The 144,179-nt window shown below is 33.8% G+C and overlaps 1 protein-coding gene across 1 annotated transcript; it reads right to left on the bottom strand.

Moving 5' to 3' along the window:
• Window positions 1-36,167: 36,167 nt before the first annotated feature.
• Window positions 36,168-97,982, bottom strand: LOC139842351 (uncharacterized). The gene is made up of 2 exons (XM_071832501.1): window positions 97,272-97,982; window positions 36,168-36,734 (listed from the first exon to the last, which is right to left on the bottom strand). Exons 1-2 carry the CDS (start codon window positions 97,980-97,982, stop codon window positions 36,168-36,170), a joined length of 1,278 nt encoding a protein of 425 aa, XP_071688602.1.
• Between the last annotated feature and the right edge of the window lie 46,197 nt (window positions 97,983-144,179).

Genomic DNA, 144,179 nt, shown 5'->3' with positions numbered 1-144,179 from the left:
TCCGGAACCACCAATCATTCAAACAGAGATTGTTGAGGAACGAACCATTAAATCTGAAGCATCTAGTGATACCGATTCAACAAATTCAATTATGGAGAATCTGGAACCTTTAAGTATGGAAGACCGAATGAGAGCTAAACGCACTGGCCAAGGTCACGCAATTACTCATCCAGACATTAATGCGCCAGATTATGAAATCAAAGGACAAATTCTACACATGGTGACTAATCAATGCCAATTTAGTGGTGCGCCGAAGGAAGATGTCATAACCCGTCCTTAACCATAAGAACGCGTTAGATAACGTATGATTTCATTGCGAGGTATTGACCTCTATATGAGACATTTTTGAAAGAAAACTGCATATATTATACATTACAAACCATAACCATTATTTTTGTTACAAGCTTAAGACAATAAAAAGAAGATTAACGTTTAGCGATAATCTTCGACTTACAAACTTTACAAATGATGACAACAACACGGTTTCTAGCATATTTTACAATACAACATCTCGGATATGCAGTTTTATTTTTGACACAAACATGCGTACGCAAGATCCTGGTTAGATCCAACATGATGCAGCGGAAACTTTAGAAATCACCTGAGAATAGACATGTTTTAAAAGGTCAACATAAAGTTGGTGAGATATAGGTTTAATGCCGGCAGCAATATATATATATATATAGACCACAAGATTTCGTATATAAACAGTTTAATAAAAGTATTCTAAGTGGTTGAGCACTTGGTAACCATACTTAACATTTTCACGTCGCATATTCCCTTTAATATGAAATCTTACTACACCGTACCAAGTGTAGTCACAAAACGAAGTACTGTGCAACCGTTGAATACTGGTCGTCCAGTCCGGTTGGGGTTGTCAGGCCCGATAGATCTATCAACAGGTTTCGCGTTTACAATACCGCTGTAAATATTAGTTACCAAGCTACAGGGAAGTATGCCAGTGGTACAACTCAACGTAGAATATATTTTTCAGTTACTTGTGTCCATAATGTAAAACATAAAATACATGTATTCTCATCCCGAAATATTTAGAGTTTAAAAGTGGGACTATATACTCACCCTTGTCTTGATGATATATATATTTTGACTCGGTCTTCCGGTTGATATCACGAACCTATCCATATATAATATATCAATATGTTTTCATTTTAAAACAAACGTTATATATATATATACTTGTTATACTTTTAATATTTTGAATATTTCCTTAGTCCGAAGTTAGCTGTCCGAGGTTAGCAATTCAATTTTTAATGGTTCATTTTTAGATGTTTAATATACCCGCAATAAATAAAACCCCCAACGAAATAAATAAAACCCCAACGTATATGTATTGGTCGAGATTAATCTTGACCCATGGTACCGGTGTTGTCAAATGACGTGTTGCGTACATAAAGTACCGGTGTTGTCAAATGACGTGTTGCGTACAATCATGGGATCTTATGATTAATCTTCTCGTGTTGCTTACGGGTGATCCTGAACCATATGAAATTGAATTATGAGTACATATATATAAAATATCATGTTATCTTAGAAGTATGTGATTTTATGTAAATTTTTCCAATGAATCCCGTAGTCAATTAAGTCTTGGATAACCAATTTTGTTTCGGTCATAGTTTCTTCGTTACAAGTCCGTTTTCGTTGATTCAAATTGCCATCTTCTTGGATCGAGTTCTTCTTTAAGACTATGAACTGTAAATACCTTGGTTTGTATTCAAAATCATACGGCATAAGTGAAAGTTTAGTGAAACATATGAAGTTAAACATTTTGTTACAACAAAATCATTTAATGACCATTTTTCCAAAAATACTTATACTTTGAAAAACCAAGTTTTACCTTGTTAAATTAACATATAAATAAGTTATATTACATGTCTTGAAGTATTTTAAAAGTTAAGTTAGAAGGATCTATTTAGTTTGCAAACAAGTTTGAAAACATTCAAACTATGTTCTTGTTGTTAAACTTTTTTACCACAAAATATGATAGCTATATATATATGAATCGAATAAGGTTATGAACATAGATTCTACCTCAAGTTCCTTGGATGAAGTTGCTGTAAAAGAGAAGTAAGAAGCTAGAATCAAAAGGGTGATGGAAGTGGATGAAAGATTGGAAGTAAGTTGGTGTTCTTGGAGGGTTTTCTTGAAGTGTTTTTGTATGGTTTTCTTATGGTGTTTTAGTATGGTTTTTGAAGCTAGATCTTCTTGGTAAGTTGCTGAAGTGTTATGGAGTTTAGAGTTCTTGAAAGAGTGTGTGTTTTTGCTAAGATAATTGAAGTGAAAGTGAATCAAAAATGGGAAATGAATGGAAGTATTTAAGGTGGTGATGGTGGCGTTTTTGATGGTGTACAAGGACAAAAGTTTTAGTTGTTTTCTTGTATAATTAGTCAAGTAATCATCCAAAAGTAATTACCTAGCTCTAAGGGCATGAATAATGGCTGGTTAGGTGGTGATTTTGATGTGTATTTACTATTAGTAAATACGTATAGGAGCTAGGTATGATACGAGTACAAATACTCTAGGTATACGTATAGAAATTTTGTGAAAAATGAAATGAGGATTCAAATATAGCTATCTTTTGTGAATACACTTATATGGTTTTATGTATTTAAGTTCTTTAAAAGTAATTAAATACATTACATATACAATATATATATAAATATTATAAGTCTTAAGTATTTATGTCAATTAACGTTACGTATTGTTATCGTTTTGAAAACTTAAGTTAGTAGTTTCAAAATACACATATAACTTGTTGTTATTAATATAAAATGAGATATTAAAACATTTATTAATCATGTTAAATATGTATATATACATATATATACACAAACGTATAATTATCATATATTGTATAGTTCGTGATATCATCGGTCAAACTAGACGGTCAAACGTTGTGTAAAACTCTTTTCGGAAATATAAATCTCGACAATTTGGATTGCTTATCATGTTGGCAAGGTTTAATTTATGTAAATATTAATCTTATAAGTATAGAATGATCGAAAAAGTGCGGGTCGTTACATTACCTCCCCGTTAAATAAATTTCGTCCCGAAATTTTAAAATTGTACCTATTTTGCGTCATCGAGAAACAAGTGTGGATACTTTTGCTTCATCTGATCCTCTCGTTCCCAAGTAAACTCGGGACCTCTTCTAGCATTCCAACGAACCTTAACAATCGGTATATTGCTCTGTTTGAGCTGTTTAACTTCACGGTCCATGATTTCGATTGGTTCTTCGACGAATTGTAGTTTCTCGTCGACATGGATTTCTTCGAGAGGAATGGTGAGGTCTTCCTTTGCAAGACACTTCTTAAGGTTTGAGACGTGAAAGGTATTATGTACTCCGGCGAGTTGTTGCGGTAACTCGAGTCGATAAGCTACCGGTCCAATGCGTTCGATGATCTTGAACGGGCCTACATATCTTGGGTTCAGTTTACCTTTTTTACCGAAACGTATTACACCTTTCCAAGGTGACACCTTTAGCATAACCATGTCACCGATCTGAAACTCTAATGGTTTCCTTCGAACATCGGCGTAGCTCTTTTGGCGACTACGGGCTGTTTTCAATCTCTCTTTGATTTGTACTATCTTTTCAGTAGTTTCATGTATGATCTCGGGACCAGTTAATTGTCGATCTCCTACTTCATTCCAACAGATAGGAGATCTACACTTCCTTCCGTACAATGCTTCGAATGGTGCAGCTTTAATGCTCGCATGATAACTATTATTATACGAGAATTCTGCTAATGGTAGATATTTATCCCATCCGTTTCCAAAATCGATCACACATGCCCTGAGCATGTCTTCGAGAGTCTGAATCGTTCTCTCACTCTGTCCATCGGTTTGTGGATGATATGCGGTACTCATATCCAACCGAGTTCCTAGTGCCTCCTGTAGTGATTGCCAGAATTTTGAGGTAAATCTACTATCACGATCGGATATAATGGAAATAGGTATTCCATGCCTTGAAACAACTTCCTTTATATACAATCGTAATAGTTTCTCCATTCTATCCGTTTCCTTTATAGGCAAGAAATGTGCAGACTTGGTGAGACGATCAACAATCACCCAAATGGTGTCGTATCCCCAGGCAGTCTTTGGTAACTTCGTGATAAAATCCATGGTAATACCATCCCATTTCCATTCTGAGATTTCTGGTTGTTGAAGTAACCCTGACGGCTTTTGATGTTCTGCTTTGACTTTGGAACAAGTCAAACATTCCCCAACATATGTTGCAACGTCGGTCTTTAAGTTAGGCCACCAATAACGTGTCTTAAGATCTTGATACATCTTTCCAACTCCAGGATGTATCGAGTATCTTGTCTTATGTGCCTCGTTCAATATCAACTTCCTTAATCCACCCAACTTCGGTACCCAAATACGATTTGCAAAATATCGAATTCCATCTTCCCGCATAACGAGTTGCTTCTCATACTTCTTCATTATTTCATTTCCTTTATTTTCTTTAGTAAGTGCTTCTCGTTGAACTTCTTTGATTTGTGAGTTGAGATTCATGCGAATTTTTATATTCATTGCTCGAACTCGAATTGGTTCTCGTTCCTTTCTGCTTAAAGCATCGGCCACCACGTTCGCCTTTCCGGGATGATAACGAATTTCACAATCATAGTCGTTTATTAACTCGACCCACCTACGTTGCCTCATGTTCAATTGTTTCTGTTCAAAAATATGTTGAAGGCTTTTATGATCAGTAAACACAGTGAATTTAACCCCATACAAGTAGTGTCTCCATATCTTCAATGCAAACACGACTGCTCCCAATTCTAGATCATGCGTCGTATAATTTCGCTCGTGAATCTTCAATTGTCGGGATGCAAATGCAATAACTTTCTTCCGTTGCATAAGAACACAACCAAAACCTTGTCGCGAAGCGTCACAATATATTTCAAAATCATCGTTCCCTTCTGGTAACGATAATATAGGCGCCGTAGTTAACTTCTTCTTCAGTATTTGAAATGCGTTCTCCTGCTCCGAGGTCCATTCATATTTCTTCCCTTTTTGCGTTAACGCTGTCAACGGCTTAGCTATTCGGGAAAAATCTTGAATAAACCTTCTATAATAACCAGCTAAACCCAAAAATTGGCGTATCTGTGTTGGTGTCTTAGGAGTCTCCCATTTTTCAATAGCTTCAGTTTTTGCTGGATCAACCTGAATTCCTTCGCTATTAACAACGTGACCAAGAAATTGCACTTCTTCCAACCAGAAAGCACACTTAGAAAATTTAGCATATAGCTGTTCTTTTCTTAACAACTCCAATATCAACCTTAAATGCTCTTCATGCTCTTGCTCACTCTTGGAATAGATAAGAATATCATCAATGAAAACGATAACAAACTTATCTAAATACGGACTACAAACTCGATTTATGAGGTCCATGAATACAGCTGGCGCATTTGTCAATCCAAACGGCATGACCAAAAATTCGTAATGACCATAACGTGTCCGAAAAGCAGTTTTCGGAATGTCCTCTTCTTTGACGCGTAGTTGATGATAGCCCGATCTTAAGTCGATTTTCGAATAAACACATGATCCTTGCAATTGATCAAATAAGTCATCAATTCTCGGTAGTGGATATCGATTCTTGATAGTTAACTTATTTAATTCACGATAGTCTATACACATCCTAAAAGATCCATCTTTCTTCTTAACAAACAAAATTGGAGCTCCCCACGGTGAAGTACTCGGTCGTATGAATCCACGGTCCAGTAATTCTTTTAACTGACTTTGAAGTTCTTTTAATTCGGACGGTGCAAGTCTATATGGAGCACGAGCCACTGGTGCAGCTCCTGGTACTAAATCTATTTGAAATTCTACCGATCTAAATGGAGGTAATCCCGGCAATTCTTCCGGAAAAACTTCAGGAAAATCTCTTGCCACAGGCACGTCGTTGATGCACTTTTCTTTCTTTTCGACTTTATTAACATGTGCTAAAATAGCGTAACATCCCTTTTCTAAACACTTCTTGGCTTTCAAACAGCTAATGAGTTTTAGCTTTGAATTACCCTTCTCTCCATAAATCATCACCGGTATTTTATCCTTACCAGGAATACGAATTGCCTTCTTAGCACAAACAACTTCCGCTCCTATTTTGGACATCCAGTCCATGCCGACTATTACATCAAAACCTCCTAATTCTACGGGTATTAAGTCGATTTTAAACGTTTCTCCGGCTAGATTTATTTCACAATCACGACAAATTTTATCGGCTTTGATTAGTTTACCATTAGCTAACTCAATCAAGTACTTAGCATCTAGAGGTAATGATGAACAATTCAATTTAGTGTAAAAATTTATACACACGTAACTTCTATCGGCGCCAGTATCAAATAAAATAGATGCTGATAAGTTATTGATGGTAAACGTACCCGTAACAAGCTCCGGGTCTTCACGTGCCTCTCTAGCATTAATAACAAACGCTCTTCCACGTGCAGGTCCGCCATTCTGATTCGGGCACTGGCTCTTATAGTGACCTTGTTTTCCACACCCAAAACAAGTAATGTTAGCCAAAGCAGTTCTATTTGCGTTGGTGGCAGGAGTCTTGTTACCATTTGCATTTGTAACGAGAGCCTTACAATCTTCAGCAAGATGTCCCTGTCGATTGCATTTGGTGCACAACACACTACAGTAACCAAAGTGATGTTTGTGACAACGGTTGCATAAAGGACTTTGTCCTTTGTAACCAAAGCCTGAACCGCTACCCGCACCTTTCGGGGTTTCTGGTTTCTTAAAAGATTGCTGTTGATAACCTCGATCATAATTTCCGTTCCACTTCCTTTTGTTACTCGATACCTTCACCTCAGTAGTGAATGCTTTCTTATCCAGAATGACCTGATCCATTAACTCGTTCGCCATGGTTATAGCTTCATGAATTGTCTTAGGTTTCGATGCCGTAACGTTTGCCTTGACCTTTTTGGGCAAACCACCTTTGTACATTTCAATCTTCCGTGCTTCGGTTGGAACCAATTCAGGACATAGTAAAACCAATTCCATGAATCGCTGATTGTAGTTGGTGATTTCAGTACCAACCACCTTCAAACTTCGTAACTCATCTTCTAACTTAATAACCTCATTCCTTGGACAATACTCGGTGATTATCATTGCTTTGAATTCTTCCCATGGAGTATCATAAGCTACATCTCCTCCTACCGCCTTCACATAATTCTTCCACCATGTGAGTGCACTATCTTGTAAAGTGCACGATGCAAACTTGGTCATGTCTTTTTCATCACAACCACTTATTTTAAACACCGTCTCCATCTTTTCTATCCATCGGGTTAAACCGATCGGTCCTTCCGTTCCACTGAATGATGAGGGCTTGCAAGCTTGAAACGTCTTGTAGGAGCATCCTACACGAGGATTTGGATTAACTGCAGCAGCTCTTGCAGCCTCAACCCATAACATTCTGTCGTTCACTCGCTGGTTGATGAGTTCCTCGAGTTCTTGTTCCGTCATTCGATTCAATCGCGCCATTTCCTAATGAAAGAAAATAATTATTCACATGGAATATTATAGATGTAGTGTGTATTTATAGTACATTTATAGCTTGTTAATAATATGAACCAGGTATTATTATAAAAGCCTTTTCTTCTTATTAGCGTTTTATAATTATATCTAGGGTAGTACCTACCCGTTAATGTTCATACTTAATAGCTTAGTACAGAACCAATTACTACAATCTAAATAATACTTAACCATGGAAAATTATTGCATTTCATACTTCGCTATTTTACATATGCTTACATCAAACTTTAAACAAACCACACTAATAATATTATACAAAACATTATGTGATTCCATGGTTTAATACGGCAGCGCATCATTTGGTCTATTTCCCAAAACAGTTATGTCCAGGGAATCCCCCAACGCGAATCCTAGCTGTCTCCCTACGTTTTGGCTGAGGAGCCGAAGAACTAGATGCGGGGATAGCACTAATAGGAATAGCGGGGATAGGGGTGGTAGTGTTTAGTGGAATTGGTGCCACTTCATTCTCATTAAACTCGGGATTTGGATTTTCTAATTCACTAGCTTTTCGTTTCTTTCCTTGTTCGAACTCGTCTTTTGTAATTTCCTGTATTTCTTCCTCGGGTTCACTTTCCTCCTCGGGTTCACTTTCCTCCTCGGGTTCACTTTCCTCCTCGGGTTCACTTTCCTCCTCGGGTTCACTTTCCTCCTCGGGTTCACTTTCCGATATTTCTATAGTTGGTTCATCCGGAAATTGTGAGTCTTCTCCAAAAATACCACTTTCGTCATCGGATATGTTAATGACTGAAACACAATCTGAAGGTTCTGATTCGGAGTCGCTGAATGTGATAATAAGTTTCGAGCCCGACATCTATCACACAACAACTAACCCATTAGTACTACATAATATTTACATATAAATTTTTAACCAACAGTGATAAGCAATGGTTTTTAAAATCAGACCCGGTCAAAGTCCAGACTTTACTAATGTATCCTAACGACTTCTTGGTTAGACACACTAATGCAAACCTGGTTCGCTAAGACCAACGCTCTGATACCACATGTCATAACCCGTCCTTAACCATAAGAACGCGTTAGATAACGTATGATTTCATTGCGAGGTATTGACCTCTATATGAGACATTTTTGAAAGAAAACTGCATATATTATACATTACAAACCATAACCATTATTTTTGTTACAAGCTTAAGACAATAAAAAGAAGATTAACGTTTAGCGATAATCTTCGACTTACAAACTTTACAAATGATGACAACAACACGGTTTCTAGCATATTTTACAATACAACATCTCGGATATGCAGTTTTATTTTTGACACAAACATGCGTACGCAAGATCCTGGTTAGATCCAACATGATGCAGCGGAAACTTTAGAAATCACCTGAGAATAGACATGTTTTAAAAGGTCAACATAAAGTTGGTGAGATATAGGTTTAATGCCGGCAGCAATATATATATATAGACCACAAGATTTCGTATATAAACAGTTTAATAAAAGTATTCTAAGTGGTTGAGCACTTGGTAACCATACTTAACATTTTCACGTCGCATATTCCCTTTAATATGAAATCTTACTACACCGTACCAAGTGTAGTCACAAAACGAAGTACTGTGCAACCGTTGAATACTGGTCGTCCAGTCCGGTTGGGGTTGTCAGGCCCGATAGATCTATCAACAGGTTTCGCGTTTACAATACCGCTGTAAATATTAGTTACCAAGCTACAGGGAAGTATGCCAGTGGTACAACTCAACGTAGAATATATTTTTCAGTTACTTGTGTCCATAATGTAAAACATAAAATACATGTATTCTCATCCCGAAATATTTAGAGTTTAAAAGTGGGACTATATACTCACCCTTGTCTTGATGATATATATATTTTGACTCGGTCTTCCGGTTGATATCACGAACCTATCCATATATAATATATCAATATGTTTTCATTTTAAAACAAACGTTATATATATATATACTTGTTATACTTTTAATATTTTGAATATTTCCTTAGTCCGAAGTTAGCTGTCCGAGGTTAGCAATTCAATTTTTAATGGTTCATTTTTAGATGTTTAATATACCCGCAATAAATAAAACCCCCAACGAAATAAATAAAACCCCAACGTATATGTATTGGTCGAGATTAATCTTGACCCATGGTACCGGTGTTGTCAAATGACGTGTTGCGTACATAAAGTACCGGTGTTGTCAAATGACGTGTTGCGTACAATCATGGGATCTTATGATTAATCTTCTCGTGTTGCTTACGGGTGATCCTGAACCATATGAAATTGAATTATGAGTACATATATATAAAATATCATGTTATCTTAGAAGTATGTGATTTTATGTAAATTTTTCCAATGAATCCCGTAGTCAATTAAGTCTTGGATAACCAATTTTGTTTCGGTCATAGTTTCTTCGTTACAAGTCCGTTTTCGTTGATTCAAATTGCCATCTTCTTGGATCGAGTTCTTCTTTAAGACTATGAACTGTAAATACCTTGGTTTGTATTCAAAATCATACGGCATAAGTGAAAGTTTAGTGAAACATATGAAGTTAAACATTTTGTTACAACAAAATCATTTAATGACCATTTTTCCAAAAATACTTATACTTTGAAAAACCAAGTTTTACCTTGTTAAATTAACATATAAATAAGTTATATTACATGTCTTGAAGTATTTTAAAAGTTAAGTTAGAAGGATCTATTTAGTTTGCAAACAAGTTTGAAAACATTCAAACTATGTTCTTGTTGTTAAACTTTTTTACCACAAAATATGATAGCTATATATATATGAATCGAATAAGGTTATGAACATAGATTCTACCTCAAGTTCCTTGGATGAAGTTGCTGTAAAAGAGAAGTAAGAAGCTAGAATCAAAAGGGTGATGGAAGTGGATGAAAGATTGGAAGTAAGTTGGTGTTCTTGGAGGGTTTTCTTGAAGTGTTTTTGTATGGTTTTCTTATGGTGTTTTAGTATGGTTTTTGAAGCTAGATCTTCTTGGTAAGTTGCTGAAGTGTTATGGAGTTTAGAGTTCTTGAAAGAGTGTGTGTTTTTGCTAAGATAATTGAAGTGAAAGTGAATCAAAAATGGGAAATGAATGGAAGTATTTAAGGTGGTGATGGTGGCGTTTTTGATGGTGTACAAGGACAAAAGTTTTAGTTGTTTTCTTGTATAATTAGTCAAGTAATCATCCAAAAGTAATTACCTAGCTCTAAGGGCATGAATAATGGCTGGTTAGGTGGTGATTTTGATGTGTATTTACTATTAGTAAATACGTATAGGAGCTAGGTATGATACGAGTACAAATACTCTAGGTATACGTATAGAAATTTTGTGAAAAATGAAATGAGGATTCAAATATAGCTATCTTTTGTGAATACACTTATATGGTTTTATGTATTTAAGTTCTTTAAAAGTAATTAAATACATTACATATACAATATATATATAAATATTATAAGTCTTAAGTATTTATGTCAATTAACGTTACGTATTGTTATCGTTTTGAAAACTTAAGTTAGTAGTTTCAAAATACACATATAACTTGTTGTTATTAATATAAAATGAGATATTAAAACATTTATTAATCATGTTAAATATGTATATATACATATATATACACAAACGTATAATTATCATATATTGTATAGTTCGTGATATCATCGGTCAAACTAGACGGTCAAACGTTGTGTAAAACTCTTTTCGGAAATATAAATCTCGACAATTTGGATTGCTTATCATGTTGGCAAGGTTTAATTTATGTAAATATTAATCTTATAAGTATAGAATGATCGAAAAAGTGCGGGTCGTTACAGAAGATCCAAATGAACATCTACGTACCTTTAATAGGATCTGCACACTATTTAAAATCCGAGAAGTGGAGGATGAACAGATATATCTCATGTTATTTCCCTGGACTTTAAAGGGAGAAGCCAAAGATTGGTTGGAATCGTTACCTGAAGGGGCGATCAATACATGGGACGTTTTAGTTGACAAATTTCTTAAACAATTCTTTCCTGCATCTAAAGCCGTAAGACTTCAAGCAGAAATTGTTACGTTCACACAAAAGCCAAATGAAACTCTATATGAGGCGTGGACAAGATATGGAAAGTTGTTAAGAGGATGTCCGCAACATGGTTTAGACACCTGTCAAATAGTACAAATATTCTACCGAGGATGCGACATCACTACAAGGAAAGACATAGATATAGCAGCTGGTGGTTCTATTATGAAGAAAACCGAAACTGATGCTTACAAAATTATTGATAACACTGCTTCCCACTCACATGAGTGGCACCAAGAAAAAGATATCATTAGATCATCTAAAGCAGCTAGAGCCGATTCTAGCCATGACTTAGATTCCATTTCAGCAAAGATAGATGCTTTCGAGAGACGAATGGAAAAGATGACTAAGGATATTCACTCAATACGAATTAGTTGTGAGCAGTGTGGAGGACCACATTTGACAAAAGATTGTCTCAGTATTGAATTAACAATGGAACAAAGAGAGAATATTTCATACATAAACCAAAGGCCTGGAAATAATTATCAGAATAATTATCAACCGCCAAGACCAATTTACAATCAAAACCAGAATTATAACCGAAATATTCCATACAACAACCAACAAGGTCCTAGCAATCAACAAGTATCCAATAATACTTACAATCAGCAAAGACCGAATTTTCAAAACAAACCACCACAACAAACCGATGATAAAAAGCCGAATTTAGAAGATATGATGACGAAGCTAGTTGAAACTCAAACACAGTTTTTCACATCTCAAAAACAAACCAATGAACAAAATGCTCAAGCATTTAGAAATCAACAAGCTTCTATTCAAAATCTGGAACAAGAAGTAAGTAACCTAGCAAGGTTAATAGGTGAAAGAAAACCGGGAAGTTTACCTAGTGATACAAATGCTAACCCCCGGAATGAAACAGCTAAAGCTATTACCACAAGAAGTGGTACAACACATAAATCACCTGAAATACCTGTAACTTCTGATGAAACTATTCCTACTCCACAAGAACCACAACCTGATCAAGATAAGGAAAAAGAACCGGTAGTTGAAAAGGTTAATGAAGATAACACAGTTAAGGATAAACCTTATGTTAAACCATACCAACCACCACTTCCTTACCCAAGTAAAATGAAGAAAGAAAAACTTGAAGCCGAGCAATCCAAATTCTTGGATATGTTTAAACAGATAAATGTAAATCTTCCTTTCATTGATGTGATTTCAGGAATGCCTAGGTATGCTAAATTCTTGAAAGATCTAATCACGAATAGAAAGAAAATGGAAGAACTCTCGGCTGTCACTATGAATGCAAATTGTTCAGCAGTGCTGTTGAATAAGATACCAGAAAAACTATCTGATCCAGGAAGTTTCACAATTCCATGTTTTCTGGGTAGTCTTAGTTCAATAGAAGCATTGGCAGACTTAGGTGCTAGTATAAATCTAATGCCGTATTCACTATACGCTAAACTAGACCTTGGAGAATTAAAACCAACCAGAATAAGCATACAACTAGCCGATAGATCAATAAAATATCCTAGAGGGATAATGGAGAACATGCTAGTTAAAGTTGGTACTTTAGTATTTCCAGTAGATTTTGTTGTTTTGGACATGGAAGAAGATTCTCAAGTTCCTCTCATATTAGGAAGACCATTCTTAAACACGGCAAAAGCAATGATAGACGTGTTCGGTAAGAAACTGACCCTAAGTATAGAGGATGAGAGTGTTACCTTTTCAGTTGATAGAGCAATGCAACAACCACAATCTGCAGATGATACATGTTATTATATTCAAACTATAGATGCACATGCAGAATTATTAGAAGAATTTCCAGAATTACAAGGAACAGGAGAATGTTCTTTAAGAGAAGGTAATGAACCAATTGATGAAGCTGAAATGTTAGCTACACTTATAGCTAATGGATATGAACCAACAACAGAAGAAATTCAAATGCTAAAAGAAGAAGACAGATATCGATATAAATCATCGATAGAAGAACCTCCGAAATTAGAGTTAAAGCCACTTCCAAACCATTTGGAATACGCTTATTTACATGGTGAATCTGAATTACCTGTAATAATATCGTCTTCTCTTACTAAAAATGAGAAATCACAACTCATTTCTGTGTTGAAAGCTCATAAACCAGCCATTGCATGGAAGATTCATGATATTAAAGGAATAAGTCCTTCGTATTGCACACATAAAATCCTTATGGAAGAAGGTCATAAAACGTATGTGCAACGTCAATGAAGACTAAATCCTAATATGCAAGATGTAGTTAAGAAAGAGATTATTAAACTGCTAGATGCAGGTTTAATTTATCCAATCTCTGATAGTCCATGGGTAAGCCCAGTTCAATGCGTACCTAAGAAGGGTGGCATGACTGTCATCACAAATGAGAAAAATGAGCTTATTCCTACTAGGACTGTAACAGGATGGCGTGTATGTATTGATTATAGAAAATTAAATGACGCCACCAGAAAAGATCACTTTCCCTTACCTTTCATAGATCAAATGTTGGAAAGATTAGCCGGAAATAGTTACTATTGTTTTCTAGATGGATTTTCCGGATATTTTCAAATTCCAATAGCACCCGAAGATCAAGAGAAAACCACATTCACGTGCCCTTATGGTACTTTTGCTTACAAACGCATGCCATTTGGACTTTGTAACGCCCCTGCAACCTTTCAAAGGTGTATGATGGCGATTTTTCATGACATGATAGAAGAATGCATGGAAGTATTCATGGATGACTTTTCAGTCTTCGGTGATACATTTAAATCATGTCTAGTTAATCTGGAACGAATGCTAATTAGATGCGAAAAATCAAATCTAGTACTTAATTGGGAGAAATGCCATTTCATGGTTAAAGAAGGCATCGTTCTTGGACATAAAATTTCAAAAGAAGGAATTGAAGTGGATAGAGCTAAAGTAGATGTAATTGCTAAACTTCCACATCCCACAAATGTAAGAGGAGTTAGGAGTTTTCTAGGGCATGCCGGTTTTTACCGACGTTTCATAAAAGATTTTTCAAAAATTGCCACTCCTATGAATAAACTCCTAGAAAAGGATGCTCCATTCATCTTTTCAGATGAATGTATCAAATCTTTTAATATTCTTAAAGAAAAACTCACTAATGCACCGATCATGATAACACCAAATTGGAATCTACCATTTGAACTAATGTGCGATGCAAGTGATTTTGCAATGGGAGCCGTTTTAGGACAAAGGATTGAAAAACGATTTCAACCTATATATTATGCTAGTAAGACATTACAAGGAGCACAAACGAACTATACAACTACTGAAAAAGAACTCCTTGCTATTGTCTTTGCTTTTGACAAATTTCGATCATATCTAGTTCTAGCAAAAACGGTGGTCTATACCGACCATTCTGCTCTTAGATACCTATTTTCAAAACAAGATGCTAAACCAAGATTAATCCGTTGGATCTTACTCTTACAAGAGTTTGATATTGAAATCCGAGATAAAAAGGGAGCAGAAAATCTCGCCGCTGATCATCTTTCTCGTCTTGAAAATCCCGAATTAGAAGTTCTGAATGAATCGGCCATACAAGACAACTTTCCTGATGAATATCTATTGAAGATAGATTATAAAGAAATTCCATGGTTTGCAGACTATGCAAACTACTTAGTTTGTGGATTCCTTGAAAAAGGATTATCGTACCAAAGACGAAAGAAATTCTTCAGTGATATAAAACACTATTTCTGGGAAGATCCACATCTGTTTAAAAGTTGTCCCGATGGAATAATACGCCGATGTGTATTTGGAGATGAAGCTAGTAAAATTTTAAACCATTGTCACACAGGACCAGCAGGAGGGCATTATGGGCCTCAACTAACAGCAAGAAAAGTTTATGAAGCTGGATTCTATTGGCCTACAATTTACAAAGACGCACACCTTCTTTGCAAATCCTGTGATGCATGTCAAAGGGCCGGAAAAATAAGTCAACGTGATGAAATGCCACAAAATGTCATCCAAGTATGTGAAGTATTTGACATTTGGGGTATTGACTTTATGGGTCCATTTCCAAAATCTCATAATAATCTATATATACTCGTAGCCATTGATTATGTGTCTAAATGGGCGGAAGCACAAGCTCTCCCAACTAACGATGCACGAGTTGTAGTCAACTTTTTAAAACGTCTTTTTGCAAGGTTTGGAACACCGAAAGCTTTAATAAGTGATCGGGGTACTCATTTCTGTAATAATCAACTTGAGAAAGTTCTTAAAAGATATGGAGTAACTCATAAAATCTCCACCGCATATCATCCACAAACAAGTGGACAAGTTGAAAATACCAACCGAGCTTTAAAACGTATTCTAGAGAAAACCGTAGGATCTAATCCAAAGGAATGGTCCATTAAATTGGAGGATGCACTCTGGGCTTTTAGAACAGCCTACAAAACTCCAATTGGAACCACACCTTTTAGACTTGTGTATGGAAAAGCATGTCATCTTCCAGTAGAAATTGAACACAAAGCATTTTGGGCTTTAAAGACATGTAATCTTGATTTACATGAAGCCGGACGTCTACGATTAAGTCAACTAAACGAATTAGAAGAATTAAGACATGAAGCATACGAAAATTCGTTAATCTATAAAGAAAGAACGAAGAAATGGCATGATAAAAGAATCAGAAGTTCAAAAGAATTTAAAGAAGGAGACAGAGTTCTTCTTTTCAATTCACGATTCAAGCTATTTCCTGGAAAATTGAAATCAAGATGGTCTGGACCATTCATAGTCAAAAGAGTTTTCCCATACGGAACGATAGAATTAATAAATTCAAATGGGATTGAATTTAAAGTTAATGGTCACAGAGTTAAACATTACATACATGGTCCGATGGAAGTCGACAACGAAGTTAATCACAATTTCGACACCACAGCTAACTAAGTGTGGGGAGAATCAAGTCTTTAAAGGATAATATGTATTTCTGTTAGAGTTAGATTGTCTGTTTTCGTGTAGTTCTCGAAAATGGAACACGTATGGTCTTTCCCTAGCAGACCCTAAAGAACTAGTCTTCTCCCCCCATTCTGAATTTTTATTTTTTTTAGGTTTTTACGAAATGAAGACTGCCTGTGAACTAAACCATGGTCTAATGCTACACGCTTTGATCACTAAAAGAAATAATGACATACTACCGAGTGAATTAGTATCAGTAATCAGAGAAAGAATGGACGGAGTTAGAAAAGGATCCAGATGCGAAGATAATAAGTTACAATTTGGTAAAGGAAAATCAAAATCCGCAGCGAAAAGAAGAGCACGACACCTAGAACGATGTCACAAATGCGAAAAATGGTCACATGGAGGTAAATGTTCAAATAATCAAACCTATTCAAATACCGAATTTATTACTTTATGCAGAGACGGACCGTTCATATGTTTAGAAGAAAAGACAATGAATGCTCGAGGTTACGCCTATGCAGCCATGGAAAACCAATTAAACCGACTATCTTATGAATACAATAGATCATATAACTAAGAAATCTATTTCACAGGTATGTCTGTACAGTTTTTATTTTTATTTTTATTTTTAACCTTTTGATAATAAACGCTAATTTGTTCGCTAAAAAGTATTAAATTGGTATTAAATAAAATTAGGTTTGGCGACCGAAATTATTGATATCATTCAAAAATTTATTACATCACTGCGAAATTTAACGTTTATTCTTAAGGTATAAATATCTTTAATCAATCAACCCAAAATATTTCAAAAATTCGTCATGAGTTAAATTAGGTCTTGGAACCGAAATTACTTTACCGAAAAGAGGGGCGCATATTTTTGATAATATTTGATTGATTAAAGTGGGATAAAAAGACAAAAAGATTTTTAATTTTATTTTTACCATGTTTTTAAAATTAATATTTAAATCTTAAATTAATATTGTAAACTTTGTAAAAACAATATATTTAAAATTATAAATATTTGAAAAATTAATATAAGTTTGATATGAATTTATGAATTTTTAAATTAAGTTTGGTGTGAATTTTTAATTTTTAAAATATGAAATTTTAACTTTATGCATTTCAAATTTTAAGTTTGGTGTGATTATTTTTTTTTTATTAATTTTGAATTTTATATTTAAGTTGTGTGAATTTAAAAACAAAAATTTACTTTATCTCATTAAGTTAAGAATATGATTTTTAAAATTCGTCGTAAGTTGAAGACTAGGTCTTTGAACCGAAATTGCTTTACCCGAGGGAGGGACGAGAACTTTTATTATCATTATTTTTAATCTTATTGATTTAAAGTATGCCAAAAACATTAAAAAACCCAAAAATCTTAGCTTTTAAAACAATCGCTACAAAAAGACAAATTTTAAAATTTTGTCGAGGGACGGACTAGGACATCGATCCGAAACGACCTCGTCCTAAATAACAAGGGAAACAAAATTTTAAAATTAATTTCTTAATTGTTTTATAAGTTAAAGATTAAAAAAAAAAAAAAAAAAAAAAAAAAAAAAAAGGGTAAACTCCGCGACTCGCGGAGTTTGCAGGGCAAAACCTCCGCGACTCGCGGAGGGACCAAAATCCAGAAAAAAATAAAAACAGCTGAAACGATCAGTACACTCAACAACACAAAAACAACCCGAAAAATACTGCGAAAAACCCACGAAAACCACCGAAAATCACCTCCAAAAATCTCAATTTTTAACCGTTAATCACCAAATTTTTTGCTAAAATCATGTTGAGAAGGATGATATCTAAGAACTACTCAAGAAAAACGGTAAATTTCTACACCTAAACACCATTTAATTCGAATTTTAGTGTTCTTGAGCTATTTTTCCCCAATTTGATTTTGATGCTTTTTAGTGTAATTAGACTTAAATTGTTTATGTATTATGCTTGTATAACCTAGATTGATGCTGTTTAACATGATTAGAAGCCTTAAACTTCAAATTTTGAATAATCTAGGGTTTGTGTTCTTGAGCAATTTGGGGCTTTTTGATATAAACAGGTTATGGCCGATTTTTGTCATGAATTGTTGCTAAATTGAGTAGTGTAACATGTCTAGGTAGTTAAATGATCCAAACTTTGAGCCTAAACATGATTTTGAGAATTAAAGTGGACTTTTTCAAGTCCAAAATTTATGAACTTGATTTTTGAAAGATAATGCCATTTGAGACTTGTTTATTTGCTAGTAATGATTATTTTGACATGTTATTTGAGTTGAATGCTTATGAACTTGGCAAAAATTTTCGTATATGCTTATTTGAAAAAGTGTAGATTTGATAAAAATGTGAAAATAAGCTTAAGTTTGATATAAATAGATAATGTCATTGTAATTATTTTGATTGATGATTTTGCTGACACTAATGCATATTTGGATGCACAAAATTTGTGTTTGATGTGTTTTGCAGAATGAAAGGGGTGAATCTTCATCCCAAGCCCGCCATGCTCCTGCTGAGAACTTGGAACAACAGGAGGTAGATAACTACTACAAGCAGGATGTACCTCATCCAGTCATGACCTTTTCAGATATGCACTTGGAACAGTTGCACCCGAACCTGAGATTTGACAGACTTTGGATAGATTATCCAAAATATCAACGGGGTTTGCATACTCTTCATTCCAAGATTGTTGAGGTACCGAGGGTCATAGAATGGGGACCCTTGGAAGCTGTAGAATTGGCCGGGCCAATTAGGGAATTACTGGTATAGAGGTATGGTAATTCTTCTTTTAATGACTGGATATGTTTATTCACCATACGCAGACCTGTATATAAAGTATGGTGTGAAGAGTTGTTATGTAGTATAGAGTTGAATGATCGGGTAGCTAGTTTAACCGATCGTTCTTTTATTAGATTTTTGTTAGGCGGTTCGATGCGCCACATGTCTTTACTGGACATGGCTCAGGCTTTACGTATATATACGCCTGAGGAGTTAGCGTCTGCCGATTGTAGAGGATTGATACTAAACGGTAGAAAGATAGATGAGAATTTTGATACACACGGTGTGTGGAGTCAAATGACAAGCCATCACCGTTTCAAAGGGGGAAACTACTCTTATTTGGATATAGATAGAGCCGAATTAAGAGTAATACATAGGTTTTTAGCTAATTCGATTACACAAAGGGGTAAAAACAAAGAAAAGGTAAATGAACAAGATTTGTTTTACCATATGTGTATTCGAGACCCACACAGCGCTGTAAGTATACCATATTGTGTGGGTTATTATTTATCAGCTATGGTTCGGGGGATGCGTCCACATAGCATAATAGGAGGTGGTATTTTTATTACTTTGATTGGTGAATATCTCGGTGTGGATATAAGTCGGGGGGGGGGGGGGATTATTAGTAGAAGAACCGGAACCCCGCGACACTATAGGTTTAAATGTATACCATGGTGCGAAAGTTTTGAAGCGGCGAAATAACGCCGCAGTACGATACAATGGTAGACATCCACAGGTAGAGAGAAACCAGGAACAAGGTAATGTAGGAGGGGGGAATGAGATGCAAGAAATGCATAGGTTTATAGCTTCTCAGGAATACGAAAATGCTAGACAGAGAGCATTTGAAGATTGGCAAGTTCATCAGAACCAGATCATAGCGCATTGCCAACATATAGGTAGAAACTATATTCCTACACCGAAACCCGTCTTCCCTCCTTGGTCGATAGAGATGCAGCCACCATATCCTACGTATGACCCTGCCGAAGCATTCTATAGCACTTATGGTTATGCGTGGAACCCCTATTGGTACCAATATCATCCTTAGTTTACTTTATATTTTTTTTTATTATTTTGTAATTTGTAATTATTGATGCATTTAATATTTTTGTTAATATTGTAATCATTTTTATAATTATCTAACTTTTATTCTTAGATTTTAATAATTTTTGAATGTGGGGTAATAAACCAAACTTCAAAAATATGTATATATGTTTGCAGTTTATCTTATGTACACAACAGGGTAAAACAACGCATTTTCAAAGACTGGCATTAAGTTCAGCAAAAGCAATTAATTTTGACGACAAGATGCAAAATATATGTGAAATAACAACAAGACGGAATGAACAAATGATGTGCACCATTTATCATTCAGCAAACAAACGCCAATATATTTGGAAACTTTGGTAAAAATTTAATCATTTTCACACAAATCACCCTCAATAATTTAAATTGTTACTGATTTCTTGCAAATGAGGGCATTGCAAGATCTTAAGTGTGGGAAGGGGTTAAATTCTTTCGGATTTTAAAATTTTTATATTAAACACTTGGTTACCATTAAAAATACTAGTAAAGCAGTAGTTGTATTAGAATCTAGTGCTCTCTGATAAAAAAGAACAGCCCTAGTCTTATATACTGACTACCCAATTCTAGTAAAAATTTTCAATTAAATGAATTCAAATCATGTTTATACATATTTATGAACGATAAAACTAGGTTTTAACACCGAAATTATTGTTACCTCGGAAAGGACATAAATTGAGAAACAAACTAAAATGTTAAAATTCATTTAAAATGGAATAGAGGACGATAAAAAGAAAAATAAAAAGCCAAGTGTGGGAAAATTTACCAAGTTATTTTAAACATATGTCACATATATTTGTAACAAATAACTGAAAATACTTTTGCTTTGGACTAAACTAAACTGTTTTACCCAATGAAAGAAAAGAAGAGATGGATCTACACGATGAATCAATTCCATCATTAAAAGGAAGTAAAGTCTTCCGAAAAAGAAACGCGCTTCTTGATTTAGGTCATGAAGTTGTCGTCCAGACCAGCTGTAGGTTGACGAAAAATCTAGAAAAGTCATCACTAAAATCAGCTGGAAATCCACGGACCTCAGCATTAAACAGGGTCGCCAAGTGGTCAGATTTATCCTAACCATGAGAAGGATTTATCTCGTACAATGGGGAGGCACTGTGCAAATTAGCTTGATAAGACTAATGAATCAGATCCCCAGAAAGGATAATCTCCTTAAAGATTAAAAATCAGCTTTTAAGACTGATATTACTCAATCCTAGAGATTGACCTTAAAGATTGAGAATTCAAACTCATGGAATTCGATGATATCTAAGCTCGAGCTTAAACGAGAAAATATTTTGATCAAAATTATAAACCGATTTGTTTTCTGAAAACCCTATTTTCAATGCGTTCATTACCATTGAACGTAAAATCCTAGGAATTCACCTGGAATTCATTAGGTCACTTGAACTAAATCGGGTGTCAACCGTAAGAACGGTGGTTGCATAGCATGGTCAAAGACAGGACCTTGTGCCAGACCGAAAAATTATAAGGGTGAGCTTTACTATTGCTCCTACCAAGGATAGTAATTGCGTCCGACACGTTATAGACCATAATCAAAAGCATGTCACGGGACATTGCCTTAAACAGTTGCTTGTTCAACGCTTTCCTTTACAACCGGACGGTAGTTTGCCGAAAGGTAATATACGGGACAAGTAAACTGGACGTGTTGCTTTCCAAGTACAAGGTTAGCAAGTGGGTGACACAAAACCGCAAGTTTTGAGCTAAAATTTTCAAATCTGAAACCCACAAAAATATTTTGCAAACACCGGTAAAGGGTTATTCCGGAAAACTTATCTAGGGTAAAAACTAGATTTAATTTTCAAAAGATCAAATGTTTTCATAAAGATCCAATTTCCTTAATGGATCTAAATTTTTATAGTCATGTGGGACTGTAAACCATATCGTTACTACCATTGTTTATACCGCCGTATAGAAATCACTGATGTACAAAGTGTGAAGAATAAAGAAGTGATTCTAGTATTTCAAGACGATATTGCTTGAGGACAAGCAACGCTCAAGTGTGGGAATATTTGATAATGCTAAAAACGAACATATATTTCATAGCATTATTCCTCAAGAAAGACAAGCTTTTAGTTGCAATTGTTCTATTTACAAGAGATATTCGTTTAAATAATAAAAGGTGAAGACAAAAGACAGATTCGACGAATTGAAGACGCAAACGACCAAAAAGCTCAAAAGTACAAAAGACAATCGAAAAGGTTCCAATTATTGATAAGAAACGTCTCAAAATTACAAGAGTACAAGATTCAAAACGCAAAGTACAAGATATTAAATTGTACGCGAGGACGTTCGAAAATCCGGAACCGGGACTAGAGTCAACTCTTAACGCTCGACGCAACGGACTAAAAATTACAAGTTAACTATGTATATAAATATAATATAATATATAATTAATTATATTAATTATATATATATTATATATATATATTAAAAACCGTCGGTAGCAAGAAACTCCAAGGGTGTGAGCTGTAAATATATCTCCGCGACTCGCGGAGTTTTAAGGGCATTTTGCCGCGAGTCGCGGAGCCCCAATTTTCAAGTCTGGCTATAAAGCCAACCGAATTCTGATCAAATTTCACATCTTATTTCATCTCTCTCTCAATATATACGTAATATATATATATATATTTATAATTTATATTTTAATTTTAATTATAATTCTAATAATAAGGGTATGTTAGCGAATGTTGTAAGGGTGTAAGTCGAAATTCTGTCCGTGTAACGCTACGCTATTTTTAATCATTGTAAGTTATGTTCAACCTTTTTATATTAATGTCTCGTAGCTAAGTTATTATTATGCTTATTTAAAACGAAGTAATCATGATGTTGGGCTAATTACTAAAATTGGGTAATTGGGCTTTGTACCATAATTGGGGTTTGGATAAAAGAACGACACTTGTGGAAACTAGACTATGGGCTATTAATGGGCTTTATATTTGTTTAACTAAATGAAAGTTTGTTAATGTTAATATAAAGATTTACAATTGGGCGTCCCTATAAATTACCATATACACTCGATCGGACACGATGGGCGGGGTATTTATATGTACGAATAATCGTTCATTTAACCGGACACGGGAATGGATTAATAGCCACTAGAATAATCAAAACAGGGGTGAAATTACATTCAAGGGTAATTGGTGTAATTGTTAACAAAGTAGTAAAACCTTGGTTTACACGCAGTCGATAACCTGGTGTATTCATTAAACAAAGTATTAAAACCTTGTTACAATTCGAATCCCCAATTAGTTGGAATATTTATCTTCGGGTATAATAATAATTTGACAAGGACACTTGCAATTTATATTTATGACTGATGGACTGTTATGGACAAAAACCAGACGGACATATTGAATAATCCAGGACAAAGGACAATTAACCCATGGGCATAAAACTAAAATCAACACGTCAAACATCATGATTACGGAAGTTTAAATAAGCATAATTCTTTTATATCATATTTAATTTCCTTTATTTTATATTTAATTGCACTTCTAATTATCGCATTTTATTAATTGTTATTTTATTTTATCGCACTTTTAATTATCGTACTTTTTAATAATCGCAAGTTTATTTTATCGCACTTTTATTATTCGTAATTTCATTATCGTTATTTACTTTACGCTTTAATTTAAGTCTTGTATTTTATATTTTACATTAGGTTTTAACTGCGACTAAAGTTTTAAAATCGACAAACCGGTCATTAAACGGTAAAAACCCCCCTTTATAATAATAATATTACTTATATATATTTGTATTTTTATAAAAGTAAACTAATATAGCGTTGAGCTTTGTTTAAAGATTTCCCTGTGGAACGAACCGGACTTACTAAAAACTACACTACTGTACGATTAGGTACACTGCCTATAAGTGTTGTAGCAAGGTTTAAGTATATCCATTCTATAAATAAATAAATATCTTGTGTAAAATTGTATCGTATTTAATAGTATTTTCCTAGTAAAATAATAACTATTTTATATACACCTCGCTTCGCATCAGTAGTATTTGCCTTAAACAAGTCTAGGTCATATTTGTGGGGATCTAAGGTAGTTGTTTTCTCGGACCATAGTGCATTAAGACATTTGTTAGAGAAAAAGGAGACCAAGCCTAGATTAATTAGGTGGATCTTGTTATTGTAAGAATTCGATTTGGAAAAAAGGGATAAGAAGGGAATAGAGAATGTGGTGGCGGACCATTTGTCTAGGATACCCCCGCCACTGTTTGACCCTACTAAACCGATCCAGGAAAATTTCGCGAACGAGTGTTTGTTTAGTGTTGTGCAGGTACCTTGGTTTGCTCATATGGTTAACTATTTGGTGACTAAAAAAGTACCGGAGCATTGGAACAAGCACAAGAAGGATTACTTTTTCTCACAGTTTAAGCATTACGTTTGGGAGGACCCGGTTCATTACTGAATTGGACCCGACCAAATCATAAGGAGATGTGTAGCGGAAGACGAGCATAAAGACATACTAGCTCATTGCCATACTTTTGCATGTGGAGGACATTATGGAATAAAGAAAACCGGGTACAAAGTACTCGACTCAGGTTTCTTTTGGCCTACTATTTTCAAAGATGCATGCGAGTATATTAATTGCGCTAGGTGTCAACGGATGGGGGGAATTCATAAACGTAATGAAATGCCCATGAACCCAATTTTGATTTGTGAAATTTTTTATGTTTGGGGCATAGATTTTATGGGACCTTTTCCATCGTCTTTCGGGTTTGAGTACATATTAGTAGCCGTTGATTATGTTTCCAAATGGGTGGAGGCTGAGGCTACTCGGACCAATGACCACAAAGTTGTCCTTAAGTTTGTCAAGAAAAATATTTTATGTCGTCACGGTGTCCTAAAGGCTATAATTAGTGATGGGGGTTCACACTTCAAGAACTCCCATTTTCCTAAACTCTTAAGGGATTATGGGGTAAATCACCGAATTGCTACGCCTTACCATCCCCAAACAAGTGGGCAAGTGGAACTATCTAATAGGGAATTAAAAAGGATTTTAGAAAAAACCGTAAATCCTAATCGCAAAGATTGGTCTTTGTGACTAGACGATGCGCTTTGGGCTTATCAGACAGCTTATAAAACCCCTATTGGTACTTTACCTTACCGAATTGTATATGGGAAGGCATGTCACTTACCTGTTGAAATTGAGCATCGTGCAGAGTGGGCTATTGAACAGGTGAACATGAACATGGATGAGGCCGGAAAAGCATGGAAGTTAGACCTATCGGCATTAGATGAGTTGCGACGCGATGCTTATGAAAGTTCAAAAATCTACAAAGAGAAAACGAAAGCGTTTCATGATAAGCAACTCATAAGGCGAACGTTTGTGGCAGGACAAAGTGTGTGGTTATTTAATTCAAGGTTGAAGTTGTTTGCGGGAAAGTTGAAGAGTAAATGGAACGGGCCATACGTTGTCACCAAGGTTACTCCACATGGGGCAATTGAGATACAAGATCCAAAAGGCGGAGAACCATTCTTGGTTAATGGGCAAATGTTAAAAATCGCTTTAAATTCATCACTTGAAGAGTCCAAGGTAGTTGAAACGGTTCACTTTGAGCCCATGAAAGTCCATCAACTTAGAACAATTCGAGTAGATGAATCAAAGAATTATGTTAGTAAAGAGAGCATTGATGCGTGGCTTGATCAAAATGTTACTATTAGTCGTATGCCCAATTGTGACGTGTGGGATGATGATGGGCGATTTGATGATGCGCCTGAGGACGCGGTGTCCGAGGTTATTTCGGATGAATGTTTTGATGAGTTTATTGAAAAGTTGACGTTGGAAGAAGATGCCAAGGGAAGGCAGGAGATCCTTCGTCAAGAAGAAGATCCGGGTGAGGTATTGTTCGAATTAAGTTTCATTGGGGTATTACCTTACTTTGCTAACGACCATCGTGAATTTAAAGTGATTGCCGACACGGGATCTACAATTAATATCATGTCATACGTGACGTACAAGCGATTATTTCATGACAAATGTACTCTATGTTCATTGATTAAATCTGATGCGGTAATCACACTTGGCAACAATACTAAGTGTAGGGCACTTGGGGTACTTCGTGATGTGATGGTTAGTGTGAAAGGTGTTTTCCTTGAGGTACCATTCACCATTTTTTATATGCTAACGGATGAAGATGTTCCATTATAAGTAGGGCGTGGATTCATTGCAACCGCGGGTTGTAAAATAGACCCGGGGGCGGGTTCTATCACTTTTGAAGGAGGGAACGGAGCTTTTAGATTTTGTAATTCGAAAAATATGTGGTTTCCCTCGGCCTATATAGTTGAGAGAGAGTTTGATGACGACTATTGCATGATGCTTGGGGTACAAGAGGTTGACACGAATGAAGTGGTGAGTGAAGAAAGGGTTGATGATACTATAGACATGGATGAGATCTATCAAAGTGTTGAGTGTGGGGGCAATCGACCCGATCAACGTTTAAATTCCGAGTTGAGTGAAGAGTATGACTCCATGAAACGAAAGTATAAAGAGTTCAAGAAAGCTAGGGGTGATCACAAGCTAACCGAGAAGATGTTGTTCGAGTTAAGACCGGAAGAACGTAATGTACTTCTAGAGATTGTTGAGGAAGAAAAGTCTTTTCACTTCTACTTGGAAAGACAATTGAAGAGGAAGAGCGATGAGAGTTCAAGCAAGGTTGAAACCATTTGTGTTAACACGGTTAAGGAAGCACCCGAATTAGAAAAAGAACCGGATGTGGATGTGGAAGAGATTCGTAAGACGCTTGAGAGTATGTGGGGTAAAGAAAACAGGGACAAGTTCATGAACAACACCAAAACGTCTTTTGTTAATGATGAGGGTTAGACAATTGAAGTTGAGTACGTTAAGCCTAAACCACAATGTGAATTCAAGCCTCGTATAACATATAGAGATCCGGGCGAGTTTTCGGTTATGTGTCAATTTAAAAAGAAGAAGACTTACTTGGCATTGTTAGACTCGGGTGCGAGTGTTAATATGATGCCGGCCAAAGTTGCAAAATCGTTAGGCATTCGGGAGTTGGTTCAAACAAATACGAGTATCCGGTTTGGAAACCAAATCGTTGATGACCCAATCGGGGTTGCGGTAGATGTCCTTTTTATTATCCACGGTATTGGTAATAAAGAAGATTTCTTCATTATGGATTGTGAACCGGATAAAAACACCCCAATTGTGTTGGGACGTGGATTTCTAGCAACCGCGATGATGTCACTAGATTTTGATACGGGGGCGTTGATAATTAAAGATGAAGATAACATGATCACTCTCCATATGGAAGATGGATTCGGCTCTAGCACCACCGGAGTCGAGGATCCCGACGCGTGCTAAATATGGAAGAGGAGTCGAGTGCGCGACTCGAAAATAAATACCGCACCCTTTTGTAAAGTTTGTAAGCTTTTGTTTTTATTTTTATTTTTCGTGCATACGGGCGGAAAAAGGACCACATTTATGAGGGAGTCGGGTTAAACTTATGGACTATCTCTATTTTAGAGCATTGAGGACGATGCTTTGCTCTAAGTGTGGGAGGGGGTCAAAGAAAAAATTAGTCCCTACAGCTATTCGAAAAAAAAGGGGTTCCAACCGCAAATTACGGTGGCCAGCTGCAATTTGCGGTTGGCATTTTCAGCGGGTACCATTCAAGTGAAGAACAGGCGCAAGGGGCGGCTGATTCTGGCGCCCGGGCATAATATGCGCCCACCCACCGCAAGGAGGCGGCTGGGTCGGGTTTTACCACTTATATAAAAAAAAAAAAAAATCAAAACCCCATTATTCCTTACTCCGCTGGTCGACGAGTGTATCCCCAAAGAACTCAAAATTTTTGATTTTATTTACAAATCTACTCATAATCCATCAAATATTCATGACATAATACCAATCCAACATCAAACCTTCATCAAAATCAAAAGTTTTTGGGATTAATTGGGCGTTCTTGAGAAAAAACCCAATTTCAAGGGTTTTAAAAGTTGGGTTAATTTTGCCACTAATTGAGTAGATTGTTTCAATCATTCATCAAGGTACTTCACTTCCTATGTTCTTTTCTCTTTTTTTTTTTGTTTAATTTTTAATTTTTGATGATAATTATGTTTAGGGTTTGTGTAAGGTCCGAATTTGTTAGTATGCTTGTTCATATATTATTTAATTTAATTTTGTTTGTCTAATAGGATGTTTTAGGGTATGTCTAAGTTCGAATTTGTTAGTGTTTTGTTTATTTATTGTTAAGTTCGAATTTGTTTTGTTTAATAGAATGTGTTAGGTTATGTTTACATAATTGCTTCATGATTTAGGGTGAACTTGAGAAATTACTTGTTAGTAGTTGACTAGGTTGTTAGTAGTTGACTAGGTTTGACTTTTTTAAGATTAAATCGATTATGTATTGTGTTTAAGTGAGTTTCTTTTGTGTTTATCGCATACCTTGATGATCATAAAGAAAGTTTGTGGCATAAGTGTGATGTCTCTTAAAGCAAGCATGAATAAGTAAATATGTATGGCTTTAGGAGTTTAGAAGTGATGAATTGGGGTATATTACAAGTTAAAGTGCATGATTTTGTAATTGTTAGTGAAAATAAGATTCGAAGGTAGAAGCTAAGAATGCATGTGTTGCTTTGTAACTTGAACGATTATTATTTAAGCAAATACATGTAGGGTGAATGTTTGTTTGGATACTAATCGTGTGATTAAGTGTTGCTTTTCAGGAATAATGAAACGAGCGCGAGTAAGTAAAGGTAAAGAAGTAGTCGAGGGCTTAAGTTCTAACTTGGACTTGGCATATTTTCCAAAGCTCAAAGAGGCGCTGTATGAGGCACAAGCTCAATTATACTTGTAAAGAAAGACTACGTTGCTCAAAGGGTTATTATATGAGAGGGATTTAACTCGGGTAACATGGAGAAGGTATGGTGTCTTTACGGTATTTCAAAAGTGGGGTTGGGAAGCAGCTCTTAAACCGGTGTTATGCGGTTGGGATGATAATCAAATCCCGATCAAATATAATGTAGGTTATCCAAATCACATTTTAAAGTGGATGTCCACGTTGAAATGGGAAGAAGGAGATGATTTCCCGATGACACTTAGGCTAGTAGGGAAAGTGAATAATAAGGAGATTCCGCTAACAATGGAGACGTTCAACTAATTAGCACACTCGCAATTGCAATATGATGCGGGTATTGATTTGCATAACCGAACTGAGTATGACTACCCCACAAGGGAACAATTGTTTGAACCTCCAGCGGATAGGTATGAAGAGATGATTCGGGAGTTGTTTCATGTACCACGGGGTACGGTAATTCATAGGTTCACGTTAGAAAAGAAGAGGTTAAAGATAGTGCCCAAACTTCTCTTAACAGTGATTACAAGTAATATATTGCCACGAAGAAGCGACTTAACCGAGGTTCGGATGTATGAGCTTCCTTTGCTATATGCCATGGTTACTAATTATGTGGTACCATCTTTGAGGTTATTAATGATGTACTGGATTTGGGAATGTCGAGATTTGGTGAAATCAAGGGCTATTATTCCATGTGCCCGGTTTTTGTCATTTTTCTTGTTTAAAAAGGGAGGAGTTCCAGCGATCACAATACCCTGCATAGCGAAGATACAATATATGAGGGATAACGTTGTTGGGTTAACCTTTAATCACCAAGGGCGTGTGTATAAAATCGAGGATCGAGATAATGAGGAGATTCATAATCATGGGCTAGAGGATGACTATGTGTTAGGACCGGATGAAGAGGAAGCACATTCAATGAGTACAGAGGAGTGTAGTAGGGAAGGTGTAGGAAGAGCGGATGATGTAGGTGATGAGGATTACGACCCGAATGAGTAAGGTACTAGTGGAAAGAGAAACCGGTATGTTATGATTGAGGAAGAAAGGTTGGTTCGAATGGAAGAGAATAGTGCTAGAGCCCTTGAGACCACCCGGGCTCAACTTTATTTGACCGAGTATTATAGGCAACGAGATTATGTTCGGGATAATCGTAGACGGCAATATGACGATGTAATGAATGGACGTACGGTTACCCCTTATTATGAGCCGGTTGATTATATTAACTATGCTTCATCTCTTCCTGAAGAAGCGGAGTATGTTGAACCACTCGCACCGTGTATCAACCCACCGTTGTTTTTCCAACAACCGGAACCACTTCCCGACCATATGGAGCGTGCTAGGGAGGAAGGAAGGAAGAGTGTGTTTGACATGTCGGCATTGTCCAAGAGCATCTTTGAGAGTGTGTTCGGGCCCGATCATAGGATGGGATGAGCCTCACTGATTAAATTTAGGTCCGGTGCTCCGTTTGTAATAAAAACCGTATGTACTATTTTCTTTTCTTTTCTCTTCTTTTATTTATTTCTTTTTATTTTATTTAGTAGGTAAATGAACTTTGTGGGTATGTTCACTGCAAGCCCTCACGTGACAAAACTCGTCCACCCGAGGGAATCAGGTGGTTTAAAGCGGATCCCTCCGAAAGTGGGCTAGTTAGATTTTAAGTTTTTTTTTTGTTTTTCTTTTCTAAGTTGTAATGGAAGGATAAATGTAATCGAATGGAATGCGTGATGATGAATCAAAATGATGTGCGATGGTTACTATTGGATGGTGAACTTGCGAGTATCTCGGTAATGTATTAAATTTGTTCCTTTTTCTTTTCACATAAGTATTGTAATATTCTAAACATGCGTATGAGGGCGTAGCATGATTCAAGTGTGGGGGAGAGGGGAAATTTTAAATTTTTTTGGGATATATTACTTGGTTTAAAGCTTAAAGTGAGTAAAACATTATGGTTATTAAAATTGAACAAAAATTTTATCATAATTTTATAACAAACCAAGTGTAATTTTTGTGAAAAAGAGTTGAAGAATAAGTGAAGTGGCATGGTACTAATAGGTATTAAGAAAAAGTTGATGTTAACACCTAAATTAAACAAAAAGTTTCAAAGTGGTCAAATGAAGAAGTAAAGTCTTCTTAGTTGTGTTATCAAGATGTTTTCAAAAAGGAAGTAAAGTCTTCCAATTTATGTTTCATAAGCACTTTTAGTGCAGCTTTTACCCATGAATTGACGAAATTGAAAAGTACAAAATGTCATTTCCTGTTAATTCACATATTGTTTCGATACCGGGAACAAATGCTAGTGCTTGGACTTGTTCTGTGTCGCTATCCAAAACCAGGATTAGCTGTGGATGACACTAGCTATACCCGCAGTTCGCTGCAAAACAGCTAGTTTAAGGGCTGGATAAATATTCCTAAATGAGAGCCTTGCTTGGGGCTAAAACCACAACACGAGAGCTCGATGGAGCCAAATCCATAAAACAGCCAGTTTAGGGGCTGGATAAATATTCCTAAACAAGAGCCTTGTTGGGGCGTATAATACCGCTAAACTAGAGCTAGATGGGGCTAAATCCACAAAAACTATTTCTCATTATAAGTCACATGGGACTTAAATTCCACGACCCTTCGTTGATTGTCCTTCCTGCTCCGAGAGTCACCGGAGGAGTCGATGGGACATGAGATGAGTGTAGTGATCCTAAAACACCGGGGGAACCAAAAAGGGTGTCTTCGGACACTCTGGCACACCAACTTTCAAAACAAAGATGGAATTAACAGTAACGTTTCTAGCTTAACAACTAGAGCGTAGTATGTAACTTTTACCATGGTTCTTTTATCTAGTTTATATGGCGGATGGCTCTCACTTAACTTATATTTTATTTGAAGATCACTAAATTTGAAGTTTTGTTACATTTTTAAAGTATTTGCTCGAGACGAGATGTTCATATAATCGAGAAGTTAAAGTTGATTAAGTGAGAACCATGTCAGAGGAATTTATGTTTCACATTGAGTTCAAGACTTTGCAATTTTATTCATGCCTTTAAAGATTTATCATTTGCTAGAGATTTGAGTTGAAGATTTGAGTTTAAGATTGTTTGAGGACAAACAAGGATAAGTGTGGGGGAGTTGATCGGTTCATAAATACTGATCGTATTTGATATTAAGAGATGGATTTTACGCGTGCATTTGAAGTTTAAAAAGTCATTTTATAAGGTTTTCATAATGGGCAACAAGTCAAGACGAAACGCGAAAACGAGGGATAAAACGAGAAAAAGACGCGAAAAATGGAACCTAGCCGCAAATTGCGGCTGGTGGGTGCAAGGAGGCGCCTGGCCCGGGGTCACAAACTTTTCAGGTGGAATTCGGGCATAAGGAGGTGCCTGGAATTGGTGCCCGGGCGTAATTTGCGCCCGGTGAGCATAAATTGCGGCTGGACGTATTTTTGGATAGAATTTGAGGCCGAATTTGAGGGATTTCATGCTTGGGGAATACCCTACTTCACCCCTATATATGGTAAACCCTAGGCTACGAATTACACACCTTTTCCATATGTTTTAAGAGCATCAAACACACAAAAACACATCATCAATCATTATCAAACAAAGATTCAAGCTAGGATTCAAGGAGTGTTCATCATGCAACTTCAAGAAGCAACCATGATCATCATCACCAACATGCTTGGCTAGTCTCTTTTACTTTATTCCTTTCATGAACAATTATTGTATGTTTAGTTCTTCAATTACTTATGTGATTCTTGATTTTGTAATCCTTATGTCTTTTGGTTTATAATTTCATTGAATCTTTTGAATTATCAATTAATGCAAGTTTGAAAGTTAATGCAAGTTTGAAAGTTATTGATTGTTGCAAGACAAGTAATTGATATTTAACATCTTTTGCTTAATCCAACGTAGTTATAATTTAGTATAGGGATAAAGACAACGTGTGTAAGTAGCATTGCTTGTGCCCAAGATAATCATAAATTGTAAAAACTGAAGAAGTCTTGTCTATGAGGTTTAGTTGATAATTTGATAGCATAAGGATTTGTTGAACTAGTGCATGCATAATTGGGATTGTAAAGGAATAAAGGCTTCCATCCAATTAATTACAACCTTTTCATTTAGCTCATTGTTTATGCTCTTAAATACTCAAAGTTTACATTTGCTTAGTAATTGTTAATCTAGTCTTTACATTAGTTAATTTTAGTTAATCACAAACAAACCAATCTTGAAATTGCTTGCTAGTTAACAATAACTTCCCGTGGAACGAATCCTGCTTACCCTATCTAAAGTAGAGTAATTAGGCTATTTTGACCGGCCCTTCGACACCGATCAGTTATTTTACTACATGTTATTTGATAACTGTTAATCATCATTAAATTAAGACATCTCTGAAAAGAAACGCTATAAAATAGAATTTAGCTGGCTTAGTGGACAATGAAATTAAGAAGGATTGAGAACGATGATAATGATCTTAGAACAAAACGAATTTGTGTTTAAGTAAAACCAATCATTTCCTGCAGCAACCCGCACGTAAATTCTAACATATCAATGTTTTTCATTAATCATTAATGGGCATTCTTCTTATTATTATAATTATTAATTATTATTGCTAATATTATATATATGCATAATGCATGTATATGTTGATTTGAGGTTAGTACCATTCTTCAATAAAATGTATGTTCATTCTTATGTTAATGTTACCAAATAATATTAGCCTATGACCCACAACTAAACGACTATAAAAATACAGTGTTTCGAACGCACTCGCAGCAACGCGCGGGCCGTTTCATATCTCGTTAGTTTACATAAAGCGCATTTTAGAAAATGATACTAAAATTTAGTACATCTATCAAAATTAAATATGAAAATATCACCCTCCCTAATTAAACCAGACCCATCTGCGGTTGAGACCTCTTCTGGTGCTGAATCTGACCCGGTTGCTTTTGTCCAAAAGCCCAATACCTTTGATGTTGTTTCTAAATTTGATAACTCGACCGGTAAATTGCCTATCTTTATGGTGTCGAGTGGATGTGTCGTTGTTGATTCTTTTGCGGCCTTCAATGACGTGATAGATAATATGGAGGGTGTGCAAATTGGTAGTGTCGTAAACTCTAACTCTCTGCTTACCTCTTTGGTGCAAGTCAAGAAACCTAGAAAACGAAGAAAAAAAAATAAAAAATTATAGTCCAAGGTGTGAAAATGGAAGCTTTTGGCGTCTTTATCAAAGACTCTTGATCTTGGAACTTGGGTTTTTCTTCGATTTTTGTAGGGTTCGTGTGTTAGTTTCGTTTTGTAGATGGTTCTAAATCTTCCGCTTTGTGTTAGTTCGTGTGTTAGTTGGGTTGTATGTTTTAGGAAATATCTTCTTTTTAATGAATTTTCTTTGTTAATATGAAGTAATAGAAAAAAGAAAAACAAAATCAAACCAAGCAAAAGTGATGATCCAGAAATTAGATTATATTCCTGTTTATTAAACAATCGTCTTACTACAAATGTAACAATGATACATGTCATATTTCATTATTATTTTACCTTTCATGGAAATAAATGTATGATGAGACCTTCCAAAATGTTGTGGGGTAGGTGCCCTAACTCCTAAGAAGGGTAGAGATATAGTGTTTCGTTTATTTCATAACCATTTATTTCAATTGTGGATCAATATAGTGTTTCGTTTCTTCTATGTATGTGTTAATTTTTGTTCAGCTAGATTGCTTTGTATTACGCAATTTGTTGGTGTTTGTTAGTGATCAAACAAATTTTTACAGATTAGAGTGAACCTATGCATGAATGTAATGCATAAATGTAATAATAGAGTTTAAGGATAAATATGACTCGAACTCCGACATACATAGTGGATAACTCACACCGAAATCATAAAGATTCTGACAGGGTAGCTGAATATAAGTCCACCAATGACCTAGCATACAAGGTCAACTGGCTAAAGACATGAAGAGTTTACAGTTAATCGAATATACCTGAAAGCCTTGACGATCGTGATTATCGTAAGAATGCTTATTCGAACGATGAGTATGCTAAGTTACGTATCAAATGTAGTTGTCTTTTTTATGGTTTTAGAGCCATGTATTTGTAGGCTATCAAAATATCCTTCACGTGAGGTCACTTAAAGGCAATTTAAAGATTGTTAAATCCAATGTCATCTATGGAATATCTTTACAAGATCGGGGTTAACGAAGACAAAAAAAAAAAAGTTTAAAATCATCAATGATGTTTAATACAAAATTCAGGAACCATCGAATTTTTTTTGTCAATAATCTATACAAAGTAAAGTTATTGGCGTGCATCACTTCTAGGCTTCTAGCCCGACCACAACATGAACTCCAAGGTGAATCCATCAATGCCTCAGACTATGAAGGTGTCGACATTAAGCCACCACGGTCACGGATCAATCAAGTATTTAAGTATAGTGGATAGAAAAAAAAAAAAAAAATTAAAATCGTACATTTCTTACCGGGACCATAAATGGTCACAGCCCCCATGTGAAATATCTCAGAAGACTCTTATTACATTATATTATATTTATATGAATTCTAATTTCGTAGTACCACATATGTTTATGTTTACACGTTTGCAAATCACGACCGTCCACGTGTCAACCAACGTCCGATTACCCAATAGTTACCGTTAAAGTACAACCGTATTTTAAAAAACTAAAAGCTCCCTTAAAGTTTTCTCTGTTCTAAATGTTGCTAGAAGCCTAGAACCATAACACACAACGCGATATTAGAGCACAGGGTGCCCGTGGTCCTCTTCAGTGTCCATTTTCAGTGTTCATTTTGGACACTGAGATTGACTGACTTGATGTTGGGTGCTGGGTGTTCACGGTGTCCATTTCAGTGTCCATTTTTCAGTGTCCTTTTTTTTATAAATTTATTTTGCATATTTTTTCATTTTGTAAATATAAAAAGAACTTCAAATAATAATAAAAAATACATATTTTAATAAAACATTACATTAATAAAAAAAAACATTACATTTATTCTTGAAATATTGAAAACGATTAATTGAATTCTCGAAGAGCCCATAAATGTTCAACCAAATCCGATCGTAAGCCTTCGTGCACTTCTCTATCACGTAGCTCCCTTGTTCGTCTAGCACGAGCGTCACACCTTTCGATCCAAGTACGTTGTATGTGTTGAAGCGGCTCATAAACCCAATCATTCTCGGCAAGGTTGTAACCATTGTCTTCAATAATGATGTTGTGTAGTATGATGCACGTATACATAAGCCTTCTCATTTGATTACTCGCGTATGCCCTTGCGGGTTGTTGTAGAATATGCCAACGACCCTGTAAAATCCCAAAAGTTCTTTCCACATCTTTGCGAGCAGCAGCTTGTTGCCTTGAAAAGTGAGTGCGTTTTTCATCAACGGCACTTGAAAATCCCTTCACAAATGAAGCCCATGTTGGATAAATCCCGTCGGCTAAATAATACCCACTTTTGTATTCCACGCCATTCGCAATAAAAGGGACGTCGGGCATATCTTCATTGAGCATTGAGTTGAACAAATCACTAGTGTTTAAAACATTTAAGTCGTTGTTTGAACCCGCCACATGTAGTGACCCGAACTTTTTCATGATTATATATTAAATGAAAACTATATTTGCATGATTAAATGTTTCCAACATGTTAAGAAATCAAACATGTTAAGACTTGATTATTTGAAATGAGTTTCATGTAGACAATTGACCACCCAAGTTGACCGGTGATTCACGAACGTTAAAACTTGTAAAAACTATATGATGACATATATATGATTATATATATAGTTAACATGATATTATGATAAGTAAATATCTCATTAGGTATTTTAACAATGAGTTATATACATAAAATTGAGTTTATTGAATTAAGAAACTCGAAACGATATATATAACGATTATCGTTATAACAACGTCTTACTAAATACATATGAATCATATTAAGATATTGATACACTATGTTTAATCATGATAAATGATAAGTAAACATGTCATTAAGTGTATTAACAATGAATTACATATGTAAAAACAAGACTACTAACTTAATGATTTCGAAACGAGACATATATGTAACGATTATCGTTGTAACAACATTTAACTGTATATATATCATACTAAGATATATTAATATATCATAATATCATGATAATGTAATAATTTAACATCTCTTTAGATATAATAAACAATGGGTTAACAATATTTAACAAGACCGTTAACCTAAAGGTTTCAAAACAACATTTACATGTAACGACTAACGATGATTTAACGACTCAGTTAAAATGTATATGTAGTGACCCGAACTTTTCCATGTTTATATATATTAATTGAGATTGATATTTACATGACTAAATGTTTCCAACGTGTTAAGCAATCAAACTTGTTAAGACTTGATTAATTGAAATAGGTTTCATATAGACAATTGACCACCCAAGTTGACCGGTGATTCACGAACGTTAAAACTTGTAAAAACTATATGATGACATATATATGATTATATATATAGTTAACATGATATTATGATAAGTAAGTATCTCATTAGGTATTTTAACAATGAGTTATATACATAAAATTGAGTTTATTGAATTAAGAAACTCGAAACGATATATATAACGATTATCGTTATAACAACGTCTTACTAAATACATATGAATCATATTAAGATATTGATACACTATGTTTAATCATGATAAATGTAAGTAAACATGTCATTATGTATATTAACAATGAACTACATATGTAAAAACAAGACTACTAACTTAAGGATTTCGAAACGAGACATATATGTAACGATTATCGTTGTACCGATATTTTAATGTATATATCATATTAAGAGATATTCATACATCATAATATCATGATAATATAATAATTTAACATCTCATTTGATATAATAAACATTAGGTTAACAACATTAATTGAGATCGTTAACTTAAAGGTTTCAAAACAACACTTACATGTAACGACTAACGAAGACTTAACGACTCCATTAGAATGTATATACATGTTATGTTTTAATATGTATTCATACACTTTTGAAAGACTTCAAGACACTTATCAAAATACTTCTACTTAACAAAAATGCTTACAATTACATCCTCGTTCCGTTTCATCAACAATTCTACTCGTATGCACCCGTATTCGTACTCGTACAATACACAGCTTTTAGATGTATGTACTATTGGTATATACACTCTAATGATCAGCTCTTAGCAGCCCATGTGAGTCACCTAATATATGTGAGAACCATCATTTGGCAACTAGCATGAAATATCTCATAAAATTACAAAAATTTGAGTAATCATTCATGACTTATTTACATGAAAACAAAATTACACATCCTTTATATCTAATCCATATACCAACGACCAAAAACACCTACAAACACTTTCATTATTCAATTTTCTTCATCTAAGTGATCTCTCTCAAGTTCTATCTTCAAGTTCTAAGTGTTCTACAACTAAAAATCAAGAACCTTTGTTAAGTCAAGAATACTTCCAAGTTTGCAAGTCTACTTCCAAGCTTTCTAATCCATTCCAAGTAATCATCTAAGATCAAGGAACCTTTGTTATTTACAGTAGGTTATCTTTCTAATTCAAGGTAATATTCATATTCAAACTTTGATTCAATTTCTACAACTATAACAATCTTATTTCGAGTGAAAATCTTACTTAAACTGTTTTCGTGTCATGATTCTGTTTCAAGAACTTTCAAGCCATCCAAGGATCCTTTGAAGCTAGATCCATTTTTCTCATTTCCAGTGATTTTATCCAGAAAACTTGAGGTAGTAATGATGTTCATAACATCATTCGATTCATACATATAAAGCTATCTTATTCGAAGGTTTAAACTTGTAATCACTAGAACATAGTTTAGTTAATTCTAAACTTGTTCGCAAACAAAAGTTAATCCTTCTAACTTGACTTTTAAAATCAACTAAACACATGTTCTATATCTATATGATATGCTAACTTAATGATTTAAAACATGGAAACACGATGAACACCATAAAATCGGATATACGCCGTCGTAGTGAAACCGGGGGCTGTTTTGGTTTGGATAATTAAAAACTATGATAAAATTTGATTTAAAAGTTGTTCTTCTGGGAAAATGATTTTTCATATGAACATGAAACTATATCCAAAAATCAAGGTTAAACTCAAAGTGGAAGTATGTTTTCTAAAATGGTCATCTAGACGTCGTTCTTTCGACTAAAATGACTACCTTTACAAAAATGAATTGTAACTTATATTTCTGACTATAAACCTATACTTTTTATGTTTAGATTCATAAAATAGAGTTCAATATGAAACCATAGCAATTTGATTCACTCAAAACGGATTTAAAATGAAAAAGTTATGGGTAAAATAAGATTGAATATTTTTGATCTTTTTAGCTACGAGAAATGTTTAACAAATCTATACAAATCATATCCTAGCTAACTTATATTGTATTATACATGTATTCTAATATATTATGTAATCTTGGGATACCATAGACACGTATGCAAATGTTTTGACATATCATATCGACCCATGTATATATATTATTTGGAACAACCATAGACATTCTATATGCAGTAATGTTGGAGTTAGCTATACAGGGTTGAGGTTGATTCCAAAAATATATATACTTTGAGTTGTGATCTAGCCTGAGACGTGTATATACTGGGTCATAGATTGATTCAAGATAATATATATCGATTTATTTCTGTACATCTAATTGTGGACAACTAGTTGTAGGTTACTAACGAGGACAGCTGACTTAATAAACTTAAAACATTAAAATGTATTAAAAAATGTTGTAAATATATTTTGAACATACTTTGATATATATGTACATATTTGTTATAGGTTCGTAAATCGATCCGTGGCCAAGTCTTATTTCCAAGGAAGGAAATATCTGTGAAAGTGAGTTATAGTCCCACTTTTAAAATCTAATATTTTTGGGATGAGAATACATGCAGGTTTATAAATGATTTACAAAATAGACACAAGTACGTGAAACTACATTCTATGGTTGAATTATCGAAATCGAATATGCCCCTTTTTATTAAGTCTGGTAATCTAAGAATAAGGGAACAGACACCCTAATTGACGCGAATCTTAAAGATAGATCTATTGGGCCTAACAAACCCCATCCAAAGTACCAGATGCTTTAGTACTTCGAAATTTATATCATATCCGAAGGGTGTCCCGGAATGATGGGGATATTCTTATATATGCATCTTGTTAATGTCGGTTACCAGGTGTTCACCATATGAATGATTTTTATCTCTATGTATGGGATGTGTATTGAAATATGAAATCTTGTGGTCTATTGTTACGATTTGATATATATAGGTTAACCCTATAACTCACCAACATTTTTGTTGACGTTTAAAGAATGTTTATTCTCAGGTGAATACTAAGAGCTTCCGCTGTTGCATACTAAAATAAGGACAAGATTTGGAGTCCATGTTTGTATGATATTGTGTAAAAACTGCATTCAAGAAACATATGTCGATGTAATATATTTCTATTGTAAACCATTATGTAATGGTCATGTGTAAACAATATATTTTAGATTATCATTATTTGATAATCTAAGTAATGCTTTTAAAACCTTTATTGATAAAATAAAAGTTATGGTTGTTTTAAAAATGAATGCAGTCTTTGAAAAACGTCTCATATAGAGGTCAAAACCTCGCAACGAAATCAATTAATATGGAACGTTTATAATCAATATGAACGGGACATTTCAGTTGGTATCCGAGCGTTGGTCTTAGAGAACTAGAAAATTGCATTAGTGTGTCTTACCGAGTTTGTTAGGATGCATTAGTGAGTCTGGACTTCGACTGTGTTTTTCTTCAAAAACGATTGCTTAACATTTTTTTTGTTGGAAACTATATATTATTAACATGTAAATATTATGTGATATATTAATCTCTTAACATGTTTGATATTGTGTGATAGATGTCTACCTCTAGCACAAATCCCATTGACTCACCTAATAATAATGAAGAGTCGAATATATATTGGCAAGATTCACAAGTTCCCGAAGAACCGGAAGAAGAGGAAACGGAACCGGAAGAAGAGGAACCGGAAGAAGAGGAACCAGAAGAAGAGGAACCGGAAGAAGAAGAGGTTCCGGAGGGGGAATAGTAGGAACCACAGAAAACCGGTCAAATAAAAGAAAATCCTCAACCAATGGACCAAAGTTAATAATGGTCAATGGTGTTTCCGCTAAGGAAGCAAAATATTGGGAAAATTACCAATTTTCCGATGAATCGGATCCTGATGAGGATTCCGATGATGTTATAGAAATTACCCGGACCCAATTTAATGAGGCAAAAGAAAATAATAAGGGAAAAGGCATCAAAATAGAGAAATCTGATTCCGACCCCGATGAACTTTATATGTACCGTCAACACCCGTATTTTCAATATCGTGACAATAACCCGGGAACCTCTAAACCACCAGGTTTTTCTAAACCAATGTGGAAAACGACGGCTCTTATTAGAGGAACATCATATATCCCTAGAAAATTAGGAAAAAGAACCAAGTCCGAAGAAGAAGAAACCAGTGATTCAGATTAGAGGGATGTGAGCATGTTGTGTAATAAATGTATTGTAGTGTGCTTGTACTTTTATGTTCTATGTAAAAATTGCTTGTATTGTTTGTTATTACGAATCTAATCCTTGTCTATTTTACAGTATAAAATCAATATGGACGTTAAGGGTAGACAACTGAATATTTTAGAAGACCTACCAGAGGATATGATTGAGGAAATCTTGTCTAGAGTCGGTCAAAATTCATCAGCACATTTAGTTATGGCGAAATTAACTTGTCAAACATTTGAAAGACTTTCCAGAAATGCCTTAGTTTATAAAAGGTTTTCCTTTGATAGGTGGGGTATATCACATTGGGGAGACTTTAAGTTACGCCGTGTTTTCTTTAAAGCATTAAATGCGGGGAACCCAAATGCAATTTTACGCTATGGGTTAAGAACCTATTTTGACTCAACATATCCCAACATAGGATTTCGTGAATTAGAAAGAGCTTCTAACATGCAACATAAAGAAGCATGTTATGCTTATGGGTTAGTGATGTTAGCTTCTTACCAAAGTGAGAAAAAGAACATCGGATTGCAGCTTTTAAATAAAACTTTCCCACAAGTGACGGATTCAGTAGTTGGGGTGAGAAACAAGGTTTTTAGATTATTACGGGGCTGTTGGATATTACGAAACCCTCGTCCTTTTGACGACATTACAACATGCTGCCTAGCCAATGGTCATAACAGTTATTTTCCACAAGACCAAGGATGGGAAGTCGTCTTAGTAAAACCAGAATGCATGACTTGTTTCTGGACTTATGAATTACGTGTCTTTATTTCCTTTGCTGAACAACTTGCGTATTAACTAGATTTATCTTCAAAACTGTCCTGTATCATAGTGTACTATATTTCATGTTATATGTAATATAGCGAAGTTGTAAGTTTGAATAATATTTGTATGTGATATATTATTATAATCAGTTTTTCATATGGAATTGTAGTAGTTGAATTGTATATTAGCTACTAAGTATGAACTTAACGGGTAGGTAGTACCCGAATTTAAACTTATAAAACGCTAATATGAAGAAAAAGCTTTTATAAATGAGTTCATATTATGCTACGAGATACTATTGACTACTCTTAATATTCTGTATGATTAACTTGTTTCATTTGACTATTTTGAAGGAAATGGCACCGACTACTCGACACACCTTGAATATGAGCGAAGAGGAATTTCGTTCCTTTATTGCTTCAAATATAGCCGCAGTACAGGCCGCGCTACATACCAACAATAACTCTGAATCTAGCAATACAGCTAACGGTGCAAGAAATCGTGTAGGATGCTCCTACAAGGAATTCACTACCTGCAAACCTTTAGAATTTGATGGGACTGAAGGACCAATCGGATTGAAACGGTGGACCGAGAAAGTTGAATCGGTTTTTTCCATAAGTAAGTGTGTTGAAGGAGACAAAGTGAAGTACGCTACGCATACCTTCACAGGTATTGCGTTAACATGGTGGAATACCTATCTAGAGTAAGTGGGACAAGATGCTGCTTACGCGCTACCGTGGTCAGCATTCAAGCACTTGATGAACGAGAAGTACCGTCCCAGAATCGAGGTCAATAAGCTCAAGTCAGAACATAGAGGGTTACGAACACAGGGATTCGATATTACTTCATACGAAAGACGATCCACAGAATTGTGCCTATTATGTCCGAGAGCGTTCGAAGATGAGGAAGAGAAGATCGACGCGTTTGTGAAAGGGTTACCGGAGAGAATCCAAGAAGATATAAGTTCACACGAGCCTGCCTCCATACAAAAGGCATGTAGAATGGCTCACAAACTAGTGAACCAGATTGAGGGAAGAATTAACGAACAGGCGGCCGAAGAGGCCAACGTGAAGCTAGTCAAAAGAAAGTGGGAGGAAAACGGTGATAAGAGTCACCAAAACAACAACAACTATCCCAACAATCGCAACATCAATCGCAACTACAATAAACAGCACAACAACAACAACAACTACAACAATCATCCCAACAACAATAACAACCGCAACAACAACAGCAATCAGAAGCAGCTATGCCAAAGGTGTGAAAAGTATCACTCGGGGTTCTGCACCAAATTTTGCAACAAGTGTAAAAGAAATGGTCATAGCGCGGCGAAGTGTGAGGTCTACGGACCAGGGGTTAACAGAACGACAGGAACAAATGGTGTCGGAACGAGTAATGGCGGAGCAAGTAGTGTCGGAGCAAGTTATGCCAATGTAATTTGTTATAAATGTGTAAAACCGGGCCACATTATTAAAAATTGCCCGAACTAGGAGAACACGAATGGACAAGGCCACGGAAGAGTTTTCAATATTAATGCAGTAGAGGCACAGGAAGACCCGGAGCTTGTTACGGGTACGTTTCTTATTGACAATAAATCTGCTTACGTTTTATTTAATTCGGGTGCCGATAGAAGCTATATGAGTAGAGATTTTTGTGCTAAATTAAGTTGTCCATTGACGCCGTTGGATAGTAAATTTTTACTCGAATTAGCAAACGGTAAATTAATTTCAGCAGATTATATATGCCGGAATCGAGAAATTAAACTGGGTAGCGAAATATTTAAGATTGATTTGATACCAGTAGAGTTAGGGAGTTTTGATGTAACAGTTGGCATGGACTGGCTGAAGGAGATGAAAGCAGAGATCGTATGTTACAAAAATGCAATTCGCATTGTACGAGAAGAAGGAGAACCCTTAATGGTGTACGGAGAAAAGGGCAACACGAAGCTACATCTTATTAGTAATTTGAAGGCACAAAAACTAATAAGAAAAGGTTGCTATGCTGTTCTAGCACACGTCGAGAAAGTACAAACTGAAGAAAAGAGCATCAATGATGTTCCCGTCGCAAAAGAATTTCCCGATGTATTTCCGAAAGAATTACCGGGACTACCTCCACATCGATCTGTTGAATTTCAAATAGATCTTGTACCAGGAGCTGCACCAATAGCTCGTGCTCCTTACAGACTCACACCCAGCGAGATGAAAGAACTGCAAAGCCAACTGCAAGAACTATTAGAACGTTGTTTCATTCGACCAAGCACATCACCATGGGGAGCTCCTGTTTTGTTTGTCAAGAAGAAGGATGGTACATTTAGGTTGTGTATTGACTACAGAGAGTTGAATAAACTTACCATCAAAAACCGTTATCCACTGTCGAGAATTGATGATTTATTTGATCAACTACAAGGCTCGTCGGTTTATTCAAAAATCGATTTACGTTCTGGATATCATCAAATGCGAGTAAAGGAGGATGATATTCCAAAAACTTCTTTTAGGACGTGTTATGGTCATTACGAGTTTATGGTTATGCCGTTTGGATTGACTAACGCACCAGCTGTGTTCATGGACCTTATGAACCGAGTGTGTGGGCCATATCTTGATAAGTTTGTCATTGTTTTCATCGATGACATACTTATTTACTCAAAGAATGATCAAGAGCACGAAGAACATTTGAGAAAAGTGCTAGAAGTATTGAGGAAAGAAAAACTGTACGCTAAGTTTTCAAAGTGTGCATTTTGGTTGGAAGAAGTTCAATTCCTCGGTCACATAGTGAACAAAGAAGGTATCCAGGTGGACCCGGCAAAGATCGAAACCGTTGAAAAGTGGGAAACCCCAAAAACTCCGAAGCATATACGTCAATTTTTAGGATTGGCTGGTTACTACAGAAGATTCATCCAAGATTTCTCCAAAATAGCAAAACCCTTGACTGCATTAACGCATAAAGGGGAGAAATTTGAATGGAAGGATAAACAAGAGAAGGCGTTTCAGTTATTAAAGAAAAAGCTAACTACGGCACCTATATTGTCATTGCCTGAAGGGAATGATGATTTTGTGATTTATTGTGACGCATCAAAGCAAGGTCTCGGTTGTGTATTAATGCAACGAATGAAGGTGATTGCTTATGCGTCTAGACAATTGAAGATTCACGAACAAAATTATACGACGCATGATTTGGAATTGGGTGCTGTTGTTTTTGCTTTAAAGACTTGGAGGCATTATTTATATGGGGTCAAAAGTATTATATATACCGACCATAAAAGTCTCCAACATATATTTAATCAGAAGCAACTGAATATGAGACAACGCAGGTGGATTGAACTGTTGAATGATTATGATTTTGAGATTCGATACCACCCGGGAAAGGTGAATGTGGTAGCTGACGCTTTGAGTAGAAAGGACAGAGAACCTATTCGGGTAAAAGCTATGAATATAATTATTCGTACTAACCTTACTACTCAAATAAAGGAGGCACAACAGGGGGTTGTAAAAGAAGGAAAGTTGAAGAATGAGATACCCAAAGGATCAGAGAAACATCTTAATATTCGGGAAGACGGAACCCGATATAGGGCTGATAGAATTTGGGTACCAAGGTTTGGAGATGTGAGAGAAATGGTACTTAAGGAAGCACATAAAACCAGATATTCAATACATCCCGGAGCGGGGAAGATGTATAAAGATCTCAAGAAACACTTTTGGTGGCCGGGTATGAAAGCCGATATTGCTAAATATGTAAGAGAATGTTTGACGTGTTCTAAGGTCAAAGCTGAACATCAGAAACCATCAGGTCTACTGCAACAACCTGAAATCCCGGAATGGAAATGGGAAAACATTACCATGGATTTCATTACTAAATTACCAAGGACTGCAAGTGATTATGATACTATTTGGGTAATAGTTGATCGTCTCATCAAGTCAGCACACTTCCTGCCAATAAGAGAAGATGACAAGATGGAGAAGTTAGCACGACTGTATTTGAAGGAAGTCGTCTCCAGACATGGAATACCAATCTCTATTATCTCTGATAGGGATGGCAGATTTATTTCAAGATTCTGGCAGACATTACAGCAAGCATTAGGAACTCATCTAGACATGAGTACTGCCTATCATCCACAAACTGATGGGCAGAGCGAAAGGATGATACAAACGCTTGAAGACATGCTACGAGCATGTGTTATTGATTTCGGAAACAGTTGGGATCGACACCTACCGTTAGCAGAAATTTCCTACAACAACAGTTATCATTCTAGTATTGATATGGCACCGTTTGAGGCACTTTATGGTAGAAAGTGCAGGTCTCCGATTTGTTGGAATGAAGTGGGGGATAGACAGATTACGAGTCCGGAGATAATACAAGAAACTACCGAGAAAATCATCCAAATTCAACAACGATTGAAAACCGCCCAGAGTCGACAAAAGAGCTACGTGGACAGTAAAAGAAAAGATGTAGAGTTTGAAATTGGAGAAATGGTCATGCTTAAGGTTTCACCTTGAAAAGGCGTTGTTCGATTTGGTAAACGAGGGAAACTAAATCCAAGGTACATTGGACCATTCAAGATTATAGATCGTGTCGGACCAGTAGCTTACCAACTGGAGATACCTCAACAACTCGTGGCTGTACATAACACTTTCCACGTCTCGAATTTGAAGAAATGTTTTGCTAAAGAAGATCTCACTATTCCGTTGGACGAAATTCAAATCAATGAAAAACTTCAATTCATTGAAGAACTCGTCGAAATAATGGATCGTGAGGTTAAGAGACTTAAGCAAAACAAGATACCGATTGTTAAGGTTCGATGGAATGCTCGTAGAGGACCCGAGTTGTGAGGACCCGTCCTAATCCTCCTGGACGAAGTCATCAGCATTTGGTCCCATTGCTAAACAGTTAATACATAAAAGTGTTCCTAAAAATCCCAAACTTTTAGATTAAATATATTTAATTATTTCACTCATTAACTGTTTGAAACCCGATCAAAAATGTTCGATAAATATTTATTTTCTGTTCCAATTAATATATACGGAGTACGAATATTTAAACTTAAAAGGGTAAAAATATTTTTATCAAACCTAAAATCTTCGTAATCAATTTACAGTTCAATTTTTATTTTCAATTTTCTTAAACACGTATTAGAACTATATGAACACTGGCGAAATGCCAACCGAGTTTTACTGATGTTTACTATTTAAGCTCGAAATCGTATTTTCAATATACTATATGTATATGTATATATAAACACATTTTAGTAACATGTTTTATTACATAAGTAAATATATTGAATATATATATATATATATATATATATATATATATATATATATATATATATATATATATATATATATATATATATATATATATATATATATATATATATATATATATATATATATATATATACAAATAGTGGTTCGTGAATCATCGGGCATGGTCGAAGGTCAATTGAATAAATGAAACAATTCAAAATTTTTGAGACTCAACCTACCAGACTTAGCTTATCATGTCAAAAATACTAAATCGTATCGAGAGTTTGGTTGAAAATTAGTCGAAATTTTTCGGGTCATGACACGAGTTCACCCGGGAGCGTGAAGATCAGATGAAGAAGAAATACCCGCATCTATTTCCGGAAGATTCGTCAACACCTTCAACAGCTTAAAATTTCGGGCCGAAATTTATTTAACGGGTAGGTACTGTAGTGACCCGAACTTTTCCATGTTTATATATATTAATTGAGATTGATATTTACATGACTAAATGTTTCCAACATGTTAAGCAATCAAACTTGTTAAGACTTGATTAATTGAAATAGGTTTATGATGTTAAAGCTAAGGGGTATAAAATACTATTAAATTTTACTAGGAAATACTATTAAATACGATACAATTTTACACAAGGTATTTATTTATTTATAGAATGGATATACTTAAACGTTGCTACAACACTTATAGGCAGTGTACCTAATCGTACAGTAGTGTAGTTTTTAGTAAGTCCGGTTCGTTCCACAGGGAAATCTTTTAAACAAAGCTTAACGCTATATTAGTTTTAATTTATAAAAATACAAATATATATATATATATATATATATATATATATATATATATATATATATAAGTAATATTATTATTATTAAGGGGGGTTTTTACCGTTTAATGACTGGTTTGTCGATTTTAAAACTTTAGTCGCAGTTAAAACCTAATGTAAAATATTAAAAATAAATATAACTTAATTTAAAGCGTAAAGTAAATAACAATAATGAAATTGCGATAAAATAAAATTACGATAATTAAAAATACGATAATTAAAAGTGCAATTAAATACAATAACAATAAATAAAAGTGCGATAATTAGAAGTGCAATTAAATATAAAATAATGGAAAATTAAATATGAAATAAAATAATTATGCTTATTTAAACTTCCGTAATCATGATGTTTGACGTGTTGATTTTAGTTTTATGCCCATGGGTTAATTGTCCTTTGTCCTGGATTATTTAATATGTCCGTCTGGTTTTTGTCCATAACAGTCCATCAGTCATAAATATAAAGTGCGAGTGTCCTCGTCAAATTATCCTTATATCCGAAGTTAAATATTCCAACTAATTGGGGACTTAAACTGTAACAAGGTTTTATTACTTTGTTATCAATTATGCCAAGTGTCCTTGTACATAATTTCACCCCTGTTTTAATAATTCTAGTGACTATTAATCCATTCCCGTGTTCGATTAAATGAGCGATTATTCGTACATATAAATATCCCGCCCATCGTGTCCGATCGAGTGTATATGGTTATTTATATGGACGTCCAATTGTAAATATTTATATTAAAATTAACAAACTATCATTTAGTTAAACAAATATAAAGCCCATTAATAGCCCATAGTCTAATTTCCACAAGTGTCGTTCTTTTGTTCAAACCCCAATTATGGTACAAAGCCCAATTACCCAATTTTAATAATTAGCCCAACATCATGATTACTTCGGATTAAATAAGCATAATAATAACTTAGCTACGAGACATTAAATTAAAAAGGTTGAACATAACTTACAATGATTAAAAATAGCGTAGCGTTACACGGACAGAATTTCGACTTACACCCTTACAACATTCGCTAACATACCCTTATTATTAGAATTAAAATTAAAATTAAAATTAAAATTATAATATATATATATATATATAATACGTTTGATGAGAGAAGAAGAAAAAGGATATATTTTACGTTCAGAATGCGCTGGCTTTTATAGGCATTTTTGTCCAGGGTCTCTCAGCGAGTCGCGGAATTTTTCCACTACAAACTACGCAAGTCGCGGAGTTCGTAAAACCAGCTCACACAAGTTTGGATCCTAGTCTGCCGACGGTTTTAATATATAAATATAATATATATATATATATATATAATTTATATAATTAATTATATATTATATTATATTTATATACATAGTTAACTTGTAATTTTTAGTCCGTTGCGCCGAGCGTTGAGAGTTGACTCTGGTCCCGGTTCCGGATTTTCGAACGTCTTTGCGTACAATTTAATATCTTGTACTTTGCGTTTTGAATCTTGTACTCTTGTAATTCTGAGACGTTTCTTATCAATAATTGGAACCTCTTTGATTGTATTTTGTACTTTTGAGCTTTTTGGTCGTTTGCGTCTTCAATTCGTCGAATCTATCTTTTGTCTTCACCTTTTATTATTTAACCGAATATCACTTGTAAATAGAACAATTGTAACTAAAAGCTTGTCTTTCTTGAGGAATAATGCTATGAAATATATGTTCGTTTTTAGCATTATCAAATATTCCCACACTTGAGCGTTGCTTGTCCTCAAGCAATATAGTCTTGAAATACTAGAATCACTTCTTTATTCTTCACACTTTGTACATCAGTGATTTCTTTACGGCGGTATAAACAATGGTAGTAACGATGTGGTTTACAGTCCCACATGACTATAAAATTTAGATCCTTTAAGGAAATTGGATCTTTATGAAAACATTTGATCTTTTGAAAATTTCATTCTAGCTTTTACCCTAGATAAGTTTTCCGGAATAACCCTTCACCGGTGTTTGCAAAATCATTTTGTGGGTTTGGTGGGTTTCAGATTTGAAAATTTTAGCTCAAAACTTGTGGTTTTGTGTCACCCACTTGCTAACCTTGTATTAGGAAAGCAACATGTAATGGCCCGCACTTTTTCGATCGTTCTATACTTATAAGATTAATATTTACATAAATTAAACCTTACCAACATGATAAGCAATCCAAATTGTTGAGATTTATGTTTTTGAAAAGAGTTTTACACAACGTTTGACCGTCTAGTTGACCGATGATATCACGAACTATATAACATATGATAATTATACGTTTGTGTATATATATGTATATATACATACTTAACATGATCTAAGGATGTTGTAATACCTCATTTTGTATTAATAACAATAAGTTATAAGTATATTTTGAAGCTACTAACTTAAGTTTTCAAAACGATAACCATACGTAACGTTATTTGACATAAATACTTATGACCTATAATGTTTATACATATATCGTATATATAATGTATTTAATCACTTTTTAAGGATTTAAATACATAAAACAATATAAGTGTATTCACAAAAGATAGCTATATTTGAATCCTCGTTCCGTTTTCACAAGATTTCTATACGTATATCTAGAGTATATGTACTCGTATCATACCTAGCTTCTATACGTATTTACTATTGGTATATACACATCAAATCACCACCTAATCAGCTCCTATTATTTCCCTCACCAAGAGGTAAACTCATTTTAACCTCTAGCATCAATAATTACACAAGATTACAAGCTAGAACTTTGTTTTTGTCTACCATAGGTCACGCCATTTATGGCTATAAAGATGACCATTTTTGATTCAATTACTACTTCAATATCCTAGCTAAAACACACACACTTAGAAGCCTTAAAACCTTTATCATCTCAGCTCACAATCATGAAGATCTAGCTTCAAAAACATCACTTAATCACCATAAGAAAACCCTTACAAAAACACTTCAAGAATCCTTCCAAGAACACAAGTTTACTTCCAATCTTTCATCAAACTCCACCACTCTTTTGGTTCTAGGTTTTTACTTCTCTTTTACAGCAATCTTGTCCAAGTAACTTGAGGTAGTAACTTTGTTCATAACCTTATTCGATTCATATATATATAGCTATCTTATTTTATGGTATACAATTTTAACAACAAGAACATAGTTTGAATGATTTCAAACTTGTTTGCAAACTAAATAGATCCTTCTAACTTAACTTTTAAAATACTTCAAGACCTGTAATATATCATAAATATATGATAATTTAACAAGGTATAACTTGGTTTTTCAAAGAACACCTTAAAAACTGAATTTACGACGTCGGAGTGCAACCGGGGGCTGTTTTGGGTTGGATAATTAAAAACTATCTTGAACCTTGAATTGGAGGTTTATTTTCTGGAAAAATGATATTTACTATGAATATGATAACACATAAAAATTTCATGATTTAACTCAAAGTATAAGTATTTTTAGAAAAATAATCATTTAAGGTTGTTTACATGATGGAAAATGATTAACTTCATAAGTTTCACCAAAGTTTGACCTATGACCTGTGATTTCGAATACAAACTAAGGTATTTACAGTTCATATTCTTAAAGAAGGACTCGATCCAAGGAAGTGGCAAGTTGAACCAACGAAAACGGAGTTGTAACGAAGAAACTATGACCAAAACAAAATCGGATATCCAAGACTAGTTTAGCCACGAAAATAATTGGAGAAAAATTAAATAAATCATATTTTTTTAAAATAACATGATATTTTATATATATGTACTCATAATTTAATTTTATATATTTCAGGATCACCCGTAAACAATACGAGAAGATTAATCATAAGATCCCATGATTGTACGCAACACGTCATTTGACAACACCGGTACTTTATGTACGCAACACGTCATTTGACAACACCGGTACCGTGGGTCAAGATTAATCCCGACCAATACGAATACGATGGGGGTTTTATTTATTTCGATGGGGGTTTTATTTATTTCGATGGGGGTTTATTTATTTATTAAACACCTAAATATGAACCATTAAAATTGAATTGCTAACTACGGACTAAGAAGACATTAAAAGTATTATAAGTATATATATGTGACGATTGTTTAAAATGAAAATATATTGATAAATTATATATGAATAGGTTCGTGATATCAACCGGAGACCAAGTCAAAATATATATATCTTCAAGGCAAAAGTGAGTATATAGTCCCACTTTTAAACTCTAAACATTTCGGGATGAGAATACATGTATTTTATGTTTTACGATATGGACACAAGTAACTGAAAAATATATTCTACGTTGAGTTGTACCACTGGCATACTTCCCTGTAGCTTGGTAACTACTATTTACAGCGGTATTGTAAACGCGAATCCTGTTGATAGATCTATCGGGCCTGACAACCCCAACCGGACTGGACGACCAGTATTCAACGGTTGCACAGTACTTCGTTTCGTGACTATACTTGGTACGGTGTAGTAAGATTTCATAATAAAGGGAATATGCGACGTGATTAAATGTTAAGTATGGTTACCAAGTGCTCAACCACTTAGAATATTTTTATTAAAATGTTTATATATGAAATCTTGTGGTCTATATATATATATATTGCTGCCGGCATTAAACCTATATCTCACCAACTTTATGTTGACGTTTTAAGCATGTTTATTCTCAGGTGATAACTAAAAGCTTCCGCTGCAACATGTTGAATTTAAGCAAGATCTTGAGTATGCATATTTGTGTCAAAAATAAAACTGCATATCCGAGGAATTGTAATGTAAAATATGCTAGAAATCGTATTGTTATCATCACATGTAAAGTTTGTAAGTCTAAGATTATCGCTAAACGATAATCATCTTTTTATTGTCTAAAGCTTGTATTAAAATAAGAGTTATGGTTTGTAATGTAAAATAAATGCAGTTGTTCTTTTAAAAATGTCGCATATAGAGGTCAATACCTCGCAATGAAATCATACGTTATCTAACTCGTTCTTATGGTTAAGGACGGGTTATGACACAACACGTCCAGTATACTTGCCCCGTATATTACCTTTCGGTAAACTACCGTCCGGTTGTAAAGGAAAGCGTTGAACAAGCAATTGTTAAGGCAATGTCCCCTGACATACTTTTAATTATGGTCTATAACGTGTCGGACGCAATTATTATCCTTTGTAGGAGCAATAGTAAAGCTCATTCTTATAATTTTTCGGTCTGACACAAGGTCCTGTCTTCGACCATGCTATGCAACCACCGTTCTTACGGTTGACACCCGATTTGGTTCAGGTGACCTAATGAATTCCATGTGAATTCCTAGGATTTTACGTTCAATGGTAATGAACGCATTGAAAATGGGTTTTCAGAAAACAAATCGGTTTTATTTTTGATCAAAATATTTTCTCGTTTAAGCTCGAGTTTAGATATCATCGAATTCCATGAGTTTGTAATTCTCAATCTTTAAGGTCAATCTCTAGGATTGAGTAATATCAGTCTTAAAAGCTGATTTTTGATCTTTAAGGAGATTATCCTTTCTGGGATCTGATTCATTAGTCTTATCCAGCTAATTTGCACGGCGTCCTCCCCATTTTACAAGACAGATCCTCTCATGGTTAGGATAAGTCTGACCACTTGGTGACCCTGTTTGATGCCGAGGTCCGTGGATTTCCTGCTGATTTTAGTGATAACTTTTCTAGATTTTTCATCAACCTACAGCTGGTCTGGACGACAACTTCATGACCTAAATCAAGAAGCGCGTTTCTCTTTCGGAAGACTTTACTTCCTTTTAATGATGGAATTGATTCATCGTGTAGATCCATCTCTTCTTTTCTTTCATCAGGTAAAACAGTTAATTATCGTCCAAAACAAAAGTATTTTCAATTAATTGTACAAAAATATGTGATATATGTTTTGAATAACTTGGTAAAAATTTCCCACACTTGGCTTTTATTTTCCTTTCTTTGCCTTTTTATTCTCCTCTATTCCATTTTAAATGAATTCTAACATTTTGGTTTTTTTCTCAATTTATGTCCTTTCCAAGGTAACAATAATTTCGGTGTTAACACCTAGTTTTATCATTCATAAATATGTATAAACATGATTTTGAGTTCATTTAATTGAAAATTTTGAAAAATTTTACTAGAATTGGGTAGTCAGTATATAAGACTAGGGTTGTTCTTTATTATCAGAGAGCACTAGATTCTAATACAACTACTGCTTTACTAGTATTTCTAATGGTAACCAAGTGTATAAAGTAAAAATTTTAAAATCCGGAAGAATTTAACCCCTTCCCACACTTAAGATCTTGCAATGCCCTCATTTGCAAGAAATCAGTAACAATTTAAATTATTGAGGGTGATTAGCGCAAAAAAAATGATTAAATTTTACCAAATTTTCCAAACATATTGTTGCTTGTGTTGAATGATAAATGGTGCATATCATTTGTTCATTCCGTCTTGTTGTTACATCACATTTATTTTTTATCTTGTCGTCAAAATTAGTTGCTTTTGCTGAACTTAATGCCAGTATTTGAAAATGCGTTGTTTTACCCTGTTGTGTACATAAGATAAACTGCAAACATATATACATATTTTTGAAGTTTGGTATATTACCCCACATTCAAAAATTATTAAAATCTAATAATAATAAAAGTTAGAAAATTATAAAAACTATTACAATATCACATAAGTGCTAAATGTAGTAACATTATAAAAATAAAATAAATAAAACTAAATAAACTAGGGTTGATACTGATACTAGTAGGGGTTCCATGCATAACCATATGTGTTATAGAATGCTTCAACTGGGTTATAAGTAGGATACGGTGGTTGGATCTCTATAGACCAGGGAGGAAATACGGGCTTTGGAGTAGGAATATAGTTTCTACCTATATGTTGGCAATGAGCTATGATGTGGTTTTGATGAACTTGCCAATCTTCAAATGCTCGATGTCTAGCATTTTCATACTCTTGTGAAGCTATAAACCTTTGCATTTCTGTCATTTCATTTCCCCCTCCCACATTACCTGGCTGTTGATTTCTTTCAACCTGTGGATGTCTTCCATTATATTGTACTGCGGCGTTATTTCGCCTCTTCAAAACCTTAGCACCATGATATACATTTAAACCAATTGTATCGTGGGGTTCTGGTTCTTCGATTAATAATCCTCCCCGACTTATATCCACATCGAGATACTCAGCAATTAATGTAATAAATATACCACCTCCTATTATACTGTGCGGTCTCATCCCCCTAACAATAGCTGATAAATAATAACCCACACAATAAGGTATACTTACAGCGCTTTGTGGGTCTCGAATACACATGTGGTAAAATAAATCTTGCTCATTTACCTTTTCCTTATTTTTACCTCGATGTGTAATCGAGTTCGCTAGAAACCTGTGAATTACTCTTAACTCAGCTCTATCTATATCCAAATAAGAGTAATTTCCCCCTTTAAATCGGTGATGGCTAGTCATTTGACTCCATACACCATGCGTATCAAAATTTTCATCAATCTTCCTACCATTTAATATCAACCCTCGACAATCGACAGATGCTAGCTCCTCAGGCGTATATATACGTAAGGCCTGAGCCATGTCTAGTAGAGACATGTGGCGCATCGAACCTCCTAACAAAAATCTAATAAAAGTTCGATCGGTTAAACTAGCTACCCGATCATTTATTTCTATACTACACAAATATTCTTCACACCATACTTTATATACAGGTCTATGCATGTTGAATAATTGTACCCAATCGTTAAAAGTAGAATTACCATACCTCTGTGTAAGTAATTCTCTAATCCGTTCGCCTAATCCTACAGCTTCTAACGGTTCCCATTCTATTACCCTAGGTACTTCAACAGCTTTAGAATGAAGAGTGTGCAAGCTCCTTTGGTATTTTGGATAATCTATCCAACGTATGTCTAATCTCAAGTTCGGGTGCAAATCTTCCACGTGCATATCTGAAAATCTCATAACTAGATGAGGTATATCTTGTTTGTAATAGTTATCAACATCTTGTTGTTCCGCATTCTCAGGAGGAGCAATGCGAGCTTGGGATGAAGATTCACCCCTTTCAGTCTGCAAAACACATCAAACACAATTTTTGTGCATCCAAATATGCATTAGTGTCAGCAAAATCATCAATCAAAATAATTACAATGACATGTTCAATTTATATCAAACTTATGCTCATTTTCATATTTTTATCAAATCTACACTTTTTCAAATAAGCATATACGAAAATGTTCGCCAAGTTCATAAGCATTCAACTCAAATAACATGTCAAAATAATCATTATTAGCAATTAAACAAGTTTCAAATGGCATTATCTCTCAAAAATCAAGTTCATGAATTTTAGACTTGAAAAAGTCCACTTTAATTCTCAAAAATCATGTTTAGGCTCAAAGTTTGGATCATTTAACTACCTAAACATGTTACACTACTTAATTTAGCAATAATTCATGACAAAAATCGGCCATAACCTGTTTATATCAAAAAGCCTCAATTTTGCTCAAGAACACAAACCCTAGATTACTCAAAATTTGAAGTTTAAGGCTTCTAATCATGTTAAATAGCATCAATCTAGGTTATACAAGCATAATACATAAACAATTTAAGCATAATTACACTAAAAAGCATCAAAATCGAATTGGGTATAAAATTGCTCAAGAACACTAATTTTTGGATTAAATGGTGTTTAGGTGTAGAAATTTACCGTTTTCCTTGAGTAATTCCTTGATAGCATCCTTCTCAACATGATTTTAGTAAAAAATGTGATGATTTTTGGTGAAAAATTTCGATTTTGTTAGTGTTTTTTCGGGTTTTTTCGCAGTAAATTGAGTTGTGTGTGTTGGGGACTGATCTGTTCGTTCAGTTATATTTTTTTCTGGAATTTTGATCCTCCGCGAGTCGCGGTGAATTTTTTTTTTTTTAAATATTTTTGGCATACTTTAATTCAATAAGATTAAAAATAATGATAATAAAAGTTCTCGTCCCTACCTCGGGTAAAGCAATTTCGGTTCAAAGACCTAGTCTTCAACTCACGACGAATTTTAAAAATCATATTTTTAACTTAGCGAAATAAAGTAAATTTTTGTTTTTAAATTCACACCAAACTTAAATTTAAAATGCATAAAATTAAAAAAATTCACACCAAACTTAATTAAAAATTCATATTATAAATTCACACCAAACTTAAATTATATTTTTGTTTTTATACATACAAAATTATATTAAAAATATTAATTTTCTAAATATTTACAATTTTAAAAGTTTACAATATTTATTTAATATTAATTTTTTAATTTTTTAAAAACATGGTAAAAATAAAATTAAAAATTTTTTGGCTTTTATCCCACTTTAATCAATCAAATATTATCAAAAATATGCGCCCTCTTTTCGGTAAAGTAATTTCGGTTCCATGACCTAATTTAACTCATGACGAATTTTTGAAATATTTTGGGTTGATTGATTAAAGATATTTATACCTTAAGAATAAACGGTAAATTTCGCAGTGATGTAATAAATTTTTGAATGATATCAATAATTTCGGTCGCAAGACCTAATTTCATCGAATACCAATTTAATACTTTATAGCAAACAAATTAGCGTTTATTATCAAAAGGTTAAAAATAAAAATAAAAATAAAAACTGTACAAACTTACCTGTGAAAGAGATTTCTTAGTGATATGCTCTAGCCCACTCATAAGATAGTCGGACTAATTGATTTTCCATGGCTACATAGGCGTAACCTCGAGCATTCAGTGTTTTTTCTTCTAAACATATGAACGGTCCATCTCTGCATAAAGTAACAAATTCGGTGTTTGAATAAGTTTGATTATTTGAACATTTACCTTCTTGTGACCATTTTCCGCATTTGTGACATCTTTCAAGGTGTCGTGCTCTTCTTTTCGCTGCGGATTTTGATTTTCCTTTACCAAATTGTAACTTATTATCTTCGCATCTGGATTCTTTTCTTACTCCGTCCAATTTACCTCTGATTAATGATAATATTTCACTTGGAAGTGTGTCATTATTACGTTTAGTGATCAAAGCATGTAGCATTAGTCCATGGTTTAGTTCACAGGAAGTCTTCATTTCGTAAAAACCTAAAAAAAAAAATTTCAGAATGGGGGAAGAAGACTAGTTCTTTAGGGTCTGCTAGGGAAAGACCATTCGGGTTCCATTTTCAAGAACTACACGAAAATAGAAAATCTAACTCTAACAGAAGTACATAATATCCTTTAAAGACTTGATTCTCCCCACACTTAGTTAGCTGTGGTGTCGAAATTGTGATTAACTTCGTTGTCGACTTCCATCGGACTATCTATGTAGTGTTTAACTCTGTGACCATTAACTTTAAATTCAATCCCATTTGAATTTATTAATTCTACTGTTCCGTACGGGAAAACTCTTTTGACTATGAATGGTCCAGACCATCTTGATTTCAATTTTCCAGGAAATAGCTTGAATCGTGAATTGAAAAGAAGAACTCTGTCTCCTTCTTTAAATTCTTTTGAACTTCTGATTCTTTTATCATGCCATTTCTTCGTTCTTTCCTTATAGATTAACGAATTTTCGTATGCTTCATGTCTTAATTCTTCTAATTCGTTTAATTGACTTAACCGTAGACGTCCAGTTTCATGTAAATCAAGATTACATGTCTTCAAAGCCCAAAATACTTTGTGTTCAATTTCTACTGGAAGATGACATGCTTTTCCGTAAACGAGTTCGAAAGGTGTGGTTCCAATTGGAGTTTTGTAGGCTGTTCTAAAAGCCCAGAGTGCATCCTCTAATTTTATGGACAATTCCTTCGGATTTGATCATACGATTTTCTCTAGAATACGTTTTAAAGCTCGGTTGGTATTTTCAACTTGTCCACTTGTCTGTGGATGATATGCAGTGGAGATTTTATGAGTTACTCCATATCTTTTAAGAACTTTCTCAAGTTGATTATTACAGAAATGAGTTCCCCGATCACTTATTAAATCTTTCGGTGTTCTAAACCTTGCAAAAAGACATTTTAAAAAGTTGACTACAACTCGTGCATCGTTAGTTGGGAGAGCTTGTGTTTCCGCCCATTTAGATACATAATCAATGGCTACGAGAATGTATAAATTATTATGAGATTTTGGAAATGGACCCATAAAATCAATACCCCAAATGTCAAATACTTCACATACTTGAATGACATTTTGTGGCATTTCATCACGTTGACTTATTTTTCTGGCCCTTTGACAAGCATCACAGGATTTGCAAAGAAGGTGTGCGTCTTTGTAAATTGTAGGCCAATAGAATCCAGCTTCATAAACTTTCCTTGCTATTAGTTGAGGCCCATAATGCCCTCCTGTTGGTCCTGTGTGACAATGGTTTAAAATTTTACTAGCTTCATCTCCGAATACACATCGGCGTATTATTCCATCTGGACAACTTTTAAAAAAATGTGGATCATCCCAGAAATAGTGTTTTATATCACTGAAGAATTTCTTTCGTTTTTGGTACGACAATCTTTTTTCAAGGAATCCACATACTAAGTAGTTTGCATAGTCTGCAAACCATGGAATTTCATTATAATCTATCTTCAATAGATATTCATTAGGAAAGTTGTCTTGTATGGCCTATTCATTTAGAACTTCTAATTCGGGATTTTCAAGAATAGAAAGATGATTAGCGGCGAGATTTTCTGCTCCTCTTTTATCTCGGATTTCAATATCGAACTCTTGTAAGAGTAAGATCCAACGGATTAATCTTGGTTTGGCATCTTGTTTCGAAAATAGGTATCTAAGAGCAGAATGGTCGGTATAGACCACCGTTTTTGCTAGAACGAGATATGATCTAAATTTGTCAAAAGCAAAGACAATAGCAAGGAGTTCTTTTTCAGTAGTTCTGTAATTTTTTTGTGCTCCTTGTAATGTCTTACTAGCATAATAAATAGGTTAAAATTGTTTTTCAATCCTTTGACCTAAAACGGCTCCCATTGCAAAATCACTTGCATCGCACATAAGTTCAAACGGTAGATTCCAATTTGGAGTTATCATGATCGGCGCATTAGTGAGTTTCTCTTTAAGAATATTAAAAGATTTGATGCATTCATCTGAAAAGATGAATGGAGCATCCTTTTCTAGGAGTTTATTCATAGGAGTGGCAATTTTAGAAAAATCTTTAATAAAACGTCGATAAAAACTGGCATGCCCTAGAAAACTCCTAACTCCTCTAACATTGGTGGGATGTGGAAGTTTAGCAATTACATCTACTTTAGCTCTATCCACTTCAATTCCTTCCTTTGAAATTTTATGTCCAAGAACGATGCCTTCTTTAACCATGAAATGGCATTTCTCCCAATTAAGAACTAGATTTGATTGTTCGCATCTAATAAGCATTCGTTCCAGATTAACTAAACATGATTCAAATGTATCACCAAAGACTGAAAAGTCATCCATGAAAACTTCTATGCATTCTTCTATCATGTCGTGAAAAATCGCCATCATACACCTTTGAAAGGTTGCAGGGGCGTTGCAAAGTCCAAATGGCATGCGTTTGTAAGCAAAAGTACCATAAGGGCACGTGAACGTGGTTTTCTCTTGGTCCTCGGGTGCTATTGGAATTTGAAAATATCCGGAAAATCCATCAAGAAAACAATTGTAACTATTTCCGGCTAATCTTTCCAACATTTGATCAATAAAAGGTAAGGGAAAGTGATCTTTTCTGGTGGCGTCATTTAATTTTCTATAATCAATACACACACGCCATCCTGTTATAGTCCTAGTAGGAATAAGCTCATTCTTCTCATTTGTAATGACAGTCATGCTACCCTTCTTAGGTACGCATTGAACTGGGCTTACCCATGGACTTTCAAAAATCGGATAAATTAAACCTGCATCTAGTAGTTTAATAATTTATTTTTTAACAACATTTTGCATATTTGGATTTAGTCTTCGTTGGCGTTGCACATGCGTTTTATGACCTTCTTCCATAAGGATTTTATGTGTGCAATACAAAGGACTTATTCCTTTAATATCATGAATCTTCCATGCAATGGCTGGTTTATGAGCTTTTAATACAGAAATGAGTTGAGATTTTTCATTTTCAGTAAGAAAAGACGATATTATTACAGGTAATTCAGATTCACCATGTAAATAAGCGTATTCCAAATGATTTGGAAGTGGCTTTAACGCTAATGTCGGAGGTTCTTCTATCGATGATTTATATCGATATCTGTCTTCTTCTTTTAGCATTTGAATTTCTTCTGTTGTTGGTTCATATCCATTAGCCATTAGTGTAGCTAACATTTCAGTTTCATCAATTGGTTCAGTTCCTTCTCCTAAAGAACATTCTCCTGTTCCTTGTAATTCTGGAAATTCTTCTAACAATTATGCATGTGAATCTATAGTTTGAATATAATAACATGTATCATCTGCAGATTGCGGTTGTTGCATTGCTTTATCAACTGAAAAGGTAACACTCTCATCCTCTATACTTAGGGCCAGTTTCTTACCGAACACATCTATCATTGCTTTAGCCGTGTTTAAAAATGGTCTTCCTAATATGAGAGGAACTTGAGAATCTTCTTCCATGTCCAGAACAACAAAATCTACTGGAAATACTAAAGTTCCAACTTTAACTAGCATGTTCTCCATTATCCCTCTAGGATATTTTATTGATCGATCGGCTAGTTGTATACTTATTCTTGTTGGTTTCAATTCTCCAAGGTCTAGTTTAGTGTATAGTGAATACGGCATTAAATTTATACTAGCACCTAAGTCTGCCAATGCTTCTATTGAACTAAGACTACCCAGAAAACATGGAATTGTGAAACTTCCTGGATCTGATAGTTTTTCTGGTATCTTATTCAACAGCACTGCTGAACAATTAGCATTCATAGTAACGGCCGAGAGTTCTTCCATTTTTTTCTATTTGTGATTAAATCTTTCAGAAATTTAGCATATCTAGGCATTCCTGAAATTACATCAATGAAAGGAAGATTGACATTTATTTGTTTAAACATATCCAAGAATTTGGATTGCTCGGCTTCAAGTTTCTCTTTTTTCATTTTACTCGGATAAGGAAGTGGTGGTTGGTATGGTTTAACATAAGGTTTAGCCTTAACTGTGTTATCTTCATTAACCTTTTAAACTACCGGTTCTTTTTCCTTATCTTGATCAGGTTGTGGTTCTTGTGGAGTAGGAATAGCTTTATCAGAAATTACAGGTATTTCAGGTGGTTTAAGTGTAATACCACTTCTTGTGGTAATGGCTTTAGCTGTTTCATTCCGGGGGTTAGCATTTGTATCACTAGGTAAACTTCCCGATTTTCTTTCACCTATTAACCTTGCTAGGTTACTCACTTCTTGTTCCAAATTTTGAATAGAAGCTTGTTGATTTCTAAATACTTGAGCATTTTGTTCATTGGTTTGTTTCTGAGATGTGAAAAACTGCGTTTGAGTTTCAACTAGCTTCGTCATCATATCTTCTAAATTTGACTTTTTATCATCGGTTTGTGGTGGTTTGTTTTAAAAATTAGGTCTTTGTTGATTGTAAGTATTATTAGATACTTCTTGATTGCTAGGACCTTGTTGGTTGTTGTATGGAACATTTCGATTATAATTCTGGTTTTGATTGTAAATCGGTCTTGGTGGTTGATAATTATTCTGATAATTATTTCCAGGCCTTTGGTTTATGTATGAAATATTCTCTCTTTGTTCCATTGTTAGTTCAATACTGAGACAATCTTTTGTCAAATGTGGTCCTCCACACTGCTCACAACTAATTCGTATTGAGTGTATATCTTTAGTCATCTTTTTCATTCTTCTCTCGACAGCATCTATCTTTGCAGAAATGGAATCTAAGTTATGGCTAGAATCGACTCTAGCTGCTTTAGATGATCTAACGATATCTTTTTCTTGGTGCCACTCATGTGAGTGGGAAGCAGTGTTATCAATAATTTTGTAAGCATCAGTTTCGATTTTCTTCATAATAGAACCACCAGCTGCTATATCTATGTCTTTTCTTGTAGTGATGTCGCATCCTTGGTAGAATATTTGTACTATTTGACAAGTGTCTAAACTATGCTGCGGACATCCTCTTAATAACTTTCCAAATCTTGTCCACGCCTCATATAGAGTTTCATTCAGAATCTGTGTGAACGTAACAATTTCTCCTTGAAGTCTTACGGCTTTAGATGCCGGAAAGAATTGTTTAAGAAATTTTTCAACTAAAACGTCCCATGTATCAATCGCCCCTTCAGGTAACGATTCCAACCAATCTTTGGCTTCTCCCTTTAAAGTCCAGGGAAATAACATGAGATATATCTGTTCATCCTCAACTTCTCGGATTTTAAATAGTGTGCAGATCCTATTAAAGGTATGAAGATGTTCATTTGGATCTTCCTTCGGCGCACCACTAAATTGGCATTGATTAGTCACCATGTGTAGAATTTGTCCTTTGATTTCATAATCTGGCGCATTAATGTCTGGATGAGTAATTGCGTGACCTTGGCCAGTGCGTTTAGCTCGCATTCGGTCTTCCATACTTAGAGGTTCCAGATTTTCCATAATTGAATTTGTTGAATCGGAATCACTAGAGGATTCTGATTTAATGGTTCGTTCCTCAACAATCTCTGTTTGAATGAGTGGTGGTTCCGGAGGAAAAATTAATGGTTCAGGATCTATGAATCGTCCCTGAATATTCTCCGGATTCTCAATTGTGAGGCCGGGTTCAAAAAATGGATTATCGAAAATTTGAATTGGAGTACTTGGTCGACTGGATGACGATTCTAAAGAAAAATCAACGGCGACAATATTTGCTAGATGTCTTGATCTGGTTACAGGTGGTGAACGTACAAAAGGTGGTGAACGTCTTGCTCGGTGCATTCACTGAATATCCTATTAGTTTTTAAAAGGAAAGAAAAATTATATAAGTTATCCAATTAATAGACTTTTTTGATTTTGCTCACGTTTCGAATAGCCAAAAGATGCAGCAGAGGGGCAGGATTCGTTTGGTCTCAATATAATTGAGTACTGTTTGGCTCCAATAACCCGGTCCACGTACAAATCCAACTATTACTACGAACCAGAAAATTTTGATGTCTATTAATTTAACCACTTAAAATAAATTTTCGTAATTTTAAGAAATTTAGAGAAGAAGTAGAATAAAAATCTATGTCCTAAAACTAGAATGGCGAGAAATAAGAAAGAAAAAGATTGCGTCGAAAAAGGTCGAAAAAGAAAAGGGTTGAAAAATAAAAGGCGTCGAAAAATAAGAAAGAAAAAGAATGACTTATAAAACTTTAAAACACTCGACTAACCTAACCTTATTACTATCACTAACTTAAAATTAAAATTGCAAATTGAGATTACTAATTGGAGTGATAATTGATACATAGGTAAAAGGCGTCGAAAAATAAAAATAAGAAAGTAGTGCGTCAAAACTTAAAAAGGAACTAAAAACTAAAAATTAAAAGTTGCGTCTAAAAATATTAAAGCTTACAAGAAAAACTATATCCCAAATGGCAATATCTTAAAAAGGCACTAAAATATAAAAATGGCGTCGCAAAATTCTAAAGCACCTAAATCTCAGTCTAAAGAGAAAGCACTTGAGGGATTTTACGGCAAAGCCTAAAAATCTAGAAGTAAAAATAACTATGGCAAAAACTATATTTAAAACTAAATACGAGCGAAAAATACAACAAATTACGCTAAAACAATTAAAAAGGGACAAAATATAAAAATATACTAAAAGTTGTAAAAAGTACAATTTTTATAAAAATATTATTTTTATATTATTAATTTAATAAAACTATTAATTTTATAATTTAATAAAACTAATTAAACTAAATACATAAATTAATTAAAACTTAAATTAAATATTAAATTAATTAAATATTTAACCCTAAATACAAATTAATTAATAATAATTAATAATACTCCGTATTTAATGCAGATTAGGGTTCTGTCAGGCGCGTGTCAGGGTGGCTCCGCGAGTCGCGGTACACCTGGCAACAAACTCCGCGAGTCGCGGGGTTTGAAATTTCAGATAAGGTGGTTTCGTTTGACAGGTTTCGTAATTATTTTTGTTTTGTTTTTAATTTAATTAATATATTTATATAAATTTAATAAAACTTATATTTTAAAAACTAAAATAAAAATAGAAATATTTTATAATTTTATAAATAAAAATCTTAAAACTAGATTTATAGATATATATTTTCGGTTTTTTTTGTTTTAAATAAACACAAAATATTTAAATAAGACTTATATTTTTATAAAATAAAAATAAAGAAACTTTATAAAACTTAAAAATTTAACAAACTCTTAAAAATATTTATATTTTTGTTTTCTTTTTATGTTTTCGAATATTTAAAACGTATTTTTACAAAAGCGTATTTTTTATAAAAGTAAATTAAAAATAATTTTTTTTTATATTAGCGTTGCGCTTCCGGCGTTTAAGCAAGAAATTGAGTCCCCGGCAGCGGTGCCAAAAATACTTGATGTTAAAGCTAAGGGGTATAAAATACAATTAAATTTTACTAGGAAATACTATTAAATACGATATAATTTTACACAAGATATTTATTTATTTATAGAATGGATATACTTAAACCTTGCTACAACACTTATATGCAGTGTACCTAATCGTACAGTAGTGTAGTTTTTAGTAAGTCCGGTTCGTTCCACAGGGAAATCTTTTAAACAAAGCTTAACGCTATATTAGTTTTAATTTATAAAAATACAAATATATATAAGTAATATTATTATTATAAAGGGGGGTTTTTACCGTTTAATGACCGGTTTGTCGATTTTAAAACTTTAGTCGCAGTTAAAACCTAATGTAAAATATTAAAAATAAATATAACTTAATTTAAAGCGTAAAGTAAATAACGATAATGAAATTGCGATAAATAAAAGTGCGATAAAATAAAATTGCGATAATTAAAAATACGATAATTAAAAGTGCAATTAAATACAATAACAATAAATAAAAGTGCGATAATTAGAAGTGCAATTAAATATAAAATAAAGGAAAATTAAATATGAAATAAAATAATTATGCTTATTTAAACTTCCGTAATCATGATGTTTGACGTGTTGATTTTAGTTTTATGCCCATGGGTTAATTGTCCTTTGTCCTGGATTATTTAATATGTCCGTCTGATTTTTGTCCATAACAGTCCATCAGTCATAAATATAAAGTGCGAGTGTCCTCGTCAAATTATCCTTATATCCGAAGTTAAATATTCCAACTAATTGGGGACTTAAACTGTAACAAGGTTTTATTACTTTGTTATCAATTATGCCAAGTGTCCTTGTACATAATTTCACCCCTATTTTAATAATTCTAGTGACTATTAATCCATTCCCGTGTCCAATTAAATGAACGATTATTTGTACATATAAATATCCCGCCCATCGTGTCCGATCGAGTGTATATGGTTATTTATAGGGACGTCCAGTTGTAAATCTTTATATTAAAATTAACAAACTATTATTTAGTTAAACAAATATAAAGCTCATTAATAGCCCATAGTCTAATTTCCACAAGTGTCATTCTTTTGTCCAAACCCCAATTATGGTACAAAGCCCAATTACCCAATTTTAATAATTAGCCCAACATCATGATTACTTCGGATTAAATAAGCATAATAATAACTTAGCTACGAGACATTAAATTAAAAAGGTTGAACATAACTTACAATGATTAAAAATAGCGTAGCGTTACACGGACAGAATTTCGACTTACACCCTTACAACATTCGCTAACATACCCTTATTATTAGAATTAAAATTAAAATTAAAATTAAAATTAAAATATATATATATAATACGTTTGATGAGAGAAGAAGAAAAAGGATATATTTTACGTTCAGAATGCGCTGGCTTTTATAGGCATTTTTGTCCAGGGTCTCTCCGCGAGTCGCGGCATTTTTCCACTACAAACTACGCAAGTCGCGGAGTTCGTAAAACCAGCTCACACAAGTTTGGATCCTAGTCTGCCGACGGTTTTAATATATAAATATAATATATATATATATATATATATAATTTATATAATTAATTATATATTATATTATATTTATATAAATAGTTAACTTGTAATTTTTAGTCCGTTGCGTCGAGCGTTGAGAGTTGACTCTGGTCCCGGTTCCGGATTTTCGAACGTCTTTGCGTACAATTTAATATCTTGTACTTTGCGTTTTAAATCTTGTACTCTTGTAATTCTGAGACGTTTCTTATCAATAATTGGAACCTCTTTGATTGTATTTTGTACTTTTGAGCTTTTTGGTCGTTTGCGTCTTCAATTCGTCAAATCTATCTTTTGTCTTCACCTTTTATTATTTAACCGAATATCACTTGTAAATAGAAAAATTGCAACTAAAAGCTTTTCTTTCTTGAGGAATAATGCTATGAAATATATGTTCGTTTTTAGCATTATCAGTTTCATATAGACAATTGACCACCCAAGTTGACCGGTGATTCACGAACGTTAAAACTTGTAAAAACTATATGATGACATATATATGATTATATATATAGTTAACATGATATTATGATAAGTTAGTATCTCATTAGGTATTTTAACAATGAGTTATATACATAAAATTGAGTTTATTGAATTAAGAAACTCGAAACGATATATATAACGATTATCGTTATAACAACGTCTTACTAAATACATATGAATCATATTAAGATATTGATACACTATGTTTAATCATGATAAATGTAAGTAAACATGTCATTATGTATATTAACAATGAACTACATATGTAAAAACAAGACTACTAACTTAAGGATTTCGAAACGAGACATATATGTAACGATTATTGTTGTACCGATATTTTAATGTATATATCATATTAAGAGATATTCATACATCATAATATCATGATAATTTAATAATTTAACATCTCATTTGATTTAATAAACAATGGGTTAACAACATTTAACAAGATCGTTAACAACATTTAATGTATATATCATATTAAGAGATATTCATACATCATAATATCATGATAATATAATAATTTAACATCTCATTTGATATAATAAACATTAGGTTAATAACATTAATTGAGATCGTTAACTTAAAGGTTTCAAAACAACACTTACATGTAACGACTAACGAAGACTTAACGACTCCATTAGAATGTATAAACATGTTGTTTTTTAATATGTATTCATACACTTTTGAAAGACTTCAAGACACTTATCAAAATACTTCTACTTAACAAAAATGCTTACAATTACATCCTCGTTCAGTTTCATCAACAATTCTACTCGTATGCACCCGTATTCGTACTCGTACAATACACAGCTTTTAGAAGTATGTACTATTAGTATATACACTCTAATGATCAGCTATTAGCAGCCCATGTGAGTCACCTAACACATGTGAGAACCATCATTTGGCAACTAGCATGAAATATCTCATAAAATTACAAAAATATGAGTAATCATTCATGACTTATTTACATGAAAACAAAATTACACATCCTTTATATCTAATCCATATACCAACGACCAAAAACACCTACAAACACTTTCATTCTTCAATTTTCTTCATCTAAGTGATCTCTCTCAAGTTCTATCTTCAAGTTATAAGTGTTCTTCATAAATTCCATAAGTATAGTTTCATAAAAATCAAGAATACTTCCAAGTTTGCAAGTCTACTTCCAAGCTTTCTAATCCATTCCAAGTAATCATCTAAGATCAAGGAACATTTGTTATTTACAGTAGGTTATCTTTCTAATTCAAGGTAATATTCATATTCAAACTTTGATTCAATTTCTACAACTATAACAATCTTATTTCGAGTGAAAATCTTACTTGAACTGTTTTCGTGTCATTATTCTGTTTCAAGAACTTTCAAGCCATCCAAGGATCCTTTGAAGCTAGATCCATTTTTCTCATATCCAGTGATTTTATCCAGAAAACTTGAGGTAGTAATGATGTTCATAACATCATTCGATTCATACATATAAAGCTATCTTATTCGAAGTTTTAAACTTGTAATCACTAGAACATAGTTTAGTTAATTCTAAACTTGTTCGCAAACAAAAGTTAATCCTTCTAACTTGACTTTTAAAATCAACTAAACACATGTTCTATATCTATATGATATGCTAACTTAATGATTTAAAACATGGAAACACGATGAACACCATAAAATCGGATATACGCCGTCGTAGTGAAACCGGGGGCTGTTTTGGTTTGGATAATTAAAAACTATGATAAACTTTGATTTAAAAGTTTTTCTTCTGGGAAAATGATTTTTCATATGAACAAGAAACTATATCCAAAAATCAAGGTTAAACTCAAAGTGGAAGTATGTTTTCTAAAATAGTCATCTAGACGTCGTTCTTTCAACTAAAATGACTACCTTTACAAAAAAGACTTGTAACTTATATTTCCGACTATAAACCTATATTTTTCTGTTTATATTCATAAAATAGAGTTCAATATGAAACCATAGCAATTTGATTCACTCAAAACGAATTTAAAATGAAGAAGTTATGGGTAAAACAAGATTGGATATTTTTGATCTTTTTAGCTACGGGAAATGTTTAACAAATCTATACAAATCATATCCTAGCTAACTTATATTGTATTATACATGTATTCTAATATATTATGTAATCTTGGGATACCATAGACACGTATGCAAATGTTTTAACATATCATATCGACCCATGTATATATATTATTTGGAACAACCATAGACACTCTATATGCAGTAATGTTGGAGTTAGCTATACAGGGTTGAGGTTGATTCTAAAAATATATATACTTTAAGTTGTGATCTATCCTGAGACGTGTATACACTGGGTCGTGAATTGATTCAAGATAATATATATTGATTTATTTCTGTACATCTAATTGTAGACAACTAGTTGTAGGTTACTAACGAGGACAGCTGACTTAATAAACTTAAAACATTAAAAAGTATTAAAAAATGTTGTAAATATATTTTGAACATACTTTGATATATATGTACATATTTGTTATAGGTTCATGAATCGATCTGTGACCAAGTCTTATTTCCAAGGAAGGAAATATCTGTGAAAGTGAGTTATAGTCCCACTTTTAAAATCTAATATTTTTGGGATGAGAATACATGCAGGTTTATAAATGATTTACAAAATAGACACAAGTACGTGAAACTACATTCTATGGTTGAATTATCAAAATCGAATATGCCCTTTTTTATTAAGTCTGGTAATCTAAGAATTAGGGAATAGACACCCTAATTGATGCGAATCCTAAAGATAGATCTATTAGGCCTAACAAACCCCATCCAAAGTACCAGATGCTTTTGTACTTTGAAATTTATATCATATCCGAAGGGTGTCCCGGAATGATGGGGGTATTCTTATATATGCATCTTGTTAATGTCGGTTACTAGGTGTTCACCATATGAATGATTTTTATCTCTATGTATGGGATGTGTATTGAAATATGAAATCTTGTGGTCTATTGTTACGATTTGATATATATAGGTAAACCTATAACTCACCAACATTTTTGTTAACGTTTAAAGCATGTTTATTCTCAGGTGAATACTAAGAGCTTCCGCTGTTGCATACTAAAATAAGGACAAGATTTGGAGTCCATGTTTGTATGATATTGTGTAAAAACTGCATTCAAGAAACATATGTCGATGTAATATATTTCTATTGTAAACCATTATGTAATGGTCATGTGTAAACAGTATATTTTAGATTATCATTATTTGATAATCTACGTAATGCTTTTAAAACCTGTATTGATAAAATAAAGGTTATGGTTGTTTTAAAAATGAATGCAGTCTTTGAAAAACGTCTCATATAGAGGTCAAAACCTCGCAACGAAATCAATTAATATGGAATGATTATAATCAATATGAACGGGACATTTCAGTATATACATGTAGTGTTTTAATATGTATTCATACACTTTTGAAAGACTTCAAGACACTTATCAAAATACTTCTACTTAACAAAAATGCTTATAATTACATCCTCGTTCAGTTTCATCAACAATTCTACTCGTATGCACCCGTATTCGTACTCGTAAAATACACAGCTTTTAGATGTATGTACTATTGGTATATACACTCCAATGATCAGCTCTTAGCAGCCCATGTGAGTCACCTAACACATGTGGGAACCATCATTTGGCAACTAGCATGAAATATCTCATAAAATTATAAAAACATTAGTAATCATTCATGACTTATTTACATGTAAACAAAATTACACATCCTTTATATCTAATCCATATACCAACGACCAAAAATACCTACAAACACTTTCATTCTTAAATTTTCTTTATCTAATTGATCTCTCTCAAGTTCTATCTTCAAGTTTTAAGTGTTCTTCACAAATTCTATAAGTTCTAGTTTCATAAAATCAAGAATACTTCCAAGTTTGCTAGCTTACTTCCAATCTTGTAAAGTGATCATCCTACCTCAAGAAATCTTTCTTATTTACAGTAAGATATCTTTCTAATACAAGGTAATACTCATATTCAAACTTTGATTCAATTTCTATAACTATAACAATTTTCTTTCGAGTGAAAATCTTACTTGAACTTGTTTTCGTGTCATGATTCTACTTCAAGAACTTTCAAGCCATCCAAAGATCCTTTGAAGCTCAAGTTATTTTTTTGTCATTTCTAGTAGGTTTACCTACTAAATTTGAGGTAGTAATGATGTTCATAACATCATTCGATTCATATATATAAAACTACCTTATTCGAAGGTTTAAACTTGTAATCACTAGAACATAGTTTAGTTAATTCTAAACTTGTTCGCAAACAAAAGTTAATCCTTCTAACTTGACTTTTAAAATCAACTAAACACATGTTCTATATCTATATGATATGCTAACTTAATGATTTAAAACCCGAAAACACGAAAAAACACCATAAAACCGGGTATAAGCCGTCGTAGTAACACCGCGGGCTGTTTTGGGTTTGATAATTAAAAACTATGATAAACTTTGATTTAAAAGTTGTTCTTCTGGGAAAATTATTTTTCTTATGAACATGAAACTATATCCAAAAATCATTGTTAAACTCAAAGTGGAAGTATGTTTTTCAAATTGGTCATCTAGACGTCGTTCTTTCGACTGAAATGACTACCTCTTACAAAAATGACTTGTAACTTATTTTTCTGACTATAAACCTATACTTTTTCTATTTAGATTCATAAAATAGAGTTCAATATGAAACCATAGCAATTTGATTCACTCAAAACGGATTTAAAACGAAGAACTTATGGGTAATCTACGTATATTTTAGATTATCATTATTTGATAATCTACGTAATGCTTTTAAACCTTTATCGATAAAATATAGGTTATGGTTGTTTTAAAAATGAATGCAGTCTTTGAAAAACGTCTCATATAGAGGTCAAAACCTCGCGACGAAATCAATTAATATGGAACGTTTATAATCAATATGAACGGGACATTTCAGTTGGTATCAGAGCGTTGGTCTTAGAGAACCAGAAAATTGCATTAGTGTGTCTTACCGAGTTTGTTAGGATGCATTAGTGAGTCTGAACTTCGACCGTGTTTTTCTTCAAAAACGATTCCTTAACATTTTGTTGTTGGAAACTATATATTATTAACATGTAAATATTATGTGATATATTAATCTTTTAACGTGTTTGATATTGTGTGATAGATGTCTACCTCTAGTACAAATTCCATTGATTCACCTAATAATAATGAAGAGTCGAATATATTTTGGGAAGATTCACAAATTCCCGAAGAGGAACGGAAGAGGAGGAACCGAAAGAGGAGGAACCGGAAGAAGAGGAACCAGAAGAGGAGGAATCGGAAGAGGAGGAACCAGAAGAAGAAGAGGTTCCGGAGGAAGAAATATTAATACCTACAGTAAAGCGATTAAATAAAAGAAAATCCTCAATCAACGGACCAAAGTTAATAATGGTCATTGGTGTTTCAGCCGAGGAAGCAAAATATTGGGAAGATTACCAATTTTTCGATGAATCGGATCCTGATGAGGATTCCGATGATGTTATAGAAATTACCTCGACCCAATTTAATAAAGCAAAAGAAAATAATAAGGGAAAAGGTATAAAAATAGAGAAACCTGATTCCAACCCCGATGAACTTTATATGTATCGGCAACATCTGTATTTTCTAAATTGTAACAATAACCCGGGAACCTCTAAACCACCAGGTTTTTCTAAACCATTGTGGAAAACGACAGCTCTTATTAGGGGAGCACCATATATCCCTAGGAAATTAGCAAAACGAACCAAGTCCGAAGAAGAAGAAACGAGTGAGTCGGATTAAAGAGTTGTAATCATGTTGTGTATTATATGTATTGTAGTGTGCTTGTACTTTTATGTTCTATGTAAAAATTGCTTGTATTGTTTGTTAATTATCTTTTATGAATCTAACCCTCGTCTATTTTTACAGTATTAAAACACAAAATGGAGGTTAAGGGTAGACAACTGAATATTTTAGAAGACCTACTAGAGGATATGATTGATGAAATCTTGTCTAGAGTCGGTCAGAATTCATCAGCACAATTAGTTATGGCGAAATTAACTTGTCAAACATTTGAAAGAATTTCCAAAAATGCCTTAGTTTATAAAAGGCTTTCCTTTGATGGGTGGGTATATCACATTGGGGAGACCGTAAGTTACGCCGTGTTTTCTTTAAAGCGTTAAATGAGGGGAACCCAAATGCAATTTTACGCTACGAGTTAAGAACCTATTTTGACTCAACATATCCCAACATAGGATTTCGTGAGTTAGAAAGAGCTTCTAACATGCAACATAAAGAAGCATGTTATGCTTACGGGTTAGTGATGTTCGCTTCTTACCAAAGTGAGAAAAAGAACATTGGATTACAACTTTTAAATAAAACCTTCCCACAAGTGACGGATTCAGTAGTTGGGGTGAGAAACAAGGTTTTTAGATTAGTACAGGGCTGTTGGACATTACGAACCCCTCGTCCTTTTGACGACATTACAACATGCTGCCTAGCCAATGGTCATAACGATTATTTTCCACAAGACCAAGGATGGGAAGTCGTCTTAGTAAAACCAGAATGCATGACTTGTTTCTGGACTTATGAATTACGTGTCTTTATTTCCTTTGCTGAACAACTTGCGTATTAACTAGATTTATCTTCAAAACTGTCATGTATCATAGTGTAATATATTTCATGTTATATGTAATATAGCGAAGTTGTAAGTTTGAAGAATATTTTTATGTGATATATTACTATAATCAGTTTTTCATATGGAATTGTAGTAGTTGAATTGTATATTAGCTACTAAGTATGAACTTAACGAGTAGGTAGTACCCGAATTTAAACTTATAAAACGCTAATATGAAGAAAAAGCTTTTATAAATGAGTTTATTTTATGCTACGAAATACTATTGACTACTCTTAATATTCTGTATGATTAACTTGATTCAGTTGGCTATTTTGAAGGAAATGGCACCGACTACTCGACACACCATGAATATGAGCGAAGAGGAATTTCGTACCTTTCTTGCTGCAAACATAGCCGCAGTACAGGCTGCGCTACATACCAACAATAACTCTGAATCTAGCAATATAGCTAACGGCGCAATAAATCGTGTAGGATGCTCCTACAAAGAATTCACTGCCTGCAAACCTTTGGAATTTGATGGAACCGAAGGACCAATTGGATTGAAACGGTGGACCGAGAAAGTCGAATCGGTGTTTTCCATAAGTAAGTGTACCGAAGAGGACAAATTTAAGTACGCCACGCATACCTTCACAGGTACTGCATTAACGTGGTGGAACACCTATCTTGAACAGGTAGGACAAAATGCTGCTTACGCACTACCGTGGTCGGCATTCAAGCAATTGATGAACGAGCAGTACTGTCCTAGAAACGAAGTCAATAAACTCAAGGCAGAACTTAGAGAGTTATGAACACAAGGGTTCGACGTTACCACATATGAACGACGATTCACAGAGTTGTGCCTATTGTGTCCGGGAGCATTCGAAGATGAAGAAGAGAAGATCGAAGCGTTTGTAAAAGGGTTACCAGTATGGATTCAAGAAGATGTGAGTTCACACGAGCCCGCTTCTATACAGAAGGCAAGTCGAATAGCTCATAAACTCATAAATCAGATTGAGGGAAGAATTAAAGAGCAGGCGGCCGAAGAAGCCAACACGAAACAACTCAAGAGAAAGTGGGAGGAAAACGGTGACAAGAGTCACCAGTACAACAACAACAACAATTACAACCACAATCGCAACAACTATCCCAACAACTGCAACAACAATCGCAACAATAACCGCAATCCTAACAATAACTACAACAAGCATCCCAACAACAACAACAACTACAACAACCGTTTCAACAACAATAACAATCCCAACAACAACCTCAATAACAACAACGGCAACAAAAACCAAAAACAGCCATGTCATAGGTGTGAAGAAAATCATCAGGGGTTTTGCACGACATTTTACAACATGTGTAAAAGAAATGTTCATAGCGCGACAAAGTGTGAGGTCTACGGACCAAAGTTTAACAGAACTAAAGGAACAAATAATGTCGAAACAAGTAATGCCGAAACGAATAGTGTCGGAGCAAGTAATACCAACAATGTTTGTTATAAATGTGGAAAACCGGGCTACATTATTAGAAATCACCCGAATCAGGGGAATACTAATGGGCAGGGCCGTGGAAGAGTTTTCAATATTAATGCGGCAGAAGCACAGGAAGAGCCGGAGCTTGTTACGGGTACGTTTCTTATTGATGATAAATCTGCTTATGTTTTATTTGATTTGGGTGCAGATAGAAGCTATATGAGTAGAGAATTTTGTGCTAAATTAAGTTGCCCATTGACGCCTTTGGATAGTAAATTTTTACTCGAATTAGCAAACGGTAAATTAATTTCAGCAGATAATATATGTCGAGAGAGAGAAATTAAACTGGGGGATGAAACATTTAAAATTGATTTAATACCAGTCGAGTTAGGAAGTTTTGATGTAATAATTGGCATGGACTGGTTGAAAAAGGTGAGAGCAGAGGTCGTTTGTTACAAAAATGCGATTCGCATTATGCGTGAAAAAGGAAAACCTTTAATGGTGTACGGAGAAAAGAACAACGCGAAATTAAATCTTATTAGTAGTCTGAAGGCGCAAAAACTAATAAGAAAAGGTTGTTACATCATTCTAGCATACATCGAGGAAGTTAAACCTGAAGAAAAGAACATCAGTGATGTTCCCGTCGCAAAAGAATTTCCTGATGTATTTCCGAAAGAATTACCGGGATTACCCCCACATCGATCCGTTGAATTTCAAATAGACCATGTACCAAGAGCTGCACCAATAGCTCGTGCTCCATACAGACTCGCACCCAGCAAAATGAAAGAATTATAAAGTCAGTTACAGGAACTTTTAGAGCGTGGTTTCATTCGACCAAGCACATCATCATGGGGAGCTCCTGTTTTGTTTGTCAAGAAGAAAGATGGTACATTTAGGTTGTGTATCGACTACCGAGAGTTGAACAAACTTACCATCAAGAACCGCTACCCACTACCGAGAATCGACGACTTATTTGATCAACTACAAGACTCGTCTGTTTATTAGAAGATTGATTTACGTTCTGGATATCATCAAATGCGGGTGAAGGAGGATGATATTCCAAAGACTACTTTTAGGACGCGTTACGGTCATTACGAGTTTATGGTTATGCTGTTTGGATTGACTAACGCACCAGCTGTGTTCATGGACCTCATGAACCGAGTGTGTGGGCTATATTTTGACAAGTTTGTCATTGTTTTTATCGATGACATACTTATTTACTCGAAGAATGATCAAGAGCACGAAGAACATTTGAGAAAAGTGCTAGAGTTGCTGAGAAAAGAAAAACTGTACGCTAAGTTTTCAAAGTGTGCATTTTGGTTGGCAGAAGTTCAATTCCTCGGTCACATAGTGAACAAAGAAGGTATTCAGGTGGATCTGGCAAAAATTGAGACCGTTGAAAAGTGGGAAAAACCTAAAACTCCAAAGCATATATGTCAATTTTTATGACTGGCTGGTTACTACAGAAGATTCATCCAAGATTTTTCCAAAATAGCAAAACCCTAGACTGCATTAACGCATAAAGGGAATAAATTTGAATGGAAGGATGAACAAGAAAAAGAGTTTCAATTGTTGAAGAAAAAGTTAACTACGGCACCTATATTGTCATTGCCTGAAGGGAATGATGATTTTGTGATATATTGTGACTCCTCAAAGCAAGGTCTCGGTTGTGTATTAATGCAACGAACGAAAGTAATTGCTTATGCATCTAGACAATTGAAGATTCACGAACAGAATTATACTACGCATGATTTGGAATTAGGCGCGGTTGTTTTTGCATTAAAGACTTGGAGGCACTACTTATATGGGGTCAAAAGTATTATATATACCGACCACAAAAGTCTTCAACACATATTTAATCAGAAACAATTGAATATGAGGCAGCATAGGTGGATTGAATTGTTGAATGATTACGATTTTGAGATTCGTTACCACCCGGAGAAGGCGAATGTGGTAGCCGACACCTTGAGCAGAAAGGACAGAGAACCCATTCGAGTAAAAGCTATGAATATAACGATTCACACTAATCTTACTACTCAAATAAAGGAGGCGCAACAAGGAGTTTTAAAAGGGGAAAATTTAAAGGATGAAATACCCAAAGGATCGGAGAAGCATCTTAATATTTGGGAAGACGGAACCCGGTATAGGGCTGAAAGAATTTGGGTACCAAAGTTTGGAGATGTGAGAGGAAAGGTACTTAAGGAAGCACATAAGACCAGATATTCAATACATCCCGGAGCGGGAAAGATGTACAAAGATCTCAAGAAACACTTTTGGTGGCCGGGTATGAAAACCGACATTGCTAGATATGTAGGAGAATGTTTGACGTGTTCCAAGGTCAAAGCTGAGCATCAGAAACCATCAGGTCTACTTCAATAACCCGAAATCCCAGAATGGAAATGGAAAAACATTACCATGGATTTCATTACTAAATTGCCAAAGACTGCAAGTGGTTATGATACTATTTGGGTAATAGTCGATCGTCTCACCAAGTCAGCACACTTTCTGCCAATGAGAGAAGATGATAAAATGGAGAAGTTGGCACGACAATACTTGAAAGAAGTGGTCTCCAAACATGGAATATCAGTCTCTATTATCTCTGATAAGGATGGCAGATTTGTTTCAAGATTCTGGCAGACGTTGCAACAAGCATTAGGGACTCGTCTAGACATAAGTACTGCCTATCATCCACAAACTGATGGGCAGAGCAAAAGGACGATACAAACGCTTGAAGACATGTGTTATTGATTTTGAAAACAGTTGGGATCGACACCTACCGTTAGCAGAGTTTTCCTACAACAACAGTTACCACTCGAGTATTGAGATGGCACCATTTGAGGCACTTTATGGTAGAAAGTGTAGGTCGCCGATTTGTTGGAGTGAAGTTGGGGATAGACAGATTACGGGTCCAGAGATAATACAAGAAACTACCGAGAAGATCATCCAAATTCAACAACGGTTGAAAACCGCCCAAAGTCGACAAAGGAGCTACGCAGACATTAAAAGAAAAGATATAGAATTTGAAATTAGAGAGATGGTCATGCTTAAAGTTGCACCTTGGAAAGGCGTTGTTCGATTTGGTAAACGAGGGAAATTAAATCCAAGGTATATTGGACCATTCAAGATTATTGATCGTGTCAGACCAGTAGCTTACCGACTTGAGTTACCTCAACAAATCGCGGCTGTACATAACACTTTACACGTCTCGAATTTGAAGAAATGTTTTGCTAAAGAAGATCTCACTATTCCGTTAGACGAAATTCAAATCAACAAAAAACTTCATTTCATCGAAGAACCCGTCGAAATAATGGATCGTGAGGTTAAAAGACTTAAGCAAAACAAGATACCAATTGTTAAGGTTCGATGGAATGCTCGTAGAGGACCCGAATTCACCTGGGAGCGTGAAGATCAGATGAAGAAGAAATACTCGCACCTATTTCCAGAAGATTCGTCAACACCTTCTACAGCTTAAAATTTCGAAACGAAATTTATTTAACGGGTAGGTACTGTAGTGACCCGAACTTTTCCATGATTATTCCATGATTATATATTAAATGAAAACTATATTTGCATGATTAAATGTTTCCAACATGTTAAGTAATCAAACTTGTTAAGACTTGATTATTTGAAATGAGTTTCATGTAGACAATTGACCACCCAAGTTGACCGGCGATTCACGAACGTTAAAACTTGTAAAAACGACATGATGTTATATATATGGACATATATATGGTTAACATGAGATTATGATAGGTAAGTATCTCACTAAGTATATTAACAATTGGTGATATACATAAAAAAATGAGAATATTGAATTATGAAGCTCGAAACGATATACATAACGATTATCGTTATAACAACGTCTTACTAAATACATATGTATAATATTAAGATATTGTTACACTATATTTAACATGATAAAATGATAATTATACATATAATTAAGTATATTAACAATGAACTACATATGTAAAACAAGACTACTAACTTAAGAATTTTGAAACAATATATATACGTAACGATTATCGTTGTAATAGTATTTTAACATATATATATGATGTTAAGATATATTCATACACCATGTTATAATGTTAACATAACAATTTAACATCTCATTTAAGTATAATAACAATGAATTAATTACATTTAAGAAGATCGTTAACCTAAAGGTTTCAAAACAACACTTACATATAACGACTAACGATGATTTAACGACTCAGTTAAAATGTTTATACATGTAGTGTATTTAGATGTATTAGTACACTTTTGAAAGACTTCAAGACAAATATCAAAGTACTTCTACTTAACAAAAATGCTTACAATTACATCCTCATTCATTTTCATCAACAATTCTACTCGTATGCACCCGTATTCGTACTCGTACAATACACAGCTTCTAAGATGTATATACTATTGGTATATACACTCAATCATCAGCTCTTAGTAGCCCATGTGAGTCACCTAACACATGTGGGAACCATCATTTGGCAACTAGCATGAAATATCTCATAAAATTACAAAAATATTAGTAATCATTCATGACTTATTTACAAGTAAACAAAATTACATATCCTTTATATCTAATCCATATACCAACGATCAAAAACAAATACAAACACTTTTATTCTTCAATTTTATTCATCTAATTGATCTCTCTCAAGTTCCATCTTCAAGTTCTAAGTGTTCTTCATAAATTCTACAAGTTCTAGTTTCATAAAATCAAGAATACTTCCAAGTTTACTAGCTCACTTCCAATCTTGTAAAGTGATCATCCAACCTCAAGAAATCCTTGTTGTTTACAGTAAGATATCATTCTAAATCAAGGTAATACTCATATACAAACTTTGATTCAATTCCTATAACTCTAACTATCTTAATTCGAGTGATAATCTTACTTGAACTTGTTTTCGTGTCATGATTTTACTTCAAGAACTTTCAAGCCATCCAAGATCCTTTGAAGCTAGATCATTTCTTGTCACTTCCAGTAGGTTTACCTACTAAACTTAAGATAGTAATGATGTTCATAACATCATTCGATTCATACATATAAAACTATCTTATTCGAAGATTTGAACATGTAATCAGTAGAACATAGTTTAGTTAATTCTAAACTTGTTCGTAAACAAAAGTTAATCCTTTTAACTTGACTTTTAAAATTAACTAAACACATGTTCTATATCTATATGATATGCTAACTTAATGATTTAAAACCGAAAAACACTAAAAACAACGTAAAACCGGATATACGCCGTCGTAGTAACACCGCGGGCTGTTTTGGGTTAGTTAATTAAAAACAATGATAAAATTTGATTTAAAAGTTGTTCTTCTGGGAAGATGATTTTTCTTATGAACATGAAACTATATCCAAAAATCATGGTTAAACTCAAAGTGGAAGTATGTTTTCCAAAACGGTCATCTAGACGTCGTTCTTTCGACTGAAATGACTACCTTTACAAAAATGACTTATAATTTATTTTTCCGACTATAAACCTATAATTTTTATGTTTAGATTCATAAAATAGAGTTCAATATGAAACCATAGCAATTTGATTCACTCAAATCGGATTTAAAACGAAGAAGTTATGGGTAAAACAAGATTGGATATTTTTTGATTGTTGTAGCTACGGGAAATATTGTAACAATTCTATACAAATCATATCCTAGCTAACTTATATTGTATTATACATGTATTCTAATGTAATCTTGGGATACCATAGACACGTATACAAATGTTTTGACATATCATATCGACCCATGTATATATATTATTTGGAACAACCATAGACACTCTATATGCAGTAATGTTGGAGTTAGCTATATAGGGTTGAGGTTGATTCCAAAAATATATATACTTTGAGTTGTGATCTAGCCTGAGACGTGTATACACTGGGTCGTGGATTGATTCAAGATAATATATATCAATTTATTTCTGTACATCTAACTGTGAACAACTAGTTGTAGGTTACTAACGAGGACAGCTGACTTAATAAATTTAAAATAGTAAAATGTATTCAAAATGTTGTAAATATATTTTGAACATACTTTGATATATATGTACATATTTGTTATAGGTTCGTGAATCAACCAGTGGCCAAGTCTTACTTCCCGACGAAGTAAAAATCTGTGAAAGTGAGTTTTAGTCCCACTTTTAAAATCTAATATTTTTGGGATGAGAATACATGCAGTTTTATAAATGTTTTATGAAATAGACACAAGTACTTGAAACTACATTATATGGTGAATGATCGAAGCTGAATATGCCCCTTTTGCTTGGTAACCTAAGAATTAGTAAACCGATCTACTAATTGACGCGAATCCTAAAGATAGATCTATTGGGCCTAACGAACCCCATCCAAAGTACCGGATGCTTTATTACTTCGAATTCGTTTATATCATGTCCGAAGGATTTCCCGGAATGATAGGGGATATTCTTATATGCATCTTGTTAATGTCGGTTACCAGGTGTTCACCATATGAATGAATTTTATCTCTATGTATGGGATGTAAATTGAAATATGAAATCTTGTGGTCTATTATTATGATTTGATAATATATAGGTTAAACCTATAACTCACCAACATTTTTGTTGACGTTATAAGCATGTTTATTCTCAGGTGATTATTAAGAGCTTCCGCTGTTGCATACTAAAATAAGGACAAGATTTGGAGTCCATACTTGTATGATATTATATAAAAACTGCATTCAAGAAACTTATTTTTGATGTAACATATTCTTATTGTAAACCATTATGTAATGGTCGTGTGTAAACGGTATATTTTAGATTATCATTATTTGATAATCTACGTAATGCTTTTTAAACCTTTATCGATAAAATAAAGGTTATGGTTGTTTTAAAAATGAATACTATAGTCACCCAAACTTTTTCATGTTTATATATATATATATTAAATTAAATTGTTATTTACATGATTAAGTGTTTCCACCATGTTAAGCAATCAAACTTGTTAAGACTTGATTAATTGAACTAGGTTTCATATAGACAATTGACCACCTAAGTTGACCGGTGATTCACGAACGTTAAAACTTGTAAAAACTATATGATGACATATATATGGTTATATATATAGTTAACATGATATTATGATAAGTAAACATATCATTAAGTATATTAACAATGAACTACATATGTAAAAACAAGACTACTAACTTAATGATTTTGAAAAGAGACATATATGTAACGATTATCGTTGTAACAAAATATAATGTATATATACCATATTAAGAGATATTTGTACATCATAATATCATGATAATATAATAATTTAAAATCTCATTTGATATTATAAACATTGGGTTAACAACATTTAACAAGATCGTTAACCTAAAGGTTTCAAAACAACACTTACATGTAACGACTAACGATGACTTAACGACTCAGTTAAAATGTATATACATGTAGTGTTTTAATATGTATTCATACACTTTTGAAAGACTTCAAGATAGTTATCAAAATACTTCTACTTAACAAAAATGCTTACAATTACATCCTCGTTCAGTTTCATCAACAATTCTACTCGTATTCACCCGTATTCGTACTCGTACAATACACAGCCTTTAGATGTATGTACTATTAGTATATACACTCCAATTATCAGCTCTTAGCATCCCATGTGAGTCACCTAACACATGTGGGAACCATCATTTGGCAACTAGCATGAAATATCTCATAAAATTACAAAAATATGAGTAATCATTCATGACTTATTTACATGAAAACAAAATTACATATCCTTTATATCTAATCCATACACCAACGACCAAAAACACCTACAAACACTTTCATTCTTCAATTTTATTCATCTAATTGATCTCTCTCAAGTTCTATCTTCAAGTTCTAAGTGTTCTTCATAAATTCTACAAGTTCTAGTTTCATAAAATCAAGAATACTTCCAAGTTTGCTAGCTTACTTCCAATCTTGTAGAGTGATCATACAAACTCAAGAAATCTTTCTTATTTATAGTAAGATATCTTTCTAATATAAGGTAATACTCATATTCAAACTTTGATTCAATTTCTATAACTATAACAATCTTATTTCGAGTGGAAATCTTACTTGAACTTGTTTTCGTGTCACGATTCTACTTCAAGAACTTTCAAGCCATCCAAGATCCTTTAAAGCTAGATCCATTTGTCTCTTTTCCAGTAGGTTTATCCACAAAACTTGAGGTAGTAATGATGTTCATAACATCATTCGATTCATACATATAAAGCTATCTTATTCGAAGGTTTAAACTTGAAATCACTAGAACATAGTTTAGTTAATTCTATACTTGTTCGCAAACAAAAGTTAATCCTTCTAACTTGACTTTTAAAATCAACTAAACACATGTTATATATCTATATAATATGCTAACTTAATGATTTAAAACCTGGAAACACGAAAAACACCGTAAAACTGGACATACGCCGTCGTAGTAACACCGCGGGCTGTTTTTGGGTTTGATAATTAAAAACTATGATAAACTTTGATTTAAAAGTTGTTCTTCTGGGAAAATGATTTTTCTGATGAACATGAAACTATATCCAAAAATCATGGTTAAACTCAAAGTGGAAGTATGTTTTTCAAAATGGTCATCAAGACGTCGTTCTTTCGACTGAAATAACTACCTCTTACAAAAACGACTTGTAACTTATATTTCTGACTATAAACCTATACTTTTTCTGTTTAGATTCATAAAATAGAGTTCAATATGAAACCATAGCAATTTGATTCACTCAAAACGGATTTAAAATGAAGAAGTTATGGGTAAAACAAGATTGGATATTTTTTTATTTTTGTAGCTACGGGAAATATTAACAATTCTATACAAATCATATCCTAGCTAACTTATATTGTATTATACATGTATTCTAATATATTATGTAATCTTGGGATACCATAGACACGTATGAAAATGTTTTGACATATCATATCGACCCATGTATATATATTATTTGGAACAACCATAGACACTCTATATGCAGTAATGTTGGAGTTAGCTATACAGGGTTGAAGTTGATTCCAAAAATATATATACTTTGAGTTGTGATCTAGCCTGAGACGTGTATACACTGGGTCGTGGATTGATTCAAGATAATATATATCGATTTATTTCTGTACATCTAACTATGGACAACTAGTTGTAGGTTACTAACGAGGACAGCTGACTTAATAAACTTAAAACATCAAAATGTATTAAAAGTGTTGTAAATATATTTTGAACATACTTTGATATATATGTACATATTTGTTATAGGTTCGTGAATCGACCAGTGGCCAAGTCTTACTTCCCGACGAAGTAAAAATCTGTGAAAGTGAGTTATAGTCCCACTTTTAAAATCTAATAATTTTGGGATGAGAATACGTGCAGGTTTATTAAGTGATTTACAAAATAGACACAAGTACGTGAAACTACATTCTATGGTTGAATTATCGAAATCGAATATGCCCCTTTTTATTAAGTCTGGTAATCTAAGAATTAGGGAACAGACACCCTAATTGACGCGAATCCTAAAGATAGATCTATTGGGCCTAACAAACCCCATCCAAAGTACCGGATGCTTTAGTACTTCGAAATTTATCTCATATCCGAAGGGTGTCCCGGAATGATGGAGATATTCTTATATATGCATCTTGTTAATGTCGGTTACCAGGTGTTCACCATATGAATGATTTTTATCTCTATGTATGGGATGTATATTGAAATATGAAATCTTGTGTATTGTTACGATTTGATATATATAGGTTAAACCTATAACTCACCAACATTTTTGTTGATGTTTTAAGCATGTTTATTCTCAGGTGATTATTAAGAGCTTCCGCTGTCGCATACTTAAATAAGGACAAGATTTGGAGTCCATGCTTGTATGATATTGTGTAAAAACTGCATTCAAGAAACTTATTTCGTTGTAACATATTTGTATTGTAAACCATTATGTAATAGTCGTGTGTAAACAGGATATTTTAGATTATCATTATTTGATAATCTACGTCAAGCTTTTTAAACCTTTATTGATGAAATAAAAGTTATGGTTTGTTTTAAAATGAATGCAGTCTTTGAAAAACGTCTCATATAGAGGTCAAAACCTCGCAACGAAATCAATTAATATGGAACGTTTTTAATCAATAAGAACGGGACATTTCAGTTGGTATCCGAGCGTTGGTCTTAGAGAACCAGAATTTTGCATTAGTGTGTCTTATTGAGTTTGTTAGGATGCATTAGTGAGTCTGGACTTCGACCGTGTTTACTTGAAAAATGATTGCTTAACAAATTTTGTTGGAAACTATATATTTTTTAACATGTGAATATTATGTGATATATTAATCTCTTAACGTGTTTGATATTATGTGATAGATGTCTACCTCTAGAACAAGTCCCATTGACTCACCTAATAATAATGAAGAGTCAAATGTAAATTGGATTGATTCGTGGACTGATTCACAAGTTCCTGAAGAGGAACCGGAAGAAGAGTCGGAACCGGAAGAAGAATCGGAACCGGAAGAAGAAATAGAACCAGTGGGGGAAATAATAAAATGGTTAAGTAGAAGAAAATCCTCAACCAACCGACCAAAGCTAATTATGGTCAATGGTGTTTCCGCCAAGGAAGCAAAGTATTGGGAGGATTACCAATTCTACGATGAATCGGATCCCGACAAGGATTCCGATGATGTTATAGAAATTACCCCAACACAATTTAATAAGGAAAAAGAGAACAATAAGGGAAAGGGCATAAAAATAGAGAAATTTGATTCCAAACCCGATGAACTTTATATGTATCGTCAACACCCGTATTTCTTAAGTTGTGACAATAACCCGGGAACCTCTAAACCACCAGGTTTTTCTAAACCAATGTGGAAAACGACGGCTCGTATTAGGGGAACATCATATATCCCTAGAAACTTGGCAAAACGAACCAAAACTGAAGAAGAAGAAACGAGCGAGTCGGAATAAGATAGTTGTATTCGTGTGGTGTAATATATGTAATATAGTGTGCTTATGCTTTATGATATATGTAAAAATTGCTTGTATTAATAAGTATTTTTTTATGAATCTAACTCTTGTCTATTTTACAGTATAAAAACACAAAATGGATAGACAACCCAATATTTTAAGAGACCTACCCGGAGACATGATTGATGAAATCTTGTCTAGAGTCGGTCAGAATTCCTCGGCACAACTATTTAAGGCGAGATCAGTTTGTAAGACATTCGAAAAACGTTCCAAGAATGCCTTGGTTTATAAAAGGCCTTCGTTCGAAAGATGGGGGATATCACATTGGGAAATCCATAAGTTACGATGTGTTTACTTTGACGCATATATTGCGGGGAACCCAAATGCTATATTACACAACGGGTTAAGAAATTATTTTGACTCAATATATCCGAATATAGGACTTCGTGATTTAGAAAAAGCGGCTAACATGCAACATAAAGAAGCATGCTATGCTTACGGGTTAGTAATGTTCGCTTCTCACCAAAGTGAGAACAAGAACATCGGGCTACAACTATTAAACAAAATGTTCCCACAAGTGACGGAGTCGGTAATTGGGGTAAGAAATGAGGTTTTTAGGTTATTACGAGACTGTTGGTCATTACGTAACCTTCATCCTTTTGACGACGTTACAACACATTGTCTTACTATCGGTCACAACGGTTATGTTCCACAAAACCAAGGATGGGAAGTGGTATTAGTAAAACCAGAATGCTTGACTTGTTTCTGGACGTATGAATTACGTGTCTTTATTGCCTTTGCTGAACGCCTTATTTATTAACTAGAATTATCTTCGCAACTACTTTGTATCAAAGTTTTATGTGCTATATTTCATGCTATATGTAAAATAGCGGTATTGTAAGTTTGCAAGTTATTGTATAAAGGTTTGAATATGTTTTTTTTTTTTTTGTGATTAGTTTTTCATATAGAATTGTAGTAGTTGAAATGGTATGTTAGCTACTAAGTATGAACTTAACGGGTAGGTACTACCCGAATTAAAGAATATAAAACGCTAATATGAAGAAAGAGCTTTTATAAATAAGTTCATATTACGCTACGAAATACCATTGACTACTCTTGATATTCTATATGATTAACTAGTTTCATTTGACTATTTTGAAGGAAATGGCACCGACTACTCGACACACCTTGAATATGAGCAAAGAGGAATTTCGTGCCTTTTTTGCTTCAAACATAGCCGCAGTACAGGCCGCGCTACATACCAACAATAACTCTGAATCTAGCAATACAGCTAACGGTGCAAGAAATCGTGTAGGATGCTCCTACAAGGAATTCACTGCCTGCAAACCTTCATAATTTGATGGGACCGAAGGACAAATCGGATTGAAATGGTGGACCGAGAAAGTTGAATCGGTCTTTGCCATAAGTAAGTGTGCTGAAGGAGACAAAGTTAAGTACGCTACGCATACCTTCACAGGAAATTGCGTTAACATGGTGAAATACCTATCTAGAGCAAGTGGGACAAGATGCTGCTTACGCGCTACCGTGGTCAGCATTCAAGCACTTGATGAATGAGAAGTACCGTCCTAGAACCGAGGTCAATAAGCTCAAGTCAGTACTTAGAGGGTTACGAACACAGGGATTCGATATTACTTCGTACGAAAGACGATTCACAGAATTGTGCCTATTGTGTCCGAGAGCGTTCGAAGATGAGGAAGAGAAGATCGACGCGTTTGTGAAAGGGTTACCGGAGAGAATCCAAGAAGATATAAGTTCACACGAGCCTGCCTCCATACAAAAGGCATGTAGAATGGCTCACAAACTAGTGAACCAGATTGAGGGAAGAATTAAAGAACAGGCGACCGAAGAGGCCAACGTGAAGCTAGTCAAAAGAAAGTGGGAGAAAAACGGTGATAAGAGTCACCAAAACAACAACAACTATCCCAACAATTGCAACATCAATCGCAACTACAACAAACGACAAAACAACAACAACAACAACAACTACAACAATCATTCCAACAACAATAACAACCGCAACAACAACGACAATCAGAAGCAGCTATGCCAAAGGTGTGAAAAGTATCACTCGGGGTTCTGTACCAAATTTTGCAACAAGTATAAAAGAAATGGTCATAGTGCGGTGAAGTGCGAGGTCTACGGACCATGGGTTAACAGAACGAAAGGAACAAATGGTGTCGGAACGAGTAATGGCGGAGCAAGTAGTGTCGGAGCAAGTTATGCCAATGTAGTTTGTTATAAATGTGGAAAAAGAGGCCACATTATTAGAAATTGCCCGAACTAGGAGAACATGAATGGACAAGGCCGCGGAAGAGTTTTCAATATTAATGCGGCAGAGGCACAGGAAGACCCGGAGCTTGTTACGGGTACGTTTCTTATTGACAATAAATCTGCTTACGTTTTATTTTATTCGGGTGCGGATAGAAGCTATATGAGTAGAGATTTTTGTGCTAAATTAAGTTGTCCATTGACACCTTTGGATAGTAAATTTTTACTCGAATTAGCAAATGGTAAATTAATTTCAGCAGATAATATATGTCGAAATCGAGAAATTAAACTGGTTAGCGAAACATTTAAGATTGACTTGATACCAGTAGAGTTAGGGAGTTTTGATATGATAATCGGTATGGACTGGTTGAAAGAAGTGAAAGCAGAGATCGTTTGTTACAAAAATGCAATTCGCATTATACGAGAAAAAGGAAAATCGTTAATGGTGTACGGAGAAAAGGGCAACACGAAGCTATATCTTATTAGTAATTTGAAGGCACAAAAACTAATAAGAAAAGGTTGCTATGCTGTTCTATCACACGTCGAGAAAGTACAAACTGAAGAAAAGAGCATCAATGATGTTCCCGTCGCAAAAGAATTTCCCGATGTATTTCCGAAAGAATTACCGGGATTACCCCCACATCGATCCGTTGAATTTCAAATAGATCTTGTACCAGGAGCTGCACCAATAGCTCGTGCTCCTTACAGACTCGCACCCAGTGAGATGAAAGAACTGCAAAGCTAATTACAAGAACTTTTAGAGCGTGGTTTCATTCGACCAAGCACATCACCGTGGGGAGCTCTTGTTTTGTTTGTCAAGAAGAAAGATGGTACATTCAGGTTGTGTATCGACTACCGAGAGTTGAACAAACTTACCATCAAGAACCGCTACCCACTACCGAGAATCGACGACTTATTTGATCAACTACAAGGCTCGTATGTTTATTCAAAGATTGACTTACGTTCCGGGTATCATCAAATGCGGGTGAAAGAAGATGATATTCCAAAGACTGCTTTCAGAACACGTTACGGTCATTACGAGTTTATGGTCATGCCGTTTGGTTTAACTAATGCACCAGCTGTGTTCATGGACTTTATGAACCGAGTGTGTGGACCATACCTTGACAAGTTTGTCATTGTTTTCATTGATGACATACTTATTTACTCAAAGAATGACCAAGAACACGGTGAACATTTGAGAAAGGTGTTAGAAGTATTGAGGAAGGAAGAATTGTACGCTAAGTTTTCAAAGTGTGCATTTTGGTTGGAAGAAGTTCAATTCCTCGGTCACATAGTGAACAAAGAAGGTATTAAGGTGGATCTGGCAAAGATAGAAACTGTTGAAAAGTGGGAAACCCCGAAAACTCTGAAACACATACGCCAGTTTTTAGGACTAGCTGGTTACTACAGAAGGTTCATCCAAGACTTTTCTAGAATAGCAAAACCCTTGGCTGCATTAACGCATAAAGGGAAGAAATTTGAATGGAAGGATGAATAAGAGAAAGCATTTCAGCTATTGAAGAAAAAGCTAACTACGGCACCTATATTGTCATTGCCTGAAGGGAATGATGATTTTGTGATTTATTGTGATGCATCAAAGCATGATCTTGGTTGTGTATTAATGCAACGAACGAAGGTGATTGCTTATGCGTCTAGACAATTGAAGATTCGCGAACAAAATTATACGACGCATGATTTGGAATTAGGCGCGGTTGTTTTTGCATTAAAGACTTGGAGGCACTACGTATATGGGGTCAAAAGTATTATATATACCGACCACAAAAGTCTTCAACACATATTTAATCAGAAACAACTGAATATGAGGCAGCGTAGGTGGATTGAATTGTTGAATGATTAAACTTTGAGATTCGTTACCACTCGGGGAAGGCAAATGTGGTAGCCGACGCCTTGAGCAGGAAGGACAGAGAACCCATTCGAGTAAAATCTATGATTATAATGATTCACAATAACCTTACTACTCAAATAAAGGAGGTGCAACAAGGAGTTTTAAAAGAGGGAAATTTAAAGGATGAAATACCCAAAGGATCGGAGAAGCATCTTAATATTCGGGAAGACGGAACCCGGTATAGGGCTGAAAGAATTTGGGTACCAAAATTTGGAGATATGAGAGAAATGGTACTTAGAGAAGCTCATAAAAATAGATACTCAATACATCCTGGAACGGGGAAGATGTACAAGGATCTCAAGAAACATTTTTGGTGGCCGGGTATGAAAGCCAATGTTGCTAAATACGTAGGAGAATGTTTGACGTGTTCTAAGGTCAAAGCTGAGCATCAAAAACCATCAGGTCTACTTCAACAACCCAAAATCCCTAAATGGAAATGGGAAAACATTACCATGGATTTCATCACTAAATTGTCAAGGACTGCAAGTGGTTTTGATACTATTTGGGTAATAGTTGATCGTCTCACCAAATCAGCACACTTCCTGCCAATAAGAGAAGATGATAAGATGGAGAAGTTAGCACGATTGTATTTGAAGGAAGTCGTCTCCAGACATGGAATACCAATCTCTATTATCTCTGATAGGGATGGCAGATTTATTTCAAGATTCTGGCAGACATTACAGCAAGCATTAGGAACTCGTCTAGACATGAGTACTGCATATCATCTACAAACTGATGGGCAGAGCAAAAGGACGATAAAAACGCTTGAAGACATGCTACGAGCATGTGTTATTGATTTCGGAAACAGTTGGGATCGACATCTACCGTTAGCAGAATTTTCCTACAACAATAGCTACCATTCAAGCATTGAGATGGCGCCTTTTAAAGAACTTTATGGTAGAAAGTGCAGGTCTCTGATTTGTTGGAGTGAAGTGGGGGATAGACAGATTACGGGTCCGGAGATAATATAAGAAACTACCGAGAAGATCATCCAAATTCAACAACGGTTGAAAACCGCCCAAAGTCGACAAAAGAGCTACGCTGACATTAAAAGAAAAGATATAGAATTTGAAATTGGAGAGATGGTCATGCTTAAAGTTGCACCTTGAAAAGGCATTGTTCAATTTGGTAAACGATGGAAATTAAATCTAAGGTATATCGAACCATTCAAGATTATTGATCGTGTCGGACCAGTAGCTTACCGACTTGAGTTACCTCAACAACTCGCGGCTGTACATAACACTTTCCACGTCTCGAATTTGAAGAAATGTTTTGCTAAAGAAGATCTCACTATTCCGTTAGATGAAATCCAAATCAACGAAAAACTTCAATTCATCGAAGAACCCGTCGAAATAATGGATCGTGAGGTAAAAGACTTTAGCAAAACAAGATACCAATTGTTAAGGTTCGATGGAATGCTCGTAGAGGACCCGAGTTCACCTGGGAACGAGAAGATCAGATGAAGAAGAAATACCCGCATTTAGTTCCAGAAGATACGTCAACACCTCCAACTACTTAAAATTTCGGGACGAAATTTATTTAACGGGTAGGTACTGTAGTGACCCGAACTTTTCCATGTTTATATATATATTAAATGAAATTTTTATTTACATGATTAAGTGTTTCCAACATGTTAAGCAATCAAACTTGTTAAGACTTGATTAATTGAAATAGGTTTCATATAGACAATTGACCACCCAAGTTGACCGGTGATTCACGAACGTTAAAACTTGTAAAAACTATATGATGACATATATATGGTTATATATATAGTTAACATGATATTATGAAAAGTAAACATATCATTAAGTATATTAACAATGAACTACATATGTAAAAACAAGACTACTAACTTAATGATTTTGAAACGAGACATATATGTAACGATTATCGTTGTAACGAAATTTAATGTATATATACCATATTAAGAGATATTCGTACATCATAATATCATGATAATATAATAATTTAAAATCTCATTTGATATTATAAACATTGGGTTAACAACATTTAACAAGATCGTTAACCTAAAGGTTTCAAAACAACACTTACATGTAACGACTAACGATGACTTAACGACTCAGTTAAAATGTATATACATGTAGTGTTTTAATATGTATTCATACACTTTTGAAAGACTTCAAGACAGTTATCAAAATACTTCTACTTAACAAAAATGCTTACAATTACATCCTCGTTCAGTTTCATCAACAATTCTACTCGTATGCACCCGTATTCGTACTCGTACAATACACAGCTTTTAGATGTATGTACTATTGGTATATACACTCCAATGATTAGCTCTTAGCAGCCCATGTGAGTCACCTAACACATGTAGGAACCATCATTTGGCAATTAGCATGAAATATCTCATAAAATTACAAAAATATGAGTAATCATTCATGACTAATTTACATGAAAACAAAATTACATATCCTTTATATCTAATCCATACACCAACGACCAAAAACACCTACAAACACTTTCATTCTTTAATTTTCTTCATCTAATTGATCTCTCTCAAGTTCTATCTTCAAGTTCTAAGTGTTCTTCATAAATTCTACAAGTTCTAGTTTCATAATATCAAGAATACTTCCAAGTTTGCTAGCTTACTTCCAACATTGTAGAGTGATCATACAACCTCAAGAAATCTTTCTTATTTACAGTAAGATATCTTTCTAATATAAGGTAATACTCATATTCAAACTTTGATTCAATTTCTATAACTATAACAATCTTATTTCGAGTGGAAATCTTACTTGAACTTGTTTTCGTGTCATGATTCTACTTCAAGAACTTTCAAGCCATCCAAGATCCTTTGAAGCTAGATCCATTTGTCTCTTTTCAAGTAGGTTTATCCACAAAACTTGAGGTAGTAATGATATTCATAACATCATTCAATTCATACATATAAAGCTATCTTATTCGAAGGTTTAAACTTGAAATCACTAGAACATAGTTTAGTTAATTCTAAACTTGTTCGCAAACAAAAGTTAATCCTTTTAACTTGACTTTTAAAATCAACTAAATACATGTTCTATATCTATATGATATGCTAACTTAATGATTTAAAACCTGGAAACACGAAAAACACCGTAAAACTGGACATACGCCGTCGTAGTAACACCGCGGGCTGTTTTTGGGTTTGATAATTAAAAAATATGATAAACTTTGATTTAAAAGTTGTTCTTCTGGGAAAATGATTTTTCTTATGAAAATGAAACTATATCCAAAAATCATGGTTAAACTCAAAGTGGAAGTATGTTTTTCAAAATGGTCATCAAGACGTCGTTCTTTCGACTAAAATGACTCCCTCTTACAAAAATGACTTGTAACTTATATTTCTGACAATAAACCTATATGAAATAGAGTTCATATGAAACAGAGTTCAATATGAAACAATAGCAATTTGATTCACTCAAAACGGATTTAAAATGAAGAAGTTATGAGTAAAACAAGATTGGATATTTTTTTTATTTTTGTAGCTACGGGAAATATTAACAATTCTATACAAATCATATCCTAGATAACTTATATTGTATTATACATGTATTCTAATATATTATGTAATCTTGGGATACCATAGACACGTATGCAAATGTTTTGACATATCATATCGACCCATGTATATATATTATTTGGAACAACCATAGACACTCTATATGCAGTCATGTTGGAGTTAGCTATACAGGGTTGAGGTTGATTTCAAAAATATATATACTTTGAGTTGTGATCTAGCCTGAGACGTGTATACACTGGGTCGTGGATTGATTCAAGATAATATATATCGATTTATTTCTGTACATCTAACTATGGACAACTAGTTGTAGGTTACTAACGAGGACAACTGACTTAATAAACTTAAAACATCAAAATGTATTAAAAGTGTTGTAAATATATTTTGAACATACTTTGATATATATGTACATATTTGTTATAGGTTCGTGAATCGACCAGTGGCCAATTCTTACTTCCCGACGAAGTAAAAATTTGTGAAAGTGAGTTATAGTCCTACTTTTAAAATCTAATATTTTTGGGATGAGAATACATGCAGGTTTATTAAATGATTTACAAAATAGACACAAGTATGTGAAACTACATTCTATGGTTGAATTATCGAAATCGAATATGCCCCTTTTTATTAAGTCTGGTAATCTAAGAATTAGGGAACAGACACCCTAATTGACGCGAATCCTAAAGATAGATCTATTGGGCCTAACAAACCCCATCCAAAGTACCGGATGCTTTAGTACTTCAAAATTTATATCATATCCGAAGGGTGTTCCAGAATGATGGGGATATTCTTATATATGCATCTTTTTAATGTCGGTTACCAGGTGTTCACCATATGAATGATTTTTATCTCTATGTATGGGATGTATATTGAAATATGAAATCTTGTGGTGTATTGTTACGATTTGATATATATAGGTTAAACCTATAACTCACCAACATTTTTGTTGACGTTTTAAGCATGTTTATTCTCAGGTGATTATTAAGAGCTTCCGCTGTCGCATACTTAAATAAGGACAAGATTTGGAGTCCATGCTTGTATGATATTGTGTAAAAACTGCATTCAAGAAACTTATTTCGTTGTAACATATTTGTATTGTAAACTATTATGTAATAGTCGTGTGTAAACAGGATATTTTAGATTATCATTATTTGATAATCTACGTAAAGCTTTTTAAACCTTTATTGATGAAATAAAGGTTATGGTTTGTTTTAAAATGAATGCAGTCTTTGAAAAACGTCTCATATAGAGGTCAAAACCTCGCAAAGAAATCAATTAATATGGAACGTTTTTAATCAATAAGAATGGGACATTTCAAATGCAGTCTTTGAAAAACGTCTCATATAGAGGTCAAAACCTCGCGACGAAATCAATTAATATGGAACGTTTATAATCAATATGAACGGGACATTTCATGTATCGATTTATTTCTGTACATCTAATTGCGGATAACTAGTTGTAGGTTACTAACGAGGACAGCTGACTTAATAAACTTAAAACATAAACGTATTAAAAATGTTGTAAATATATTTTGAACATACTTTGATATATATGTACATATTTGTTATAGGTTCGTGAATCGACCAGCGGCCAAGTCTTACTTCCCGACGAAGTAAAAATCTGTGAAAGTGAGTTATAGTCCCACTTTTAAAATCTAATATTTTGGGATGAGAATACATGCAGTTTTATAAATGTTTTACGAAATATACACAAGTAAATGAAACTACATTATATGGGTGAATGATCGAAGCAGAATATTCCCCTTTTGCTTGGTAACCTAAGAATTAGTAAACCGATCTACTAATTGACGCGAATCCTAAAGATAGATCTATTGGGCCTAACAAACCTCATCCAAAGTACCGGATGCTTTAGTACTTCGAATTCGTTTTTATCATGTCCGAAGGATTTCCCGGAATGATAGGGGATATTCTTATATGCATCTTGTTAATGTCGGTCACCAGGTGTTCACCATATGAATGATTTTTATCTCTATGTATGGGATGTATATTGAAATATGAAATCTTGTGGTCTATTATTACAATTTGATAAATATATAGGTTAAACCTATAACTCACCAACATTTTTGTTGACGTTTAAAGCATGTTTATTCTCAGATAATTATTAAGAGCTTCCGCTGTTGCATGCTAATATGTGGACAAGATTTGGTGTCAGCATGCTTGTATAATATTGTTTAAAACTGCATTCGAGATTTATTTTGTTGTAACATATTAATATTATAAACCAATATGTATTGGTAGTGTGTAAGTGTGATATTTTTAGATTATCATTTCTGGATAATCTAGGTGGTGTCTTTTTAACCTTGTCGATAAAATAAAGGTTATGGTTTGTTTTAAAAACGAATGCAGTCTTTGAAAAACGTCTCATATAGAGGTCAAAACCTCGCAACGAAATCAATTAATATGGAACGTTTATAATCGATATGAACGGGACATTTCACCACACCAAAATACGCATGCCAAATCCAATTATCATACGACGCGACGGCTTCAAGCATAATGGTTGGGTGACTGTGATCGTCTCGCATAAATTGGCCTCTCCACGCAACTGGACATTTTGCCCATGCCCAATGCATACAATCGATGCTACCCAACATGCCCGGGAAGCCATGAATCCTTTCATGGGCTTCATATAAACGCTGAATGTCATGCAAAGACGGCTCTCTTAAGTAGTCAGTATTATACAAGTCAATAATGCACATAGTAAAGTTTAGCAAAGATTCACGCCCAACTCGTTCACTCATTTGCAAATACTCGTCTAAAGCATCCGGTGTATAGCCGTATGCTAGCTGACGGAGTGCGGCGGTGATTTTTAAATGTGGACTAATACTCCACATACCGCGAGAATCTTGCCTTCGATGAAACCATATAAAATGGGTAGGCAATGGATTGACATCATAGTTGAGTATATCGTTCATCACTCGAAGAAAAACACGGCGACGCATCCGAAAACGACGTTTGAATTGATCTTCCGTATATTTGCACCCCTCATCAAAGTAATCCTCCATCAAACGATTATGAGCATTATAATGATCACGACGAACGTAAAGACGAGAATTAACACCATCGTTCGAAGATTCATCAACTTGATCAAGTAAATTGAGCGTATAATTTGTGTAATCATCGTGCGAACTACTCGAAGATGAAGACATTTTTTCCTAAATTAAAAGAGGTATATTTTTTTTGTATTAGAGTAGGTTTGGTAAGAAAAGAAATGTGAGTTGGAATGGGAAAATGTATAGTATTTATAGAGAAAAGAAGAAAAAAAACAAAAAAAAAAAAAAAACAACCGTTTGATAACGGATATATACACACTATCCCATAAACAACGGCTATTTTTTACACCGTCTGTGGCTCAAAATCGAAATTCGACGCCGGAAATCGAAGCTGGCGACGGTGAGGCGGTGTCGGGCGACGGCGGGCCGGCGTCGATTTAGGGAAAACGTTGACATAGGGGACGGGGGACACCCTGTGCTCTTATTACTCCGTAATATTTTCTCTGTCGTTTAATAGTCCATCAACAAAAAATATAGTTTAAGAAAAAATGATTATTACGTATATTTTTATCTACTTTTCAATTTTACTCCTTACTTTTTACTTACATTTCAATAAGCATAACGATAAACATGAGCATACACATAACGATAATCATGAGCATAAGCATAAATAATAAATAGAATTTTGTCCACGTGTCAACCTACGTACATAAATTAGTTGTACAATTTAAAAAAATGTGTTTCAATAATAAAAAAAAACGCTTAGAGCATTGGGTGTCCCCAGTCCTTCGCCGCTGTCCATCACCAACCGACGCCGGGATCGACCGTCAATCGACACCGAGACGACAACGATTCCGCCGTCGGTCTTCAACGTCGAGCCACTAACGTTGGGGAATCCAGCCGTTGCCCTTTTGATTTTGGAATTTATAGTCGTTGTGTTGCTGGAACATTTAATCTTTTTTTTTTTTTACAAATTGGAAGCTGCAATGGTGCGTTAAATGTAGAAGATGAAGTCTAGATTTTGGTAAATGGCAAAAAAAAAAAAATAATTATATTTTGGCTATTTTATTGTGGGCTAAAACAATAAAAAAAATGGGCTAATCCATTTATTCATTTTAATCAAATGCTAGTTTTTTAAGTTTTTATTTTTAGTTGTATAGTGTTTTAAATTAATGAAAGTTGTTTATTTTATATGTTTTTTGTTATTTTTATTTATAAATAATTGTTTATGAAAAAATATAAATATTAAAAATAAATTAAAAACATTAAAAAATAATACATGGACACTGAAATAGACACTGGGGACACCTCCACCCATGTCCCAATCAATCAATTTCGAAGTCCAATTTACACACCGAAATGAACCTTGGTCAAAGGACTACGGACACCCAGTGCTCTTAGTACATCATTTTAAAGCACACTAACGATAGCTCTAGGGGTCGTGGTTAGCATAATCCATAAGAATTATAATGATACGAAGTAATTAATATTAATAATAATAATAATAACAACAACAACAATGATAATAATTGTAACACACACACACACAAAAATATATATATATATATATATATATATATATATATATATATATATATATATATATATATATATATATATATATATATATATATATATATATATATATATATCCTTCTGTTCCAGTTTAATTATATATTTTTTCGTTATGAATTGTCACGAAGTAATTTTTTTTTCGTACAAGATAAAGTTCTTTTATACAATTACTTTATGCATTTGATACAAATGGTCAATAAAAAGTAAATAATAAAATTATAAAGTTAAAAAATAGTATATATTGTGATAATGACCTTTTTAAATTGTGATTTTTGTATAGTGATTATTAATTGGAATGAAGAGATTATATGTATAATCATTATTATATTATACTGTGATGGTAGTCTAGTGGTTTGGGGACATGCAACATACTGCAGTGGTCCCCGTTCCATTTCCTTTAAACATGAGTTACACAATTTTCCTTTCACATGTTGATGGTGACATCGGTCGGTGTAGGGCCGTCAGAGGGTCAGTTTACCTTTTTTTAGTAGGATTTATGTAAGAACGTTCTTAGTTTAAAAAAACTAGAGAATAATAATCCTGTTATAGTTTACATTCGAAATTTTAATAAGGGGTATATTTGCATCCACGACATTAATCTTAATTTAATCTCTCTTACACTAATAACAAAGTGCTTAATGCATCATATTTAAAAAACAAAAACAATCCTAACCATCCATCAAAAATTAAGATCAAATCTTATCCCTCCATCTCAAATCATCTTCTTAATCACGTCATAAGTCACAAACACTGTGTTAATTTCTCCACACTACCCTTTCATAACCATATTACGCGCTTCTCAATTTTCAATTTAGGGGTTCAATCAAAAAACACACACTCCGTGATTTCTCGCCTACAATCCATCTGTTTCATGAATTCCATCGTTTCAGTACTCGCATCTCAATTCAATATTGTCTGTGATTTTCAGTTTCCAAATTAATCTAAATATCAAATCAATGGTCTATATTTGTCTGTTAACGAAGTACAATTCATCACATTCGATTTCATGCTTTAGAAGAATTGAAGATTAGTGCATGTACGAATCAACAATAACCCTTTAAATTAAGTTTTGTTTATTGTAATTTCCAATTTTTAGTAATTAATAATTTTTTTTTTTTTTTTCAATTTGCCCTAATCGTTTCTTCTGTTAGGTTTGTAAAAACTCCAAATTTGATTCATATTGAAGTTCAATATAAATCAATTGACATTACATTTTATTCCAACAACTGAAGTAAATGAATACGATCTGATTGACATATTGATTAATCTTAAACAAATGCTATAGTATGATTTGGACTTCATGGTGCAAGTATCGTTGTTTATACATCTGTGTTTATTACCACTTAAACTACATTGTATGCTATAATTGTGTTTCTACTGCAAGCATATTGCAATAATCATCAAATACAAAAAAATACTAACTATTCCTGATCAATTAAATTAGTACATAATCTTGATGTTTATTTCGTTCAATGTTAAACAAACTGCTATCCTTATTATTTTCTATAATCTGCTCAATTCATAATTTGTCGAAATTCCGCAATTAGAGGCAAACAACTTTAACAATGTGCATGTTAATTCCAACCTTTAAAGTTCTAGAAATTGCAGTATTATGGAACTTCAATGGCTGTTCATATGCAGAGGGTTTGATACTATTTTTTATTTCCAGGTAATGGCATTGTGTTATAAGTAATGGTGATTTTCATCTACAAACTGATCATTTCGTAAATTGCAGGCAATACAAATATTCTACTAAATTCAAAGTCAGAATTGTATATTCGCATGATATCTGCACATGGTCATTGAATGAATAGGTAATGGTTCTGTTCTAAGTCAATTCGCTAATTCAAAAAAATAACGATGCTGATAACATTTTCCCGTTGATTAAATTATTAAATGATCATTATTTGGAATTATTAACCACAACAAAAAATGCGGCAAAAATATGTGTGATGTCAATCATCAACGTCACATGGATGTCACCTACAATATCTTGTGTAATGTGGATTGGTGGTATTAGACCTTCTGACATCATTAAGGTATATAAATATTCTTTTTTTTTGTTTATTACTCCTTTCTATTTACCAAAAAAATAGCAAATTACTTGCATATAAACTTAGAATAAAATACAAATGAATTTGACCTAATTCGTGTGTTAAACCTTGCAGCTAATACTAAATCACATTGAGTTGTCAAATCAACAAGCGGACATAATTGAACTTCTGAAAGTCCAAACTATTCAACAAGAGAAGAATATTACGGAAAAAGTAAATACATTGAAAGATGACATGTCAGAAATTTTTGCAGGAAAGAAATTTGTGGATAAAGGAGAACATGAGGTTATGTCGAATTTGAAAAACAATATGTTTGAATAACTTGGTAGATTATCAGCTATGGAAATCAACTTAACTCGGGTAACTTTGATACATACATGATATATAATTTGTGACGATCGCTCCAAATCCATATGGACGAACATGTCATTCATTGATTTCATTGCGAGGTATTTGACCTCTATATGATAAGTTTTGTAAACATTGCATTCTTTTGAAAAGGCACACCATAAATGAATATTTAAATCAAAATTTTTCGACATCTGATGATTTCTACATATAGACAATCACCATAAATAATAGTTTACAACAGTACTTCCGTTGACAATGCAGTCAAAATAAGATACATGGTAATGATTTGGTGAATGCAACGTTTCCTTGAAAAATATTTCTTGTAAGACTCCATGCACATAGCTTGTCTAACATCTAAGCAAACAGCGGAAGACTTCTAGGAAACCTGAGAATAAACATGCTTAAAAGTGTCAACACAAAGGTTGGTGAGTTCATAGTTTTAATGTTGCGCATAATCTGTATTTAAAGGTGGATCACAAGATTTCAGTTGTTTCATCCAGAAACGTTTATCAAAAGATTCTATGAAATTGAGCACCCTGGTAACTAAAGTTAACGTATATAATTTATACCCTTTGTATAATCATCTTAATAATACACGCAAACCAACGTGTACGCTTCTCAAATAGCATACGTCTGTTAAAAGGCTAGTGCTCTAGCTCAGACTGGGATATCAAACCCTATGGATCCATATACTACTACTCGCGCCCACCAGTTCTTATAACCGACAGTTACTAGTTACCAAAGCTAAGGGATTTTCGGTTCAAACTCGGTGTAGAATTTAGTATGTACTTGTATCCATTGCGTTTAAAATAAAGTGCATGTATTCTCAGCCCAAAAGTATAGATTTCAAAAGCAATTAAAAGGGGAGCAAATGAAACTCACCTTAGCAGCATATAAAGTCGTTCACCAAAATGTGATCGAAACACGGATTACCAAATAACCGTAGATCTCAACCTAGAGAACATATGTTGGTCAATAAATGTCTATCAAGCTAGGTCAGGTCATAGTGTATCACAATCCTAATGCTCGATATTGACATACAAAAGTTATCCAATGTTGTTTCAAAAAGTCAATTTTGACAATAGTTTAACAAAACGAGACGTACCTTATATAAGGATTCATTTACTCGGTTGGTAATATTCAAAAATCCAATTTATCAATCTCGTAAACAAGTTGTTTAAATCTTAATTGTAGATTCAAAAGCAATTTCAATTAACTTCAATCATAATTCAGTTGCTCATATCTTTTAATCCGTTCATCGAAATTATTCGATATCTAAATGAAAAGTTATTGATTTTTCGTCAGCTTTCCAAAAACATATATATCATATACCTTTTACCAGTAATATATGTATTTAATTCGTGGTACATCATAAACTGTTTAACGAGGAAATTTAGCATACAAACATGTATAAATATATATACTCGAGCATTAGACATGGATACACAATTATTATATAAAAGATAAAATATAAGTACTTACATATCAATATTGAGATTCAATATTGTAGAAAAGTATGTAGACGTAATGGAGATGATAACACTAGGTTTGACTTGCAAATAATACCTATGAATGTTACCCATAACCTCCTTGGCAATAACCCATAATTTCCTTAGCTTTATCCCGCTCATAAAACTATTTTGAAAGTGACACGCTCATGACCTCGTCATAGTTAACTTGTAATTTTTGTTCCGATAAGTCGTACGTCGTCACTCGACTTATGTCCCGGTTCCGGTTTTTTTTTAACCTCCTTTCGTACATTTAGAAAACTTGCATTTTACGTTTCGTGTCACGTACCTTTGTCAAAATATAGCCTTAAATTATCCATAAACTATACCACTCGAGGTATAACTTATACATTTGAGTGTTTTGATCATTTACTTCTATAAATTATTGTCTCGCTATTTGTTAATATATAATACATACATTTTCATTTTGAAATAGTGTTTTACTGTAGCAATTCACTGTAGCAAAGTCAATTTCACTGTAGCAAATAGTGATTTTCGAAAACACTATAGCATTTTGGGTACTGTAGCAATTTGAAAATACTGTAGCAAATTAGTGTTTTACTGGTTCATCTTAAACGCTTTAGTTAACTTATCTAAATATCAATCGAATCAATAAACGAATGTTACTATCGTTTACTAAATAACTTGAAATTATATATATATGTATATATCTTTTTAATTTACATAAATCAGTTTTTAAATACACATTGGAAATTATTTATAAATAAATTTTAATAATAAATATTTTAACTTATCATATATATTCAAATAGATATTTAAACCAATAAGTTTAATGTACGGTATCAAATAATTAATACATTGTTACCTTTTCAAGTTATAGTATATATGCATCTATTTACATATAATTGTTCGCGAATCGTCGAAAACAACCGAAGGGTATTTAAATATATAAAAGTAGTTCAAAAATTTTGAGATTCAGTTTTACAGACTTTGCTTATCGTGTCGGAAATGTTAATCATACAAAGATTAAGTTTAAATTTGGTCAGAAATTTCCGGGTCATCACATAATTAAACCACAATATTTATTTAACTACTTACTAACTATTTTTAATTAACCAATATTTATGACAGGCTGATCATTTAAGGGCATTTACATATAAGAAAATTCAGACGGAACTCGCGTTAACACAAACGGTCCTCGCTTTTATAGCAGTTCATAAACATGTCAAACGTCTAGAGTCTTGGACTAATTTGTCATAACCCGTCCTTAACCATAAGAACGAGTTAGATAATGTATGATTTCATTGCGAGGTATTGACCTCTATATGCGACATTTTTAAAAGAACAACTGCATTTATTTTACATTACAAACCATAACTCTTATTTTAATACAAGCTTTAGACAATAAAAAGATGATTATCGTTTAGCGATAATCTTAGACTTACAAACTTTACATGTGATGATAACAATACGATTTCTAGCATATTTTACATTACAATTCCTCGGATATGCAGTTTTATTTTTGACACAAATATGCATACTCAAGATCTTGCTTAAATTCAACATGTTGCAGCGGAAGCTTTTAGTTATCACCTGAGAATAAACATGCTTAAAACGTCAACATAAAGTTGGTGAGATATAGGTTTAATGCCGGCAGCAATATATATATATAGACCACAAGATTTCATATATAAACATTTTAATAAAAATATTCTAAGTGGTTGAGCACTTGGTAACCATACTTAACATTTAATCACGTCGCATATTCCCTTTATTATGAAATCTTACTACACCGTACCAAGTATAGTCACGAAACGAAGTACTGTGCAACCGTTGAATACTGGTCGTCCAGTCCGGTTGGGGTTGTCAGGCCCGATAGATCTATCAACAGGATTCGCGTTTACAATACCGCTGTAAATAGTAGTTACCAAGCTACAGGGAAGTATGCCAGTGGTACAACTCAACGTAGAATATATTTTTCAGTTACTTGTGTCCATATCGTAAAACATAAAATACATGTATTCTCATCCCGAAATGTTTAGAGTTTAAAAGTGGGACTATATACTCACTTTTGCCTTGAAGATATATATATTTTGACTTGGTCTCCGGTTGATATCACGAACCTATTCATATATAATTTATCAATATATTTTCATTTTAAACAATCGTCACATATATATACTTATAATACTTTTAATGTCTTCTTAGTCCGTAGTTAGCAATTCAATTTTAATGGTTCATATTTAGGTGTTTAATAAATAAATAAACCCCCATCGAAATAAATAAAACCCCCATCGAAATAAATAAAACCCCCATCGAAATAAATAAAACCCCCATCGAAATAAATAAAACCCCCATCGTATTCGTATTGGTCGGGATTAATCTTGACCCACGGTACCGGTGTTGTCAAATGACGTGTTGCGTACATAAAGTACCGGTGTTGTCAAATGACGTGTTGCGTACAATCATGGGATCTTATGATTAATCTTCTCGTATTGTTTACGGGTGATCCTGAAATATATAAAATTAAATTATGAGTACATATATATAAAATATCATGTTATTTTAAAAAAATGTGATTTATTTAATTTTTCTCCAATTATTTTCGTGGCTAAACTAGTCTTGGATATCCGATTTTGTTTTGGTCATAGTTTCTTCGTTACAACTCCGTTTTCGTTGGTTCAACTTGCCACTTCCTTGGATCGAGTCCTTCTTTAAGAATATGAACTGTAAATACCTTAGTTTGTATTCGAAATCACAGGTCATAGGTCAAACTTTGGTGAAACTTATGAAGTTAATCATTTTCCATCATGTAAACAACCTTAAATGATTATTTTTCTAAAAATACTTATACTTTGAGTTAAATCATGAAATTTTTATGTGTTATCATATTCATAGTAAATATCATTTTTTCCAGAAAATAAACCTCCAATTCAAGGTTCAAGATAGTTTTTAATTATCCAACCCAAAACAGTCCCCGGTTGCACTCCGACGTCGTAAATTCAGTTTTTAAGGTGTTCTTTGAAAAACCAAGTTATACCTTGTTAAATTAGCATATATTTATGATATATTACAGGTCTTGAAGTATTTTAAAAGTTAAGTTAGAAGGATCTATTTAGTTTGCAAACAAGTTTGAAATCATTCAAACTATGTTCTTGTTGTTAAAATTGTATACCATAAAATAAGATAGCTATATATATATGAATCGAATAAGGTTATGAACAAAGTTACTACCTCAAGTTACTTGGACAAGATTGCTGTAAAAGAGAAGTAAAAACCTAGAACCAAAAGAGTGGTGGAGTTGGATGAAAGATTGGAAGTAAACTTGTGTTCTTGGAAGGATTCTTGAAGTGTTTTTGTAAGGGTTTTCTTATGGTGATTAAGTGATGTTTTTGAAGCTAGATCTTCATGATTGTGAGCTGAGATGATAAAGGGTTTAAGGCTTCTAAGTGTGTGTGTTTTAGCTAGGAGATTGAAGTAGTAATTGAATCAAAAATGGTCATCTTTATAGCCATAAATGGCGTGACCTATGGTAGACAAAAACAAAGTTCTAGCTTGTAATCTTGTGTAATTATTGATGCTAGAGGTTAAAATGAGTTTACCTCTTGGTGAGGGCAACAATAGGAGCTGATTAGGTGGTGATTTGATGTGTATATACCAATAGTAAATACGTATAGAAGCTAGGTATGATACGAGTACATATACTCTAGATATACGTATAGAAATCTTGTGAAAACGGAACGAGGATTCAAATATAGCTATCTTTTGTGAATACACTTATATTTTTTTATGTATTTAAATCCTTAAAAAGTGATTAAATACATTATATATACGATATATGTATAAACATTATAGGTCATAAGTATTTATGTCAAATAACGTTACGTATGGTTATCGTTTTGAAAACTTAAGTTAGTAGTTTCAAAATATACTTATAACTTATTGTTATTAATACAAAATGAGGTATTACAACATCCTTAGATCATGTTAAGTATGTATATATACATATATATACACAAACGTATAATTATCATATGTTATATAGTTCGTGATATCATCGGTCAACTAGACGGTCAAACGTTGTGTAAAACTCTTTTCAAAAACATAAATCTCAACAATTTGGATTGCTTATCATGTTGGTAAGGTTTAATTTATGTAAATATTAATCTTATAAGTGTAGAACGATCGAAAAAGTGCTGGCCATTACAGTACCTACCCGTTAAATAAATTTCGTCCCGAAATTTTAAAATTGTACCTATTTTGCGTCATCGAGAAAAAAGTGTGGATACTTTTGTTTCATCTGATCCTCTCATTCCCAAGTAAACTCAGGACCTCTTCGAGCATTCCAACAAACCTTAACGATCGGTATGTTGCTCTGCTTGAGCCGTTTAACTTCACGATCCATGATTTCTATTGGTTCTTCGATGAATTGTAGTTTCTCGTCGACATGGATTTCTTCAAGAGGAATGGTGAGATCTTCCTTTGCAAGACACTTCTTAAGGTTTGAGACGTGAAATGTATTATGTACTCCAGCGAGTTGTTGTGGTAACTCGAGTCGATAAGCTACCGTTCCAATGCGTTCGATGATCTTGAACGGGCCTACATATCTTGGGTTCAGTTTACCTCTTTTACCGAAACGTATTACACCTTTCCAAGGTGACACCTTTAGCATAACCATGTCACCGATCTGAAACTCTAATGGTTTCCTTCGGACATCGGCGTAGCTCTTTTGGCGACTACGGGCTGTTTTCAATCTCTCCTTGATTTGTACTATCTTCTCAGTCGTTTCGTGTATGATCTCGGGACCAGTTAATTGTCGATCTCCTACTTCATTCCAACAAATAGGAGATCTACACTTCCTTCCGTACAATGCTTCGAATGGCGCAGCTTTAATGCTCGCATGATAACTATTATTATACGAGAATTCTGCTAACGGTAAATACTTATCCCATCCGTTTCCAAAATCGATCACACATGCCCTGAGCATGTCTTCAAGAGTCTGAATTGTTCTTTCACTCTGCCCGTCGGTTTGCGGATGATATGCGGTACTCATATCTAAACGAGTTCCTAGTGCCTCCTGTAGTGATTGCCAGAACTTTGAGGTAAATCTACTATCACGATCAGATATAATGGAAATAGGTATTCCATGCCTTGAAACTATTTCCTTTATATATAATCGTAATAATTTCTCCATTCTATCCGTTTCCTTTATAGGCAAGAAATGTGCAGATTTGGTAAGACGATCAACAATCACCCAAATGGTGTCGTATCCCCAGGCAGTCTTTGGTAACTTCGTGATGAAATCCATGGTAATACCATCCCATTTCCATTCTGGGATTTCTGGTTGTTGAAGTAACCCTGACGGCTTTTGGTGTTCTGCTTTGACTTTGGAACAAGTTAAACACTCCCCAACATATGTTGCAACGTCTGTCTTTAAATTAGGCCACCAATAATGTGTCTTAAGATCTTGGTACATCTTTCCAACTCCAGGATGTATCGAGTATCTTGTCTTATGTGCCTCGTTCAATATCAACTTCCTTAATCCACCCAACTTCGGTACCCAAATACGATTTGCAAAATATTGAATTCCATCTTCCCGCATAATGAGTTGTTTCCCATACTTCTTCATTATTTCATTTCCTATGTTTTCTTTAGTAAGAGCTTCTCGTTGAGCCTCTTTGATTTGTGAGTTGAGATTCATGCGAATTTTTATGTTCATTGCTCGTACTCGAATTGGTTCTCATTCCTTTCTGCTTAGTGCGTCAGCCACCACATTCGCTTTCCCGGGATGATAACGAATTTCACAATCATAGTCATTTATTAACTCGACCCACCTACGTTGCCTCATGTTCAGCTGTTTCTGATCAAAAATATGTTGAAGGCTTTTATGATCAGTAAACACAGTGCATTTAACCCCATACAAATAGTGTCTCCATATCTTCAATGCAAACACGACTGCTCCCAGTTCTAGATCATGCGTCGTATAATTCCGCTCGTGAATCTTCAATTGTCGGGATGCGTATGCAATAACTTTCTTCCGTTGCATAAGAACGCAACCAAAACCTTGTCGCGAAGCGTTACAATATATTTCAAAATCATCGTTCCCTTCAGGTAACGATAAAATAGGCGTCGTAGTCAACTTCTTTTTCAGTAATTGAAATGCACTCTCCAGCTCAGAAGTCCATTCATATTTCTTCCCTTTTTGCGTTAACGCTGTCAACGGCTTAGCTATTCGGGAAAAATCTTGAATAAACCTTCTATAATAACCGGCTAAACCCAAAAATTGGCGTATCTGCATTGGTGTCTTAGGAGTCTCCCATTTTTCAATGGCTTCAATTTTTGCTGGATCAACCTGAATTCCTTTGCTACTAACAACGTGGCCAAGAAATTGCACTTCTTTCAACCAGAAAGCACATTTAGAAAATTTAGCATATAGCTGTTCTTTTCTCAACAACTCTAATATCAACCTTAAATGCTGCTCATGCTCTTGCTCACTCTTGGAATAGATAAGAATATCATCAATGAAAACGATAACAAACTTATCTAAATACGGACTACAAACTCGATTCATGAGGTCCATGAATACAGCTGGCGCATTCGTCAATCCAAACGGCATGACCAAAAATTCGTAATGACCGTAACGTGTCCGAAAAGCAGTTTTCGGAATGTCCTCTTCTTTGACACGTAATTGATGATAGCCCGATCTTAGGTCGATTTTTGAATAAACACATGATCCTTGCAGTTGATCAAATAAGTCATCAATTCTCAGTAGTGGATACCGATTCTTGATAGTTAACTTATATAATTCACGATAATCTATACACATCCTAAAAGATCCATCTTTCTTCTTAACAAATAAAATTGGAGCTCCCCACGGTGATGTACTTGGTCGTATGAATCCACGGTCCAGTAATTCTTTTAACTGACTTTGAAGTTCTTTTAACTCGGACGGTGCAAGTCTATATGGAGCACGGGCAACTGGTGCAGCTCCTGGTACTAAATCTATTTGAAATTCTACAGATCTAAATGGAGGTAATCCTGGCAACTCTTCTGGAAAAACTTCAGGAAAATCTCTTGCTACGGGCACATCGTTGATGCACTTCTCTTTTTCTTTCTTTTCGACTTTATTAACATGTGCTAGAATAGCATAACATCCCTTTTCTAAACACTTCTTAGCTTTCAAACAGCTAATGAGTTTTAGCTTTGAGTTACCCTTCTCTCCATAAATCATCACCGGCATTTTATCCTTACAAGGAATGCGAATTGCCTTCTTGGCACACACAACTTCAGCTCCTACTTTGGACATTGATGGTGTAGCGTGAGGGTACGAAATAGTATTATTTTTAATACAAAATACTACAAAATATGACACAAGTTTTATTAATTTACGGATGGGATATACCTAAACCTTGCTACAACACTATAGGCAGTGTACCTAATCGTAGAGTAGTGTAGTTTTTAGTAAGTCCGGTTCGTTCCACAGGGAGCTGGTGAAGTTAACGCTATATTATTAAGTTTATTTGTAAAAATATATATATAAATAAGTAGTAGTATTATTATAAAATGGGGGTTTTACCGTTTAATGACCGGTTTGTCGATTTTAAGCGTAAAAATAAATGACAAAAGTTAAAGTGCGTAAAATAAATTGCGATAAATAAAATGACAAAAAATAAAATTACGATGAGAAATATAATAAAAGAATTATGCTTATTTAAACTTCCGTAATCATGATGTTTGACGTGTTGATTTTAATTTATTACCATGGGTTAATTGTCCTTTGTCCTGGTTTATTTGATACGTTTATCTGGTTTTTGTCCATAATAGTCCATCGGTCATAAATATAAAGTGCGAGTATCCTCGTCAAATTACCCTTATACCCGAAGTCAAATATTCCAACTGATTAAGGATTTAAACTGTGACGCAGTTATCACTTCTGTCAACAATTACACCAGTTATCACTGTATGTAATTCACCCCTGTTTTAATTAGTTTATGAATATTAATTCATCCACTTGATCAGAATGAATAATCAATTACCCAACCCAATTGATTAATTAAATGATTATAACAGATTCCATATGAACATCACTAAATAGGACAACCATAATCATTATTAATTATTAGGTTAATTAATTTGAAGATAGGTTCGACAGACTCCAATGAGTTGTCACTCAATTAGACAATACCCCCCATCTATTAATAGCCCATAGTTCAATTTCCACAAGTGTCGTTCTTTTGTTCAAACCCCAATTATGGTACAAAGCCCAATTACCCAATTTTAGTAATTAGCCCAACATCATGATTACTTCATTTTAAATAAGCATAATAACGACTTAGCTACGAGACATTAATGTAAAAAGGTTGAACATAACTTACAATGATTAAAAATAGCGTAGCGTTACACGGACAGAATTTCGACTTACACACTCAAATGATCTCTATCATAAATTTTATTATTATCATAATTTAAACTTAAAATTAAGATTATTGTTATATCTTATTACATTAACATTATGATAGAGATATAGAATATAGATATTGATAATTGATATTGATAATTGATAGAAGAAAAAAAAGATCGGAAAGAATTTCTTCCCCCCTTCATCATCGAACGTAATATCTCTTTTATAGGCAAATTAGAAATTGAATTTTCATTTACGACCCCTGAACTATGCTCAATTAACAACTTTTTATTATTTAATATTATTCTTATTATGAATTATTTAAATATTATATTTTATTCTTGTGCATAGTTGACTTGTAATTTTTACACCGTTGCGTCGAGCGTTGAGAGTTGGTTCATGTCCTGGTTTCGGATTTTCGAACGTCCTTTCGTACAATTTTATATCTTGTACTTTGCGTTTTGTAACTTGTACTCTTGTCATTTTTAGACGTTTCTCATCAATAAATTGAACCTTTTGAATTGTATCTTGTACATTTGAGCTTTTTGGATGTTTTGGTCTTTCAAATCTTCGTTTTTGTCTTTAAATCTTCATTTTCGAGCGATTTGCGTCTTTCGTCTTCGCACTTATTTATTTAACTATTACAACTAAAAATAAGGAAATTACATTTAAAAACTTTACATATTGGAACGATATTGCTACTAAATATATGTTCATTTGGAGCACTATCAAATATCCCCACACTTGAGCGTTGCTTGTCCTCAAGCAATACAGAACTTGAAATAAAAACATACATGAATCACTTTTTTATTCATCACACTTTGTACATCAGTGATTTTGATATAGCGGTATAAACAATGACAGTAATGATGGTTAAAGGTGGGTGTGTCATCCACAGTTGCCTCGGGTTTAGGTCAACGACACTTGCAATCAAATAGCCGATTTACTTTCGGTTTCCAAAGCAAAGTGCACATTTGAAAGGTGGTTTACAGTCCCACATGACTATTAAAATGTAGATCCTTAAGGAAATTGGATCTTTATGAAAACATTTGATCTTTTTGAAAATTTAATCTAGCTTTTACCCTAGATAAGTTTTCCGGAATAACCCTTCACCGGTGTTTGCAAAATATTTTTGTGGGTTGTGTGGGTTTCAGATTTGAAAATTTTAGCTCAACACTTATGGTTTTGTGTTACCCACTTGCTAACCTTGTATTAGGAAAGCAACACGTCCAGTTTACTTGTCCCGTATATTACCTTTCGGCAAACTACCGTCCGGTTGTAAAGGAAAGCGATGAACAAGCAACTGTTAAGGCAATGTCCAGTGACTTGCTTTTGATTATGGTCTATAAACGTGTCGGATGCTAGTACTATCCTTTGTAGGAGCAAAAGTAAAGATCATCCTATGATTTTTCGGTCTGGCACAAGGTCCTGTCTCCGACCATGCTATGCAACCACCGTTCTTACGGTTGACACCCGATTTGGTTCAGGTGACCTAATGAATTCCAGGTGAATTCCTAGGATTTTACGTTCAATGGTAATGAACGCATTGAAAATGGTTTTTCAGAAAACAAATCGGTTTGTAATTTTTGATCAAAATATTTTCTCGTTCAAGCTCGAGTTTAGATATCATCGAATTCCATGAGTTTGAATTCTCAATCTTTAAGGTCAATCTCTAGGATTGAGTATTATCAGTCTTAAAAGCTGATTTTTAATCTTTAAGGAGATTATCCTTTTCTGGGGATCTGATTCATTAGTCTTATCAAGCTAATTTGCACGGTGCCTCCCCATTGTACGAGATAAATCCTTCTCATGGTTAGGATAAATCTGACCACATGGCGACCCTGTTTGATGCTGAGGTCCGTGGATTTCCTGCTGATTTTAGTGATGACTTTTCTAGTTTTTTCGTCAACCTACAGCTGGTCTGGACGACAACTTCATGACCTAAATCAAGAAGCGCGTGTCTTTTTCGGAAGACTTTACTTCCTTTTAATGATGGAATTGATTCATCGTGTAGATCCATCTTTCTTTCAAATGTATTACAGTAAACCGGGTAAAACTGATTAGTATCGTCCAAAGCAAAAGTACCTGCAATAATCTTGTAAAAAATATGTGATATTTGTTTTAAATTGAATAACTTGGTACATTCTTCCCACACTTAGTTTCTTTCTTTGCCTTTTTATTTTCTTTTATTTCATTTTAAATGAATTCAAGCGTTTTAGGGTGTTTCTCAATTTATGTCCTTTCCGAGGTAACGATAATTTCGGTATTATCACCTAGTTTTCACCGTTCATAAATATGTATAAACATGATTTTAAATTCATTTAGTTGAAAATTTTTCAAATTTTCACAAAATTTGGCAAATAAACTAAGTGCAAACCCGAGAGAATTTATAACCCTTCCCCACACTTGAGATCATGCAAACCCGTATTTTCATGAAATCAGACTATAATTATAAATTCATGAGGGTGATTAGTGTAGAAAAGTGATTAAAAATACCCAGTTTGTAAGCATATTATTTTACATCACATTTGATATTTTGCTTCTTGTCGTCAAAATCAGTAGCTATTGCTGAACTTAATGTTAGTCTTTGAAAGTGCGTTGTTCTACCCTGTTTTGTACATAATATAAAATACAAACATATATATACATATTTTTGAAGTTGGGTATATTACCCCACGTTCAAAAATTTATAAAGTCTAATATCTTTTTGGCATACTTTAGATCAATAAAATTAAAAATAATGATAACAAAATTTGCCGTCCCACCCTCGGGTAAAGCAATTTCGGCTTAATGACCTAGTCTTCAACTCACGACGAATTTTAAAAATCATTTTTTCAACTTAATGAATTAAAGTAAATTTTGTTTTTAAATATCACACAAAACTTAAAAGCATATTAATTTCATATAAAACCTAAAAAAAAAAAAAAATTCAGAATGGGGGGAGAAAACTAGTTCTTTAGTGTCTGCTAGCGGAAAAGACCAATCGGATTCCATTCTCGGAACTACACGAGAACAGAACAAATAACTTTAGACAGCATTATCTTTTTAGAACATTTGAATCTCCCCACACTTAGGTAGCCGTGGTGTCAAAATCGTTAATTTCTCTTGGTCCATAATCAACTTGCATATCCGTGACTTTTTCTTTAAGCCATTGGTCGGATTCCTGTGTAATATCCACAATTTCAACTAGTTTCTCCTTTTCTTTAGGTGATAGATTGGATACTAACCGGTTACATAACTTAAAGTTCCCCTTGGTTTTAGCATCGCGAATCCGTTTAATAAGTTTCTTCATTGAACTATTAATAACGGGATCATTTAATTTCGTATCAACAACGGGGTTCTTTGTTATCATGTCATCATTAGGTGTTACTTCATTTTCCCCACACTTAGGCGTTTCATTATTGCTAAGTATTACCGTTGGAGTTGGTAAAACCACATGGTTCTTACCAATTGTTTTTACTGGTTCAACGGTTTTGGCTGGTGGAGATTTAGACTTTCGAATCATAAAGGTGATCGATTTGTCACCACTACTAAGTGTCATTCTTCCATTTCCTACATCAAATAACGCCCCGGTGGACGCTAAGAATGGTCGTCCTAAAATTAGAGGAACGTTTGGGTCCTCTTCTATGTCAATGACAATAAATTCGACTAGAAAGGTTAAATTACCTACTTGAATGGGTAGGTTGTCAGCAATTCCAACTGGGTGCTTAATGGTTTGATCAAAGAGTCGAACACTCATATCCGTTGGACTTAACTCACCTACCCCTAATCTCTTATATAATGAAAGAGACATAACACTCACACTTGCACCTAAATCTGCTAGTGCATCATACATGACACAATCACTAAGTAGACAAGGAACAATAAATTCACCCGGATCACCTACCCTAGGTGGAGGTTTTGGTGGAACTGTATTCACCGGGTTTATATTTACGGCTTTTGTTTCTTGCACTTTCTTATTCTTTTTCTTCTTCTTCTTTCCAGAGGTATCACAATCTTTATTACCTATCACTTGCTCATACTCAACTCCTTTTCTTGGAAACGGGATGGGTGGTTTGTATGGTGCCACCACTGGCTTTACATACTCGGGTGGTGGTGGTGTAACTTCTTCATTGTTACTCTCATCTAAAACCTTCCCATCTTCTGATGCTGGTTTTTCAGAATTCGTTGAAACCATATTAACATTCTCATTCCGAGGATTTACTTCAGTATTACTCGGTAGCTTTCCTTGTTCCCTCTCACTCATCATGCTAGCAAGAGTACCTACGTGTTTTTCAAGATTCAAAATGGAAGCTTGTTGAGTTCTTAATGACTGATCAAACTTCTCGTTCGTTTGGGTTTGAGATGTAATGAATTGTGTTTGAGATTCAATCAGCTTTGCCATCATTTCTTCTAGATTTGGCTTTTTCTCTTCGGGTTGTTGTGGTGGTTTATACAAGCTAGGTCTTTGTTGATTGAAAGTGTTGTTTTGAGTTGGTTGGTTATTCGGACCTTGTTGGTTATACCAGTTATTTTCGGGTCCTTTTGGATTGTAAAGAATGTTTTGATTTTGATTTAAGTTTAGCCTTGGCGGTTGATAATTATTTTGATAATTATTTCCCGGCCTTTGGTTCATATAGGAAACATTCTCTCGTTGTTCCATCGTTGGTTCAATGTGACAATCTTTCAATAAGTGTGGTCCACCGCATTGCTCACAACTGATTCGTATTGCGTGAATATCTTTATTCATCTTTTCCATTCGTCTTTCGAAAGCATCTATTTTTGCGGAAACGGAATCAAAGTCAGGGCTAGAATCGGCTCTAGCCGCTTTAGATGATCGAAAGATATCTTTTTCTTGGTGCCACTCATGCGAGTGGGAGGCTGTGTTATCAATAATTTTGTAAGCTTCAGTTGCGGTTTTCTTCATAATGGATCCACCAGCGGTTATGTCGATGTCTTTTCGTGTGGCGATGTCTACGCCTTTATAGAAGATTTGTACTATTTGAAAAGTATCTAATCCGTGTTGAGGACATCCTCTCAACATCCTTCCGAATCTTGTCCACGCCTCATATAATGTTTCATTTGGATTTTGCGCGAACGTAACAATTTCTCCTTGAAGTCTCACGGCTTTGGATGCCGGAAAGAATTGTTTAAGAAATTTTTCAATTAAAACATCCCATGTGTCAATCGCCCCTTCAGGTAACGATTCTAACCAATCTTTGGCTTCTCCCTTTAAAGTCCAGGGAAACAACATGAGATAGATCTGCTCATCTTCCACTTCTCGGATTTTGAATAGTGTACAAATTCTTTTAAACGTACGAAGGTGTTCGTTAGGATCTTCATTCGGTGCACCACTGAATTGGCATTGGTTAGTTACCATGTGTAGAATTTGTCCTTTGATTTCATAATCTGACGCATTAACTTCTGGCTTAATAATGGCGTGACCTTGGCCCGTGCGTGTAACTCTCATTCGGTCTTCCGTACTTAGAGTTTCTAGATTTTTCATGATTGGAAGTGTTGTATCTGAATCACTAGAGGTTTCTGATTTAATGGTTTCTTCCTCAACAATCTCTGTTTGAATGATTGGTGGTTCCGGAGGAATAATTAATGGATCAGGGTCTCGGAATTGTCCCTGAGTATTCTCCGGATTCTCAATTGTGATATTGGTTTCAAAAACTGGATTATCGGAAATTTGAGTTGAAGTACTCGGTCGACTTGATGACGATTCTAAAGAAAAATCAACGGCGGTTATATTTGCTAAATGTCTTGATCTAGTTACAGGTGGTGAACGTATGACCGGCGGCGAACGTCTTGCTCGGTGCATTCACTGAATATCCTATTAGTTTTTAAAAAGGAAAGAAAAATTATAATAAGTTATCCAATTAATAGACTTTTCTGATTTTGCCCACGTTTCGAATAGCCAAAAGATGCAGCAGAGGGGCAGGATTCGTTTGGTCTCAATATAATTGAGGACTGTTTGGCTCCAATAACCCGGTCCACGTACAAATCCAACTATTACTACGAACCAGAAAATTTTGATGTCTATCAATTTAACCACTTAAAATAAATTTTCGTAATTTTAAGAAATTTAGAGAAGAAGTAGAAAAAAATTCTAAGTCCTAAAAACTAGAATGGCGAGAAATAAGAAAGAGATAGATTGCGCGTCGAAAAATGTCGAAAAATAAAAGGTCGAAAAATAGGCGTCGAAAAATAAAAATAAGAAAGTAGTGCGAAATACGGCGTCGTAAAATTCTAAAGCACCTAAAACTTAGTCTAAGGAATAAACACTTAAGGGATTTTACGGCAAAGCCTAAAAATTCTAGAAGTAAAAATAACTATGGCAAAACTAAACTTAATACTAAAAGTTGCGACTATAGTCTAAAAATCTAAAGGTAATAAAACTAAAAAAACATTTTTTTTTTTTTTATAGACAAAATTTTAAAAATATATATATTTTTTTTTTAATAATTTTTTTTTTTTTTTTTTTTTTTTTTTTTTTTTTTTTTTTTACGTTTTTGTTTTTTTTTTTTTTTTTTTTTTTTACGTTTTTTTTTTTTTTTTTTTACAAATTTTTTTTTTTTTTTTTTTTTTAAAAAACGATTTTTTTCTTTTTTTTTTTTTTTTTAAAAACGATTTTTTTTTTTTTTTTTTTTTTTTTTAAAAACGATTTTTTTTTTACAAATTAATAATTTTTTTTTTTTTTTTTTTTTATAATTATAATTTTTTTTAAAACTTTTTTTTTTTTTTAATTCATTTACTATTCATGAATAGTAAATGAAAATTAATTAATTAATTTACTATTCACATGAAAGCGACATGATAGCAATTATTAATTATAAGTTACATAATATACCCCTGAAGTATTTAATAAATACGACTTTTGTTTTTAAAATTTACGTAAACTTTTGATTCTTAAAATTTTTATATTATTATATTCTAATTCAATATTATTATATTATTATATTCTATTTCAATATTATTATATTATTATATTTTATTTCAATATTATTATAATTAAAAATATAGCGTTTTAGCGCTCCCCGGCAGCGGCGCCAAAAACTTGATGGTGTAGCGTGAGGGTACGAAATAGTATTATTTTTAATACAAAATACTACAAAATATGACACAAGTTTTATTAATTTACGGATGGGATATACCTAAACCTTGCTACAACACTATAGGCAGTGTACCTAATCGTAGAGTAGTGTAGTTTTTAGTAAGTCCGGTTCGTTCCACAGGGAGCTGGTGAAGTTAACGCTATATTATTAAGTTTATTTGTAAAAATATATATATAAATAAGTAGTAGTATTATTATAAAATGGGGGTTTTACCGTTTAATGACCGGTTTGTCGATTTTAAGCGTAAAAATAAATGACAAAAGTTAAAGTGCGTAAAATAAATTGCGATAAATAAAATGACAAAAAATAAAATTACGATGAGAAATATAATAAAAGAATTATGCTTATTTAAACTTCCGTAATCATGATGTTTGACGTGTTGATTTTAATTTATTACCATGGGTTAATTGTCCTTTGTCCTGGTTTATTTGATACGTTTATCTGGTTTTTGTCCATAATAGTCCATCGGTCATAAATATAAAGTGCGAGTATCCTCGTCAAATTACCCTTATACCCGAAGTCAAATATTCCAACTGATTAAGGATTTAAACTGTGACGCAGTTATCACTTCTGTCAACAATTACACCAGTTATCACTGTATGTAATTCACCCCTGTTTTAATTAGTTTATGAATATTAATTCATCCACTTGATCAGAATGAATAATCAATTACCCAACCCAATTGATTAATTAAATGATTATAACAGATTCCATATGAACATCACTAAATAGGACAACCATAATCATTATTAATTATTAGGTTAATTAATTTGAAGATAGGTTCGACAGACTCCAATGAGTTGTCACTCAATTAGACAATACCCCCCATCTATTAATAGCCCATAGTTCAATTTCCACAAGTGTCGTTCTTTTGTTCAAACCCCAATTATGGTACAAAGCCCAATTACCCAATTTTAGTAATTAGCCCAACATCATGATTACTTCATTTTAAATAAGCATAATAACGACTTAGCTACGAGACATTAATGTAAAAAGGTTGAACATAACTTACAATGATTAAAAATAGCGTAGCGTTACACGGACAGAATTTCGACTTACACACTCAAATGATCTCTATCATAAATTTTATTATTATCATAATTTAAACTTAAAATTAAGATTATTGTTATATCTTATTACATTAACATTATGATAGAGATATAGAATATAGATATTGATAATTGATATTGATAATTGATAGAAGAAAAAAAAGATCGGAAAGAATTTCTTCCCCCCTTCATCATCGAACGTAATATCTCTTTTATAGGCAAATTAGAAATTGAATTTTCATTTACGACCCCTGAACTATGCTCAATTAACAACTTTTTATTATTTAATATTATTCTTATTATGAATTATTTAAATATTATATTTTATTCTTGTGCATAGTTGACTTGTAATTTTTACACCGTTGCGTCGAGCGTTGAGAGTTGGTTCATGTCCTGGTTTCGGATTTTCGAACGTCCTTTCGTACAATTTTATATCTTGTACTTTGCGTTTTGTAACTTGTACTCTTGTCATTTTTAGACGTTTCTCATCAATAAATTGAACCTTTTGAATTGTATCTTGTACATTTGAGCTTTTTGGATGTTTTGGTCTTTCAAATCTTCGTTTTTGTCTTTAAATCTTCATTTTCGAGCGATTTGCGTCTTTCGTCTTCGCACTTATTTATTTAACTATTACAACTAAAAATAAGGAAATTACATTTAAAAACTTTACATATTGGAACGATATTGCTACTAAATATATGTTCATTTGGAGCACTATCAGACATCCAGTCCATGCCGACTATTACATCAAAACTTCCTAATTCTACGGGTATCAAATCAATCTTAAATATTTCTCCGGCTAAATTTATTTTACAATCACGGCAAATTTTATCGGCTTTAATTAGTTTACCATTAGCTAACTCAATCATGTACTTAGCATCTAGAGGTAATGATGAACAATTCAATTTAGTGTAAAAATTTCTACACACGTAACTTCTATCGGCACCAGTATCAAATATAATAGATGCTGATAAGTTATTAATGGTAAACGTACCCGTAACAAGCTCCGGGTCTTCACATGCCTCTCTAGCATTAATAATAAATGCTCTCCCACGTGCAGGTCCGATATTCTTCTCAGGATTCGGGCACTGGCTCTTATAGTGACCTTGTTTTCCACACCCATAACAAGTAATGGTAGCCAAAGCAGTTCTATTTGCATTGGTGGCAGGAGTCTTGGTACCATTTGTATTTGTAACGAGAGCCCTACAATCTTCAGCAAGATGACCCTTTCGATTACATTTGTTGCATACCACATTACAGTAACCAGAGTGATGTTTGTGGCATCGGTTGCATAAAGGATTTTGTCCTTTGTAACCAAAGCTTAAACCACTACCCGCACCTTGCGTGATTTTTTGTTTCTTAAAAGATTGTTGTTGGTTACCTCGATCATAATTTCCATTCCACTTTCTTTTGTTACCTGATACCTTCACATCAGTATTGGATACTTTCTTATCCATGATGACCTGATCTATTAGCTCGTTTGCCATGGTTATAGCTTCATGAATTGTCTTAGGTTTCGATGCTGTAACATTTGCCTTGACCTTTTTGGGCAACCCATCTTTGTACATTTCAATCTTCCGTTCTTCGGTTGGAACCAATTCAGGACATAGCAAAACTAATTCCATGAATCGCTGATTGTAGTTGGTGATTTTAGTACCAATAACCTTCAGACTTCGTAATTCATCTTCCAACTTCCTAACCTCGTTCCTTGGACAATATTCGTTGATTAACATTGTTTTGAATTCTTCCCATGGAGTATCATAAGCTACATCTCCTCCTACAGCCTTCACAAAATTTTTCCACCACGTGAGTGCACTATCTTGTAAAGTGCACGATGCATACTTGGTCATGTCCTTTTCAACACAACCACTGATTTTAAACACAGTCTCCATCTTTTCTATCCACCGGGTTAAACCGATCGGTCCTTCTGTTCCACTGAATGATGAGGGCTTGCAAGCTTGAAAAGTTTTGTAGGTGCATCCTACACGAGGATTTGGGTTAACTGCAGCAGCTCTTGCAGCCTCGACCCATAACATTCTGTCGTTCACTCGCTGGTTGATGAATTCCTCGACTTCTTGTTCCGTCATTCGATTCAATCGCGCCATATTCTTCTATAAGAATGAAAAGAAAATAATTATTCACATGGAATATTATAGTTGTAGTGTATATATACAGTACATTATAGCTTATTAATAATATGAACCAGGTATTATTATAAAAGCCTTTTCTTCTTATTAGCGTTTTATAATTATATCTAGGGTAGTACCTACCCGTTAATGTCCATACTTAATAGCTTAGTACAGAACCAATTACTACCATCTAAATAATACTTAACTATGGAAAATTATTGCATTTCATACTTCACTATTTTACATATGCTTATCTTACATCGAACATTAAGCAAACCACACTAATAATATTATACAAAACATTATATGATCCCATGGTTTAATACGGCAGCGCATCGTTTGGTCTATTTTCTAGGACGTTTAGGTTCAAAGAATTGCTTAACGCTTATCCTGGCTGTCTGCCTATATTTTGGCGGTGTCTCCCTATATTTTGGCTGTGGGGCTGAAGAACTGGATGCCGGGATAGAACGAATAGGAATAGCGGGAATAGGGGTGGTAGTGTCTAGTGGAGTTGGTGCCACATCATCCTCACTAACCTCGGGATTTGAATTTTCTAATTCATTAGCCTTTCGTTTCTTTCCTAGTTCGAACTTGTCTTTTGTAATTTCCTGTATTTCTTCCTCGGGTTCACTTTCCTCCTCGGGTTCACTTTCCTCCTCGGGTTCACTTTCCGGGTTCTCTATAGTCGGTTCATCCGGAATTTGTGAGTCTTCCCCAAAGATATTATTTTCGTCATCGGATAGGTTAATGACTGGAACACCATCTGAAGATTCTGATTCGGAGTCGCTGAATGTGATGACAAGTTTTGAGCCCGACATCTATCACACAACAAGTAACCCATTAGTACTACATAATATTTACATATAAATTTTAACCAACAATGATAAGCAATGGTTTTTAAATCAGACCCGGTCAAAGTCCAGACTTACTAATGTATCCTAACGACTTATCAGTTAGACACACTAATGCAAACCTGGTTCGCTAAGACCACCGCTCTGATACCACATGTCATAACCCGTCCTTAACCATAAGAACGAGTTAGATAACGTATGATTTCATTGCGAGGTATTGACCTCTATATGCGACATTTTTAAAAGAACAACTGCATTTATTTTACATTACAAACCATAACTCTTATTTTAATACAAGCTTTAGACAATAAAAAGATGATTATCGTTTAGCGATAATCTTAGACTTACAAACTTTACATGTGATGATAACAATACGATTTCTAGCATATTTTAAATTACAATTCCTCGGATATGCAGTTTTATTTTTGACACAAATATGCATACTCAAGATCTTGCTTAAATTCAACATGTTGCAGCGGAAGCTTTTAGTTATCACCTGAGAATAAACATGCTTAAAACGTCAACATAAAGTTGGTGAGATATAGGTTTAATGCCGGCAGCAATATATATATATATAGACCACAAGATTTCATATATAAACATTTTAATAAAAATATTCTAAGTGGTTGAGCACTTGGTAACCATACTTAACATTTAATCACGTCGCATATTCCCTTTATTATGAAATCTTACTACACCGTACCAAGTATAGTCACGAAACGAAGTACTGTGCAACCGTTGAATACTGGTCGTCCAGTCCGGTTGGGGTTGTCAGGCCCGATAGATCTATCAACAGGATTCGCGTTTACAATACCGTTGTAAATAGTAGTTACCAAGCTACAGGGAAGTATGCCAGTGGTACAACTCAACGTAGAATATATTTTTCAGTTACTTGTGTCCATATCGTAAAACATAAAATACATGTATTCTCATCCCGAAATGTTTAGAGTTTAAAAGTGGGACTATATACTCACTTTTGCCTTGAAGATATATATATTTTGACTTGGTCTCCGGTTGATATCACGAACCTATTCATATATAATTTATCAATATATTTTCATTTTAAACAATCGTCACATATATATACTTATAATACTTTTAATGTCTTCTTAGTCCGTAGTTAGCAATTCAATTTTAATGGTTCATATTTAGGTGTTTAATAAATAAATAAACCCCCATCGAAATAAATAAAACCCCCATCGAAATAAATAAAACCCCCATCGAAATAAATAAAACCCCCATCGAAATAAATAAAACCCCCATCGTATTCGTATTGGTCGGGATTAATCTTGACCCACGGTACCGGTGTTGTCAAATGACGTGTTGCGTACAAAAAGTACCGGTGTTGTCAAATGACGTGTTGCGTACAATCATGGGATCTTATGATTAATCTTCTCGTATTGTTTACGGGTGATCCTGAAATATATAAAATTAAATTATGAGTACATATATATAAAATATCATGTTATTTTAAAAAAATGTGATTTATTTAATTTTTCTCCAATTATTTTCGTGGCTAAACTAGTCTTGGATATCCGATTTTGTTTTGGTCATAGTTTCTTCGTTACAACTCCGTTTTCGTTGGTTCAACTTGCCACTTCCTTGGATCGAGTCCTTATTTAAGAATATGAACTGTAAATACCTTAGTTTGTATTCGAAATCACAGGTCATAGGTCAAACTTTGGTGAAACTTATGAAGTTAATCATTTTCCATCATGTAAACAACCTTAAATGATTATTTTTCTAAAAATACTTATACTTTGAGTTAAATCATGAAATTTTTATGTGTTATCATATTCATAGTAAATATCATTTTTCCATAAAATAAACCTCCAATTCAAGGTTCAAGATAGTTTTTAATTATCCAACCCAAAACAGCCCCCGGTTGCACTCCGACGTCGTAAATTCAGTTTTTAAGGTGTTCTTTGAAAAACCAAGTTATACCTTGTTAAATTAGCATATATTTATGATATATTACAGGTCTTGAAGTATTTTAAAAGTTAAGTTAGAAGGATCTATTTAGTTTGCAAACAAGTTTGAAATCATTCAAACTATGTTCTTGTTGTTAAAATTGTATACCATAAAATAAGATAGCTATATATATATGAATCGAATAAGGTTATGAACAAAGTTACTACCTCAAGTTACTTGGACAAGATTGCTGTAAAAGAGAAGTAAAAACCTAGAACCAAAAGAGTGGTGGAGTTGGATGAAAGATTGGAAGTAAACTTGTGTTCTTGGAAGGATTCTTGAAGTGTTTTTGTAACGGTTTTCTTAGGGTGATTAAGTGATGTTTTTGAAGCTAGATCTTCATGATTGTGAGCTAAGATGATAAAGGGTTTAAGGCTTCTAAGTGTGTGTGTTTTAGCTAGGAGATTGAAGTAGTAATTGAATCAAAAATGGTCATCTTTATAGCCATAAATGGCGTGACCTATGGTAGACAAAAACAAAGTTCTAGCTTGTAATCTTGTGTAATTATTGATGCTAGAGGTTAAAATGAGTTTACCTCTTGGTGAGGGCAACAATAGGAGCTGATTAGGTGGTGATTTGATGTGTATATACCAATAGTAAATACGTATAGAAGCTAGGTATGATACGAGTACATATACTCTAGATATACGTATAGAAATCTTGTGAAAACGGAACGAGGATTCAAATATAGCTATCTTTTGTGAATACACTTATATTGTTTTATGTATTTAAATCCTTAAAAAGTGATTAAATACATTATATATACGATATATGTATAAACATTATAGGTCATAAGTATTTATGTCAAATAACGTTACGTATGGTTATTGTTTTGAAAACTTAAGTTAGTAGTTTCAAAATATACTTATAACTTATTGTTATTAATACAAAATGAGGTATTACAACATCCTTAGATCATGTTAAGTATGTATATATACATATATATACACAAACGTATAATTATCATATGTTATATAGTTCGTGATATCATCGGTCAACTAGACGGTCAAACGTTGTGTAAAACTCTTTTCAAAAACATAAATCTCAACAATTTGGATTGCTTATCATGTTGGTAAGGTTTAATTTATGTAAATATTAATCTTATAAGTATAGAACGATCGAAAAAGTACGGGCCATTACATAATTTGTGGGAAAGTAGACCGAATGTGTGATCACCTTTCATTATTGATATTATCACAATGTTTTTTTTAGAGAATATAAAAAATATTTTTTATTCTTTCGTGTAAACCAACGATACTATATTGCTATAATAAATAGATTCAAAGCATTTTTCACTATAATAATAAATCAAATAACCCCGCGAAGTCGCGGGTCTTCAGCTAGTAGAATTGATGTATGTATTTGTGATACGAGCATGGGTCAATGTCACATTCTATGACCTAGTTTTTTTTTTTTTTTTTTTTTTTTTTTTTTTTTTTTTTGCAAAATAACGATAACATATAACAAAGTCTTTTCATTAATCGATAAAAAAGACCCGAACAAATATACAATCGATTCAACCACAAACCAAGGCTCGAAAGTAGAAAACATTCCAAAAACTAAACAAAGAGCTTAAGCTAACTTAGCCCGAGCCATGATCAACCGAAACACTAAAACCCATATGGAACACAATCAAGAAAATCACAACCAATACAAAATCCAAACCTAACTAAAAACAACAAAGATAGAAACAAACCAAAACCGCTCAAAAACTACCCGATAATAGCTTTACCTTTACCTTTGCCTTTCTGAGTCTTTATGATCGGTTTAACAACGACACCATCAACCTTCAAACGATTAAATTTCTTGCCTCCCCGATTTTCAATCGCATATGATGATACCTTTGACGAAGCATTGCCAATCCTAATACCTGGTATGGGAGTGGGAAGCGAGTCTTCCTTCTCGAGACTTAAAAAAAAAACTAAGGTTCCGATCCACTTCAACTAACCCGGAACCGTTGTCGGTCCCACTATCATAAGTCACCACTGATTTTCAAATATTCTTTACACCCGTTTTGTGCCCAACATCACCAGACCCAGAAACGGAAGATTCACTAACACCTTTTTTTAACACACCCGTTATTCAATTATTACCATATATTTTTGTTATTTTTATTTATAAATAATTGTTTATGTAAAATATAAATTAATCATGCTAGTCTCACGTCTTATTTCACCCACGGATGTCACTTTGCTACGTTCTTTAGAAGTTGTTTAATTAATTAGTAGTTTATTTTTAGCTATGCACGTGCACGTTTAATTCGAGTCATTTTCTTTTAGTTAGTGTAGTTGGTTGGTTATGTAACTTGCATGTTTAATTCGCTTTTATATGTAGTACTATAAATATGTAACTAGCTTTTGGTTCACGGATATGAATGAAAAAGTGAATTAATTCTAAATCTCTATAGTCTATTTTCTTTGGTGGGATAGTCCATTTTATGAAATAACTATCGATTCACCCTAATAAAAGTTATTGTCAAAATGTCTTCGAAAGTCGCAAAATGAGTATGCAACTCGTGATTTGTGAGTCATGCTCAAGCAAATTCAAGTCACGATCTAGATGTAGTGACCCAAACTTTTCCATGTTTATATATATATATATATATATATATATATATATATATATATATATATATATATATATTAAATGAAATTTTTATTTACATGATTAAGTTTTTCCAACATGTTAAGCAATCAAACTTGTTAATACTTGATTAATTGAAATAGGTTTCATATAGACATTTGACCACCCAAGTTGACCGGTGATTCACGAACGTTAAAACTTGTAAAAACTATATGATGACATATATATGATTATATATATAGTTAACATGATATTATGATAAGTATCTCATTAGGTATTTTAACAATGAGTTATATACATAAAATTGAGTTTATTGAATTAAGAAACTCGAAACGATATATATAACGATTATCGTTATAACAACTTCTTACTAAATACATATGAATCATATTAAGATATTAATACACTCTGTTTAATCATGATAAATGATAAGTAAACATGTCATTAAGTGTATTAACAATGAACTACATATGTAAAAACAAGACTACTAACTTAATGATTTCGAAACGAGACATATATGTAACGATTATCGTTGTATTGACATTTAAATGTATATATATCATATTAAGATATATTAATATATCATAATATCATGATAATATAATAATTTAACATCTCATTAGATATAATAAACATTGGGTTAACAACATTTAACAAGATCGTTAACTTAAAGGTTTCAAATCAACATTTACATGTAACGACTAACGATGACTTAACGACTCAGTTAAAATGTATATACATGTAGTGTTTTAATATGTATTCATACACTTTTGAAAGACTTCAAGACACTTATCAAAATACTTCTACTTAACAAAAATGCTTACAATTACATCCTCGTTCAGTTTCATCAACAATTCTACTCGTATGCACTCGTATTCGTACTCGTACAATACACAGCTTTTAGATGTATGTACTATTGGTATATACACTCCAATGATCAGCTCTTAGCAGCCCATGTGAGTCACCTAACATATGTGGGAACCATCATTTGACAACTAGCATGAAATATCTCATAAAATTACAAAAATATGAGTAATCATTCATGACTTATTTACATGTAAACAAAATTACACATTCTTTATATCTAATCCATATACCAACGACCAAAAACACCTACAAACACTTTCATTCTTCAATTTTCTTCATCTAATTGATCTCTCTCAAGTTCTATCTTCAAGTTCTAAGTGTTCTTCATAAATTCTACAAGTTCTAGTTTCATAAAATCAAGAATACTTCCAAGTTTGCTAGCTTACTTCCAATCTTGTAGAGTGATCATCCAACCTCAAGAAATCTTTCTTATTTACAGTAAGATATCTTTCTAATACAAGGTAATACTCATATTCAAACTTTGATTCAATTTCTATAACTATAACAATCTTATTTCGAGTGGAAATCTTACTTGAACTTGTTTTCGTGTCATGATTCTACTTCAAGAACTTTCAAGCCATCCAAGATCCTTTGAAGCTAGATCCATTTGTCTCTTTTTCAGTAGGTTTATCCACAAAACTTGAGGTAGTAATGATGTTCATAACATCATTCGATTCATACATATAAAGCTATCTTATTCGAAGGTTTAAACTTGAAATCACTAGAACATAGTTTAGTTAATTCTAAACTTGTTCGCAAACAAAAGTTAATCCTTCTAACTTGACTTTTAAAATCAACTAAACACATGTTCTATATCTATATGATATGCTAACTTAATGATTTAAAACCTGGAAACACGAAAAACACCGTAAAACCAGACATACGCCGTCGTAGTAACACCGCGGGCTGTTTTGGGTTTGATAATTAAAAACTATGATAAACTTTGTTTAAAAGTTGTTCTTCTGGGAAAATGATTTTTCTTATGAACATGAAACTATATCCAAAAATCATGGTTAAACTCAAAGTGGAAGTATGTTTTTCAAAATGGTCATCAAGACGTCGTTCTTTCGACTGAAATGACTACCTCTTACAAAAACAACTTGTAACTTATATTTGTGACTATAAATCTATACTTTTTCTGTTTAGATTCATAAAATAGAGTTCAATATGAAACCATAGCAATTTGATTCACTCAAAACGGATTTAAAATGAAGAAGTTATAGGTAAAACAAGATTGGATATTTTTTTTTGATTTTTGTAGCTACGGGAAATATTAACAATTCTATACAAATTATATCCTAGCTAACTTATATTGTATTATACATGTATTCTAATATATTATGTAATCTTGGGATACCATAGACACGTATGCAAATGTTTTGACATATATTATATCGACCCATGTATATATATTATTTGGAACAACCATAGACAATCTATATGCAGTAATGTTGGAGTTAGCTATACAGGGTTGAGGTTGATTCCAAAAATATATATACTTTGAGTTGTGATCTAGCCTGAGACGTGTATACACTGGGTCGTGGATGGATTCAAGATAATATATATCGATTTATTTCTGTACATCTAACTGTGGACAACTAGTTGTAGGTTACTAACGAGGACAGCTGACTTAATAAACTTAAAACATCAAAATGTATTAAAAGTGTTGTAAATATATTTTGAACATACTTTGATATATATGTACATATTTGTTATAGGTTCGTGAATCGACCAGTGGCCAAGTCTTACTTCCCGACGAAGTAAAAATCTGTGAAAGTGAGTTATAGTCCCACTTTTAAAATCTAATATTTTGGGATGAGAATACATGCAGTTTTATAAATGTTTTACGAAATAGACACAAGTAATTAAAACTACATTATATGGGTGAATGATCGAAGCCGAATATGCCCCTTTTGCTTGGTAACCTAAGAATTAGTAAACCGATCTACTAATTGACGCGAATCCTAAAGATAGATCTATTGGGCCTAACGAACCCCATCCAAAGTACCGAATGCTTTTGTACTTCGAATTCGTTTTTATCATGTCCGAAGGATTTCCCGAAATGATAGGGGATATTCTTATATGCATCTTGTTAATGTCGGTTACCAGGTGTTCACCATATGAATGAATTTTATCTCTATATACGGGATGTATATTGAAATATGAAATCTTGTGTTCTATTATTATGATTTGATAATATATAGGATAAACCTATAACTCACCAACATTTTTTGTTGACGTTTTATTAAGAGCTTCCGCTGTTGCATACTAAAATAAGGACAAGATTTGGAGTCCATGCTTGTATGATATTATGTAAAAAATGCATTCAAGAAACTTATTTTTGATGTAATATGTTCTTATTGTAAACCATTATGTAATGGTCGTGTGTAAATGGTATATTTTAGATTATCATTATTTGATAATCTACGTAATGCTTTTTAAACCTTTATCGATAAAATAAAGGTTATGGTTGTTTTAAAAATGAATGCAGTCTTTGAAAAACGTCTCATATAGAGGTCAAAACCTCGCGACGAAATCAATTAATATGGAACGTTTATAATCAATATGAACGGGACATTTCAGTTGGTATCCGAGCGTTGGTCTTAGAGAACCATAAAATTGCATTAGTGTGTCTCACCGAGTTTGTTAGGATGCATTAGTGAGTCTGGACTTCGACCGTGTTTTTCTTCCAAAAAAAAAAAAAAAAACGATTGCTTAACATTTTTGTTGGAAACTATATATTATTAACATGTAAATATTATGTGGTATATTAATCTCTTAACATGTTTGATATTGTGTGATAGATGTATACCTCTAGCACAAATCCCATTGACTCACCTAATGATAACGAAGAGTCGAATATATATTGGCAAGATTCACAAGTTCCCGAAGAACAGGAAGAAGAGGAACCAGAAGAAGAGGAACCAGAAGAAGAGGAACCGGAAGAAGAAGAGGTTCCGAAGGGGGGAATAGTAGGAACCACAGAAAACCGGTCAAATAAAATAAAATCCTCAACCAATGGACCAAAGTTAATAATGGTCAATGGTGTTTCCGCTAAGGAAGTAAAATATTTTGAAAATTACCAATTTTCCGACGAATCGGATCCTGATGAGGATTCCGATGATGTTATAGAAATTACCTCGACCCAATTTAATGAGGCAAAAGAAAATAATAAGGAAAAAGGCATCAAAATAGAGAAATCTGATTCCGACCCCGATGAACTTTATATGTACCGTCAACACCCGTATTTTCAATATCATGACAATAACCCGGGAACCTCTAAACCACCAGGTTTTTCTAAACCAATGTGGAAAACGACGACTCGTATTAGAGGAACACCATATATTCCTAGAAAATTAGGAAAACGAACCAAGTCCGAAGAAGAAGAAACCAGTGATTCAGATTAGAGGGTTGTAATCATGTTGTGTATTATATGTATTGTAGTGTGCTTGTACTTTTATGTTCTATGTAAAAATTGCTTGTATTGTTTGTTATTACAAATCTAATCCTTGTCTATTTTACAGTATAAAAACAAAATGGACGTTAAGGGTAGACAACCGAATATTTTAGAAGACTACCAGAGGATATGATTGAGGAAATCTTGTCTAGAGTCGGTCAGAATTCATCAGCACATTTAGTTATGGCGAAATTAGCCTGTCAAACATTTGAAAGACTTTCCAGAAATGCCTTAGTTTATAAAAGGCTTTCCTTTGATAGGTGGGGTATATCACATTGGGGAGATCGTAAGTTACGCCGTGTTTTCTTTAAAGTGTTAAATGCGGGGAACCCAAATGCAATTTTACGCTACGGGTTAAGAACCTATTTTGACTCAACATATCCCAACATAGGATTTCGTGAATTAGAAAGAGCTTCTAACATGCAACATAAAGAAGCATGTTATGCTTACGGGTTAGTGATGTTCGCTTCTTACCAAAGTGAGAAAAAGAATATCGGATTGCAACTTTTAAATAAAACCTTCCCACAAGTGACGGGTTCAGTAGTTGCGGTGAGAAACAAGGTTTTTAGATTATTACGGGGCTGTTGGACATTACGAAACCCTCGTCCTTTTGACGACGTTACAACATGCTGCCTAGCCAATGGTCATAACGGTTATTTTCCACAAGACCAAGGATGGGAAGTCGTCTTAGTAAAACCAGAATGCATGACTTGTTTCTGGACTTATGAATTACGTGTCTTTATTTCCTTTGCTGAACAACTTGCATATTAACTAGATTTATCTTCAAAACTGTCATGTATCATAGTGTACTATATTTCATGTTATATGTAATATAGCGAAGTTGTAAGTTTGAAGAATATTTGTATGTGATATATTATTATAATTAGTTTTTCATATGGAATTGTAGTAGTTGAATTGTATATTAGCTACTAAGTATGAACTTAACAGGTAGGTAGTACCCGAATTTAAACTTATAAAACGCTAATATGAAGAAAAAGCTTTTATAAATGAGTTCATATTATGCTACGGAATACTATTGACTACTCTTAATATTCTGTATGATTAACTCGATTCAGTTGTCTATTTTGAAGGAAATGGCACCGACTACTCGACACACCATGAATATGAACGAAGAGGAATTTCGTACCTTTCTTGCTGCAAACATAGCCGCAGTACAGGCTGCGCTACATACCAACAATAACGCTGAATCTAGCAATGCAGCTAACGGCGCAAGAAATCGTGTAGGATGCACCTACAAAGAATTCACTGCCTGCAAACCTTTGGAATTTGATGGAACCGAAGGACCAATTGGAATGAAACGGTGGACCGAGAAAGTCGAATCGGTGTTTGCCATAAGTAAGTGTACTGAAGAGGACAAAGTTAAGTACGCTACGCATACCTTCACAGGTACTGCGTTAACGTGGTGGAACACCTATCTTGAACAGGTAGGACAAAATGCTGCTTACGCACTACCGTGGTCGGCATTCAAGCAATTGATGAACGAGCAGTACCGTCCTAGAAACGAAGTCAATAAACTCAAGGCAGAACTTAGAGAGTTACGAACACAAGGGTTCGATGTTACCACATATGAACGACGATTTACAGAGTTGTGCCTATTGTGTCTGGGAGCATTCGAAGATGAAGAAGAGAAGATCGACGCGTTTGTAAAAGGGTTACCAGTAAGAATTCAAGAATATGTAAGTTCACACGAGCCCGCTTCTATATAGAAGGCAAGTCGAATGGCTCATAAACTCATAAATCAGATTGAGGGAAGAATTAAAGAGCAGGCGGCTGAAGAAGCCAACACGAAACAACTCAAGAGGAAGTGGGAGGAAAACGGTGACAAGAGTAACCAGTACAACAACAATAATAATTATAACCACAATCGCAACAACTATCCCAACAACCGCAACAACAATCGCAACAATAACCGCAATCCTAACAATAACTACAACAAACATCCCAACAACAATAACAACTTCAACAACCGTTTCAACAACAATAACAATCCCAACAATAACCTCAATAACAACAACGGCAACAAAAACCAAAAACAGCCATGTCATAGGTGTGAAGAAAATCACCAGGGGTTTTGCACAACATTTTACAACAGGTGTAAAAGAAATGGTCATAGCGCGACAAAGTGTGAGGTCTACGGACCAAAGTTTAACAGAACTAAGGGAGCAAATAATGCCGGAACAAGTAATGCCGAAACGAATAGTGTCGGAGCAAGTAATACCAATGCTGTTTGTTATAAATGTGGAAAACCGGGCCACATTATTAGAAATTTCCCGAATCAGGGGAATACTAATGGGCAGGGCCGTGAAAGAGTTTTCAATATTAATGCGGCAGAAGCACAGGAAGACCCGGAGCTTGTTACGGGTACGTTTCTTATTGACGATAAATCTGCTTATGTTTTATTTGATTCGGGTGCGGATAGAAGCTATATGAGTAGAGAATTTTGTGCTAAATTAAGTTGCACATTGACGCCTATGGATAGTAAATTTTTACTCGAATTAGCAAATGGTAAATTAATTTCAGCAGATAATATATGTCGGAATCGAGAAATTAAACTGGTTAGCGAAACATTTAAGATTGACTTGATACCAGTAGAGTTAGGGAGTTTTGATGTGATAATCGGTATGGACTGGTTGAAAGAAGTGAAAGCAGAGATCGTTTGTTACAAAAATGCAATTCGCATTATACGAGAAAAAGGAAAACCCTTAATGGTGTACGGAGAAAAGAGCAACGCAAAGTTAAATCTTATTAGTAACCTGAAGGCACAAAAACTAATAAGAAAAGGTTACTATGCTGTGCTAGCACACGTCGAGAAAGTCAATTCCGAAGAAAAGAACATCAATAATATTCCCGTCGTAAAAGAATTTCCCGATGTATTCTGAAAGAATTACCGGGACTACCTCCACACCGATCCGTTGAATTTCAAATAGACCTTGTACCGGGAGCTGCACCAATATCTCGTAGACTCGCACCTAGAGAAATGAAGGAACTTCAGAGCCAATTACAAGAACTTTTAGAGCGTGGTTTCATTCAACCAAGCACATCACCGTGGGGAGCTCCTGTTTTGTTTGTCAAGAAGAAAGATGGTACATTCAGGTTGTGTATCGACTACCGAGAGTTGAACAAACTTACCATTAAGAACCGCTACCCACTACCGAGAATCGACGACTTATTTGATCAACTACAAGGCTCGTCTGTTTATTCAAAGATCGATTTACGTTCTGGATATCATCAAATGCGGGTGAAGGAGGATGATATTTCAAAGACTACTTTTAGGACGCGTTACGGTCATTACGAGTTTATGGTTATGCCATTTGGATTGACTAACGCACCAGCTGTGTTCATGGACCTCATGAACCGAGTGTATGGGCCATATCTTGACAAGTTTGTCATTGTTTTCATCGATGACATACTTATTTACTCGAAGAATGATCAAGAGCATGAAGAACACTTGAGAAAAGTGCTAGAGTTGTTAAGGAAAGAAAAGCTGTACGCTAAGTTTTCAAAGTGTGCATTTTGGTTGGAAGAAGTTCAATTCCTCGGTCACATAGTGAACAAAGAAGGTATTCAGGTGGATCCAGCAAAGATTGAAACCGTTGAAAAGTGGGAAACCCCAAAAACTCCGAAACACATACGCCAATTTTTAGGACTAACTGGTTACTACAGAAGGTTCATCCAAGACTTTTCCAGAATAGCAAAACCCTTGACTGCATTAACACATAAAAGGAAGAAATTTGAATGGAAGGATGAAAAAGAGAAAGCATTTCATTTATTGAAGAAAAAGTTAACTACGGCACCTATATTGTCATTACCTGAAGGGAATGATGATTTTGTGATATATTGTGACACCTCAAAGCAAGGTCTCGGTTGTGTATTAATGCAACGAACGAAAGTAATTGCTTATGCGTCTAGACAATTGAAGATTCACGAACAAAATTATACGACGCATGATTTGAAATTAAGCGCGGTTGTTTTTGCATTAAAGACTTGGAGGCACTACTTATATGGGGTCAAAAGTATTATATATACCGACCACAAAAGTCTTCAACACATATTTAATCAAAAAAACTGAATATGAGGCAACGTAGGTGGATTGAATTGTTGAATGATTACGACTTTGAGATTCGTTATCACCCAGGGAAGGCAAATGTGGTAGCCGACGCCTTGAGCAGGAAGGACAGAGAACCCATTCGAGTAAAATCTCTGAATATAATGATTCACAATAACCTTACTACTCAAATAAAGGAGGCGCAACAAGGAGTTTTAAAAGAGAGAAATTTAAAGGATGAAATACCCAAAGGATCGAAGAAGCATCTTAATATTCGGGAAGACGGAACCCGGTATAGGGCTGAAAGGATTTAGGTACCAAAATTTGGAGATATGAGAGAAATGGTACTTAGAGAAGCTCATAAAACCAGATACTCAATACATCCTGGAACGGGGAAAATGTACAAGGATCTCAAGAAACATTTTTGGTGGCCGGGTATGAAAGCCGATGTTACTAAATACGTAGGAGAATGTCTGACATGTTCTAAGGTCAAAGCTGAGCATCAGAAACCATCAGGTCTACTTCAACAACCCGAAATCCCGGAATGGAAATGGGAAAACATTACCATGGATTTCATCACTAAATTGCCAAGGACTGCAAGTGGTTTTGATACTATTTGGGTAATAGTTGATCGTCTTACCAAATCAGCACACTTCCTGCCAATAAGAGAAGATGACAAGATGGAGAAGTTAGCACGACTGTATTTGAAGGAAGTCGTCTCCAGACATGGAATACCAATCTCTATCATCTCTGATAGGGATGACAGATTTATTTCAAGATTCTGGCAGACATTACAGCAAGCATTAGGAACTCGTCTAGACATGAGTACTGCCTATCATCCACAAACTGATGGGCAGAGCGAAAGGACGATACAAACGCTTGAAGACATGCTACGAGCATGTGTTATTGATTTCAGAAACAGTTGGGATCGACATCTACCGTTAGCAGAATTTTTCTACAACAACAGCTACCATTCAAGCATTGAGATGGCACCATTTGAAGCACTTTATGGTAGAAAGTGCAGGTCTCCGATTTGTTGGAGTGAAGTGGGGGATAGACAGATTACGGGTCCGGAGATAATACAAGAAACTACCGAGAAGATCATAAAAATTCAACAACGGTTGAAAACCGCCCAAAGTCAACAAAAGAGCTACGCTGACATTAAAAGAAAAGATATAGAATTTGAAATTGGAGAGATGGTCATGCTTAAAGTTGCACCTTGGAAAGGCGTTGTTCGATTTGGTAAACGAGGGAAATTAAATCCAAGGTATATTGGACCATTCAAGATTATTGATCGTGTCGGACCAGTAGCTTACCGACTTGAGTTACCTCAACAACTCGCGGCTGTACATAACACTTTCCACATCTCAAATTTGAAGAAATTTTTTGCTAAACAAGATCTCACTATTCCGTTAGATGAAATCCAAATCAACGAAAAACTTCAATTCATCTAAGAACCCGTCGATATAATGGATCGTGAGGTTAAAAGACTTAAGCAAAACAAGATACCAATTGTTAAGGTTCGATGGAATGCTCGTAGAGGACCCGAGTTCACCTGGGAACGAGAAGATCAGATGAAGAAGAAATACCCGCATTTATTTCCAGAAGATACGTCAACACCTCCAACTGCTTAAAATTTCGGGACGAAATTTATTTAACGGGTAGGTACTGTAGTGACCCAAACTTTTCCATGTTATATATATATATATATATATATATATATATATATATATATATATATATATATATATATATATATATATATATATATATATATTAAATGAAATTTTTATTTACATGATTAAGTTTTTCCAACATGTTAAGCAATCAAACTTGTTAAGACTTGATTAATTGAAATAGGTTTCATATAGACAATTGACCACCCAAGTTGACCGGTGATTCACGAACGTTAAAACTTATAAAAACTATATGATGACATATATATGATTATATATATAGTTAACATGATATTATGATAAGTAAGTATCTCATTAGGTATTTTAACAATGAGTTATATACATAAAATTGAGTTTATTGAATTAAGAAACTCGAAACGATATATATAACGATTATCGTTATAACACCTTCTTACTAAATACATATGAATCATATTAAGATATTGATACACTATGTTTAATCATGATAAATGATAAGTAAACATGTCATTAGGTGTATTAACAATGAACTACATATGTAAAAACAAGACTACTAACTTAATGATTTCGAAACGAGACATATATGTAACGATTATCGTTGTATTGACATTTAAATGTATATATATCATATTAAGATATATTAATATATCATAATATCATGATAATATAATAATTTAACATCTCATTAGATATAATAAACATTGGGTTAACAACATTTAACATGATCGTTAACTTAAAGGTTTCAAATCAACATTCACATGTAACGACTAACGATGACTTAACGACTCAGTTAAAATGTATATACATGTAGTGTTTTAATATGTATTCATACACTTTTGAAAGACTTCAAGACACTTATCAAAATACTTCTACTTAACAAAAATTCTTACAATTACATTCTCGTTCAGTTTCATCAACAATTCTACTCGTATGCACCTGTATTCGTACACGTACAATACACAGCTTTTAGATGTATGTACTATTGGTATATACACTCCAATGATCAGCTCTTAGTAGCCCATGTGAGTCACCTAATACATGTGGGAATCATCATTTGACAACTAGCATGAAATATCTCATAAAATTACAAAAATATGAGTAATCATTCATGACTTATTTACATGTAAACAAAATTACACATCCTTTATATCTAATCCATATACCACCGACCAAAAACACTTATAAACACTTTCATTCTTCAATTTTCTTCATCTAATTGATCTCTCTCAAGTTCTATCTCCAAGTTCTAAGTGTTCTTCATAAATTCTACAAGTTCTAGTTTCATAAAATCAAGAATACTTCCAAGTTTGCTAGCTTACTTCCAATCTTGTCGAGTCATCATCCAACCTCAAGAAATCATTCTTAGTTACAGTAATATATCTTTCTAATATAAGGTAATACTCATATTCAAACTTTGATTCAATTTCTATAACTATAACAATCTTATTTCGAGTGGAAATCTTACTTGAACTTGTTTTCGTGTCATGATTCTACTTCAAGAACTTTCAAGCCATCCAAGATCCTTTGAAGCTAGATCCATTTGTCTCTTTTCCAGTAGGTTTATCCACAAAACTTGAGTTAGTAATGATGTTCATAACATCATTCGATTCATACATATAAAGCTATCTTATTCGAAGGTTTAAACTTGAAATCACTAGAACATAGTTTAGTTAATTCTAAACTTGTTCGCAAACAAAAGTTAATCCTTCTAACTTGACTTTTAAAATCAACTAAACACATGTTCTATATCTATATGATATGCTAACTTAATAATTTAATACCTGGAAACACAAAAAACACCGTAAAACCGGACATACGCCGTAGTAGTAACACCGCGGGCTGTTTTAGGTTTGATAATTAAAAACTATGATAAACTTTGATTTAAAAGTTGTTCTTCTGGAAAAATAATTTTTCTTATGAACATGAAACTATATCCAAAAATTATGGTTAAACTCACAGTGGAAGTATGTTTTTCAAAATGGTCATCAAGACGTCGTTTTTTCGACTGAAATGACTACCGCTTACAAAAACGACTTGTAACTTATATTTCAGACTATAAATCTATACCTTTTCTGTTTAGATTCATATAATAGAGTTCAATATGAAACCATAGCAATTTGATTCACTCAAAACGGATTTAAAATGAAGAAGTTATGGGTAAAACAAGATTGGATATTTTTTTTTTTGATTTTTGTAGCTACGGGAAATATTAACAATTCTATACAAATCATATCCTAGCTTACTTATATTGTATTATACATGTATTCTAATATATTATGTAATCTTGGGATACCATAGACACGTATGCAAATGTTTTGACATATCATATTGACCCATGTATATATATTATTTGGAACAACCATAGACACTCTATATGCAGTAATGTTGGAGTTAGCTATACAGGGTTAAGGTTGATTCCAAAAATATATATAATTTGAGTTGTGATCTAGCCTGAGATGTGTATACACTAGGTCGTGGATTGATTCAAGATAATATATATCGATTTATTTCTGTACATCTAACTGTGGACAACTAGTTGTAGGTTACTAACGAGGACAGCTGACTTAATAAACTTAAAACATCAAAATGTATTAAAAGTGTTGTAAATATATTTTGAACATACTTTGATATATATGTACATATTTGTTATAGGTTCGTGAATCGACCAGTGGCCAAGTCTTACTTCCCGACGAAGTAAAAATCTGTGAAAGTGAGTTATAGTCCCACTTTTAAAATCTAATATTTTGGGATGAGAATACATGCAGTTTTATAAATGTTTTATGAAATAGACACAAGTAATTGAAACTACATTATATGGGTGAATGATCAAAGCCGAATATGCCCCTTTTGCTTGGTAACCTAAGAATTAGTAAATCGATCTACTAATTGACGCGAATCCTAAAGATAGATCTATTGGGCCTAACGAACCCCATCCAAAGTACCGGATGCTTTAGTACTTAGAATTCGCTTTTATCATGTTCGAAGGATTTCCCGGAATGATAGGGGATATTCTTATATGCATCTTGTTAATGTCGGTTACCAGGTGTGCACCATATGAATGAATTTTATCTCTATGTATGGGATGTATATTGAAATATGAAATCTTGTGGTCTATTATTATGATTTGATAATATATAGGATAAACCTATAACTCACCAACATTTTTTGTTGACGTTTTATTAAGAGCTTCCGCTGTTGCATACTAAAATAAGGACAAGATTTGGAGTCCATGCTTGTATGATATTATGTAAAAACTGCATTCAAGAAACTTATTATTGATGTAATATGTTCTTATTGTAAACCATTATGTAATGGTCGTGTGTAAACGGTATATTTTAGATTATCATTATTTGATAATCTACGTAATGTTTTTTAAACCTTTATCGATAAAATAAAGGTTATGGTTGTTTTAAAAATGAATGCAGTCTTTGAAAAACGTCTCATATAGAGGTCAAAACCTCGTGATGAATTCAATTAATATGGAACGTTTATAATCAATATGAACGGGACATTTCACTAGAGTTTACGGCAAAGTCCAAAAAACAACAAGTTGCAAGGTCGCATGGTCTAGTCATGAACCTTGGGAGTTGCGATCTTAGTAGACTACTTATTATTACTAGGGCACAAATAAAATACCTAACTAACATTATTTGTAACAGCTTAACAACTTGATTGACCATGTGGTTGAATTTTTAATTGTTGGAGCATTGACTTTGTTGAATTTGATGGTTATACCATTAGAACCTCCCGATACACATATGTTGCAAGATTTTAAAACAACTCATCAACTTCAATTAATTACTTTAATTTTGAGGTTAAATGATCTTGTTGAACGCCTCTTTAAGATCTCGATGATCTACAAATTGTTGCAAAATCTTATCATTCGGACTCAACGCAATCACCTTTTTCATCGAGACTAGGTCATTTAAGACCAAGAAAACTTTGGATAATTTGGTTATCTATTTAACAACCCCACAATATGAGTGATTTCCATAAAATCACTCTTCCCACAAAGAAAAACGAAGATAATAACAAGAAAAATAAGAACGCGATAATTTAACGTGGTTATATTTAATCAAGAGTTGATTACTTTAATCTACGGAGAGAATTTATTGATATAATTCGTGATACATGGTATGCGTTACAATAAGGTGCTTAAATAGGCAAAACTCAACAAGAAAACAACCTAACGACCAAGAAAACTCGGTTTTGGAAACTTTGGCTGACCCGACCCCGATTCGCGATCGCGAGTCCTTGCCTGTGACGACCTGAAAATTTTTGACTAATTTTAAACCAAACTCTCGATACAATTTAATATTTTGACACGATAAGAAAAGCCTGATAGGTTGAGTCTCAAAAATTTTGAATTTTGTTTTATATATTCAATTGACATTCGACTGTTTTTGACGATTCACGAACAACTATTTATAAATAGATACATATATATTTTAAAATATAAATATATATATTAATTCAAAATATAATTTGAAATATTATAATATTTAGTTATTAGAACTAATTTTGTAAAATAAAATATTATAAGATATAATAGAACTTATTATTAAATGAATCTATGTATAGATATAAAAGTTTATTGAATACATTAATTAACTAGTTAATTAATTGTAATACTCAGTTGGCATTTCGCTAGTGTTTATATAGATCTAATACGAGCTCAAGAATATTTAAAATAAAATTTTAACTGTAAATCGATTATGAAGATTTTAGGTTTGATAAAAATATTTTTACCTTTTTAGATTAAGTTTTAGTACTCCGTACATATTATTTGGAACAGAAATAGATAATTAACGAACCTTTTTAATTAGGTTTCAAACAGTTAATGATTGAAATAATTAATTATACTTAAGCTATATATTTGAAATTTTTAAGAAAACTTTTATATGTTAACTGTTTAGCAATGGACCACGATATTATATTCGAAAAAGGCCGCTGATCTATGCTAAATGAGTTTGCACGTTTCTTTTCATTGATTAATTTAATATTTATTATTATTATTATTATTATTATTATATATTCGAAAGACAAACCACTTATGCAATCTATTTTCTTCCGTGAATGTAGTTGATTGAAAGGCTAATTGATTGATATTAATTATTTAAGATCACTGTATCAAATTGAAATTTGAGATTCACTAGATCAACTACGATTTAGCTTTCTGTTATGAGTCTAATCTAACTAATATTATATATATATATAAATTATATATGCACATACATAATTGACAATTATGAATTCCGAAATTTATTAATAGATCACTGTGTTTGTTTCTTTTAGTTATAATATTCTATCTAACTTATTATATGAGTATATCTAAATGCATGCACCCAGTACATACATCCCACTATCTATCAACCTTCTTTAAATCTTCCATCTCATCCCAACACTTAACTGCAACATGAGTTCTCATAATCCTAGCTACTCCTACGATTAAACTATCACCCTTCTGGTTGTTGCCCGAGAACTATCCCAAAAACCATCACCTTTCATAATCTATTTTAAACACACACTTACACATACATAAAACCATCACCTTTGCACCTTAAATAGTGACTTGTTGAATGTTCTTGTTCTGTGAAAGACCAAAGTAAACCACCATTAGGATACCATAAACCGCTACCACTTTAACCATATTAACCACCACCTAACTAGTCACTCAACACCACAACCTCACGATGCAATAATCGGCCACCTTCAACCTCCGGTATCCATTACTACAATCATCATCGAACAACCTTAGCAACCCAACTGCAAACGCCACTTTTGAAAGATGAACTCGACATCGTTATTTCCCACAATCAGAAACCTTAAAGTCTTTGAGATGTGGCGATTTTTTTCAACAAATATCATCTAATTGTCAAACAAGCTTGTAATCTTTCTTTTACGTTTATTATCGCCAAAACGTATCAATTTATGCTACAATCTCATTCTAGTTTCGAAAATCATCAACCAAAAACGCCATATTTTTATAACCATTAAACCTTCAATTTACATTATAATCGATTACCATTAAATGACCACCATTTCATCACCTTTGTGAAACCATTCGATCATCACCATCTTCTACTCAATACCACTATAAACCGCCACCACTTGAAAACCCATCATCACCATCACATCGCCTGCCACCCTTGTTTCGGTCAAACAACAATCACCACGGGCACTATCTGCTACAATCCAATGCGTTACAGCCTAGTACCGCTGCTGCATATTTTTCTTTTATATAACAAAAAGGAGAAGAATATGTCCACCATATAAAGTTTGCAACTTGGTTATATAATACTTCAATATAAACAGCGCATGATTAAAGCTTATATAAGAGGTGTTTTAACAAAAAGCAAGTGGGATTAGTTAACCTCTTGATGACCGACATTCTTTAAAAAGGAGAAACCCCACTATTTTATTTCCTGTCAACTTGCAAAATTAGACATCAGATTAAGTAGCCGATTCATTTTATGATGTATCATTTTGGCCACCATGTCCTAATTTATTTGGGCCGAGTATCACCTTATTGTAACATCCCGCCTTTTTTCGTTTACTTTTCGTTAGACTATTTTAAAGTCCATTATATGATTATAACATCTTTCATTAAAACGCATTTTAAATTATCTCGTTTAGGTAATTCACGCACCCGATTCAAACTTGAGGGACTAAACTTGCCAAGAGGGCAAAGAGGTGACTAGGTCAACTAGTCAACTCCACCCTCCTCCATTCATTCTCCTCTTTCTCGCTTTTACTACTTCAATTTTTCTCTCAACCT

The sequence above is a fragment of the Rutidosis leptorrhynchoides genome, chromosome 4 (assembly GCF_046630445.1).
Source record: "Rutidosis leptorrhynchoides isolate AG116_Rl617_1_P2 chromosome 4, CSIRO_AGI_Rlap_v1, whole genome shotgun sequence".
Classification (NCBI taxonomy): domain Eukaryota; kingdom Viridiplantae; phylum Streptophyta; class Magnoliopsida; order Asterales; family Asteraceae; genus Rutidosis; species Rutidosis leptorrhynchoides.
Note: the sequence above shows the minus strand (reverse complement) of the source record. Positions and strands in the feature narration are given on the sequence as shown.

What these genes read in the sequence shown, in the direction of transcription:
- LOC139842351 (XM_071832501.1), bottom strand. Translation starts at nt 97,982, where the DNA reads ATGTCTTCATCTTCGAGTAGTTCGCACGATGATTACACAAATTATACG. An exon ending in GGCATGCGTATTTTGGTGTG is followed by an intron (nt 36,735 to 97,271) that starts GTGAAATGTCCC and finishes ATCATGAAAAAG; the next exon opens with TTCGGGTCACTACATGTGGC.